We start from the raw sequence: 123,296 nt of genomic DNA on the forward strand, positions 1-123,296 counted from the left end.
TCCTTGCACCTCAGTATATCTTCTTATTTAATCCCTTCACTTACACTTGTTTTCACATCCTGTTAAGTATTCCATAAACCTAAGAGACCTGTGCAACCACTAAATACAATCAAGATACCAATGTGTCAACTGTGATGGACGCTTTCTTCAAGAAAGATGGTTTCAATTAAACAGCATTAGGGGCTAGCTTGCATTTTAAGAAGCACGACTCAGAGAGTTGATATTAATCCAAGGCTTGTGGGAAGAGGAAAGGAGAGAATATTTAGGATCGAGAAACCAGGCTGAACTGGGTAGTGGTGGCACATGCCTTTAATCCCAGCACTCAGGAGGCAGAGGCAGGCGGATCTCTGTGAGCTCAAGGCCAGCCTGGTCTACAAGAGCTAGTTCCAGGACAGGTTCCATATAGAGAAACCCTGTCTTGACTCCCCCCGATAATAATCAAATAAATAAAAAGAAGAAGAAGAAAAGAAACCAGGCTGGAAAGCTAGTGGGAGACAACTTACAAAAACACGGCTTCCCTGAGCTATTCTTTAATGAGTAAAACTTGTCAGGGTGCTAGTGTGTTGGGAGGAGGCACCTATTTCCAATAACTTCATCTGAGAAGTTATGGATCCACTGTGGGGCCACCACCAAGACAGGCTGTGGCTGGTACAAGCCAAGGGACACAACTAGGGTATGGTTGCAGAAATGAACGCATCTTCAACACCAGGGAAGGTGATTCTCAGCAGCGGGTTGATTCACAACAGCCTATCTTAGGTTCAGTTTCGCCTACGTGCTTGCACTTTGATAAAAAGGTAATTGAGGTGTGTGACTCGGGAGAGACTAGCAGAGCGAGAAGGTCGCGAGCCCGGAGCGGGGCGGGGCACTCGCGGTGCGCACGCGCAGACGCTTCAGAACCGGAAGCAGCATTGGGCTGGGCATGGCGGCGGCTGCGGAGGGCGTCCCTGCTACGCGACGCGAGGAGCCGGCTAGAGGTACTACACGGCGTGGCTGGAGTTGATGCGGCTTTTGGGAGGCTGGGTCCGGGTGCAGGAGCGGGTGCATCTGTCTGCCGCGCCAGGGCGCTGAGATGGTCTGGCCCCTGAGCAAGGGAATGGAGTTGGCGTTTCAGGCGGGCGAGTGCGAAGTGGGGAGCTTGAGATCGTGGCAGGTGGAGAACGAAGGCGCCTTGACTGCACGAGCACAGGTCGGGAGGGACGTAGGAAGAGGTCGCTTTGCCTAGGTTAGGTCTGGGTGTGGATCATTTACTCCTACACACTCCCACCCCACCCCCTGGGCCAGATGATGCTGCGGTGGAGACAGCTGAGGAAGCCAAGGAGCCGGCCGAAGCTGACATCAATGAGCTCTGTCGAGACATGTTCTCCAAAATGGCCACATACTTGACTGGGGAACTGACAGGTGAGACGCCGCCCTGGCTGATCCCGATTGTGCTGTGGCGTTTGGCTCCGCAGAAACCTGAGAGGTGTTTTAGGAGCCTCAGTCAGTGGTTGAAAGGAAGGAAAAGAGCCCCGCCCCCGCCCCGCCCCCACCCCACCCCCTTTTTCCTAGGGAAGCTCAGGACCCACTTTAGAAACATAAACCACAGGCCTCTTCTAATGTAGTAACAACAGCTAACAACGAAAGTTCCCCGCTATTAGTCAAGAAGTGCCTCCCTAGGGGAGGTGTATTTTAAGCATGAGTGTGAAGGAAATGGAAAAGGGGGAAATGCTACAATTAGTAAAAGAGCTGGAATCAGCAAGCAATTTGATTAGACCAGACGGTTAGTCTGAAGATTTGGTGATCCATCTTTCGGATATAGTTAGACGTAGTTCGGTGTGCCTGCACCGTGTGTCTGCGTGTGAGGTAGAGTCAGAAAGTGGAGTCTGCACTGTCATAAGAACTTACATTGTTTCACTTCTCTAGAATTTTTATTTTAAATTACACATACTTTGTGTTTGTGCATATATACATACTCAAAGGTCATGGGATAGCTTTTGAGGGTTGATTCTCTTCTACCATAGGTCGGAGTACCACACAGGTCTGCAGGCTTGTAGCAAGTGCCTTGCCAGCTGAGCCATCTCACAGGCCCCACCCCCAGACATTGTCTGGGATCTCAATTTGTGAATCTATGAAAAAAGGCTTAATAGAGAAGTTGAGGGGCGGGGGGTTGTAGGCCACCAATATGTCAACCTGATTATTCATTTATTTTTGAACAAGAGAAACCGTAACAAAATTCAGATTTGTGTGGTCTTTCTGGAAGTTCTGAAGATGTGGCAATAGTAACTTACCTTTCTTTTTCTTTGTCTTTTCTTTTTCTTTTTTTAAACCCTGTATGATTTGGTTTGTTCTCTCTACTCACCGATTCCTCTCCTTCAGTAGGACTGAGTGTCCTTTGCTGTTTAGCTCTGTTCTCTTACTGTTGTTGGTTTTCATTTGTTGCAGTTTAGACATGTTTTCTGGGCTGAGAGGAAGCATACTCGTCTGTGGACATGAATGACTTCCTTGTGTTTATTAGATGAACTTTTGCATTCCTTACATTCTTTTGCTGGCTTCCAAGTGTGTGGCCCTTGTTTTAGGGAGATTATTATTTGATAGCAGTGGGAGCCAATGTGGAGGAGAACAGGAACAGGGGAGCAGTTGCTTGGAAGGGGGTGGAAGTCTGAGGCGAAGTGAAGAGGAGTGAAAGGGAGAGTAAGGGTGTGACGCCCCCGGATTTGTCGAGGTGGGTGTCGTGAGGACTGTCAACCAAAGTAGGAAGCTGAAAGGAGAACAGTGTGTATGTGGGAAACGGTTTCAGTTTTGGCTGCCTGTTTGTAGCTGTTTCTGAGCCTCTCGGGTGGGGTTTCAGAAGACACTCAGGTGCCTCGTGCATCTGAGTCCAGAGCTCCGAGACTGATCTTTGCAGGGGAGGCACTGTGTGTGGAGGTGGAGGCTGTGCAGAACCTACAAGTGACCTCTTTAGGGCCTAGACTGACATCTCAGGAGATGGAGCAGTTCATTGTGAATTGCTAGGGATTGAACCCAGGCCTTTGCATATACAAAGCCTTGTGTTGTCCAGTGAACTACATTTGCAACCCCAAATAATTTTGTAGATAATCACTTTGAAGTTTCCAAGTGATTATAAAACTAAGTCAAGCCAGCGTTATTTCTCCACTATTGTCATTCTGACTTGTACAAATGCTTTTTGAAAAAAAAAATTTAATTTATTAATTTATGTGTGTGTGTGTGTGTGTGTGCGTGTGTGCATCCACACATGCACAGGTGCACACATATGTTTGTGTATGTAACCATGTTCCATGGTTCATGTGTGGAGGTTAGAGGACAGCTTTCGGGAGTCAGTCGTCTCCTTTCACCATTTCGGTTCCAGGGTTGATTGTTTCGCAAGCACGAGGACCTGAAGTCTGGGGAGGTAGAAGTAGGAGGGTTCCTAAAACTCACTGGCCAGTCTAGCTAAATTTGGTAAGCTACAGTTTCAGTGAGAAATCTTGTATGGAAGAAATAAGGTGGATAGCAATTGAGAAAGACTCATTGACTGCTAGCCTGCACATACCTATGTATACACACACACTAGTTGATACCATGTATATATGTATATATATATATATATATGCACATAGAAAGTTTATATTTCTAGTTCATCTGTATATACTATGTCAAAATCCTCTAGATTATTTATACGTATAATATATATATATTTTCGAGATAGTGTTTCCCTTAATAGAACTGTCCTAGAACTCACTCAGAGATCCGTCTGCCTCTGCATCCCAAGTGCTGGGATTAGAGGTATGCACCACTACCATCTGACTTATATTTTTTATGTTATATAAGTACCAAGACTATTTCACTTCTTTTTGCTTTGACACGAGTTTACCATTTCTTTTCTAACTGTGACACAAACTCTTCTAGACCTTGCTTAGTTTCGTTTGTTGGTTGGTGCCTCAGTTTCTACTTAGACATACAGGGTTTAAGCTAAGTATAAATGTCACAGATTGAAAGTGACCTGGGGTGGGTGGGGCTGGAGAGATGGCTCAGCAGTTAAGAGCATTGGCTGCTCTTCTAGAGGACCCAAGTTCCGTTGCCAGCACCCGCATGGCAGCTCACAACTGTCTGAACTCAATTGCAGGAGATCTGACTCTCACAAAAACTTGCAGGTCAAACACCGGTGTACATAAAAGTTAAAAAAAAAAATTAAAAAAGGAAAATATGTTAAAAATAAAAAAAGTAACCTGGGGTCTTTCCTTGGACTTCCGTGTTCCCTCCCTGAACTGTTTTGACCTAAAATTCTGTATTCCAGTAACTTGAGACAAATCCTAAAGGCATTCCATTCTCTGTGCATTTTAAAGCCACCAGCGAAGACTATAAACTCCTGGAAAATATGAATAAGCTCACAAGCTTAAAGTACCTTGAAATGAAAGATATTGCTATAAACATCAGCAGGAACCTCAAGGACTTAAACCAGAAATGTGAGTACCGCTCTCCATCCCTCAAGTAAGTGCTGCTTGTACTCAGTGCTCGGGAACAGGGTATCCTTGCTTCCTGGGAGCTCATGTTTCTGAATATACTACTGACCAAGGGGTCTTCTTCCATTCTGAAGATGAGTGTGCTTCGGTGGGATGCCTATTTCTGTCTCTAAGCCTTGCTTTTAGTCAGTATATTCTAGAGAAGGAGAGTAGACAGAGGAGAGTCTAGTGAATTGATTTAACAATGAAATCCCCAAAGAACTACTTTATAAGCAGAAACTCTGTGAATTGAAAATGTTCATTTAGCATGGTCTGACTTATTTTTCCACTGAAAAATGCCCATTGTCACTAGGGCATCCTTAATATGGGCATGGCCAAGACGCTAACTCATCCACAGAAACGTTTCCAGGGAAGGGAAATCTGAAAAGGAGAATGACTTACTTACTTTGGCTGGGTCAACGATGTACCCAGGAAGCCAGCTATGTCTTCACAGAGCATCTGCTCTGCCAGTGACACTCATGACAGCCACCCGGATCCTTATTGGGCACAGCAGGAGAAACTCTAGCTGTCTTACCCTCTACTCTTTCTCTGCTTGCTGACGCTATGCGGACATTCTGTTTATTTTTCAAGATGCTGGACTCCAGCCGTATCTGGAGCAGATCAATGTGATTGAGGAACAGGTGGCGGCTCTTGAGCAGGCAGCCTATAAGTTGGACGCTTATTCAAAGAAACTGGGTAACTATTTTTACTTCTGTTTTGATCATTTAAGGTTTGTAAGTGCTTGGCCTGAGCACCATGTGCATGAGGTAACTGTGGAGGTCAGAAGAGGGCATCTGGTCCCCTGGAGTTGGAGTTACTAAGCTGCCTTGTCGAGGCTCAGAACTGAACCTGTGACCTCAGCAAGAACATAAAGAATACTTAACTAGGCATGGTGATGCACATCTGTAGCCAGTACTCAGGAAACTGAGGCAGATTGTAAATTCATATTCAGGTCAGGTTATACAGTAAGAATGACTCAGACAAACAACCAAGGGCTGGAGAGGTGGCCTCAGGGGTTAAGAGCATTGGCTGCTCTTTCAGAAGTCCTGAGTTCAATTCCCAGCAACCACATGGTGGCTCACAGCCATCCATACATAATAGGATCTTTTTTTTTTTTTTTTTTTAGTTTTTTTCAAGACAGGGTTTCTCTGTAGCTTTGGAGCCTATCCTGGCACTAGCTCTTGTAGACCAGGCTGGCCTCGAACTCACAGAGATCCGCCTGCCTCTGCCTCCCGAGTGCTGGGATTAAAGGCGTGCACCACCATCGCCCGGCCACATAATAGGATCTTATGCCCTCTTCTGTTATGTAGGCATGCATGTAGAGCACTCATGCATAAACTATAATAAATAAAATTAAAAACAAACAAACTTGAGGAATTAATTATTTACTAAATAGCATTTTTGTAGTTACTGATTTATCAAGCACTGTTCTGAATGATTCACATATTTTATATTCTTCATTCTCCCAAAATCTGTGATTTTTGTTTTTTGAGGCAGTCTCCTTATGTAGCCCTGGCTGTACTGGCACTAACTGTGCAGACCAGGCTGGCCTCGAACTCACAGAGACCCACCTGCCTCTGCCTCGTGAGCACTGGGCTTAAAGGCATTCATCACGAGGCCCACAATTTTTTAAATTTTTTAAAAATATTCCCATGCAGCCGGGCGATGGTGGCGCACGCCTTTAATCCCAGCACTCGGGAGGCAGAGGCAGGCGGATCTCTGTGAGTTCGAGACCAGCCTGGTCTACAGAGCTAGTTCCAGGACAGGCTCCAAAGCCACAGAGAAACCCTGTCTCGAAAAAAAAACCAAAAAAAAAAAATATTCCCATGCTCTAGGGAAGGTAAATGTGGTTAAGAGGCAAAGCAACTCACGTAGGGATGCAGAGAAGGTAAAGCACATGAAGGAGCCATGAATAGGGGTCTGATTACGGTGCCACACTCTTAACTGTGGTTCAACATGCTGAATATCCTTAGTAATGTAGACACATAGGTATTTTAAAAATTGAATCATTGCTTATGTATTTTCCTGAAGGACTGCTTTTTCTCCAAGGAGAAGGTTAGTGCTTTTAGTGTTGCTTGCTGCCTCTGGCTGTTATTTACTTGGTAAAAAGTAGTGAACATGTTTTTATCCTGGCTAGCTTTTATAGGTTCTTTTCTTTCTGTTATTGCTACTTGCTGGCTGATTCAGGAGAGAGGTTTGTCAGTGGCTATTTAACAGGAGTAGTGATCGACAGTCATTTTCACTACTTACAGTTCCATTTAGTGTTTGCTCTGAACCTCCCCATGTAAAGGCGCCATGCCAAGTCTGTTGAGATTTTAAAAGCCTTGAGCTGGATGTAGTGACATATGCCTGCAACCCCGTGGGAGGTGAAGGCAGGAAGATCAGGAATTCAAGATGAACCACCTTAGGCTGCCTAAAAATTTATTTAAAACAAAATCACAATAAGAGGCTTATTTGATGACATTTTAAATCTCTGTATCTTTAGGCTCTTGTGTTTTTCCAAATTGCTTTCCTAAAGTGACATGTAAGAAGAACATAGGAGGGCTGAGGACTGGGATGCAGCTCAGTTGGTACAGTGCTTGCTTGCTGGGTATGAAGTCCTGGGTTTAAGAGCACCACATCCTAACTACTAGACCACTGGGTTCTATACCCAGCACTGGACAAACAGGGCACATGGTGTGTGCCTGTAACCCCAGCACTCAGAATGGGGAGGCGGGAAAATCTCAAGTCTAAGGTCAGCCTTGGCTGCCTAGTGAGGCTGAGGCCAGCTTGAGATTTGTTCTTCTCCTTTTTGTTTGTTTGTTTGTTTTTAGCCTTTTGAGACAGGGTTTCTCTGTGTATCCCTGGCTGTCCTCCAGGACTCACTCTGTAGACCAGGCTGTCCTCAAACCTGGAGATCCGCCTGCCTCTGCCTCCCAAGTGCTGGGATTAAAAGCATGCACCACCACCTCCCAGCTCAGTTTGAGATTTGTTAGACTTGTCTAGGCTAGGTAGATGTGGGGTTGAGGGGTAGGGAGAAGAGTGGAGAAATGGAAAAAAATAAAGATGTATATTTATATTTCCTGAGTGTTCAAGTCTGGTTCTAGAGGGTACCTGGGATTATGCCTGGGAGGGCAGTTTCCAAAGTTTAGTAAGGCTTCCAATAGGGCAGGTGCCAATAGATCTTGCTTCATCCTGTCTGAGCTATCCAAACATGTCTGTTGACAGAGTTAGGACCTAGTGACTGTGGTTTGGGCTCTCAGTCTGGGTGTATACATTTGATTATTCCAAGTTATGCAGGCCCATGATCTCTGTATTCGAGCAGATGATGAGATTGAAGATGCCACCTCCTTAAGAGTAGATCTGAACTTGCTTGAAAATCTAACTAATAAGTGTCTTTGTGAGAGCTAGTGTTGAAAGATATAACTCCTCTTCTTCCCCAAATAGAAGCCAAGTACAAGAAGTTGGAGAAGCGATGAGAAGTGTGCTCTTGTGAACCAGGTGGTTATTTTTTTAATATGGAAGAATGTTTTATGACCACTAAATCCTGAGGCTGGCGAATCATCACAGTTCCTCGGGAGAAATCTGCGCTGGTTAATCCCAAAGCCTTGTGATGCTGGATGAACTGGAGGGCTGTGGCTGCTCCGAGTCTCTGCCGAGGCGGCACCTCACACACCCAGCCTGGGAACTGCTCCTCACTTTATACTTGAATGCTTCATCATCCCTACTCTAGAGTCCAGGTGTACCCGGGCTTGCTGGCAGTCAAGTGAGAGTACTTGCCTGGTAGTGGTCAGCACATGATTTTCTACATGGCTGGGGTTTTGTTTTGTTTTCTATTGATGATGCTAATGTATTATTAACAAGATTCTACATTAAAAAGGAAAACAAAACAAATGTGTGTTTTGCAATTTATTACACTTTGTGTGTCAGTAATTTGTTTTTTCCATAATACTGCCAATAACAGAAACTCCTAAACTAATTCCAAGGCCATCTTAAGGACCGAGCAGAAGGAGTGAGGAGTGTTTTCACAACTTAGTGTAGGAGAGCTTTCCTTAGCCCACTCCCACCCCCATTAGGGATCAAAGCTAGACCTTGAATATGCCCACTCAAGTGCTCAACCAGGAGCTATTTCCCCAGCCCTTTTACTTTTTATTTTAAGGCTGGGTCTCTTCTAAGGCAGTGGGTCTCAACTTGTGGGTCACTGGCCCCCTCTGGGGTCACATATCAGATATTCTGCATATCAAATATTTACATTACAATTCATAATAGTAGCAAAATTACAGTTATGAAGTAGCAATGAAATAATTGTGTGGTTGGGGTCACCACACATGAGGAATCGTAATAAAGTGTCACAGCATTAGGAAGGCTAAGAACCCCTGCTTTGAGGTATCCAATAGGTTTTAAATTTTTGACTCTCCTGATTCAGTCTCCCCAGAAGCTGAGCTCATTGTTCTGTACCACAAGGCTCAGTTTTTATTTGATTCAGATGTGTGGGTAAGATGACACTCTTGACATCTGTTCCATCTTGGAAAATGTGATAGACACGATGTGTATGTGTTCCTGTGGTGGTTTGAATAGGAACGGCCCCCATAGACTCATGTGTTTGAATGCTTGGCCCATAAGGAGTAGCACTATTATTAGGAGGTATGGCCTTGGAGGAAGTATGTCTTTATAGGAATATATCACTATTAATAAAAACCCAGAGACAGATATTGGGGTTCAACTTGAAGGTCAGAAAAGCAAAGCAGCCCAGCTACTGGCTCTTACCTCTACCTCAGTCTGAAATGGCCATCCTGCCTCCAGGTATCTTCAAAATGAGACCGTGTCTGAGAGCTGTCTCCCCCCATCTTATATTCCTCTCTAGGGCTGGGATTAAAGGAGTGCATGCACCACTACCACAGTTTCTATAGCAAACTAGTGTGGCTACTGGGACAAAAGGTGTTTGTCACCACTGCCTGGTCTGTAAGGTTGTTTTACTCTCTGATATTTAGGCAAACTTTACTTTTAATTAAAATACAAATGAAATATCACTACAGTAGGGGTGGGCTTTGAGGTCTTATATTCTCAAGTTATGCTCAGTATGGGCCACAGTCTCCATCTGCTGCCTGTGTATCCAGATGTAGAGCTCTCAGCTCCTCCAGCTCCGTGTCTGGAGAAGCACCATGTGTGCCACCATGTTTCCTGCCATGACATTAATGAACTCAACCTCTGAAACTGTAAACCAGCCCCAGGTAATTGTTTTCCTTTGTAAGAGTTGCTGTGGTCATGTGTGTCTTCACAGCAATAGGAACCCTAACTAAGACAGTGTCTATGTGTTATATGGGGAGGGTAGGGAGTAACATTCATATAGTAAAGTGTTTTGTGACATATTTCCTACTTGTGCCTGTTGTGGGAGGGAAATTTGGGGGGACTCAATTGCCTAAAGATATCAGATGATAGTGGTTAATAAAGAAACAGTTCGATAGAGAAGAAATGTAAACTTATCTATAGTAGCATGCTATTAGCTAGCAAGGTTCCTGATGTTCTCAGTGTCATTCCCAAGTGTGGTAGTTTGAATAAGAATGGCCCCCAAAGGCTCATATATTTGAATGTTTAGTTATTAGGGAGTGGTCTGTTTGAAAGGATTAGAAGGGCTATGGGGTATGGCCTTGGAGGAAGTGTGTCACTAGAGGTAGGCTTGAGGTTTCAAAATCCCAGGGCAAGCCCAGTGTCTTTCTCTGCCTGCGGATCAATATCTAGTTCTCAACTACTTCTTCAGCACATGTCTGCCACGCCTGCTGCCATGCTTCCCGCCATGATGATAACGGACTAAACCTCTAAAACCGTAAGCCAACCCCAACTAAATGCTTTCTTTTATAGTTGTCCTTGCCATGGTGTCTCTTCACAGCAGCAACAGAACAGTGACTAAGACCCTAAGAGAGATTATTTCTCTTTACACCTCTCCTGACTGCTCTAGACCATCATCATTTATCCTTACTTCTTTTTAAAAATTGTTTTTATTAAGCTATGTATTTTTCTCCGCTCCCCTCCCATTTTCTCCCCTCCCCTTCTACTATCTCTCATGGTCCCCATGCTCCCAATTTACTCAGGAGATCTTGTCTTTTTCTACTTCCCATGTAGATTAGATCCATGTCTGTCTCTAGTAGGGTCCTCATTGTTGTCTAGGTTCTCTGGGATTATGAATTGTAGGCTGGTTTACCTTTGCTTTATGTCTAAAAGCCACTTATGAGTACATATGATAAACTATGCCTTTTTTTTCTGAGACACGGTTTCTCTGTATAACAGTCTTAGCTGTCCCGGAGCTAGCTCTTGCAGACCAGGTTGGCCTCAAACTCACAGAGATCTCCCTGCCTCTGCCTCCCGAATTCTGGGATTAAAAGTGTGCATCACTGCTGTCCTATCCTTCCTTCTCTGATCTATAATGGGCCCTTTTATTTAAGAAAAGATGGATGTGGATGTATGTTTTGTCTGCATGTATGTATGTGCATCACATGTATGTCTGGTGCCTTTGGAGATTAGAGGAGCGTGCTGAATCCCCTGGAAGTGGAGTTATCAATGGCAATGAACCAACATGTGAGTGCTGGGAATGGAACCCAGATCCTCTGCAAAAGCAAAAGTGCTCTTAACCATGGAGCCATCTCTCCAGCCCCCAAAACTAAAAAACTAAAATTTTTCTTTTCTTTTCTTTCTTTCTTTCTTTCTTTCTTTTTTTTCGGAGACAGGGTTTCTCTGTGTAACATTCTTAGCTGTCCTGGAACTTGGAAGTAGCAGTTGTAGACCAGGCTGGCCTCGAATTCACAGAGATCTGTCTGCCTCTGCTTCTCAAGTGCTGGATTAATGGTGTGCACCACCACCATCCACTAGAATTTTTATATATAAAAAGGCCCTGCTTCAAAAACAAATCTGTTTGTTATTCCTACCTACACTGAGAATCTGTTAATCTGTCTTCGGCTACCTTTCATTCCTATGGATAATTTTCACTTTCAGAATAGATTTGAACCTACAGGAACAGCAATTGCAACAATAATACATAGTTTCATAGGTAAGTTTTTATACTTTACTACGTGCTGTGGGAACTCCTTTAGCCTCTTACCTCCCCCCACCCATGCACCAAAAGCATTGCAGGTATTGTGAGAAAAGCAGAGATTTGATATTCTTTCTTAATCTATTTAATTTCTAGTTACTTGGGTGTCTCTCACTTGTCAGGACGGTTGCTTCCATACCCTTATTACCCTGTTGCTACTTGTGGGGGCCAGCCATGATAATCTAAGTCTGGGCAGGTCACCCAACCATTATCACCTGAGACTCAACCATTGATAAATTTAAACAAGAGTCCTGAGTCTCAGTAGTTTACCCTGAAGCAATACCTGGTAGCAGGAAAACACCACAAACTGAGGTTACCCAACACCGGGACACCTGTAGACAAATGTCAGCCAATCAGGGGTCCTGAACCTCAGAGACCCCTCACACCCACCTTTACTACTGTGTAAACCCAGTTCTAATTGAGCTCGGGGCTCTCTGGTTATTCCAATACATTGGATTTGTAGAGAGACCGAGTTTGCAAACTTGATTATAATAAAGGCTCTTTGCTTTTACATATGGAACTCGGTCTCCTTTGTTGGCTTTTGTGGGGACCCCACGGATTTGGGCATAACACTAATTGGTCTGGATCTTCAGAAAAATCAATGTACTGAAAAAAGAAAGCAAATAGGATCAAATGAAAATGTTAAGGAATTGCTTAATTCCCAAATGAAAATAGACCCCCATCTATGAAAGTAATTGTGGAGAACCCCTAAATATCCATGTTTGCTAGGTCTTGTTGCTGAATTAACTTTCATCTTCATTAGTGTGCTAATATTAAGGTCACTTAAGGGAGGATATTTTATTTCTGAGGTGCACACTCAGGTCTGCACTTCACTTTTTAAAAACTCAGTGACAGTGAAACTGCATGGTTACATGGAGAGAAGTGAGTAAGACAGCAACTTTGGCAAAGCTGACACATTGAATTGAGGTGATGATTGTTATTCTATTGTGTTAAAAAAGGGGGCTTCGGCGACGTCTAGGTCACCTTTATCACAGTAAACATACCGACTAGAATTTGGATCCCTAGTGCCCATGTAAGTTTGGGCAAGCTCGAGGGCCCATGGTTCAGAAAACAGAGTTAGGGATCCTTTGGGCAAAATAAGAGGTGGGAGGAAAGGAGGAAGACTCTTGACTTGGCCTCTGGCCTCCACAGGCACCTGTATGCACACAAACGTGTGCCCACCTATGCAAACAAACACACACACACACACACACACACACACACACTAAAATAATAACGACAAAACAAAACAAATCTACTTAGGGTTGGAGAAATGTCTCTGCTGTTAAGAGTGCTTGCTCTTTCATGAGATCTAGTGTTTAGATCCCAGAACCAGAGAGAGAGAGAGAGAGAGAGAGAGAGAGAGAGAGAGAGACTACTAGTTCACTAATTTCCAAATGTTTCTAAAACAAACAAACAAAACAATTTGTTTTTCGTTTGTCCAACCCTTTCACTGTCTCTATAGTTTTCCTTTTAAAGCAAAAACCGCGTAGAGATTTGTCCCTCTGCCCTCACTGTAGATTGGTGGTTTCTCATTGGCTGATCTGCGTGACGCCATATTTCCGCGCTCTTGCGTTCTAACCTTGAGCGCGTGTTTGTGTTTCCAGCTTTGGGTGGCTGTCTCAGTACAGGCTGTAATCACCGATGGCTCAGCAGCCCCTGCGTCTGTGAGTTACCTTGCATCGGAAGACTCAGGAACCTAGCGGGGAAAGGAAAAGGCGAGAGAGGCGGTCGTAGAAGGGGGGGGGGGGGGGTTCCTTCCCTACACTGGGAAGGGAAGACGGAGGGGAGGTCGCTTGGCTGCTGGGAGCCGGAGTGGAGGCTTCCTGCTCTCCTTCTGTCGTTTTTCCACCCTAGTGTCTTCTGAGTCTCTCCGGGAGAGATAAAAACTTGCGGAGCCAGACTTCCTGTCTTTAGGCCTACCCTGCCTGCCACGAATCATCTCCCTTCCATTTCTCCCCTCGTGCCATTTATTGATTAGCCAAATAAATACTTGGAGACATCGGGTGCACTGATGGGTATTGACAGACAGGATAGTCGTTGCCCCTGTCCCGGCGTACTGTTGTGGCGTGGTCGGTTAGCGAAGACAAGACTTTATTCAGAAAGATGACTGAGTAGCGGTAGTGTGTCATGCATGGTGCCAAGCGTTGCACGAATGAGTTTCTGCCTTGATAGCTGAACAGGTGTCAACAAATGCGGAAAATGTAGGAAAAAGTTGACGGTTCTGGAGGATATATGATGATACTTGACATAATGGAGGGAATTAAGGCTTTCCTGAGAACGTGAAGATTTAACTCTGGTAAATATTGTCGTTATCCCAGAGAAGTCACCGAAATGTTTAAAAGCTCCTTAGCGTGATCCAATTTTCGTTGTGGAAAGTGATTCTGCTTGAAAGGTGGGAAACCAATCAGAGCCAAAGTAGAGGAAGCTAGGATTAGTTAGAATGATGGCAGAGGGAAAGTTTAGGAATTGATGGTTTATTGTACAGGTGCAGTCAGTAGGGCTTGGTGGTGTTTTGGTTGTGTGGAACTCTCACTGTAAGATCGCAGATTTCCATCTTAAATCATTGGGATCAGAAAACACTGTAAAAGGACTCACACCAGATAATGAATATTGAATGTGCCTCTCAGGAATTGTTAGTCAGTGGGGCTTGAAAAGATTTCTAGAGGTGCTTAGAGAATAAATCAGATTGCTTAATCATTATGGCAGAGTTTGTTCTGAAATGGCACATTTTGAGATTTTGAGAAAGAGTGCCCATGTCAGCTCACCAGGAAAGCTCCAGAGATTTACTCGGCCTTGGTGAATGGGAAAGGCTTTGAGGATGAGTGCAGAGGGGCTGTTAGGACAGAGAACTTTCTTAGAGAATAGCAGAGAAGAGAGTGATCTGTTGGCAGTTTGGAGAGAGTTCAGTTGGGAAAACTAAAAGAAAGCATTGGAAAGACAGGCTAGGACCTGAGGAAAACTTGCTACAAGAAATGGGTACCTTATAAGATATGAGGAAGGAGCATTAAACCAATGGCTGTATGTGGCATGAGAAAATGAATGGGTACCTTGTAAGACCTGAGGAAGGAGTGTTAAGCCAATGGCGGTATGTAGAATGAGCGAAGGTACTGGAGGGTCTGTAGCATCTGCCTTGGATCCCGAACCAGTTAACCAGGCTATTGGATTCTGCTTCTGCCACATCAAAACTCGGTTGCTTAGCCTTGTTTCCTTCCGTTCCTACTTCCCCTTCGTTTTCCTTCCTACTTCTTTCCTTAGTTTGTGTTCAGACTCTTAAGTTTCTCATCTGATTTTCCCTTCCTGTGTTCATCAGCCATTTTTCTTGTCTACACTTGGGTTGTAGCTAACTGTTCCTCTAGACCATCATTCACTGTTGTTAAAAGTATTGATGAAGCATGTACAATCATATCACTAAGTTGCTTGAAAGTGTTCATTGGTAGGAACAATAAACACCAGGGAGATATACTGAAAAACAATAGAAACTGTAGTATTTTGAATCAAAAGACATTAAGAAAATAAGGGCTGGTAAGATGGCTCAGTGGGTAGAGCACTTCCTGCCAAGCCCGATGCCCGGAGTGCATTCCCTGATGACACACATGGTGGGAGGAGAGAACTAACTCTCTGGTTCTCCTCTGACTTTCACATGAGTGCTGTGGCACACGTATGCCTTTCCCAATATAATACCTCTCCCAACATAAAAACAAACAACAAACAAAAACTATGTAAGTCAGAACTCAGGACAAGTCACTTGACAGCTTGGGGTAGTCCACCTCATCCTCCTCCGCTCTTGTCCTTTCCTCTTCCAGCTCCCTAGCACTAGGCTACCTCCTGTCATTGCTTCTTTCATACACAATTATGATGGGAGCTTCCTTATCTAAACTCTCTTAGACTACAGGAGCCTTCCTCCTGCTGTAATTCTAGTGTGTCATTGAACTTTGCATAGTGTAGTTGTTCAGTTTGTGTTCCCTGAACGATGAGCAGAGCTGTGTAGTGGGCACAGTGGTGGAAGTAAGAATAGAATGCTTAGGAAAAGTGTTTGGAGAAAAGACTTGCTTGGATTCAGATTAAATAAGGGACTTGTTGGTGATAAACCTACCCACAGGTCTTGGGAATGAGAAGGAGCTGGCTCAGTCTTGAAGAAGGAAGAGGTAAATTTTAGCTATGGTGAGTTGAGGTGTTGGTGAGATCTCCAGGAAGACCCACCTGGTGGCTAGTAAGAGCTGCAATGCGCCAACAGTAGAAGACACCTGCCGAGACTGTGCCACGTCTCTGTTCCAGAAGACAAGTACATGTGTGCCAAGCCTAGCAGGTCCTTGTGGTTCCTGAATTGCTATAATGTTTATCTCTCGTTTGCAGTTTGGCTTGTGGAGATGTTGAAGGAAAGTTTGATGTTTTATTCAATAGAGTTCGAACAATTCAGAAGAAAAGTGGGAATTTTGACGTAAGTTGACCATTCTTACTGGTACTTTACTACTCTAGTCAGACATCAAGGTGGGGGATCCTTTGTTAATTTCATTGTTGACTCTCCCTTTTGTTGTTAGGTTGAATTTATTTATTTATTTATAATATGAACTTAGTAACCGTGGACTAACGGACTGATGGGAAAAGAAGAACTATTTATTGTCCACTTTTTTACACTGATTGAATTTCAGTCTTGTTACTATCTTACTGTACCAAAAGCCAAACCAAAACAAGCAAACAAATTGAACAGAACCAGGCGGTTCTGACACATGGGTTTGGTAAGCACAGATCTACTTCATGAGTGTGTGCTATGGATTAAATCAGGTAACAGATGTGCAAATGCTTCACAAGAGAAAGAACTGGGAATGAATGTTGTGTATGGTTGCCAAGTAGATTTTGAGTCCTTAGACTACAGAAGAGTATTGTGGGCGTGGGGAGAATTTGTTCATTACGTTAAAGGTTAGTAAAAACAGTGGGAGGCAAATGTGGTGTTCTTAAGCTCCTCGTTTCTGAAGTCTAATATTTAAGTTTCATATTTCACAGAGGGATTCTTTAAATGTCTGTTTCAGTACCACTGTGTGTTCCAGGGAAGGAGGATAGAGAGGCGCTGGGAATCTTTGGAAAGCACTTTAGTTCTGCCTTCTCAAAGTTCATATTCCCCACTCTCTCCCCCAGCCCCCAACTTAGATTTGATTGTCAGTGCATCATAGTTTGATAATTCATAGGTTTATCAGTTAACTGTTCTTAAAGATGTTTTCAAATTCTACAAATCGAAGAATAAATACTTGGTTTGAGACTACTAAGTAGAGTAGTTAACTGATTATCACAGTGAATAATGTGCTGTTTAATTTATTGTTTTAATCTCATATATCTTTAAAAAACTCATTTTAGCTGCTGTTGTGTGTAGGAAATTTCTTTGGCTCTACCCAAGATGCTGAGTGGGAGGATTATAAGACTGGCAACAAGAAAGGTACAGAAATTATTTTTCTTTAATGTGTGATTTCTAACCAAATGTCAGGGGCTGTAGTTGTTGGGTTGCTTTTCACATATTAGTTGCTGAAGATTTCTCTCACGCATTGCCGAGCATAGCTGCTTTCAGATAGTTTCTCTCTTGCCCCTGGTGGCGCATGCTCATGGTGCTAACACTTGAAAGGCTAAGGTAGAAGTATCATAAATCCGGGACAGACCAGTTTGGCCTGCATGTCTAGACTGTTTAAACAAAGCAAAAATAACGAAGAGTAGTATGTCTTTCTTGAACTCTGCATTGAGCAGAAGAGGATGCATATGTGTAATCCATTTTCCCCCCACAATTTGAATTTTGTTCAGGTTCATTCTATCAAAAGAATACTCACTTAGATCGTCAAGAATTGAAAAGTGGAACTGGCATGCCCTTTCATTGTTTTCGAGCTTTTTCATGAAGTGCTTTTTAAAAAAAATATTTTTTCTTTATATCCAGAGAGCCAATTTCTTAGCTCACTTAAAAAAAAAAGATTTATTTATTTTTATGTACATTGATGTTTTGTCTGCATGTATATCTGTGGGAGGGTGCCAAATCGTCTGGAACCAGAGTTATAGACAGTTGTAAGCTACCATATCGGTGCTGGGAATTGAACCCGTGTCCTTTGTAAGAGCAAATAGTATTCTTAACTGTTGAACCATCTCTCCAGCCCTGTCAAGTGCTTTTATTAAAATATTATTAAATTTTATAAAATTATAAAATTTTATTAAAAGTACATTGACTGTGTACTTAAAGATGGTAATTCATCAGCCTAGTGATATAATTTAGTAAGTAGTCAAGCCACCAGGGTTAGATTAGGAATCCTCAGTGGTGAGCATGTGGATGGCTGTGGAAGGAACTCTTTACTCTCGTTGTGACTGTTTTACTAATGAGGAAACATTTCTGGAACGTCAGAGCAGATCCAGTAACCATATGGTGCCATGTCTGTTTCCCTCTTAGCTCCTATTCAGACATATGTGCTTGGTGCCAACAACCAGGAGACAGTACAGTATTTCCAGGATGCTGATGGGTGTGAATTAGCTGAAAATATCACTTACCTGGGTGAGTTAATATTTGTTGTTGGTAATGAATTTAGTAAAATATTTCCAGGGATTAGTCTCTCAGGAGAAGTTTTGACTGGATCCTTCTGCCATTACTGCTTGACAAAGTTAGGCGTTGGTTTTGTTTTTCCCTCTGGGGAAGGTTTTCCCTCTAAGTCTGCATCTGTATCCCTTTGGACAGTGATATTTCTTCCTCCTCAGTTTGCTATTCCCCTAATCTTGTGTTCTTGTAGCACTGTGCACGCTTCCTCCACCAACTGAGTGGTCAGTGCCTTGCTCACTGTGTGGAGAACTTGGGGCACACATCCCGTCTTTCCTTCAGGACTTGCTGCTGCACATATACCTTGCTTGCTGATTTAGCAAACTAGCTTTACTCTAGACTTTAGTCTAAGGCTTTGGCTACTTAAATTTTTAGTGATCCTCCTTGGGCTTTTTCATTCCTTTTGTCTCTTTTCCTAGTTCAGGGCCTCTCTAATTCTAAGTTAAAGCTGTTCATAGCCCCCTGCATTTCTTCAGTGTCAGGATAAAAGCAACTGTCAAGTTTTGCTATTGTTCTCTCTCCACCTTCTGCTGTTAGTTTACTGTGTCCTAGATCATTCATGTTACTGCTTTCTAAGCGCATCCTTCACATTTCTTTTGGTCTTGTATCTCTAGCTCCTGTATTTCCTTTGCTAGACGTGCCCCGCTTCAGCCTGCCATAGTTTGTCATCGCCTTCAGGCCTGCATCAAGTGTGGCCCTCACGGGAGCAATTTCAGCTTTCTCCAGTCACATGAAATCCTTTAGTCAGATTGTTGAGGGAAACTTTTTTCTTATATGGTTTAAAGTTTATTATATTATTTTTTTGCATTACTGGAGATTAAACCCAGGTCTCATACATTTGCTAAGTGTGTGCTCTGCCTCTGAATTGTTGCTATAGTCCCCATGCTTATTGATTTTAAATTTTTCATCATTATTAGTTATGTGTGTGTACATACATTTGCCTAATGCAAGTGTAATCAGAGGACACCTTTGGAGTTGCTTCTCTTCTCTCACCTTTATGTGCCTTCTAAAGATTGGACTCACGCTTTTAGACTTGCAGAACATCTTTCCTTGAGCCACCTCAAAAAAATAAGAATTAATTATTATTTTCTGTGTATGGGTGTATTGCCTATATAATATATGTGTATGTGTGTACTGTGTGTGTGCCTGGTGCTCTTGGAGATCTGGAACTAGAATTAGAGACTCTTGTACTATCATGTGGGTGTTAGGAACCACACCCACATGCTCTGAAAGAGCAGCAAGTACTCTTCGTGGCCGAGCCCTCTCCAGTCCTCTGCATAGTGGTTTTTAGCTGCTGTGAAGCAGACATTGTGAAACCTATTTGTTAGCGATATGGATGCAGGGCTGACTGGTACCATCAGTGTGTTTTTCTGGTTTGTATAAAGAACACTGTTGTATTTGCCAACCATTTTATTAGGCGAATTCCACTGAGCCACGTCTTTCAACAGTGATCTTGTTGGTGGGCCTGTGATAGCCCGAAACACTGCAGCTGTGTATAATTTGATAGTTCTTTCTCTCCAACATCCATTGGTATCAAATTTGGGGAGTTGGTACTATAAAGATAAAAAATAAAGCTGCCTACAGGGTCACGCTGTTGAGGAAATAGAGAGAGGGGAAGCAAGGAGATCATAGTAGCCCAGTTAAGAGGCTGTCATGGGGGGCAGGGGCAGGTAGGTGCTGGAGGACAGGTCAGTGTGCAGACACTGGCAGTTTCAGTCAGTGACCAGAAGCCACCACTTAAGAGCTGCTCAAACTTAATGGAATAGGAATATTGTCAGAACCACACAGTCTGGGCCCCTTGGAGCCAGGTGGGGCTGTAGGAGTCACACTCCTTCAGGTGTGTAGAGGGAGGAGAGCCGGGAGATGGAAGCATGGGGAGAGAGAGTAAGTGGCACATTTCCTTCACAGTTTTGACTAAAACTCATTCATTTTCCTTTGGACCCAGGTCGAAAAGGTGTCTTCACTGGAAGCTCGGGACTGCAGATTGCCTATCTCAGTGGGACAGAGTCCTTAGATGAGCCAGTCCCAAGTTACAGTTTTAGTCCCACGGATGTGTCTTCTTTGAGAACAATGCTGTGTTCGGCATCCCAGTTTAAGGGTGTTGATATCTTGCTCACGTCCCCGTGGCCCAAGTATGTGGGGAGCTTTGGGAATTCTTCTGTGAGTAGTGCTTGTTCAGTTGAAAATTTTAAAGCAAATTACACTGGTTTAAGTTGGACCTTTAAAGTTTTTCTCTTTATTTTGAATATTTTAACTCATAGTACTTTTTCCTAGAAGTGTTTTGTGAACACTTTCAAGATTCTAAAAGCTACATCTACTGACAAAAACAGAAGTTGATCCCATAAAAATATAATTTACAGATGAGATTTCTGAATCATAATTACAAGTGAATGGTTTTTGAAATTGTGTTTTCTGAAAGTAGCCTCCTTTTACCTTTTTCTTTATGCATTTTGCAAGTTTATTAATTCCCAGTGGGAAGATTTATAGCTACTGGCACCTCTCCAGTTGCATTTACTTACCCCTTTCCATTCCAAAATATTGGTTTTTGGCTATCAAAATATATTGTAAAATTGGGTCATTGTAACTCTCTGTCAGCAATGTAAATATCTACAGATGGGAAGAGCAAGGTGCTAAATATGAAATCTCTGGTAGCAATACTAGCATGGGATGCCCTGGAACCTACCTAAGTATTTACAGTCTTGAAAATGGGCTGCTACCAGTAAGCTATGATAGATAGACGTGGTCTAAGAGAGGCCCTGGAAAGGGTGTGTAAGGTCAGAAGCTCAGCTGAGCCTCAGTGGAGGGAAAGGCAAGACTGAATTTGAGAATAAGCTCTCCCAGTAGATTCGTCACTGAGTGATGTTCCAGGGTGGCCTTGTGTGCCAGTCCTTGCTGACTTAGCACTAAGTGTCCATGACCATAAAAGTCAGCCAGGAGGATGGTGAAAGGAAGAGAACCTAACATCTCCTTCTGCTGACCCGTGGTTACTCTGCTTCTATAAAGGAAGCCCCTTTTTTGGGGGAGAGCTAAAATCAGCAGGGGGGGAACTTTGGTCAAAGTTTATAAATAACCATATTAATTTTTTTGTTGTTTTTGTTTTGTTTGTTTTTTTGAGACAGAGTTTCTCTGTATAACAGCTCTTGCTGTCCTAGAACTCACTGTGTAAGCCAGGCTGGCCTCAAACTCACAGAGATCCACCTGCCTCTGCCTTTCAAGTGCTGGGATTAAAGGTGTCACCATGTCTGGCCCATATAAGATTTTATGGGAAAGAAAACGATGTAGTTAGCTAATCATTGTGATGCTACCGCTAAGTTCAAGGTCAGTCACCCACCTTTTAGCAAAAACTTGCAGAAGGAAAGCATTAGACAAAAGCTAGGAATGTTCTAGGAGCAAGTCCACGATAGCAAAATGTCTTTATTTGCAAGCTTCTGTTTGTTCTATTTTGTTTTATCTGAGACAGTCTCTGTGTATCCCAGGCTGTCCTGGAACCTGCTATGTAGACCAGCCTGGCCTTGGACTCACGGAGATCTGCCTGCCTTTCTCAGATACATAGGTACTCTTAAAAGCATATTTATGGAGACATAATTTATAGGCTGTAGGGAGAGACCTGTCTTCAGAAAGAGCTCTTAGTGAGTGTTTTAGAGGTCATCATGGAGGATTGCCTTGCCATGTGTCCACTGATTTCCAACAATTGTGCTCCTTCTGTAATTGTAATAGTCCAATACTTTTATGTGTTTGATTGCCCTTAGCTATGCAGTTCACTGCAAATCCTGCAGTCTACATTTGTGTCTGTGTATGGATTAGAAAGATATTTCAAAACGCTTTTTTGTTTCTTTGTATTTGTTCATAATTCCTGAGTCTGTGTTGATAATCAGGTTCCTATTTACTAGGGAGGAGTAGATACCAAAAAGTGTGGCTCAGCTTGGGTCTCCAGACTTGCCGCAAGCTTGAAACCAAGGTATCATTTTGCTGCTTTGGAAAAGTCATATTATGAGAGACTTCCATACCGGTGAGTAACATCTCAGGGGTCTTTTCTACAAACGAACTATCATCTTGTTCACTTTTAGCCATATATCTTGGTTCCTTCTAGTACTAAGGCACCAGAGCAAGTGATTGACTATTAGCTTCATTTTTGTTGTTGTGGTAAAATCTCATGGCCAAAAGCAACTTTAGTAAGAAAGGGTTTATTTCAGCTTATAGTTCCAGGGGAATACACCAGGCAGCAGGAGCAGGGAGCTGGCTGATCACATTTAATCTACACATAGGAAGCAGAGAAGGACAGACCAGGAAGTGGGCCAAGGCTCTAAACCTTCAAAGCTCGGGACATACTTCCTCCAACAAGGCTCCTCCACCCAAGGTTCCCCAAATAGCTCCACTAAGTGTTCAAAAACACATGAGTGTCTGGAGGACATTTCCCATGAGACACCACCCTCATAAGTCATTAATTTTCTCTCTGTTTCCTAATGAAATAAAAGAGGTTAGACTATGACCTTAGAAGTTTGGGGTCTACCATTACAGTGCTGGGTAATCACTGTCAATCCGTAGGTCCTGTTCTTGTTGTTGGTTTTGGTGGTTTGTTTTCTTCTTTTTCTTTGTTCATTAGTTTTTGTTTTGTATTATTTTTGAGACAGGGTCTCTCTATGTAGCCCTGGCTGTCCTAAAACTTAATATGTAGATCAGGCTGTCCTTGAACTCACAGAGATCCATGTGTCCCTGCTTCCTGAGTCCTGGATTAAAGGTGTGTGCCACCACCATCCAACTCATACTTTTAAACATAAGTTTTAGAGAAAATGTATAGTATTTATTTTTCTGAGTAGTTTCTCTTAACATATGATTTCTAGTTCAGTCCATTTCCTTGCAAATGTCATGCTTTCGTCTTTAGTTATGGCTGGAAATCCCGTTGTGTATGTGCACTGTTTTTAAAATCCACTCTTCTGTTGCACAGTCAGGTAGTTCTGCTGTCCCAAGTGAAGCGTGTAGCAGGAACTGCGGATGTGGGTGTGTGAATGGAAGCCGAGTGGCACTTCAGGGTCATTGGGTGGCTCTGCCTGGCCTGTGAGAGGCCTCCTCATGCTGCACCACTCACCTTCCCACCGGCAGCAGTCAAGGGCTCCCTTTGTCTGTCCCTCATTACTATCTGTAGTCTTGCTTAGGATGACATGAAAGAAGGAGGGGCTACTTGAGGGAAGGAAGAAAACCAGGGAAGGTGGTAAGGGGAAGGTCATGAATTAAAGCAAAGTATAAAGATTCATGTATGAAAATGCGATAATGAAACCTAATGCTTTGTAAAATAGAATAGAGTGACTGAGATCTGTTATCTTTCATATACATTTTAGAAACCATGTTGTTCTACAAGAAAGTGCACAGCATGCCACCCGCTTCATAGCACTGGCAAATGTTGGGAATCTGGAAAAGAAAAAGGTAAAGATTTGGGTGTTTGTTGGTTATGGTTCATCATCTGCTTGGGAAATGTTTTTCCTCTAGTTTGGCTTTCAGATCTTCTGGGCGTTCCCAGCAGCTTCAGCAACTCCTTTGTAAAGGCAGGTTTTCTTGAGTGCTTTGTAGGAGGTCTGGGAGAAGGGCCTGGCGCCCTGGGATATGGCAGATTAAGAGACTGTTGCTTTCCATCCACATCCATGTGGTTGCCTCTGTTGCTTTGTGCGTTTGCTCTTAGATGAAATGCTTGCTTGTTTCTAGCAGCTTCATTGAGCTGAAATAATAAAATCTCAGGAATATTCTTAAAGTTTGGTACAGTGGTGTACACCTTTAATTCCAGCACTTGGGAGGCAGTGACGGACAGATCACTGTGAGTGTGGGGCCAGCTTGGTCTACATAGTGAGTTCCAGGCCAGCCGAGGTTATAAAGTAAGACCCTGTCTCAAAACAACAGCATCAGCAAACAAAATGAAACGTGTGTGTGTGTGTGTGTGTGTGTGTATTAAGCCTTCCTTGGTTTTTGAATTATTAGTTATACCTGGAATCTAGAAAATAGTGCAGATGGGAAAAAAATAAATCAGTAAAGTAGGTGGTATGCTTCGCTTTTCTGGGAATGTTTTGCTAATGCTAAAAATTAGACTGCTGAGTGAGACAGCTAAAATCAAAAGCAGTCCAATGAGAAAATAGGCAGAATAACCTTCCTCTCTAGCCTTCATAGCATGTTATAACAGTGTTTAAAAGGTAAGTAGCCTCGTGTTCACTCTTCCTGTTTTAAGCTTTGCAGCCGTTCCTGGCAGGTGTAGACTAGTGTTATAAGCTGACCTTTCAGGCTGAGCAGTGCTCTGTGAGTCAGGCTCTCTCAGTCTCAGAGATGCCCAGAGATGCACAGTGCAGTGCATGTCTTAAGAGTCAAAAGTGCACAGTTTTAACTTGACAAGCGCTATTGGTCTCAAAATTTTGTTCCAGTCTATATCCTTACCAGCTGTGCATGTTTTCCTTTTCCCCTTTTCTATACTCCGAATAATACCGGGTTTTCCCCAATACAGTTAAATGGAAGGTAGGGTATCCTTATGGTGTTGTTTTATTTCCCATATTGTGTTGAGGCAAAGCATATATTCATGCCTAAAGTTTTCTATCTTATGCCATTAGCCCAAGATTTATAAAGTATATATGACTTATTCTCTTGTTTGCTGCTAGTCCCCAAGGAAATGTATCTGCATGTGTGTGAATTGTGTAGTGTCAGAGACGGAAGGTTTACCTTCTCCAGTTGGGTTGCTCATGAAGAACATGGAAAGGGAGTGTCATGATTCTGTTGTCCACATAAACAAAAGATGCAGTGACAGGAACAGAGTTTGTCTTCAAGGCTTACAAAACAAGTCCCCCTGAGCCTTGTAGTGAGGTTGTCATTGTTCCCCTTAGTGAAGGACCTAGTCTCTTTAAGGCTGGAGCTTTGATTTGTTGCTCATTACTGCGTGAGCCCTCATTAGTCATGGCAGAGGCCACCGGGATGGCATTTGCTACAGTTCTGTGTATTCTCAGAGCCACAAACAGGATTATGATTTTATTCATGTCGGAGGTGTTCTGTGAAATTGTCGTCATAAGCTGGGTTGATTATAGTGAGACAAACAGTATTTTCCCTAACTTTATGTTCTTTTTCTTCCCTGGAGTATCTTTATGCATTCAGTATTGTTCCGATGAAGCTAATGGCTGTAACAGAACTGGTGAAGCAGCCTCCAGACGTCACAGAGAATCCTTACCGAGAGTCTGGAAAGGAAGCAGCTGGAGGAAAGCAAATTCCTGCCCCTCAGGTGAATTCTTTTTGTGGGCTGGGATTCGGGGCCAGATTGTCCTCAAGTGTGCCTTTCCTGACCACAGTTTCATGTACCAAACAAGTTCAGTCTTAGACTTACAATGATTTTCCTCTTGGCAAATCATGATAATATTTAGAAAATCCTAATAGATTGTAATTAAGCTCAATTTTTAAATTGTATTTTGAGGTTAGCAGTTCAGTGTTGAGCCTTTGCCTAAGTTGATTCATATTGTTTTTCCTTGTCTTTAGTTGATTATTCTCAGTTTTCCAGGCAAAGGTCCATTGGTAGCAGAGATTATGATTTCTATAATGATTTTCTAGTAGAGAACTTTAAAGAACTTTCTCAGTAGCAGAACTTTAGAAATTAGCTTTTCCCCCACTAAAGCAAGGACAATCAGGTTTTCATGTTAGGATGCACAGTCTGCTTTCTTGGACTTCTCTGTCCACTCAAAACCACTTTCTGCCTCCTAATGGGGTCTTTGACCTTCTCGTCTCTTTCATTGAAGTTGGATCGGACTTGTTTCATGTCTGAAATTTTAGAACTCCGTGTCATTATTGGGAGAGAGGGGAAAATGCAATGGGTTCATACTGCTCTGATTTGGGGAAGAATTGCTCTATGCCTTGCATTGCAGAGGACGTAAATGTGCTGGTGGTTGGGTAAGGATGCTGGGATACAGGACTGGGAGTCGAGGCATCAGAATTGGAAAGATACTTCTCTTCCCCAGAGTAGGCAGGGCAGGGCTGAGAGGAAACGTGTGAGTGGAAGAAAAATTCCTTATTGTTTGGTGGTCTGTTACTGTGTAAAGGCCAGCTGAATAGCATGCTTTTCCCCATTGGCTTTTCCAGGAAGAATCTGCCTGTCAATTCTTCTTCGATTTGAATGAAAAGCAGGGAAGGAAACGGTCATCCACAGGCAAAGATAACAAGCCTCCTCAGGCCAAGCAGCCACGCAGGCCTCGTAAGTACTTTGGACTCCTTTGGGAGCAGTAACTTTTTTGGAGGGTGGAGGGTTGTTTGGAAAGTGGCATTGCTAAGAGCATCTTCTAGCAAAAAAAATTTTACGGAGCTATTAGGAGCAAAGTAAAAACAGAATACTATAAACAACCTGACTTTGAGGCTGTTTGAGACTCTTCCTATAAAAATACAGAGAAAGCTCCTTTTGTGTCTGTCAAACATGGTGATGCATGAGACTGACGTGAGTCATAAAATAATAGAATAATCAAACTGAGAGGAAGGACGGTCAGGCTAGCTTTCGTTGAGGTCCCCTCCCTCCCTCCCTCCCTCCCTCCCTCCCTCCCTTTCTTTCTTTTTAAAGATTTATTTATTTATTTATAATATATACAACATTCCTTCCATGTCTGCCTGCCTGCCAGAAGAGGGCACCAGATCTCATTACAGATGGCTGTGAGCCACCATGTGGTTGCTGGGAATTGAACTCAGGACCTCTGGAAGAGCAGTCAGTGCTCTTAACCTCTGAGCCATCTCTCCAGCCCCTGAGGTCCTCTTTCTTCCCTCTTACTTTAAAGAGTTGAATCTGAACTTAGGAAGGTAAACCTATGCTTATGTAGCTGGCTGATGTCATAGCTGGGACTAGAATTGGGGTGCTTGACAACCCCCACCGGGTCAGTGTTCTCTCATTGTAGCCTATTGCCCGTTGCATGCTGCTTTAGTCAGTATGTAATGTGTATGTATGTGTATGTATGTATGTGGATCATGTACCCGCAGATTATCAGTTCAGAAAGCTTCAAATAGTGGTTTAGTTTCATAGAAAATGGTGCCAGGCATTGGGTATTCAGTGCTTTGCAATCTTTGCAGTATGTATAGATCAGACAATGACGAACAACAGGGAATTCTCTATTTAAAATTTTTATTATTGTTGTTGTTGGAATGTGTGAGTGTGCATGCATGCCTGCTGTGGTATGTATGTGGAAGTGAGAAAACTCTCCTTCCACTATGGGTTTGGGTGTGGAACTCAAGTTGTCAGGTTTGTGTGGCAGGCACTGTTACCTATCAGGCCATCTTGCCAGCTACAAGGGTAAACTCTATAGGGTGAGGATTATGTCTGTTGTGATTGGGTCATAACAACAGTTGGCTTTCTTTCCTATGAAGCTCAGCCTCCAGGACCTTGTTGGTTTTGCCTTGCCAGCCCTGAAGTGGAAAAGCATTTGGTGGTCAACATTGGCACACATGTGAGTTACTTCCATAGATTGGTAGCAGAGAAGAAATGTCTATTACTTGTTTTTTTTACTAACTTCACATGGTGTATAATTTACTTATCAAATTTATTCTTTTCTTTTCCCTTCCTCCCTTCCTGTCTCCCTCTCTCTCTCTCTCTCTTTCTCTCTTTCCTTTCTTTTCCCCTTTCCCTCCCCTCCTCTCCCCTCTCCTCTTTAGGGTCTCTCTACATAGCACTGACTGTCCTGGAACTCACTGTGTAGATTAGGCTGGCCTCAAACTCACAGAGATCCTCCTGCCTCTTCCTCCAGGTGCTGGGATTAAAGGTGTGAGCCATCACACCCAGTAAATTTATTCATTTTAAGTGTATAATTCATTGATATTTTAGTAAACTTTTTAAATTATGTAACCATCACATAGTATAGGTTTAGATGCCAGGTGTGATGTACACACCTTTGTAGTAGGAGGCTACTTGTTTGTTTCCCTGCTCCCCAGATTCCCAGAATAATCACACAGAAACTATATTATTTAAATCACTGCTTGACCCTTTAGCTTTAGATTCTTATTGGCTAACTCTTACATCTTAATTTAACCCATTTTTATTAATCTGTGTATAGCCACGTGGCTGCGGCTTACCGGCTAAAGTTCCAGTGCATCTGTTCCCAGCTGACTCTGCCCTTCTCTCTTCCAGCATTCAGTTTAGTTTTCCTTGCCTACCTCTGTTCTGCCCTGCACAGGCCCAAGACAGTTTCTTTATTAATCAATGGTAATCACAGCATACTGAGAGGAATCCCACATCACCTTCCCATTTCTGTTTAAATAAAAAGGAGGGTTTTAACTTTAACGTATTAAAATTACATATAACAAAACAGGTGTCAAGCAAGAATTAGTTACAATATTTATATCTACTTTATCTTTTGTCATAACTAAGAAAAACTATAACTATATATTCTTCAACTCCATTAAAGACTCCAAAAGGATATAATATTACCTAAGTAAACAGGAAGTGTATTGTAAGTAACTTCCAAAACTCTAGAATTGGCAGAGACATCTCACTGCCTGAACAGTCACCCAGAGTTCTTCTGTAACATTGGGGCATCCATCTTCAGCCTACAGGCCCATATGGCAGACTTTTCCATGAAGCAGGAAATTTCAAAGACAGTTCTGCCTATATTGGCAGTTTGTCAGTCACTTTCTTCTGTGTCCTGCAGAATGTCTTGCAGTTCCAGCACTCTGGAGGCAGAGATAGGTAGATCTCTTGCGTTTAAGGCCAGTCTGCTCTATTTCATAGCAAGTTCCAGGACAGTCAGGCCACACAGACCCTTGTCTCAAAGAAAGAAAATATAAGACCAAATAGAGGTTTAGAACATTTCCATCAGTTCAGTAAAATTTTTTAGACCTTTATAGTAATCTCAGTTTCCATCTTCAGCCTTGGCCACTTCTTGTGTCTTTTTAGGGTTGTGGGGTTTAGACATTTCTTTGAACTGAAATCATATAATAATGCTTTTTGTGTCTGACTTCTTTGACTAGCATAAAAGAATCTTAAGTTTCATTCATATTGTATTTCATGTATAAATGTCTCATTCCTTTTTATTGCCAGTTAGTGTCGTATATAGATGTATTGTTTTTGTCTATTTACTTATCACTTGATAGACATTTAGTTTGTTAGCATTTTATAGCTCTCAGGAACAATGTAATATTTGCATGTGTTTATACATGGAAAACATAAAACCATATGTTATTATTTTGGCAAATTTGTGTTTAAATTTAAAAGTTTTTTTTTTTTGTTTTCAAGACAGGGTTTCTCTGTTTAGTTCTAGCTCTCCTGGAACTCACTGTATAGACCAGGCTGGCCTCTAACTCACAGAGATCTGCCTGCCTCTGCCTCCTGAGTGCTGGGATTAAAGTGCCACTACCACTCAGCTGATATTTTGTTCTTAATCATGTGTATGTGTGTGTTTGTTGGTATATGTACATCTAAGTGTACGTGCCTGAGGATTCAGGCCTTGAATCCCCTGCAGCTGGAACTATAGGAAGTTGTGAGCCCCTATCATGGATGCTGGGAACTGAACTTTGGTCCTCTGCAAGAGCAGTATGTGCTCTTAACTGCTGAGCTTTCTCTCCAGGTCTGTTTTAACTTTTTAAGAAATTGTCAAGCTGATTTTCAAAATGACATTATTTTATGCTCCCACCAGCAACATTATGAGAGTTTTGGCTTTTCCATATTCTCATTAATATTGTTCAAAGTCTTTCCCCTTCTTTCTTGATAGTGTTGGAGACTGAACCCAGGGTCTTGTGCATGTTCGGCAAGAACTCTGCTATTGAGATACATCTTTAACACATTTTCTGCCTTTTTGATTATAGATGGTATAGTTTTATGGAAGCAGTTTCACAAGATTCATACGAGATGAGTTTTCTGTGTATTTCTTAGATTCATCTATGTTTCTTGGAGTATTGAGTTGATTTTCTTAATTTCTGACTGTTTTAAATATTTTTATTTTATTTTATTTTATTTTTTTTAAAAAAGAAAACAAACTAACATTTTTCATTATACATAACAATCCAAGTTCCCCCTCCTTCCCTTTCTCCCATCCCCTCCACTTACCCCCCCCCCCGCCCTGTTGTTTTAAATACTTCTCACTGTTTTCCCTACTTTAAATATTGAGTAGAGAAGGGAATCATGTGTTGCTTATATATATTTAATAGATTTAAAATGTTGATATTGTTAACCCAATGTTGTGGCTCATGCCTGTAATACTAGCACTCAGGAGACTGAGGCAGGAGGATTGTTACAAATTCAAGTCACCTGGACTACATAATGAGCTCTAGGTTAGACTGGATTTCAGAGTGAGGCTTTATCTAAAAAATACAACAAAACTACTAGGAAATGAAGTTCATTAAGCATAAGAAAGACTAAAGTGATAAATTCAATTTAGTAGTCAAGGATTTTATTACTCAGGGTTCTCTAGAGTAAGAACTTATAGGATGAATCTCTCTGTCTCTGTATGTGTGCATATATATAAATATATGAGTATATTATACACACAAACATGGTATTTATTAGAATGACTTTCAGGCTGTGGTCCAGCTAATCCAACAATGGCTGACTATGAATGGAATGTCCAGGAATCCACTAGTTGTTCAGTACGTGAGGCAGGATGTCTCAGCTGATCCTCAGTGTATGCTGGAGTACTGAAGAAGTAGGCTCTAATGCCAGTGGAGGAAGGAATGGACTTGCTAGCAAGGGGAGAGCAAGCAGGCAAAGAGTAAAAGCTGCCTTCTTCCATGTCCTTTAGGCTTCCCGCAGACGGTATGGACCAGATTAGAGGTGGGTTTTTCCAGCTCCAAATATCTAGATTAAAGATCTAGATTAAAGGTGTGTCTTCCTAGCTCAAATCCGGATTAGAAGTAGATCTTCTCACTTCAAATTAAGCATAAATCTGCACTGGTATGACCCTCATTTTTGGGTTTTAGTTAATTCCAGATGTAGTAAAGTTGACAATCAAGCCATCACAAGTGTGTAGCTTTGTAGCTGTATACCATGCCTGATGTATCTAGGATAATGATTTTAGTCACATGATTGGAGCACCTTGGATCAGTCTGTAGAGCTGATAATCCTGAGTATGGTGACTAGGCTAGACAAATCCCCGTTGAACATCACAGGTCTCAGGGAAGTCATTCAGTTTCACATTTCTCAGATCCTCTTCCTCAGGGGCCTTACTAGAGATTAAATATTCAGGCTCTGTAAAGATAATTGCCTTTTCCTTTTACTTACAGTGAAGCCCGTTTAATCACCAGAGTTTTAATTGCACTCCAGGCCCCACGACTAGAACTGGATGTTCCCTAAGGCTTGCTTAATGTGTAATGCTTCTGCAGACAGGTGGTGTTCATCTGTTTTTCACTGGTTTCTTCCTGTTTTGGTTTCTAACGGTGACAATCTGAAAGCTTCTTTCTTTGTGGCCTCCTGTAGAACAGCTGGAGCCTCACTTTGAGTTTTCAGTTCTCAGACTGAGGCGGCACTTTTCTTATTTATGTTTTGCATCTTAATGGTTGGCACTGCCTAGGGAGGTGTCTGGAGTCAAGGTCTGTGACACGCACAGCACAGTTGGCCCTGGAGCCTGTGGATGAAGGCTGCGAACAAGCTTGAAGAGCTTCTAGGTGTGCCCTTTAGATCAGCTTTGGGCTTCCCCGCCTCATGGCATTACTTTATGCCGTTCTCTCTCTCACACGGCATGTAGTGAGGCAGCCTTCAAACTGCCTATGTGATTCTTCTGTAGTGCTACCTCGCCCTGGCTAAAGGAGGGTTATGTGATGACCACGTCCTCATCCTGCCTATTGGGCACTACCAGTCAGTTGTCGAGCTTTCGGCAGAGGTGGTGGAAGAAGTGGAGAAGTATAAGGCTACTCTGAAACGCTTCTTTAAGAGTCGGGGGAAGCGCTGTGTTCTTTTTGAAAGAAATTATAGGAGCCATCACCTCCAGCTTCAGGTAGGTGTTTTCTGCCCAGGAACTTGGATATCACTTTGGGGACCTTGAGACTGATAAATATCAAAATAGTTCTGACCTCAGTGTTGAATTTTAATGTAATACTTAGAGCATTTAATCTTACTTTCATGATAATACTCAAATAGCGTTAGAGGGCTAGGAGTATCTGCTGATAATCCCAGAGATTTCATGGGGAAGGTCATGCTGGGGTCAGTGACTAGCAGCATGTGTCTGTTTAGAAAGAGTGGGTAGTTAAAACAGGTTCCATGGCAGATAGAGAAATGGGTCGTGATGTTAAGACATGGATATTTTGTGTGGAAGTCCAGCATGCATGAAGGCTTAGAGGTAGGAAAATAGTTTCCAGCTAGCATGGGTGTAGTCTGCTAGAAGTTGAGTGATTTGTGTCTTTGGTGGTAGCGTCTTCCTGGCACATCTGCTAAGTATTCAGATGGGCCTGACTCTGCCACGTACATTATGCAGGAGCCGGCAGAGTCTTAGGGACAAAGAGTCTCTCTTGAGAGTTTTCTGTTGACAGATTGGCTCCCATAAGTGACTGGCTCTCATAAGTTTAAGTCCTACAGCCAGGCCGATGGAGGCTGTTTGGCCTGAGGAGAATCTCTACTGAGGGGTGGCTCTCCACCCCAGTGATGGATTTGCTCCTCCTCTAAGACTTTAAAGACATCTTCTTTGGAATCAGTTCATAGAGTTTCTTCTTTTTCTCCCACACCAACCCAGGTCATTCCTGTGCCCCTCAGCTGCTGTGTTACAGATGACATTAAAGATGCCTTTATTACCCAGGCACAGGAGCAACAGATAGAGCTGTTGGAAATTCCAGAGCACTCAGACATCAAGCAGGTGAAGCAGGAAGGGTTGGTGATGTTCAGGGAGGAGTTAAGATCTGGGTTTTGACAAGGTGAATCAGAGGTACTGTCAAGCTATTCCAAAAATACTAAATAATAGGGTCATTTGGTACTAGAATGCAGGATGTTGACAAGTCTAGAGGTGAAGACATCACTATAACAAAGTCTTAGTGCTTTCCTGGGAAGAATAAGAAGTTAGACATTTCATGGGGTTGGGAAGATGGCTCGGTGCGGACTTAAGTTTGATCTCCAGCAGCCTTGTTAAGGTCAAGTGCTGGGACAGGTGCCTGTGATCCAAGCTCCGAGGAGGTAGAGACAAACTGAAAGGGTCCAGGGTCAAAAAACATAAGGTGGAGAGCACTGAAAAAGTCACCCAGTGTCATTTGGCCTCCACAGGCAGTGGATACACCTACATGTGTAATCACAGACATGAGAATAGGCACACATTTATAAATACACATGAATTAAATAAGCAAAGAAATTAGACACCTGCTAAAATGGGAATTTTGAAGGATGGGTCCCACTGGGAATATATTGGCTTTTTAAACTCTAGCTCCTATACTGTCCCACTTTTTTTTTTAATTTCTAGATTAAATTCTTTGCTAAATCAAAGTTTGCAGAAGAGGGAGCTTTTTAAATTTGATCTTCTTTGTCTTTATACAACTCTTTTTACTTCAGATTGCACAGCCAGGAGCCGCATACTTTTATGTTGAACTTGACACCGGAGAAAAGCTTTTCCACAGAATTAAAAAGAATTTTCCTTTGCAGTTTGGAAGGTTTGTATGTTTTTACTCTATTTGGTATATTTCATTAGAGCTATAATAAACACGGTGATGGACTGCATGGGTAATCAATGAAAAGTCAACTAGGGAATGGTCCCCAAGAAGCTTATGGTTTTAGAGCAGATCAGTAATACAGTCCTGTGATGGAGAATTTGAACAGTACCATGATTAAATTTTGAGGAACATTGTACTTTAGAAACTCAGAGAAGGATGGACCATGAAAGGCCTGTAAGTGATGGTTTAAGAGATGGACCATAGAGGGAAAAGACGGGATGAGAGCACCTTGTCAGAATAAAGTGCTACTATTGAGCATTCGCTGGGTCAGACACTGTGGGAACTTCACGTGCATTATCTCATCTAACCTAGTTCTGCTGGTTATATACCGTCAGCCCAGTTGCTCGCCTGAGTGATGGTCTGGAGCAGCGCTCAGCAGAACTTCATACAGATATGGACATGCTCTATAAAGTTGCACTAGCACCATAATCACAAGTTACATGTTGCTCTTGGATACTTGAAAATGGGACTGAGGACCCAGTGAGATGCTAAGCCACATGACTTAGTTTGATCTTTGGAACCTAATGTAGGAGATAACTGACTTCTACCCATGTGTTCTCTGACCACACAGGTGCCATGGCACGCATGAATCCACACAAATAAATATACATAGTAAAAAAATTGAAAATGGAACTGAAGAACTGAATTCTTAATTTTATTTAATTAAATAGAGCTTAAATTTAAATGGCCACATCTGGCTAGTGGTTACTCTATTGGGTGTAGTATGCCCGTGGTCACACAGTTGAAGGTTCAAACCTCATTCTGGTGAAGGTTTGGTGAAAGACCAAGATGAGAGAGGTCTTTAACCTTGCTGTTCTGCATTGTTCTAAAAGCCTGTGTAGAGGGAAGTAGAAAATGCACACAGTGGTGATCTCCAGCCATTCCCAATGGTTTCAGCTGGGCTTCCAATAAGCGTTCAGCCATTCTTAGACTAGTTTGGAAAGCCTCCAAGAGATTGCCCCATTGGATAAGTCTAGAAAATAGAGGGTTTTTTTTTCAAACAGATAATTGATAAATGAGAATATGTTAAATGCTCTAAATATGTGGTTTAATCTTCTTGTTGCCTTTGCAACAGATGTAGGTAGGCACAGTGGGGACGTACATAAAGCATATGCGAGTACACGCAACCGTGTACAGTTGGCACAGTGGTTTGTGATCATGGGAGTTGTTTATGTTTTCAACCCTGAAAGTTTTTTATAATACTAATATAATTGATACGTTTTATACTTAATAGGGAAAGTGATTCTATCTTCATTTCACACTATGAAGAAACATGCTCAAGGTTTGAGCTTAGAACCTTTGTCTTTCAGAGGACCGCTGTGATTCATTTTCACCTCTTTATTGTATCTTCAAAGTTGAAATGAGCCAAATAGATTTTTCTACTATAGTAAAATAAGTTAAAAGTAAAAATATAAACCGTTAGAAATTAGAAGCTGTGTGTATATGTATCTGTGTAAATGGTTTTCTTCACATCGAACTTCTCTTGGTGTACTCATACAATGTGAGTCACCTAGAAGTATAGGCAGAGGGATTTTAAGTCAGAATGGGCATGACGTGACTCTGAACCATGCCCTCAGCAAACTGTCTCGTCAGACTGCCAGAACTATAGTAAGATGAGACAGAACAGCTGCTGGGAACATGCTTTGGTGTGTGGCTTCTGTCCTGTAGCAAGTCCTATTTGGAGCCCTCCTGTAGTGAGCCTTAGATCAAGGGTTAACCAAGTAGCAGAGCTTGGAATGAAATTCGGTCTGATTTTTCTGATGCCTTTTGTCTACTTTGTATGTGGTGTTCCTACCCTGAGTACTAAAACTGTAGTTTTGAGTTGTTCCAGGGAAGGAGAAATAAATGGGGTAGGAGAGGTCACTTAATATGGCAGTGATTTTAATAGAGAAGAAGGCAGAAATGTCAGTCAGGTCCGGAGAGCAGTGTAAGGAGTAAGAAGTCTACGTACTCCTTAGAGGCTACCGAGGAGAGCCGGCTGGAGAGGAACAAGGGACTGGGTGGGTTTCAGTTGCTATTCACATTTTCCTTCGTGTTCTCTTTGCAGGGAGGTACTGGCCAGTGAAGCCATTCTCAATGTTCCTGACAAGGCTGACTGGAGGCAGTGTCAGATCAGTAAGGAAGAGGAGGAGACCCTGGCTCGCCGCTTCCGGAAAGACTTTGAACCTTTTGACTTCACTCTGGATGACTAGGCAAAGAGAAGGACACTTTATGAACTTCACAGGAAATTCTTACATCCTCTTTTTAGAATGAAGCTACAGAGTCTCCCATGGGGACTGCCTCCCTGCCTCTTCCATATTTGCCCATGGAACCTGCCTGCAGCAAGAGGCTTAGGGTGGACTTTTTTCTTTTCTTTTTCTTTTTTAAAGAAGTCATTCTGAGATGCAATTGTATGTGAAAAGAATGTCTGCTCCATATTTCTCAGAACAGCTGTGTTTGTCCACATCTTCACAGACTTTTAACCTTTTGAGGTTGGGTGTGGTTGCTCATGTCTGTAATCTCAGAAAGTAAGTTGTGGCAGAAGAATTGATGTGAACTACGGCTAGTTTGGCCTACATAGTTCCAAGCCAGTCTGGGCTATGGTGTGAGACACATCTTTGTCCCCGCCCCCTCCCAAAAAAGCAAAAATAACCTTCCCTAAATCTTGTAAGTGATAAAAAGGGAATGCTTTTTTAACAAATGTCTTATGTTGCTTATCACCCTGAAGTGAAATTCTGTGTGTGTGTAATGGAGACCAGAGCTTTATGCCTAGCAGTTATCCCGGAGTAGCACAGGCAGCTCAGTCTGTGTGGGGCCGAGAAAACTGTGGCCTTCCTTTGCTGTTGCTTTTTCACGGTGTCGCCTTTACATAAGAGAATCCATCTCTCAGATATTTAACTCGGATATGCTGGGAATTTTTCTAAGTTCCAAGAGTCAGTGAATGCCCCAGCATGGTACTGATTTGTTTATGGTCTAATTGGGAAAGGAAGTGGCAGATTTAAGAAAATGAGTTTTTCTTTGAATGTGTTTTGGGTGTTTAACATACCTGAGTTACCCAATAGATGTGCCCAGATTGCCATTAGGTACTTCTAAAACTCAAGCAGATCGGGATTGGTGACAGGACTTAAAATGCATCTTAGATGGTTAAGATAGCTGAGTTATCTAACAGATGTGTCCAGAGTGCTGTTAGATACATCTCAGACTCATTGGTGATAGGGCTTTAGGGATCATCAGGGCATAGACCATGATGAAATTACAAATAAAATAGGGCCGGTACAGTCCCATTCTACAGATGTTTAAGGACCAGTGGTGCTGTGAAGAGTAGGTCCGTGGAGCAGGAGCAGTGTGGCCATGGGAGAATGCTGCAGATCTGAAGCCAGAAGAAAATAATTGTTCTTCTTTAGTGGCCACTTAAGGCCCAGATACACTTTCACTGAGTTCTCACAAAAATTTCTTGACCTCCATTTCGCATATTAAAAAACAAAACAACATTGAAAAACAAACCAGTCTTGGAAACCTGAAGATTGTGAAGCCTGAGATAAACCATTCTACAAATACAAATAATAAAAGGCCTGGTCTTTACTCTTAGCACTCAGCAGGCAGATCTCTGTGAGTTTGAGGTCTGAGCTACATAGTGAGTTCCAGGTCAGACATGGCTATATAGACCCTGTCTCAAAAAAGAAAAAAAAAAAAGAATTCAATAAATTTTGAGTTGTGTTTTAAGAATAGAATATTTAAAAAGTGAAGTAACTGTAGAAACCAACTTGGGTCGCCTGCTTAACACTATCCTGGCTGTAGTTTTTAGTATGTCATAATAAAATTAGGTCCCTCCTGTGGAGACTGGACACACTCCTAGCGGTCATACACAGCACAGCAAACGAGGGTTCACGCTGATACGTGACAGTCTGCTCTAAGGGAGGCTTTCTTGGAGGCTCATTGCTATCGCCTTTAAGCCTGATACTCCAATTCCATGGGTTCCATGAAAATAATAGAACCACCTAACGGGGGGAACACCACTCACCACCAGTGTCCACAACACTGACTTGTATACAGACACTGGGAATTTGATTCTGTGCTGAGTTATTAGCATTCCAGCCTGGAGGAGTGCCACAAGCCTGAATTAGGTGGAGTTCTAGACCAGCCTGGACTATATGAGACCTATCTCAAAACAAACCTCGGTTCCAAGAGGCAGATAACCCACTCAAATGGAAAGACGGGGAACTTCTTCCTGTGCAATCCACCACTCAGAAGTATGCCTTATTGGAACAAGGGCTCCCCCAAACTTGTCTTTGCAACCCTGTAGGGCACCTCAGAAACAATTCCAAACTAGAACCATTGCGTTGGCAAGTCTGAAACAAAAGTTGAGAAGTAGCAAGATTCGCCAGGTCCGAAGGGAAACTCACAAGCCTGGGAAAAAAAGAGCCTTAACTGGAATAACATCATATCCTTGGGTGCTTTGGGATTATAGGAGAGATTCTGAGCGGACGTGCAGGAGACCACAGTGCATTTGAAGACTAATGAATCAATGGGCTGAAAGAAAATGTTTTCTTTCAGGCTTATGGTGGCCGTTATGGTGGTAGGGTTCCAGGGGCAGAGGGCAGGGCTCTGCAAAAGACGAAATGTTGATGGGGTGAGGACAAACACAAAGTTTGGGGTGAGAAACCTTCAAAGAACTCATTTAATTACAAACACACACAGTCACACAAAACAAAAATCCCACAAACGAAGGCTCTCTCAGTCTGGAAGACGCCCAGGGTACTTAAAAGAGCACAGTGCAACCCGCCCGTGCCCGGCCCATTTGCCAGCACCAATCCCAGGAGAGGGGAAGTGTTCTCCGAGGCTCTTTTGCTGTATTACCTTCAATTCTGATATTCTAATTCCATGGGATACATGAAAATAATAGAACCAACTAACGGAATACCACTCCTTATCAGTGATCCGCAACATCGACTTGCGTACAGACATTGAAAATTTGACTCTAGGCTGAGTCTTACACTTTTGAGTTACTAGCTTCCCTGTCTTCTGGAGTGCTGCAAGCCTTAATTAGATGGAAAAGGCCGGGGCGGGACTTTTCCTGCGGAAATATGGGAAGTGACGCGTAGATCTCGCGAGAAACCGGACGCGCGAGCCTCGGCAGCCCGGAACCGGCCTTGGACCGGCGGCGAAGCCTGAGGTGGCTGGCGCTCCCGCCCCATGGAGCGGCCCCCGGGGCTGCGGCCGGGCGCGGGCGGCCCCTGGGAGATGCGGGAGCGGCTTGGCACCGGCGGCTTCGGGAACGTCTGTCTGTACCAGCACCGGGTGAGGCGGGGGCGGGAGCAGTGGCGCTGGGTCTGGTTGGGCGTCCCTGGGACACCAGCTGTCAGTCAGGGTGGCAGAGGTGTGGTTGTGCTGGGCAGTGCCGAGGGCCGGTGAACGAGTGCGGGTGAGACCGCTTGTGAGCCTGTGCCAGGCGAGTCTCAGGTCCCCGGACAGTGAGTCAAATGAAGCTGTTGCAACTGTCGAGTGTGTGTGTGTGTGTGTGTGTGTGTGTGTCTGTCTGTCTGTCTGTCTGTCTGTCTGTGATGACGAGGGGTATGTATGAACGTCCAGTGTGTGTGTGTGTCCTTAGTGACGAGGGGTATGTATGAATGTCGAGTGTGTGTGTGTGTGTGTCTGTGATGACGAGGGGTATGTATGAACGTCCAGTGTGTGTGTGTGTCCTTGGTGACGAGGGGCATGTATGAACGTCGAGTGTGTGTGTGTGTGTAGTGACGAGGAGTATGTATGAACGTTGAGTGAGTGTGTTGATGAGGGGTATGTATGAATGTCGAGTGTCAGTGTGTGTGTAAACAAGGAAGGTCCTTCCTGGTGTCCGGAGTTGAACCTTTGGAAACATTGGAGAGTTCCAGGCAAGGAACAGTGTGAGGGGAAGGTGGTGAAAATGACCTTTGCTTCAAAGGGAAAGAAGTAGACTGAGGGGTTTGTTCTGGGGAAGACAGTTAAGATCGGGCCCGGGAAAATGTTTAACTGTTGCAACAGCAGTTACTCACACTCTTTAAAGATTTGTGAACTAACGGTCGCCTTGCTTATTTTAATGTTGGTGGGAGGAGTAGAACACAGGGCCTTGCACATGCTAGGCAAATGTTCTGCCACTGGGTTACACCCCCAGCCCCAAGTAATCATGTTTGAGTCGTGGGTCTTTTGATAATTCAGTAAAAACTGTGGATCTTATCTCCAGAAAATTAATACCCAAACCAGTGCATTACCCTTGAGGGTTTGGCTTTCCTGAAGAATGTGGTGAGGTGTAGATTTTGAGCAAATTATCATTGGTCTGGAAACTCTGCGGAAGGCTGTATCTCCAACCTAGTCCTGTGTGAGAGTTAACACACACTATCACTAGTGAATTTGAGGCCAGCCTGAGTGGGCTTAATATTGTGGTCAAGGGCAGCCTGAGTTATGTAGGCAGAGACTGTCTCGGAAGTAAACATAAGCTCAGTGTAATACCCTGCACACTGAAAGTCCTAGCGGTGTGAGCAACCAGAGAACTTTCCCTAGTGGATAGGGTAGAACTTCTCAAAGGATGTTTGAAAAACCTAGTTCCACGGAATACTTTAGAGAAAGAATGTAGAAGCCAGGCATGATGGGAACACTTGGGAAACTGAGTTAGGAGGATTGCCTTCAGTTTAAAGCCACCATGGGCCACAGAGAGACATTTTGTTTAATGTGTATATGGGATGGTGATGTAACTCAATGGCAAAGTACATGCCCAAGGTCCTGGGTTCTGTCCTCAGCACTATGGGTTCAGCCTGCCACACACTGAGCAGGGAATAATAGGGTCGAGTAAGACTTAGGACTGCAGGGATTGCATCTACTAAACATATCCAGAGAGGGTACATGTAGGTTATGGGCAGATACTGTGTGATTTGATGTCATGGACTTGAGCATCTACAGATTTCAGCATCCTCTCGAGGTCCTAGAAGCCATCATCTGCATTCTGAGGGGCAACTTCAGTACGCTCAAATACATTGGGTAAATGCTTGAGAATTGTAATTCAAATTAGGAATCCAATTTAAAAGCTCTAAAAAGTAAAGAAATTATCTTAGTGTTTTCAGACTTTCTTCCTGCCTCTGTCTTCCAAATAACAGAAACTATAGGCTCATATTACCACACACAATTTAGTCTCATTTTTTTAAAAACAGGCCTTTTTGTTGTTATGCAACTGTCAACTTCCCAGAGAATATTTTCTATGAGAAGATTGACTTTCACAGAGTAGGTAAAATATAAACCAAGGTGTTGAAGGATCTCTTGTGGTTGGGACCTATTTAAAGTAGATAACTTCCTGTCTCAGAATTTAGGGCTTATTATCTTAGCTGTGCTAGAGTCTCCATGGTGGTAGTAGAATCTTATATAGGATATGAATACTATCAGATACCTATTTGCTTATAATGAGAGCTGAAAGGAGTGCGCACTGTGGCAAAGCCAGCTCTTAGTCTCTCTTAGTCCCCAACCCCTGCGCTAGGGACTGTCTGGCCTTTAGCCTTCTTCCTCCTCCTGGTTCCTAATTCAGACTATCTTATCTAATCTGTCTTGCTCCCCGCTTCCCCTTTCAGCCCCGGGGTCCTGTTCTCACCACTCATACAGTTTTTACCACACCTTTGGCTTGTAGCAGAAATGTCACATGTGTTACGCTCTTTTGAACTCTTTTTGTTTTCTTCAAGATTTATTTATTTATTTATTATGTATACAATGTTCTGCCTATGTGTCTGACCGCAGGCCAGAAGAGGGCATCAGATCTCAATATGGATGGCTGTGAGCTACCATGTAATCATGTAACTGGGAAATGAACTCAGGACCTCTGGAAGAGCAGCCAGTGCTCTTAACCACTGAGCCATCGTTCCAGCCCCTCTTTTGTGCTCTTAATGCATTATAGCCTGTTTGGTTCTGACTGTGTTATTAGTGTCAGAATATCATGACTATTTCCTGAAATGTGCATAGGATAGTTTTATTTTCAGCCAGAATTGGTGAAATTACTAATCACAGGCAAGAGGTCTTAGTTTGTATTAGGTACTTAAACCGCAGCACACTTGTTTGGATGCTTTTCCAGGTCATTTGAAATGCAAAGATTAGGGTCTAGTTTTGGAGAGTTTTGTTTATTTTGTTTTGCATTAGGCTTGGTCATATGAAAACTATTTCTTGATGTTTTGAGGTTAGGGAGCCCTGGATTATTTTCTTCTTTCTGGATATACTAGAATTTGGGGCCCTTATTTCTTGTCTTGATTAAGCATGGAGAAGAAACTTGTTGGAGAAATGGGATCTTTTTCTAGTAGTATATAGTTCTAAATCATTAACATACGTAATCTTCTGAAGAGACCTGTTGTAGCGTCCTTCTCAGTTTTTCTTATATACCATGGTGTATTTGACAGCTTCAAATCATTGGTTTAATAGTATTATGGTTCATGTAACTAATGTTGACTAAAGTGGGCTGCGGATAATATGTGTAATTAGTAAGGCTAAATAGAGTGTTTATTTTCCTGTGTTGACATTTCTTTGATTGTAAGTAAATCTGTATAGGAACATAATTTATTCATATTTTCTATTAATTTTTTATTTTGACAGGAACTTGATATCAAAATAGCAATTAAGTCTTGTCGCCTGGAGTTAAGTACCAAAAACAGAGAACGATGGTGCCATGAAATCCAGATGATGAAAAAGTAAGTGTGTGCTGTGACTTCGAATGCTTTGGGTCTATAGCCCAGCCAATTTCAATAGTAGGGAAGGAGACCAGGGTCCACTTTTCTCAAGCTCTTTTTGGTAATGTCATTTTGTCTTGAATATATGTGTTCTACTTTAGATAGTTTTATCACATTATGGCTAAAAGAGTTACAGTTTAAATCAGCTAGACAACATTCTCAACCTGGCTCTTTAAGTCTTCTGAATATTGAGCAACTTTATGACTAGTATATAAATCTTCATTTCTTTTTGTACTTAACTTTTATTAAATGATGAGTCTATTGTTTTTTAGACAATTATTCCAAAATTTCATAGCTCAAGCTGAATATTTATTATCTGTAGTATGGCTGAGTTAACTGTGCTTCTAGTTCAAGGCCTCTCCTGAGACATCTCAAAATGTTGACTTTAGAGCTGCCATTATCTGAAGGGTTGGCCAAGGCATGAGTATTAACTTCCAGGCTCACTCACACAACTATAGACCAGAGGCAATAGTTCTTTAGTAAGGGAGCCTCTCCACCAGGAATTGTACATGCTCTAATGGCATGGCAATGGGCTTCCCCCGAACAATTATCTGAATGGGGGAGTATAAGAAAAAAGTTGATATATCTGTTCTGAAGATTTAAGGCAATTTTAAATAAAATATGAAGTCATATTTATTTTTTTTCCCACTGCATTTTGTTAGAAATGGGTCACTAAGAATAGTGTATATGCTTAAGGAGAAGAGACTTGAACTTTTGAGGGGACCGTGATATATTTAGTGTGCTTACGTGAGTAGTGTAGTTTACATTACAAGTCTTTCCTGGAGTTGTCATCACAACTCTGTACCTGTGCAGTGCCCTGTTCTGTAGATGAGAAATGAAACAGTCATACAGCTGGTACTGGAATTGAAACGAGCATTTTTTGAGTTTAGTTTGTGCTCAACTCATTCTATTTTGGCTTTCAAACTTGGCTACATGGCAGAATTAACAGGAAGATTTAATAATATAAATTCTTAGACCCTCATGCACTTGTCTCTTTAGTTCCTGGGATATGAGATTCTATAATTTCGGGCTCTGTTACACTGTGAGGATGATCAAAGAGATGATAATAGATTGTTATGTTAAAAAAAAAAAAGAACTATGGGGCTGGAGAGAGGGATAAACTGTTAAGTGTACTTACTGCTCTTTTGGAAGATCCAAGCTCAGTTTTCAGCCCCCACGCAGTGGCTCATAACTGTCTTTGACTCACTTTCCAGGGCATTCAATGCCCTCTTCTGACCTTCAAAAAAAAAAAATAATAAGAGCAGTTGAAGTCAGTAAATAATTTGAGTCATACTTATTGAAAAAAACCTATATTTGTATATATTTGTATTTATATTTAAAACTGGAAGGAAATGCCCAGAGTTTTAGGGTGATGATTGTGATTGTGGAAGAGGCAGTGTGATGTAGGCTTTGGTACCAGATTGTCCGGTTTACATCATTATTGACAGCCTGCTTGCCATGTGGTGTTATGTTACCTCTGTGTGCTTCATTTTTCTCATAGATGATACTCTTAACAGATACACTTGTGTTAAGATTATTGTGACAAGTCAGTTGACACGTGTAAAGAGCATACTGCTTGGCACACAGAACTATAGTAGCAGTGATGGTATTTTTAGGTATATTTTCCTTGTAAAACTTGTTTATTTTAATTAGAAAATTCAGAGATTAATAGTTTATTAGTCTGTTAGCTAAGATTAAATGCAGTACAATCAGAATTAGAATTTTGTAAAGAAAATCAGTCTTATCTCACTAGTTAATCCCCAATTATCATTTCAAATTCAGTCCTTCTTCATTGGAAAACTTTTTTTATTGTAATTTTTTTCCTTGTTAGGTTGGACCATGCAAATATCGTAAAGGCCTGTGATGTTCCTGAGGAACTGAATTTTTTAATTAATGATGTGCCTCTTCTAGCAATGGAGTACTGTTCTGGAGGAGATCTCCGGAAGGTAGTATGGATGTTTCGAGATACTGAGATAGTAAATCACAAGCTTCAACACGAGCATGTGACACGATCATCGAGAACAAGGACAGACAACTATAATCCTGCCGCCTGTTCTGTAAACACACTTTTATTGGGGCAGGCGCTGTGCATGTTTATGCTGCTTTCGCACAGCTCTAGAACTGAGTAGTATAACAGAGATTATATGGCTTCCATAGCTTGAAGTACTTAATGTTTGCTCTTGACAGGAAATATTTGCTAGCCCTGTCTTAGTGCTTTCTATTGTTGTGATTAAGACCACAACCAAAAACAACCTGGGAAAATAAGAGCTTATATGTATCCTAATCACAATCAATGATTGAGGGAAACCAAGGCTGGGATAAAGTGAAACCCAGAAGGAACACTGCTATTGGCTTACTCTTCATGACTTGCTCAGTCTGCTTTCTTATACAACCCCGTGATCTGAGCCCTGCCACATCAGTTGTTAATCAAAAAAATGTCCCTTAGACATGCCTACCGACCAGTCTGATAGAGGCATTGTCTCATTTGAGGTTTCCTTTTTCCAAATGACTCTAGCTTCTATCAAGTTTGAAAAAAAAAAAAACAAAAAAACAAACAAACAAAAAAACCCACAAAAACTATAGTCATTCCAAACACCCTAGGTTTATTGTTGTTTGTTTTCAAGACAGGGTCTCACTGTGTACCCCTGACTGGCCTTAAACTTGCTTTGTAGACTAAGCTAGTCTTGAGAGCTGCCTGCTTCTGCCTGTAAGTGCTGAGATTAAAAGCTTGTGCCACCATGCCTAGCTTAGAACATGCTTTTTTGTTGTTGTTTCCAAGGTGGGACTTTGTTGGCCATTTTAAATAAAAATGCATTTGTGAGACCTATTAAAAAGTTGTCTTTTACCAGGTACTGTTGGCGTATGCCTTTAATCCTAGCACTTGGAAGGCAGAGTCAAGCTGATCTCTGTGAGTTTGAGACCAGCCTGATCTCTAGAGCTAGTTCCAGGACAGTCAAGGCTACACAAAAAGAAAGCAATAACGAAAGGGTTGTTTTTTATATTATTATTTCTATTTAATTTTAGATGTATCTGTCTTTGCCAGCATTTTTTAATTTTAAGTGCAATTGCCCTTCTCTTTACTTTTTATGAGCCTTCTCATGAAATTTACTCAACCTCAGTATGGATTTGGTGACTATTTTTTCCCTATATCTCATGTCATTGTTACTAATTTTGAAACAGACTCTTTCAGTGTAGCGCATGTTGGCCTTGAACTCATGGTGCTCCTGCCTCATCTCCCCAAATGCTGGCCTTAGAGACATGTACCACTGTGCCCCAATCCTTTTATTTTATTTTACTTTATTTAAAACAGGGTTTCTTTGTAGCTTTGGAGCCTATCCTGGAACTTTCTCTGTAGACCAGGCTGGCCTCGAACTCACAGAGATCTACCAGAGTTCTGGGATTAAAGGCGTGTGCCACCACCACCCTCCTTCTTATAATCTCTTTATTGTGACTTTTTTTTTATTTGAATATTCTTTGACAGTATAGCAATTAATGTGTGTTGCCATTGTTACCAGGCAATAGTATAAAATTATGACTTATTTATTTGCTTGTTTTTGTTTTTCCTTAGCTACTCAACAAACCAGAAAATTGTTGTGGACTTAAAGAAAGCCAGATACTTTCTTTACTGAGTGACATAGGTATGTAATTAATATTAAAATATCATTGTGATTTAATTGATGTGTACTGCTTAGAAGTTAAGGAGAATTGTCTGTATTTTCTACGAAGCATGCACGTTTTTAACTTTTATAAAAAATTAGAGAAAAAAAAGCTGGGTGGTGGTAGTGCATGCCTTTACTCACTAACTCTGGAGGCAGAGGCAGGCGGATCTCTGAGTTTAAGGCCAGCATGGTCTACAGATTGAGTTCTAAGCCAGCCAGAACTACACAGGGAGACCCTATCTCTAAAGACCAAAAGAGAAATAAAAAAAAAAGAAGAAGAAGAAAAAGAAAGATCCATTTCCAATGATGTTAATTAAAACTAATACATTTTTGGCATTTGTTTCTATTTGGATTTTTTGGTTTTTTTTTTGACTATGTAACCTTGTCTAGTAGATGTTTGAATGATAACCAAAAAATATGGTATGAACTAGCAATTAATGCTCTTATAGTAATTTTGTTTATAGTGGAATTAATCTTTTGGGGAAAGGTCCTCAAGTTATCTTGGAATGAAATTCTCTTTTTAATCAGAATTACTACTGATAATCCCTAACATAATTATGATTTAGACCTTTGGGAAACCTTGGAAGCCAGACAGGAGTTTCCATGTGTGCCTGCTGTTGATGCTTGTCAGACACGTGTGAGTTTCCGTGTGTGGTATTGATGGTCTTCAGAGGTAATAGGCAGCAGAGTCTAAGAATGTGATTTAGGTTGGAGGACAAGCTTACAGGTGGTTTCTCGAAAATTAATTGTTTCATTTGCATTTAATATTGATTTCAATAAATTAAATGAGTTTATATTAAAATTTTCAGTGTTTATTTGATGTTACTGAACATTTGGTGAAGAAAATCTGAACTAGGGCTGGAGAGATGGCTCAGAGGTTAAGAGCATTGTCTGCTCTTCCAAAGTACCTGAGTTCAATTCCCAGCAACCACATGGTGGCTCACAACCATCTGTAATAGGGTCTGGTGCCCTCTTCTGGCCTGCAGGCATACACACAGAACATTGTATACATAATAAATAAATATTTAAAAAAAAAAAGAAAATCTGAACTATTCTAATGTTGGTGATGCCTCATATTAATGTGTGTGGGAGTGTGTGTTGTTGTATGTAGTACATGGATGTGATTGTTGGTATACACTCACCGGAGCATGCATATGGAAGCTGGAACAGCATGTCAGGTGTTCTGTTTTTCTCCATTTGATTATTTTGAGACAGGATCTCTGACTGAACTGGAAGCTCAACATTTCGACTAGGCTGGCTGCTTAGCCAGCTGCTGAGATATCCCTCCCCCACCTCTCAGTGGCTCCCTTTTACCCACTGAGCCATCTTCAATCCTCTGGACATATAAATTTGTGTATCAGTGTAGATCTATGCAAACTGTAAGGTAAAAATTGAATGTGGCTGGTCATGGTGACACCCACCTTTAATTCTGACACTAGGGAGGAGAGGCAGATGGATCTCTGTGAGTTCAAGACCAGAAGACCAACCAGGGCTACATAGTGAGACCCTGTCTAGAAAATGCTGAATGTGCTGGTGCATACTTGCAATCCCAGCACTGGGAAGGTAGGACAAGAGGATTAGGAGTTGGAGGTCATCCTCAGCTACATAGGGTATTCTGTGCCAGACAAGGCTACATGAGACTCTGTCTCAAAAACACTAACAGTAAAAACAAACAAAAAATGTGAGGTGATTATCTAAATAGTATTTTCTGTTACTTAATAATACACTTGAAATTTTATTTAGGATCTGGGATTCGATATTTGCATGAAAACAAAATTATACACCGAGATCTAAAACCTGAAAATATAGTTCTTCAAGATGTTGATGGGAAGGTAGGTGAAACCTTAAGACTGCTTCATGTCTGTTGTTATACTCTTCCTGATAATTCTTTAGAGATTTTAGTTTCCTTATTCATTCTGTATACATAGTATTTTATAAAGTTTCTATTGCAGTCCTCACTGTATTGGATTATAGGGGCCTTTTAATTTTAAACTTCTATTATGTTTTATGTGTTTCTGTACCACATGTGGTGCTTGTGGAGGACACAAGAAGAGGGCATCAGATTCCCTGGGACTAGAATTGCACACTATTGTGAGCCACTGTGTGGGTGCTTGGAATTGAACTTAGGTTCTCCACAAGAACAGCAGGTACTCTTAACTGCTTAACCAACTCTCCAGCCCTTGAACTGTAATTTTGTGGTTAGATTTTTGTCATCTCTATGGAACAGTGGTTCCTTAGAGAAGCATCTGTCTTGCTCATCTAAGGACTAGGATGTTGATCTAATTGTGTAGGAAACTGCCAGAGACTAGTTAGCTTGATCAAGATTATATGGTTAGCCAGGCATATTACCTGACATCTATAATCCCAGCTTTGGAAAGTTGTGGCAGGAAGTTGCTGTAAATTTGACCCTGTCTCAAAAATTAATAATAATAACAACAACAACAAAAAGGTTGACAAACAAAATTAATGCAAGTTAAATAGTGATTAGGCTATCAGACTTCACTCTTTTGTGTTGTTCCATAGCCCAGGTTTTTTACTATCTCCTCCCCAGTTTTATAAAAACATTATTGCCTTTCTTTTTTGAATTACATCTATTTTATTTATTTGTTTTGTGTGCATGAATGCATGCCTATGGTGTGACCCGTGTGCAGATCATGAGACAATCAATGTAGCAGGATTTGTTCTCCCATGTGAAATTCAGGTCATCAGGCTTTCTGACAGGTGCTTTTATCAGCTGAGCCATTTCAATGGCCCATATCTTCATTTTTTCCTGTGCTTAGGATTGAGCCCGTACCTACTTGGGAGCAATCTGTCACTAAGCTACATTCCCAGCCTACCTTTCTTTTGCAAATATTTCAATAATTTAATAAATATTATGTCTTAACATTCACAGATATTACATAAAATAATTGATTTGGGTTATGCCAAAGATGTTGATCAAGGAAGTCTCTGTACATCTTTTGTGGGAACATTACAGTATTTGGTGAGACAATATTTCTTTTATTTGATTACTTAAAATTTTCATTGTTATTTCTTAAGGCAATGAATTTAATAGTTCAAAACTATAGTAGCTCTTTTCTTACAGTGTTGGCACTTAACGTTCCTTTCTATTTTAAGGCTCCAGAGCTCTTTGAAAATAAGCCATACACAGCCACTGTGGATTATTGGAGCTTTGGGACCATGGTATTTGAATGTATTGCTGGATATAGGCCTTTTTTGCATCATCTGCAGCCATTTACCTGGTAAGAAATGATGAGAACTTTGGCATAATTAGTGGTAATAGGAAAATTTCTATTGTTTCTATTGTTCTGTTGTTTCCTTTTCTTTTTCTATAGTGGTGAAATTTAACAGAATTGATTGAAGTTAAATGGTAAGAAACCAGAGAGTATTTGTGAGAATCAGGTTGTCAACTAAGCTGCTTTGTTTTTATAGGCATGAAAAAATTAAGAAGAAAGATCCAAAGTGTATATTTGCTTGTGAAGAGATGACCGGAGACGTTCAGTTTAGTAGCCATTTACCTCAGCCAAACAACCTTTGTAGGTGAGTGTGGACAGTTAGGCAGTTTTGAGAATAGTTATCTGTTTCAGGTAGCATTATCCAATAGACCTTTGCATCAGGATGAAAGCATTGTCTGTCTGTCACTTGAGGCTTATTGAACTAGCTATGTGAAAGGTAGTTAGGGGTGGAGATGTGGCTCAGTAGTACAGTGCTTGCTTAGCATGCTTGCTGGCTTGCTTCCCAGTGCTGCTTGGGTTAGAAGAGCAGAGTGGTTAGTGTGACTGAGGAACTGAATTTTGAATGAGTAGTAAATTTAAATAACACTGTGATTAGTGATTATCATATTGGATAACAGACGATGTGGAACTGAAAACTATTGCCAATCAATGAATTGCTTTAGATGCTAAGAAAACCCAAAGAATAAAGAAGTAAATGGCTTTCCTGGAGATTGGAGTTGGACTCATCTTTTGGATTTGCCAGTCACAAAGTGATATGGGGATTTGGGACTGTTTTTTTATGGAAGAAATTTGTTCCTTGTCATTACATGAATTATTTGAAAGTAAGATATAAATGGTACTGATAAGTCATAGGCAAGGAAGTGGACAACCTGTGAAGTTGCCTGTTTAATTGGAACATAATGATATTCATACAGTTTTTGTTCATTTTTCAGTTTAATAGTAGAGCCCATGGAAAGCTGGCTACAGTTGATGCTGAATTGGGACCCACAGCAGAGAGGGGGACCTATTGAAACTACTTCGAAGCAGCCAAAATGTTTTGTATTAATGGATCACATTCTCAACTTAAAGGTCAGTTTTAATGGGGTGCATTTTAGAATACCTGCACTGACTTTAGCAAGCTGAAAATGAGCATAAGTTTATTGTAGGAATCTTTTCCTGGTGTCTATTTTAAAATGAACATTATATCCTTAGAATGGATGCTGTATTTCTTTAGCCAAGTTTTTCAGGTGTCATCAGATGGTCCAAGTAGCCTTTTAAAGTATCTTTGGGATTTCCCTTTACTATATTGATTGGTGCTATTACCACTTCCCTCATTTAGATTTAATTGTACTGGGTTTGACTTGGTGAGGAAGGCTCCCACTTGGCTCACGTCTGTTTACTTTGCTGCTGGAAGGCCAGCTTTCAGCAGGTCAGAGAACTGGGGAGGATGTGTGGTGTCAGCAGAACTGCATCCACACAAAGGCGACCTTTTGCTGAAGGCCAAAGCTTAATTCTTCATTTTTCTCTCTGCTGTTGTTCCTACTCTGTTCCTTTTCTGTTCTGTTCTTTTACCATACTGTTTTCCTTCTACTATTCTTATTTTTATTTTACCCCTTTTATACCTCCTAAGACAAAAGTTTCTATGCAAGAAAAGATTACCTCACAACCACAAGTTACATATTTTCCAAAAACAAATTAAAATCTTTACACAGGAAGAAATCACATTATGATCAAAAGTTGCATGTTTTTCTTAGAATCCCACAAATAGTTTAACATTTTTATTTGTATTAATTTTTTCATAATAACATCTTCACTCCAAAGCAATGATTCATTTGTAATTGATTAACAACTTTCAAGCAAGCCAAGCATATCTCAGCCAGTTCCTTTTGTATCGGCAGGCAGCTCTTTGCGGTTTCGGTGTAGTAGATTCCTATCCTATTTCTACTCTACAAAGCTTTAAACAAGTGATCTAGGTAACCATTTATCTTTCTTTACACACTATATGGTCGTTTAATTTCGTTTTACAACTTTGCTTTTTCAAGATGTATACTGGGGCCTGTGATTAACTCTGTAAACTACATGACCAAGGAACTTAGACTTAACATTGGGTGTGGGGATGTAATTTTTTTCTTTACTCATCAGCTTGTTTTTCCACAGGCAGAATTCATGGGTCTATCATGCACGAAACTTCTTTGTTCTTATTTTCCATTTTCTGCAAATCTCACATCTAACAAAGGGAAGATGACTTTTAGCCTATTTTTGTCTGTTTTGTATTATTATTGGAGCAATTGACAGAATAACCTAAACCATTTCCCCAATCATCTTTATTAACTGTCTTAACCACCTGTATGGTCCAAGCCCTTTGTCTACATTTGTGCTTTAACACCTGCTATCCTTATACCCAGTCTAATGTCTGCTTTGCCAGTTTCCTCTCATATGTTGATTAGTGTATCTTCAATTTTTCCTTAGGTAGTTTCTGGCATACATTTAATCACTTAATATTCCCTATGTTCTCTAAATATTTCTTACTTTTTATTTTCAACTCTCTATTTAGATTGTCTTTCTCAATGCGCTGTTCGTTTTATTAATAGTTATATGCTGGCATTCAGTACTGAGAGGGCATGTATCAGTTCTCAGGACATATTTATTGATGTGAATGGGAGGTATAGTTAATTCTGTTACTGCCATATGCCTAGAAACGATTCCATCTGCCATTCTTTCCTACCGATGGCACAGCAGAGCTTCTTAAACCTTTAACACTTTTTATCTGAGAAATTTTTTTTCTGGCTAGAGAATAGAGGTTTACAGAATACATATGAACTCAGACATTTACTCATAAAGAATTTTAAAACAATTCTTTGATATGTTTTTATCATTTATTAAAGACTAAAGAAAATTAGCATATTCACGAGATTGATGTGCTTATTTCTTTTTACATAAGAACTCAAGTCTTGACTGAATATTTGATGCGCTAGGAGAGCATCATCAACAATTTCAAAGTTGACTCATACTTTGGTTTTGTTACAGTCGTTATGGGTCTTCACAGAAATACTCAGTACAAAGTGACAAAAGTATATTAATGATTATTGCAGACACTGAAAATTCTGTTCTAATCCCAAACCAAAATTCATTTAATAATTTTTCAAACGAAATTGAAACAAGTTAAAAAAAATCAAAACAGTCTGTAGTAAATACAATCTAAAGATACACTAATTTGATATTTACTTGCTGAGGGATAATGGTAGGAAATATTAAAAACTGTTTTCTGTAATTAAACCATTATGTTTTTATAAGAGCAGAAGATTTTATGTACAGTAAAAGACGCTGCGGTCCATTGCATGCAGCCATCTGAGATCTCAGCTGAAATATTTCAGGAAGCATTCATTGCCTTCATGTTCGGGGAGGGCAGGCGCAATGCAAATTGTGCATGTTATTATGTTCAGAAGCAAGGCTACAGTGAAGTCACCTACTGCTGGAGACTGCCAAGAATGCCTTGGAATGATTGATACATTAGATTTTGAATTAACAGTTATGCATTCAGAAACCTTTTATGGTACCAAACTTTTCATGACCTGGACATTCAAATATGTACTCCTATATGGGGCATAAGGAACTGATTGAGAACTCATAAATGTGTAGAGACTAATCTTGACATGCCTTATTCAGTAGGATTTTGAGAGCATATTGATATGATTCTTAACTGACAGTGAAAACATCTGGCTCTTTTTTTTTTTTTTATTCAAATCATTTCTCTGTGTAGCTCTGGCTGTCCTGGAACTAAATGTAGACCAGGCTAACCTGAACTCAGACATTTGTCTGCTTTGCCTCCCAAGTGCTAGGATTACAGGCCTGTATCATCAATCCTGGCCTGATATTGGCTTCTTGATTTGGTTTTCTTACATTGTGTCAAAGAAAAATCATTTCTTGGTGTGTATGCAATGCAGGGCTTGGTAAGCCTCTTATTTCTGTGTTGTCTCTAAAAATATTTGGTTGAATACAACCTATATACTCAACTTACAGTAGTCGTAGCATTACCCCTGCTTGTTAAAATAATTATTCACCTTATGTATTTTATTTTATGTGTATGAGCATTTTGCTCAGATGTTTGTGCAGCATCTGCATGGTCACTTGTGCTCATCGCCTCCCTGCTCTGAAGGATTCTGAGTCTGTCTCATCTTATTTGTGACTCATAAACTTGCCGTTTGCGGCACCATTGTCAGTGAATCTGAGCAGATATTTACCTTCTCTTTATTTTTGAGCAAATTGATATTTCTCAAAGCATCAATCCTGGGAGATTGTACAGAATAAGGAAACTAGAGTATTGTTGATAGAATTTGGGAGGCTTTAAGCGTAATTTCCTAGGCTGGAACTAGGACTGATTTTTGTAGCATTAGAGTTACTAGCAGAAAGAGAATAGTAGGAGAGATTCATAGGTAGAGAATAGTAGGAGAGATTTATAGGTAGCGAATAGTAGGAGTGATTCATAGGTAGAGAATAGTAGGAGAGATTCATAGGTAGAGAATAGTAGGAGAGATTCATAGGTAGAGAATAGTAGGAGAGATTCATAGGTAGAGAATAGTAGGAGCGATTCATAGGTAGAGAATAGCAGGAGAGATTCATAGGTAGAGAATAGTAGGAGAGATTCATAGGTAGAGAATAGTAGGAGAGATTCATAGGTAGAGAATAGTAGGAGAGATTCATAGGTAGAGAATAGTAGGAGAGATTTATAGGTAGGGCATACAATGAACAAAACACAGAGGCATGAACTATAAAAACACTTTGTTGTTATTGGACATTTTTCTAATGTATCTTTAAATATAATGTACCAGGAAGGCATGTTGTCCTATTTCATAGCAACAAAATAGTTGTTGAAATACTTTTCTTTAAGAAAACACTTTAGAGACTCTAATTAGGTAATTATTTTCCCAACTATTATGAAAAAGCTTAAACATAAAAAATAATGACAAAATAGAAGTATTTCGTTATTCTTCAGTGCTGGAGAGATAGCTAGCTCAGCTGTTGAGAGTGTGTGCTGCTCTTAGAGAAGACCTAAGTTCAGTTCCCAGCATACACATTGGACAGTGCACAAACCACCTGGAATTCCAGGTGTATGGGATTTGATGCCCTCTTCTGGCATCTGAGTGCACCTACACATGCTTACATTCTTAGGTAGTCTCTTCAACTGTACACACACATACACACACACACACACACACACACACACACACAGCTTTTTTTTTTCCAGTTGCCATTAATTATGCCAAAATTTCTCATCCATTCTTCTCACTGAAACTATAAGTGAGCATGAGACTGCTTTTGTCTTTGGGCCCAGGCAGACTACAACTTTAGGGTTTGGTTGCTTTAGGAGAATAATAATGCTTTTGCCTCTTGAATGAGAAGCCCATTGTTTCTATCTGATGATTGTTTTTTGAGGCAACAAAAAAACAAGGTAGTTAAGAGTTGAGATCCACACTCTACCATTATCAGCTGTACTTCTCAGAAGCCTGATTTCTCCTATTAAAAGGGAAATTGGAAAGTCTAAATATTGGGGTGCTGTGTGAAAGCTCTTTGCTCTGTCAGTGGCATTTATGAGGAACTTCATGAATGGGAGTGTTTCCTTCTAGGTCTGTAATCATGTTTCTTGAAATAAATTTTTTAAACTAAAATTTCTGTTTCTTGATTTTGTGCATCCTTAGAACTTTGAAATTTTATTTGATAAATATCTAGTATCTGTCTGGGCATGGTGGCACACACCTTTTAATCCCAACAGTGGGAGGCAGAGTCAGGTGGATGGTCTACATAGTGAGTTTCAGGGCAGCCTGGGCTATGTAGAGAGACCCTTTCTTTTAAAAACCAAACCTTATATATTTAGAAAAATTCAAGTCTTGTAAAATGTCATTTTGTACTTCTAGACGGTTTTATGAGTTTGGAAGAGTGAGCTTTACTTAGTACAGAAATAATGTCTGTTGCTTAGATTCCCCCTTAAGTATCTTTCACAGAATTTTTTATGTAATAAATAGTCAATAAACATATTTTTTCTTATTTATACAGATAGTGCACATCCTAAATATGACTTCTGCGAAAATCGTTTCTTTTCTGTTGCCATGTGATGAAAGTTTTCATTCACTGCAGTCTCGTATTGAGCGTGAAACGGGAATCAATACCGCTTCCCAAGAGCTCCTGTCTGAGACAGGGATTTCTCTGGATCCTCGGAAACCAGCCTCTCAATGTGTTCTCGATGGAGTTGTAAGAGAGTTTGTGTATGGGGGGAGGGCTGTGGATCAGGGTCTTGCTATATAGCCCGTAATGGCCTCTAACTCACAGTCTTCCTGCCTAAGGGAACTGGAATCACAGGCCTGAACTACCTGCACTGGTTTTTGTTTTGTTTTCAGTTGACTAATATTTGTACTTCTTTATGGAGTGCTGTCTAGTGATTCAATACATGTGTACCCTGTGTAATGATTAAACTAAAATAAGCACTTTCATCCCCCAACTGTTACCATGTCTGTGTGTTGAAACCTGCAAACTCTTTTCCTTTACTTATGTTAAAATATATAGCTATTTTATATAGACTGTAGTTTCCCTGTTGAGCTGTAGAAACTGTGGCTAAAAGCTAGGTGCATACACACACAGCTGGATGTAGTGGTGCATACCTTTAATTCCCTGCATTTATGAACTTAAGGCCAGCCTGGTCTACATAGTAGATTCGAGGCCAGCCAGAGCTATGTAGAGAGCCTGTCTCAAAAAAAGTTTCTTATTATAACTTTTGGTTTCTTTCTTATTATAGATGCATATATTGCATGCCATATAATCTTAATCAGTATAAAATATTTCTGTTCCTCATGTCTCTGTTAGCTTTTATATTTCCATTCTACTCATCGTGTCTCTGTCAATTTGCATGCATATATGTGTATGGCTATGTGTTTGTGTGGGTGCATATGTTTATAAGGGTGTACGTGTACATAATGTGCATACGTGCCTATGGAGGTCAAAGTGACCTCAGTCACTATTCCTCAATATCAATCATCTTTTTTGTTTGAGAAAGGCTATCTCATGGGCCAGGAACTTATTGATTAGGCTAAGGGTAGAGTCATGAGAAATGTTTTTTTAAAATGTGGATTCTGGAGATTGTACTTGAGTCTCCTTGCTTGTATAACAAATGTTTTACGATGAACTGTTTCCCTGATTCTAGCACTATATTTGGGTGTTGCCAGTGTACGAGGGTGTATAAGCACTTTGTTTCATTTCTGTTGGGCCTGTTGAGAAGCCCAGACTGGCCCCTCACCTGTTGTAGTAGGCTGCTAGTTCATTTCCTGACTGCCCAGCAACTCAGATCCGAAATAATCACACAGAAACTATATTATTTACAATACTGTTTAGCCAATAGCTTAAGTGTGTTTCTGGCTAACTCTTACAACTTAAATTAGTCCTTCTCCATTAATCTGTGTATCGCCACATGCCTGTGGCTTACTGGGTAAAGTTCCATCCCCAGTGTCTGTCTCTGGTGTTTTTTCACTTGACTCTGCCTTCTTTCTCCCAGCATTCAGTTTAGTTTCCCCCGCCTAGCTCTACTCTACCTATCACAGGCCAAGGCAGATTTCTTTATTAACCAAAGATCTTCACAGCATTCAGAGGGGAATCCCACATCACTCACCCTACCCTATACTCTGGTACCTCGTCTTTTCCTTTTTATTACTACAGAGTAATTTACTAATACGACCTTTTGTATTTGTTCTTTTGGCTTTTAATTGCTAACACTAGAAAAACTTTATTATTTTCTTCTTTTACTAACTTTTTAAGTTAGCAGACAAAATAATGGGTTTTGTTATGGCATTTTTATGCATGTATATTCACCATAGTTTCCCTTATTCCTCCCTCATTCATCTTGCCCTTCTTTTGCTGGTCTTCCTCTCCCCAAACAGTTCTCTCTCCTGCTTCCTGTCACATGAACCCCATTACCCCCCTTTGCACACCTGCTGTGGCCCCACATCTGTAAGTTATATGTGAATGCACATTGACGTTGTTCATTGCATTTCAAAGAAGGAAGTCTGGCACTCAAGTATTTCTAAAATCTCGTGTTTTCAAGAATCATTGAAGTTTAATTGTTTCTTTTTTCAGAGAGGCTGTGATAGCTACATGGTTTATTTGTTTGATAAAAGTAAGACTGTATATGAAGGACCATTTGCATCCAGAAGTTTATCTGATTGTGTAAATTATATTGGTAAGTAGACTTCAATTAGCAGCCAAACTTTAATATTGAAATTATATGATTAGTAAATATGATCTTTTAGTGGTTTCTGTATGTGGTGAAAATGAATTTAATGAAGTCTGGAAGATGTAAAGCTAGATTTTAAATTACCATTAGATCCTTCACTTGGGAGAGTCCTTCCTGAGGGTAGGACTCTACAGATAGGCGAATGAAAGCCCACTTATAAATTAAACCCACTTATTAATTGTTCCTTTATTATATGTGTTCAGATATTTACACACAGCTTATCCTGTAAATTTCATGAAGCTGAGCATAGATACTTTTCAGAAACAGAAAAGACTGGTGAACTATAGAGGAGACAGAACTTGATCCAAAGCTTGAAAGAAGAATTTGGGGATTAGTAGAGAGAAAGGAGTATTCTTGACTAGAAAGAAGCAAGTTTAAAAGCTCTTTAAGAGAAGTGGTTATATCATTCATATATAAAACCCTTATAGCTAGAGCCAGGCAATAGGTTCTTTTTAACATCTATGGGAACAGTATTTGGGAAATGGGAGGCTGGGAGGAGGTGGAAACTTGTTTTGTTTTTTTTTTTTCTCCTTTTCTCAATAAAAAAATGGAAAAAAAAAGGGAACAGTATTTGGAAAGGAAGATAAGTATCTTTGAAAGTAGCTTATCTCCCTTATTACCATTTTGCTTATAGTTCAAGACAGCAAGATACAGCTTCCAATTATACAGCTGCGTAAAGTATGGGCTGAAGCAGTGCACTATGTATCTGGGCTAAAAGAAGACTACAGCAGGCTTTTTCAGGGACAAAGAGCAGCAATGTAAGTGGGTTCTGGTTTTGTTTTGGTTTTGTTTTTTTAAATAATGCCATGTGTATTGTGTACAGGCTAAACATTGAACATTTTTTGAAATGTAGTACTTTTAATAATGTGTTTATGTGCATGTGAATGGATGCACAGGTGGAAGCTAGGGGTTGATGTTGGCTATCTTTCCCTTATTGTTTTCCCACCTAATTTTTGAGGTATGATCTCTTACTAAACCTGGAGCTCACTATTTCAGCTAGACCTAATGGCCCATGAGCTCCTAGGATCTGCCTGTTTCCCCATGCCTCCGAGCACTGTGTGACGAGCATACACTGCCATGTACCATACTGAGGTCCTTGTGCATGCAAGGCAAGCATTTGGTCTACTTGGCCATCACCCTAACAATGAAATGCAGTGTTTTGACCAGACTTACAGATTTCTTATTAATAGTCTAAAATTATTTCAGCCATCATGTAGAAGATTATTTACACAGACAGGAAATAGGTCAACTGTTTCTCATGATTTTATAGTAAAAACTTAGGATTTGGAGTTTGGATACTGTATGTTTGCAAATTGTCATTCAATGTTTCTGAATGTTGATAATTTTGTTTTGTTTTGCTATGGCTTAGGTTAAGTCTTCTTAGATATAATGCTAACTTGACAAAAATGAAGAATACTTTGATCTCAGCATCACAACAACTCAAAGCTAAATTGGAGTTTTTTCACAAAAGCATTCAGCTTGACTTGGAGAGATATAGTGAGCAGATGACTTATGGGATATGTAAGTGTCTGGCTATAATGTATTTGTAAGGAATGTCTAGTTTATCTTGTTGAACCATAGCCAGTAATTTAAATTCACACCAGAATAATACACAGGATAACTTAAATTGTCAAACTGTTTTTGTTTTGAGGATTAGCTCTTTTAATCCCTTAGTTGATCAACTATTTCATAATTATAATAAAATTACTTAACTCTAGAAAAACTAAATAATAGACGTGACTTAAAGACTGTGAATTTCAAGTCTTATTTTAAAAATGCATACAGAGTCTATACTGATGATTTCTTAGCCAGTACCTACTGAAATGTGTGCTTCCTCCCAGTTTGTATGTTGAAATTCTGATCCTTAAGATAATGGTAAGACCCTTGGGAAATGATTAAGTCATGATGAACCTAACTAGAGGCCTGGGTGAGAGTCCCTCACCCTTTCTGCCATACAGGGACAAATATGGCAGCCATCTATGAACCAGAACTTGATTTTGGATTTCTCAGACTTCATAACTATGAGAAATGAATTTCCATTGTTTATTTACCACCTTGCATATATTTGTTTTTGTTTTTTTATTTTGTTCTCGCATTGTAGCAACTCAAATGGAATAACACAGCCAGAGGGGTCTTAAATTATTTGTCTTTTTGTAAAAAAACATAGACAATTCCAGGATTATGTTTTTTTTTCCTAATCCATCTGCTGTGGAGTTATAGCTACTTTTTTTTTTAAATTGTACATAGTCTCCTGACTCCAGACTTATCTCCCTTCAGATGTGTTAAGGATTTGTGAAGAGTTAAAATTCAAATAAACTGAATTATGTGCTGCTTGAAACATCTTTTTAAAGAAGTAGATACTGTTTATATATGTACTTGAAAAAGATGTGGATACCTCAGAATAAGTGATCAGAGTGTCCCGTTAATGAATGTTTACTCTCTAGTGCTATTTCTATATTTGCATATTATAGGCATTCTGGCCAATGACAATTATTTCAATAAAGTATCTTTGACTAGTCAGAGGCATACTGTGCAGTTGTCAACACAGTGAAATAGATCTATGTGTGCTAATATTAAAATATCAGTGTAATATTTGGCAGTGACTGTCTTAGTTACTTTTCTATTGCTGTAGAGAGACACCTTGAACAAGGCAAGTTATAAAAAAACCATTTAATTTGGTGCTTGTTTACAGTTTCAAAGGGTGAATCCATGACCATCGTAGTGGGAAGCATGGTGACTGGCAGGCAGGCAGGCATGACTCCAGAGCAGTAGCTGAGTGCTTACATTTGATCCATAGGCAGGAGGTAGAGAGAGAGCAAGTCTCGACCTCGCATGGACAGTTGAAACATCTAAGTCCACTCCCACTGACAAGTCTTCCCAAAAGGCCACACCTACTAATCCTTCCTAAACAGTTCCTACTGGAAACCAAGTATTCAACTAGGAAAAGCATGTATATATAGACTGTCTTACGTAAGTGAGAGTAGAGAATATGTCTTCTAACAATTGAATTAGTGAGAACACTTGGAGTAGAGGGGAGAATCTTTTCTTTTAGTTTTTTTTTTTTTTTTTTTCTTTTTTCGAGACAGAGTTTCTTCTGTAGCTTTGGTGCCTGTCCTGGAACTAGCTCTTGTAGACCAGGCTGGTCTCGAACTCACAGAGATTCACCCATCTCTGCCTCCCCAGTGCTGGGATTAAAGGCATGCACCACCCCAGGTATTTTTATAGTTTTTGTTTATTTTTACACTATTGGGGATGAACCCTGACCCTTGTGTTGTTGGTTTGTTTTTTGTTTTTGATACAAAGTCTCATTATGTAGCTCTGACTGGTCTTGAATATGATCACTATGTGGACCAGGCTGGCCTCGAACTTCCAGAGATTTGTCTGCTTATTCATCTCAAGTACTAGAAGTAAATGTGTGCACAATCACATGCAGCCAAACTCAGAACCTTGTGTGTGCTAAGCAAGTCTACCACTGATCTGTGTCTCGTGTTGAACTACTCTCCTAGAACTTCCACAGCAACTCTGTGCTTCAAATAGCATAGATGTGAAGAATTTTTTTAACCTCTGAGCCATCTCTCCAGCCCTAAAGATTTGTTTATTATATATACAGTGTTCTGTCTATATGTATGTCTACAGGCCAGAAGAGGGCATCAGATCTCATTACAGATGGTTGCGAGCCACCAGGTGGTTGCTGGGAATTAAACTCAGGATCTCTGGGAGAGCAGCCAGTGCTCTTAACCTCTGAGCCATCTTTCCAGCCCAGATGTGAAGAATTTTTAAGCCTAACATCTAAAATCAAGGTGCTGGCAAAGCCATGATTCCCTTGAAACCTGAACGATTCCTTCCTAACTTTTAGGATTACCAGCCATGCTTGGTGTTCTTTTGCTTGTTATCACATGGCGTTCTCCGTTTGTGTCTGTGTGCACCTTTTCCCCGTGTCTGTTCTAAGGACACCAGAGAAGAGTCACACTGTGGTAAGGGCCTAGCTTAGTTCAGTATGAGCACATACATAGGTGATTAACTATAAATTGCCGTATTTCCAGCAAGGTCACCTTCTAAGGCATTAGGGCTTAGAAGTATAGCACATCCATTTGAGAGACACACTTCTACCCATTTTGATCTTTGATGTTGATACAGCAAGGAAGTAACCAGGCTAATGTTTATAAGACATGATTATTTCAGAGGAAACCAATTTAGACTTGATTTTTTTTTCTTTCTTTTTTTAGCTTCAGAAAAAATGCTGAAAGCATGGAAAGAAATGGAAGAAAAGGCCATTCACTATGCTGAGGTAAGATCATTAAACTCATCTGTATATTTAATGTCTCCATTAGAAATTATCTTTGGTTTTTGCATATAAAGAATATTTATCATGCCAGGTGGTGGTGGCACACATCTTAATCCCAGCACTTGGGAGGCAGAGGGAGGCAGATCTCTTTGAGTTTGAGGCCAGCCTAGTCTACAGAATGAATTCTAGGACAAGCTCCAAAGCTACACAGAGAAACCCTGTCTTGAAAAACAAAACAAGAAAAGAATATTTATTCTATCACTCCTGAAATTTAAACAAATGTGTGTGTGTGTGTGTGTGTGTGTGTGTGTGTGTATATATATATATATATATATATATATATATATATATAGAGAGAGAGAGAGAGAGAGAGAGAGAGAAGAATGTATAGGCTATAAAACCAAAGGCTTTGGGCAGACTTTAGCTTCACCAAACTCCAGTTTCCATAATATATATAATATATATGGTATATAATATACATATTATATATATTAGGGGCAGCAGTCTTTTCTAATAGGCTTATGAACATTAAATGGAAATCAATAATAAATGTAATGTATTACTATTATTTTTATGAATAGTTTAGATAAGATGGCTTCACATCTATTTTAAATGGGACAGTTCTATTTATACCTGGTGTTGTTCCATAATTATGGACTCCTGAGGGAGGTACAGATTGTTCCCTAGGTGGCAAATTTGTTCCTTATACTGTATATGTCCATGGTTCTGGACTGTTACTTTCCTTGGTGCCAATTCATACTACACTGAGTATGTGGATAGGGCAGTTGTTATTGTGGGGTTGATATGTAAGAAATGGCTGTGGACATTTGTCTTGTGAATGGCACTTACACTATTTTTGCTTTTCCAGATGCCAAAGCAAATGCTAGTACTAGTTGATTATAGTCAGAAAGGAAACACGGGAATAAGTATGTTTTTATTTATTATTTTTATTTGAGACAGGCTCTCACTATGTAGCCCCAGCTGGTCTGAAATTCACTATGTAAACCAAGATAGCTTGACTAATGGAGATGCTCTTGTCTTTGCCTCCTAAGTGCTGGGATTAAAGGTATACACCATTGTACCTGAAAGATTGTCAGAAGCATAAAAAAGCCCCTACCATAGCTGAGGAACTATTAACAGTTACGGTTACTGGGGGAGGGAGAGTCAGTTTTCTTTAAAGAGGTGGCCCTTAGTAGTTTGACCATACCCTGTTGTACGGCCTCACATTCATTAGTATATGAGCAGTCCAGATTGGACCCTGTGGGTTATTGAAAAACCAAAAAAATAAAAAAGCCAAAAAAGTGGAATTAAGTAATGGGAGTAAATATGATCAAAATATATTGCATGCACCTATATAATTCTCAAAGAATTACTAAATATTATCTTTTTTTTTTTAAAAAGAGTCTTAGCAAGCCTAGTGTGGTACTTTACCCTGTAATTCCAGCACTCAGGAAATCAAGACGAGAATTACAGGTTCAAGAATAGCCTAAGCTACATAATACTGCTATCTCATTAAATAAACAAACGTTTAGCTTTAACAAAATTACTTTGTAGTGAAATATTCAGTTCTACTAGCATGACAGATCATTCTCTACCTTTCTAAGCATTTTTTTTAAACAAAACATAATTCTTTATTGATTCTTTGGAAATTTCACGTCATGCACCCCAATCTCGCTCACCTCTCAGTCCGTCCATATCTGCCACTCACCCCTGCAGTAGCCCCACCCCCAAATTAAACAAACAAAACCCCACCTTGTTCCTCCATCTTTCCAACACTTCTTAGTGGCTTCCAGAGTTGCAGTATGTCATGTAGTATACTCCCTTTGTCCACACAGACTCACCAGCAAAATGTTCATTGCAATGAATCATTGGTCTGGTTCAAGGCCTCTGGCACACCATCATCACTGAAAGTCCTCTCTGATGTCCTGCTGTTGCCCTGAGTCATGGTGCGCAGAATCAGTCCCTTTGCGCACTCCAGCAGGTCATAAATGGGGCAGCTCTTAAAGTGGGCCAACCAAAGGCCCAGGATGTGGGTCTGGGTGGTAGCTAAGCTGGTTGGTCCTGGCTGTTGGGTGTGGGACACAGCCAGCTTTTCTAGGCCCATGCCATTGGGGCCAGCTTTTCCATGTCTTTGGTGACCATTGAGCCTTGTTTTATATGGCAGTCATTTTCTTTGTATCATATTTTAGGTTGGTGTCATTGGATACCTTGAGGATCAGATTATGTCTTTGCATACTGAAATCATGGAGCTTCAGAAGAGCCCCTATGGAAGACGCCAGGGAGACTTAATGGAATCTCTGTAAGAATGTATCTGTGCTATTGGTCTTGATTCTGTAATTATCTGTGTTGTTCTTCTGCTTATATCTGGCAGGATTAAGCCTCTAGATGGTGTAACTCAGTTTTTCTTACCCCTAATATGTTTCTATGATATGATTTTTTTAACATTTTTTTCGGGGGTGTGTGTGCACACATCACAATGTGTACATGTAGAGATCAAAGGACAAAATTATGAGATGGTTCTCCCCTTCCACCACGGTGGGCCCAGGAATTGAATTCAGGATGTTAGGCTTGGTAACAAGTGCCTTTGCCCACTGAACCATCTCTCCAGCCCTTAAGATAAAAGGGAGCTATTTCTTGGTAATAGTAAGTTTTGGAAAATAATTCTCTGGATTGTTCTTTACTATTTTAAAAAAGTCTTTTTCATGTATTTTTTAAAGTATATTTAAATTACAAATGATTTCCCATTTACTACTCTTTTGGTTAAAAGTATAATGTCTTAACTCCTCTATTGAGGTTAATTTCCTAAGTGTCTAGATTAGAAACTTCAGATTTTTTTTTCTCTAATAAGAAGCCATATTTTTTTTTTCCCATTTAAATGTTTGTGGTACATGGGTGTTACATTTGTGGTGGGAGACAAGAGCAGATATACAGTATATAAAAACTTTATGTTCTGGAGACCAAGGAGAGGGCAGGCACTTGCTGCTCAGGCTTGAGGACCTGAGTTTTGACTCTCCAGGACCCACTTATAAGGCTAGGTGTGATAGCATGTCTGTAATCTCAGTGCTTCCACAGCAAGAGGGAGACAGAGGCAGAAGCTTGCAGGCCAGTTGGCTTAGCACAGGCAGTAGCACACAACAGGTAGACCTGTCTCAGGTAGACAGCAAGGACAGACACCCAGTTTTATCTTCTGAGCACTTCACATGGAATACGCACACAAAAAGATAGAACACACAAGCTGTTTTTTTTTGTTTTTGTTTTGTTTTGCTTTGCTTTGTTTTAGCTCTATGTTTTGAGGACTTGTAGTCTTTGTTTTTTAAGGCAGGGTTTCTTTGTGTAGCCTTGGCTGTCCTGGAACTTGCTCAGTAGACCAGGCTGGTCTTGAACTCACAGAGATCTGTCTGCCTCTGCCTCTCAACTGCTGGGATTAAAGGTGTGCATCACGACCATCTGGCATAAGGACTTGTATTCTTATTATTCAGTGAAATATTCTGCAAAATATTCATTGATGATCTGTACTTGCTTAAAAACTGAATCTTGTCCCAATATTATTCAAGTTATGTATTATTAGTCATTAAGTTACTTCCACATACAGAGACATTTTTGTTCTCTTTTATTATAGGGAACAGCGTGCCATTGATCTCTATAAGCAGTTAAAGCACAGACCTACAGGTAAGACACTTCGATCACGATATTTAAAGGCATTTTAGAATGCTCCCTAACTTACAAAGTAAGTGAATTTTAATTTTTTTTTAAACTTCAGAGTAAGATCAGCTATTGGTATTGTTATTGCAACATTTGTGCTGTAATAATTTTAAATTTAGAAGAATTTAAGAGACTAGAAAGAGAATGTAATAAGGATATTAAAGTAGAAAAGTTTTTAAAGTGAAGTGAAAATAGAGAAAAAAAAAACTCAAAAAAGAAAAAGAAACAAGGAAGAACACGAGAAGCTGAATTTAGACTCCCAGCATTCACATAAAAGCCACACATAGCAGCACCCTCTGTGATCCCAGCAGTTCTAGGAATGTGGGGACAGATGGATTCCTGTGACTCAGCAGCCAGTCTAGCTGAATCAGCAAGCTTCAGGTTCAGTGAGGTACCCTAGCTCAACAAGTAAGGTGTGGAGAGCTGTCAAGGAAGATACCTGAAGGTAACCTCCGGCCTCCATACATACATAGCCTCCCCTAACCAAAAGGAAGAAACAGCCAAAAACTGTATAAAAGGGCTAGGGGAAAATACTGCTTAAGTTAGAGAGGTTGGAAAGAATTCAACACAGTAGATTCTGGGTGAAATAAGAGAAGAAACTCATAGTCTATTCAGAAGCAATTTGTCTTGAAAAACCGTGCCTCCACCATTACAGGTCATTGCTCATAGGCCCTTGAGCAAAAATTCATATGAACATCTGCCAAATACAGAACATTGTCTGCTGGAAGGGATGTTGGTTGGAAACCAGAAGCTTTGAATTCTAAATTGGGCTTTTTACTGACCAAATAATCTTCAACACTTCTCCCTGTTTCTCTTTCCCTTTTGTGCAAAACAAGTCGAAACCTAGCCTTCTAACTCAGTAAGCTTTGGCAGTATATTTGACAGAGTGCTTATGAAATGCTTTGAAAACAATAAAGTTGTGTGTGTGTATTGCAAAACACTTTTGTTTTAGTTAAAATATATTTATTTTGAATGATTACATAAGTAATAAAAGAGATATCTCTGCTCCTGAATATATATTGTTTTAATGTTTTATATAACTTATATGAAGTTTCCAAGTTTTATACCTGAAAATTTATAAACATATAGCTACATATACAACTTTATACATTATTGACACTCTTTAAAAAAAACAGCATGCTCTCAAGCACTGTTTAAAAAAATTTTTTTGAGATTTTATTTTTAATTTATGTGTGTGGGTGATTTCCTGTATGTCAGTACACTCATACAGAGGCCAGAAGAGGGCATTGGATAGGACCTGGGGTTCCAGGTGACCATGTGGGTGTTCTGAACCTCTGGAAGAACAGTCAGTTCTCTTAACTGCTGAGCCATCTCTCCAGCCCCGTATGCTGGTTTTTGTTGTAGTAGAATTTGTTCAGTTTATTGCCATAAATACTTGTGAAATACATGTCAGACAGGCACTTAACTTTATTGGTGGTCAGGTTGTTTAGATGTGGTTTCCTGCAGAAAGTAAAATCTGAAAACAGTGGAAACTAATTTTCTTTGGCCTTCTCTGGCAAAAGCTGAAGTTCTGATGTCTTTACCATTAAAAGAGCTAGTTTTATGGGAAACCTCTTGGGTTTGGTTTGTGGAATTTATGAAGGACTACTGTTTGAAGAAAAGTGTCTTTGGAGCCTTGTATCTGCTTGGGTTAAGGTATGGGGGAGGCAGAGAAAGAGGCAGATTCTGGGAATGAAGCTGGGCTTTGAAGAGGTTTCTGGAGTGATTTTTATTATTTAAAATTTTTTTTTAATATTTAACTTTATTTTATGTGCATGTGGTATGAAGGTGCCAGATTCACTGGAACTGGAATCAGACAGTTGTAAGCTGCCTTGTGGGTGCTGGGAATTGAACCTGGGTTCTCTGGAAGAGCGGCTAGTGTGCTTAACTAGTGAGCCATTCTACTGAGCCATTCCTCTAGCCCTGGAATGCTTTTTAAAAAGGAGAGTTTTTTTTTTCCTTCTCTTGCAGTACTGGGGATCCAATATATATACCTTGTATATGCTTGGCAGACACTAGTTCTACCTCTGTGCTCCAATCCCACAGCCTTTCAAACCTCTTTTGAAATTCTTTCCATAGTTTTCGGGAGTAATACAGAAAAACATTAAATGAGGAAAGTTGGTGCAATTATTTGCAAGTATTAGCAGTTTTTGCTTTCAAGGTTCTTTCCCAGGAAAATACTAGGGTGAAACATCAGCACTTTTTTTCTCATTTAAACTTAAATTGTCATAATCTGAAATATAATAACTAATGCTAGTAGTTTTAAAAACTGAGATACACTTATAAAGTATAGAACTCAGTGTAACCAACAACCATCCCATTTGAGGACATCTGCCAGATACCAGTTGGCTTTATGGTGAATTTCTGGGTGTCTGTCCACTGATCGCTTTTCAGTTTGGTTTAAGTCAGCTTTTTTCAGATGAAGTTTTTGTGAGCTGTAAACAGATGGATTAGCATGAAATTCCAAGCAACCTGGTTGAGGCAGTGAAAGCCTGACTGCCCCACTGTTCTAAGTAAGCAGTGTTAGTCATGTAAGAAAGCTAGTCGTTTGACCAAAGGTTGCATCTGTATCTGAATTTGGGTTAGTACAGATTAAAGATCAACCAGGCTATTCATCTCAAACACAGGCAACTTAAGTCTCTAAAGATTAAACAGATACAACCATGCATAAATTTACTTTTTAGAAAATATTTATGTCTGTGGTTATGGGTATATATGCTACATGTGTAGGGGTACCCACAGAGGACAGAAGAAGGCATCAGATTCTCCTGGAAATGGAGTTATAGACATTTGTGAGCCAGCATCTAACATGGGTGCAAATCTGGTCTTCTAGAAGAGCAACAAGGGTTCTTGGTAACTATACCCAATTTTTGTGTAGTTATCATTGAACTATAGAGACAGAGAAAAGGGAGAGAGGTTTTCTTCAGAAGTATAGTCACTGAAGCGTGTCCAAGTAGTCCTAATGAAACTCAGATTCACCAAACAAGGCTCGGGTCACATCATTAGTCTGCCTGTCACTGCTGTCCTATCTAGTTTGAGTAGACTGTTCATATCTCCCATCAAAAGTTTATAAATTAAACTTTAATTTAAATTAAATCTTAAATTTAAAAAAATTAAATTATCACTGGGTTTTGGTGGCACACGCCTTTAATCCCAGAACTCGGGAGGCAGAGGCAGGCGGATCTCTGTAAATTCGAGGCCAGCCTGGTCTACAAGAGCTAGTTCCAGGACTGGCTCCAAAGCAACAGTGAGAAACCCTGTTTCGAAAAACAAACAAACAAATAAACAAACAATATATATATATAATATATATTATAAATATACCTCCAATTCTTAGACTTTATATATATATGTATATTTATAAATATACCTCCAGTTCCTTAGACTTTATATATAAATCATTGGATTGAAGAAAAGGTCTCAGGAGCCCCTTTCCACACCATGACAGACCATTAGTCTTCTGTAGGTGATCACAACTTCTGAGATCTTCTCAAGGGCAGCATTCCAATAACAAATGGAGATGTTTTTTAGACTACTTGCAGCTTTTAAGCGTTTTTAAGGAATTTTTTGTTATGAAGTCGCTGTGTTCTGCAAAAGGAAGTTATGAAGGTGCTAACTGAAGTCTTTCCCAGATCACTCCTACAGTGACAGCACTGAGATGGTGAAGATCATTGTGCACACTGTGCAGAGTCAAGACCGTGTTCTCAAGGAGCTGTTTGGTCACCTCAGGTAGAAAATTGCTTTACTTCGTCCTAAATGCCTATGTATTTGTGTTCTTTTAAAGTATAATATTCTTCTCTGGTAAATAATAGTTGGGTCAATGTCTTCAAAAACATAGCCATTTATAGGTCCTGAGTATATGTGTGTTACTTTTTACCTTATTTATGTGCATGGGTGTTTTGCTTACATATTTGTTCCACGTGTGTGAGGTTAGAAGAGGGCTTCTGATCTGGAACTGGAGCTACAGATTGTTCAAATTGCCATTCGAATGCTGGGAATTGAACCCAGGCCCTCTGGTAGAGCAGCTAGTGCCCTTAACTGCTGAGCTATCTCTCGAGCCCTATATTCATTGTTTTTGAGATCAGTCATGAGTATGATGCTGGTTGTGGTCCTTTTCCTCTGGCTTGGGAGTATGTTGCACAGTCTTGAAGGATGTGACAAGTATCTGACACTGACTTCCTCTCTCCAGCAAGTTGTTGGGCTGTAAGCAGAAGATTATTGATCTACTCCCCAAGGTGGAAATTGCCCTCAGTAACATCAAAGAAGCTGACAATACTGTCATGTTTATGCAGGGAAAGAGGCAGAAAGAAATATGGCACCTTCTTAAAATTGCCTGTGTAAGTAATTATTAGTGAATGTAATACTGAATTGCTGTTACTTTATGCCAAAGGAGTTTCTGTTGCTTTGAGCTATGTCCTTTGAGTGTTTATCCTTTATATTGGGTACACATGTTCCTTGTTTGGTGTCTGAGAGATTATATAGTTAGGACTTGTAGGTGAACTTTTCTATCCCACTAGCTAGTTCCCAAATAACTATACAGAAACTTACTATTAATTATAAATGCTTGGCCAATAGCTCAGGCTTGTTACTAACTAGTTCTTATATTTTAAACTAACCCATATTTCTTTTCTACACTTTGCCACATGGTGGTACCTTTTTTAACATGTCAAGTTTATTTTCTCTCTGCATCTCCTCTCAACTCCTGAGATGACTCCTCCTCTCTTCTTCGTCACGCTATTTTTTTGTCTGCAAGTCCTGCCTATTATCTGTCTGTCCAGCTATTGGCCAGTCAGCTTTTTATTAACCAATGAGAGTAATACATATTTACAGTATACAAAGATTTTTCCACAGTAAGGACTTGTGTATTCTCATTCTCCTTTCCAGTCCTGGTAGTGCTGGTGGTTTGTTTCATTAGAGACAAGAGCTCACTCTAGTATAGGCTGGGAGCTCGACTGTACCTTACTGCAATTTTCCTGCCTCCTAAGTGCTGGGATTATAAGTGTGAACCACCATATCTAGTTAAATCCCTCTTTTTTATAGTTCTTCCTGTCCTGGATTGCTATGGTTGCTTGCCCAACTCTTCTTGGAGTAAGTGCATCTGACTTGTTTATAAGTCAACCCTTGTTCAGCTGTTCCCTTCCTCCAAACCAAAACTGGATTAGAGAAATTAGATTCATTAACTTTTAGTCAAGTGTTTTAGTCAGTGAAGAAAAGGGCCAGTGATGGTACAGTTAGTAGTGATGAGAATAGTTTTGTTTACAAATAGTCAGTTGTGCATATAATGATTGAATTATAAGTCTTAAGAGTATGTTTTTTTTTAATGGTATGAATCAAGAGATGCTTGCCTGCAATTTATTATGTGTGTGTTGTTCTTTTTTTTCCTTCAGACACAGAGTTCTGCCCGCTCTCTTGTAGGATCCAGTCTAGAAGGCACAGTAACCCCTCCAGCATCAGCATGGCTTCCCCATATGTTACCAGAACGCGACCGTCCTCTGACATGTGTGGTAACTCCTCGCGATGGGTGGGTTCACTTTGTAACAACAGATAGTTGTACTTCAGAGTAGGGTAGGAGCAAGACAGTAGAGCATGGTGGTTAGTAATGCCTTCTGACCAGGGGTCAGTTTTGACCAACTCAGCACTTAACAGTGCTAAATAATTTATTTATTTTTTTAATGTTCATATATTTTCACTTTAAAATGAGGCTGTCTTATAGGATTGATATGAAAATTCATTTGGACAATGTATGTAAAATGCTTGGGAAATAAATTTCAGTGTTACTAATAACTATTAGCTCAGTTAAAGTTCGAAGCCATTTCTGTTATTGGTGTATCATTTTCCTTTATCCAAACCATATGCCTTTCTTAACCATTTATCTCTATGAGAAATTATGCATTTTTTGCAATTTTCATTTTTTTTTGGTACTTGAGTTCTTTTAATAAAGTAGTAATACCTACTTTATTTTATAACTTAGTATTTCTTTAATCTTATATTTTCAATGCTTTAAATCATTTTGCAAATAAGAACTCAGATTTGCAGCCCTGCGTTGTCTTTAGTTCCTACTCTTCTGCTAAAGCTGAATGACTGTCCATCTCTGTTATTTTCTCAGCGTAAGGTGTGCCGTGTGCAAGTGGCTCTTTGCTAGCTTGTGTATTGTCGCTTTTCTCACAACTAATGGAGACCTCCGCAGCACCAAGCATTTCCCGGAAGTCTGCCCATAATTAGTTTTGCAGAAGTGCACCCATGTTACATCTCTGCTCAGGAGGTCATGCAGTTGCATATTCTGTACTCTGCTTTTATGAAAGAAAAAGCACATGACAGGAAGGCAAGCTGATATCAGGTATTTTATTGTTTAAAGAAAGCAAGTTCCAGTGTATATCGTGGGGGTCACCATATATGTGGCCCACTATGAATGCATATACAAGTATAGCAGAGGTTGTGACTTGTAGACTTCAGGAAATACTCTATTAGAACTGAAGGAAGTAAAATTTAGCACATCCTAACCCTTCATTTTCATTAAAGGCATTTAGGCTTGGTAGGGATGCTAATTCCAAATATCGGCTCTTGTAAGTAGCTTCCAATTGAGCGTGTAGTTGTTTGCAACGTACATTTTTCTGATAAAAGAAAGCTGATCTTAATTACCAAGATTAGGAAATTGTTGCCATGAAATTTCCTCTCTGTTGGATAATAGCTGAATCAGTGTTTAGTTCTAAGCTGACAGTGTAGAGAAGAGGAACTGCACATTGGCAAAGGATCATGACAGGACATGTGGGAGAAACCGGAATCAGGGCCTCCTGATTTCTTCTGCTGTTCTTAGTGGTTGGCTTGCTTTTTTCCATAGCTACTATCTGTGATTTCCAATCGGTTTTTCTCTTTCCTGGATTTCTGGAGACCATAAATCCTCCCCCCCCCCCCCACACACTTTGTTTGTGAAGTGAGCATGCTGGTGTTTTACTGATTGTAAAAGGAAAAAGAAATCATCCAGAAACAAAACAAAACAAGTGCTATTTCATTTGTCTGTACCAAGGGGCTCTTTCCCCCTCCCCTGTTATTTCTTCAGGGAATGGTGAGGAGTTACCAGTGCCATCTGTCTCAAAAGGAAACCTGATTAGAGTTACAGTGGCCTTACTAGGGAAGGCAGAAGTGGTGGCTTAGATGAAGTGGGATGTTGTGTCTGAGTGGGAGGGATGAAGAAACTGAAGATGGCAGCAGTCAGCTTTGCTGGGGTGTTGGGTTGCAGAAAGTGGTCATCTTGACCTAGAAGACCAGAACATAGGCAACACTCAGGTGCTTTTTTTGCTGAACTTGAAATAGTTTGCTCTTTCATCCATCAGAGGGACGTTAACACAAATGATAGAAGAAAATCTGAACTGTCTTGGCCATTTAAGTACTATTATTCGTGAAACAAATGAGGAACAGAGCAGTAGCATGTCGGTAAGTTTTGCATGATTATGGGTGTGTAACATATTAGATATGTTGGATACAAAAGGTTTAATTTTCCATGTTGGCCATGTCTGGCATTTGGGATATATGTAGGGTATAGAACTCAGAGGAAAAAACATTTGAGAAATATTTTGAACCTTTTGTTATGCAGGGACATTTATCCTGGTTTCATCGCTGTTGCTGTGATAAATTAGCCTTAAAAAAGCCACTTTAGAAAGGGTTTATTCACCTTAAAATTACAGGCTACACACCACCCCATAGAGAAGTCAAAACAGGAACTCGAAATAGCTAGACATAATGTCTACAGTCAAGAGCAAAGAGAAACAAACTTGTACATTCCTGAGAGTACTCAGCTCACTTTTATATATATATATATTTATACAGTACAGGGTGCTGCCTACTTTTAGACACATCTTTTAACGGAATCAAGACAGTCCCCAATATATATGCACATGCCAGCCTGGTCTTAACTGTCTTTGGGAGTATCTTCCCAGGTGATTCTAGGTTGTGCGAAATCCACAGAACTAACCATCTGATGGGTAGCATTGTATTATCAGTGAACATCAACAGTAGCAGTTTTGGTCAGATTTTCTTTGCAATGTGACTACTGAGTGGAATGGATGCACCTTTTTACTCTATAATTTTTGTATTTGATGCATATAAGATCAGTTATGCTGATACTTAATAAAAATGGTTGTATCAAGATGAAATTGCTGTGAACTATTTTTGCTAATACCAGGAAAAGCTTCTCTAAAATTTTAGCAAATTCACCACTGCATTGAGTCTTGATGCCAACCCTTTCCACTTATGAATAAATACTTTACTCAAATTTTTGAGAACTTTGAAATATTTTTGAGATTACTGTAGCTTTTATAATTCTTAACTTTTCAAATTTTGATTCTAAAATGTCATAATATTAAAACTTTAAAAAGTGAACTTTGCATCCAGATAGCTTCTAATTGTCATTTTCATGCCTGTTTATAGAGTCTTGATTGGAGTTGGTTAACAGAATGACTTGCCATTTGTTCACTGTCCTCAAGCCTATGACAGTTGTTTCTGCGCATGTTCGACATTCACCTTTGCCCACTGAAGCCGTTCTTCACACACCAGTCAGCAGAGGAAACTATGAATGACTTTACAAGCACAGTATCTTGATTCTTTTATAATGATTGTGACCTCTGAACAGACAGAATTTTATTACAGACTAATGAAGTTATTTTTAACACTGCTGTTATCTAGAGAGATCATTAGTAACCTGCTTATCTTTAAAATTGACAAAATACTACTTGTTTAACTGATTAAATATATACATATTTTAAAGACAGGGTTTCTCTGTGTAACAGCTCTGACTGTCCTGGATCTTGCTTTGTAGACCAGGCTGGCTTCGAACTCACAGAGATCCACCTGCTTCTCTCTCTTGAGTACTGAGATTAAAGGCCTGCACCACGACTGCCAAGTCCAGTGTTCATTTTAAGTAAAAGTTGCCTTCCCATGTTTCTGTGGAAGAGACTGCCCACAAGTAAAATTGTTTCCTGAAGACTAGCCTGTCTCCTTGTGTTGTTCTTAGGAAGTGCTCTACCTGGCTTCATAAGAGAGTTAGATGAATTCCATCTCTAACCACACATGTAATAGTGTCCTCTTCTTAATAAGGGATTGCACATGTATGCCTTTGATATCGACTGACCGTAATGAATTGTATTGTATTCTGTATGTATATGTATTTAAGGTGTACATTTAATAATATGAAAGAGGAGATGCCTGTTAATTTATAATGTATTTGAAGGTTGTATGTTTTTGCATTTGTAAAAATGGGTCACTTGTTTAAACAATCTTTTGTGTTTTGTCATACAAGTTTTAAAAGTTTGCATTCCTTTATTTGTAATTATACTCTCAAAATCCAAGAAGTTCTGAAAACAAGGTTTTCCTAAGCTTGGTAACAAAATTCATTTGCTTCTGGATCTATTCTGACTTGACACTGAATCTGTTTATCCCATTTTGTGTGAATGTTCATTTATTTTACTACATAAATATTAATGTGTTTGATTACTGGGGGTGCTGCCACAAACTCTTTTGAGGGTTAATGTAGTATGGTATATGCACTGAATTACCTTTCTAAAATCTGAAAATTTCATAATTCTGAAATATCTAGACTTAGGGGTTACAGATAAAAGATTGTGGATTTCTGCCTTCTGTTAAATAATTTAGAAGGTGTTACTTTGTTTAAAAATGTGAAATGCTTTTATAACCTAGTTTTTCACTTTGCATATTAAATGATTTTAAAATTGTTTTGAATCTCATTTCTAAAAGCAGACTATAGTACCACAGGCTAATACAGACTGAGAAACTGGAAAAGGGTATGTGATAGGGTAAGAGCACAAATGAGTACTTGGTGTGTGTGCACATGCATATGTGTGTGGAAGCCAGAGTTGTGATCTTCAGGAAAACTGCCCCAGTTGTAGAGAGAGTCTGTTATTGGCCTGGAGATTATCAATTAAACCAGGTAGAGTGGGCCGTGAGCCACAGGGATCTTGTCATTGCCTGCCCACTGCTGCAATTACAGGTGCCTATCACCATATTGCAGAATATTTGTTTACACTGTGAAGATGTCTTTGCCAAGGCGCCTTCTAATTGGTTTAATAAAGAGCTGAATGGCCAATAGCTACACAGGAAAAGTTTAGGCAGGACTTCTGAAGATAGAACTCCAGGAAGAAGAAAGGCAGTAGCCAGCATGGAGAGAAAACAGTAGGTAGATGGAAGAGAGGTAATGCCACATGGCAAAGCATAGATTAAAAGTTGGGTTAAGCCGGGCGATGGTGGCGCACGCCTTTAATCCCAGCACTCGGTAGGCAGAGGCAGGCGGATCTCTGTGAGTTCGAGACCAGCCTGGTCTACAGAGCTAGTTCCAGGACAGGCTCCAAAGCCACAGAGAAACCCTGTCTCGAAAAACCAAAAAAAAAAAAAAAAATTGGGTTAATTTAAATGATAAGAGCTAGATGAGACAAGCCTAAGCTAAAGGCCAAGCTTTTATAATAAATAATAAGTCTCGTGTCATTATTTGGGAACTGGCTCGCAGGGCAGAGAAAGACTCATACATATGGTGTCCAACCTCCAGGCACATATTTCCACATAGGGCCTGAAAATCTGAGGAAAAAAAAGGAGGAGGAAGAAGAAGGAAAAGGAAGGAAGAAGGAGAAGAAAGAAGAAGGAAAAAAATGGACACGACTGAGAAGGAGAAGAAAGAGGAAAGGAGAAGGAAAAAAAAAAACAGACATGACTCCTTAGTGTCCCAGTGCTTGTGGCTTACATAGGCTAAGTAGAAACAGTATGGGTTCAGCAAATTCTTCAAGCTTGGGCAGGTAAATGCTGCTCCTAGCTTGTAACATGGGCATAAGGCTCTCATAGACCTAAGTGAGACTGAGCTAGCCATCAGCACAGAGCTCCACGGTGGGTTTTAGGCTTGGCTTACCTGGTCAGAGAAGGCTACAGGTATGCAATTAAGAGGTCCAGGCTGGAAAAACCTCTAAATAGGTAACAGTAAAAAACTGGGTATGGACAGTAATAGAAAAAAATAGTTTATAAAAATAATAAAGTAAAATTTTAAAGAAAGTAAAGTAATATAAAAACATCACATAAGGATGGAAAATGTAGATTAATCAAAAGATGTTAATCTACATGGAAGGATCAGAAAGTATTTTGCTTTTATTTCTGTTGTCTTAAAACAGCAATAACTGTCTCACTGCATAGACCTGGCTGGCCTGAAATTTGCAATGCAGATCAGGCTAGCTTCAAACTTTAGTAATATCCTTTCTCTGTCTCCCAAGAGCTTGGATTACTGGAGTGTGCCACCTCACCTGGCTGACTTGAAAGTTAATACAGGCAATTCAGTAAAGGCATTTACCTAGGAGTCTGAATATGTAATTATTGTTCATTTTTTTCTCAGAAATCATGTATTTTTTAAGTATAAAAAATTATCGGTTGACTGGGCAATGGTGGCACATGCCTTTAAACCTAGTACTGAGTGTAAACAGAAGTTTCTGTCCTTCCTGGTCTCACAGCCATTTCAGTCCCAAAGAAACACACAGAGGCTTGTATTATAAATGGTTTGGCCTATTGCTCAGGCTTATTCCTAACTAGCTCTTACAACTTAAATTAACCTATAGTTCTTATTTATGTTTAGCCACATGGCTTGGTATCTTTTCTCAGTGCAGAATTCTCATCTTGCTTCCTCTGCATCTGGCTGGTGACTGACTCTGCCTTTCCTCTTCCAAGAATTCTCTTGATCTGGTCATCCTGCCTATAATTCCTGCATGGTTACTGGCCAATCAGCATTTTATTAAATGACAAATGTTTACTGTGTACAAGAGCATTATCCCACAGCAAATAGGGAAGCTGAGGTAGGCGGATCTTTGTGAGTTTGAGGTCAGCCTGGTATACAGAGGAAGTTCCAGTGAGTTCCAGGACAGGCTCCAAAGTTACACAGAGAAACACTATCTCCAAAAACCAAAATAAATAAATTTAATTAATTAATAGAAATTGTTAGTTCGTTAGTACAAGTATTTGCATAGGTCCATTTTGATGGGGCATGAATGGAGTGATGATAGTACCATAACATTTGGCAGCTGTTCTTCACCCATTTGTTTCCCAGCTTCCTGTCTTCACTCTCAGCCAAACTGCTTTCTGGTATTTTCCTGCACCAGAGTTTAGAAATCCTTCCAACCTTCTCAAACTTGTCCAGTTGTCTCATTTCTGCTTTTAGTAAAATGGGATGTCTGTATTTCCCACGTGTTCTTATATCTCTGAACTCTACCCTTTTCCTCTTTGTTTTGTAATGCACGCACATTGTGGGTTTTCCCCCTACACTTTATATGATGATTATTATTATTGTGTCTGTTGGTGTGTGATGTGGAGCAAGGACTTTATGTGTGGGGATCAGAGAACAACTTCTTGGGGTCAGTTCTCCATTTTTCACTTCTATGTAGGCTCAAGGGATGAAATGAAGTCATCAAGCATGTCCACAAACTCCCTTATCCACTGAGCCATCTCACCAGATCCAAGTGGTGTGGAATTTTAAAACCTGAAATGAGAAAAAATGTCTCAGGGAACTGAGATGGCTCAGGTTAAGAGTTGTGGTGGCGCACGCCTTTAAACCCAGCACTCGGGATGCAGAGGCAGGTGGATCTCTGTGAGTTCGAGGCCAACCTGGTCTACAGAGCAAGTTCCATCCAGTACAGGCTCCAAAGCTACATAGAGAAACCCTACCTCGACAAAAATAAAAATAAATAAAAAACAAGCACGCGTTGATCTTCCAGAGGACCCTGGTTCAATTCCCAGCACCCATGTGGCAGGTCACAGCAGTCTGTAACTGCAGTTCCCGGGGATCCTGCCCTCTTTTGACTGCTGAGAGCACTAGGCACACATGTGGAGACATGAGTGCGGGCTAAACACCCATACATATAAAAATAGTCTCCTTGCCATCCAGTTCTTCTATCAGCCGAAAAACGCGTCCCCGACTTCCTAATTCTGGTTCTAGCCTAGCCTACCATACAACTCCTCTCCACCTCGCCGGCGCTCACTGTTCATTTTGGCCTCCTGACAAGACAATCCCGACCCCCACATTCAGCATAGATCATTCTGTTCCTGTTTCTGGGTGGCTTCAGAAAGCACTGCTACATTTTGTAGCGTTCTAGCACAAAATAGTCAGCCCAAGCTTGAATGATTAACACAGACGGAATAGCTTCTCCACTGAACTCAAACCCCTCGTTCCTGGTAGTTTCTAAGGATGTGTACCTGAAGGACGTGGGTACCTTGCCAGTTAGACTAGGTACAGATCACAAAAGGATGAAAGAATAGCCTTCACACTGAGGGACTGAGCCTTCCGCATTGGAGCGCCCGGACAAGCCCCTGGCCCAGGGGTCGACCCCCATGCAATAAAGGGCTAGGAAGAGCCGCGCTATGTGCGCCTAGGCCAATTTTGTCCCGCCCGCTCTCCGTCTCCCGAGTAGCGGGCGGGGGTTGCGTCGCGTGCGTCCCCGCGCAGCCGCAGTGCCGGGAAGGTGGGCGGGGCCGGCTGTTGGCAGCAGTTGGCGGGGCCGGGAGGCGGCTGCACGTGCGGGCGGGGGCGATGCATCACTGACCGGTGAGGCGCGGCTGAGGGGTCGCGGTTCTGGTGCCCGGGGCCACGGCGGTCCCCAGTCGGAGCCTTCTGCTAGGGGAGCCGGGGAAAGGGTGTCACGACTTGCACCGAGCCGGGGCCGCGGGCGCGGGGGTTGGCAAGGGGAGCTTGGGGCCGGAGCGCGGGGCTTCCCGCCTCCGCCCGCGACCGTCCGCGGGCTCTTCCCAGGGTGGGCACTGAGGGTCCTGTCCTTGCCCTGCCCAGGAGGAACGAGGATGAATATGACTCAAGCCCGGGTGCTGGTGGCCGCGGCGGTGGGGCTGGTGGTGGTCCTCCTCTACGCCTCCATCCACAAGATCGACGAGGGGCACCTGGCCGTGTACTACAGGTGAGCGCCCCGTGCGGGCAGCGCAGCTTCCCGAGCAGAGATCGGGTCCGAGGGGCACCGTGAGGTCTGGCAAGTTGTTCCCTCCGCGGCGGCAGGCGAGCGCTTCCACCCCTAGGAAGCGCTTTCCTCCCAGCTGTTGGGAGTAACCTTTGGCCGGGCACCTTTCAGGAGGCGGCCAGGTTAGTACCAAGTTCGTTTTGGGCAGAGGTGGGGACTCCTGAGGAGGGAAGGGAGTAGTCCCTGCCACCAAGATGACTAATTCCAACTCGTAATAGTACGAATAGGTGTTTCGTCTGCTGTCGATGCTTTTTGGGATCTCGCTAAGTTTTTGTCCCCCCTTCTTCATTAAAAACCTCCCAGATCTGGTTGTGGCTCCCAAAGTCTTAATGACCATAACAGTGTCCCTAAAGAGACAAATATCTCCTTTCTCACTTTTTCCATGTCAAGGTGAGGAAGAGTGTGGGCCATATTGCCGTCTAGTTGATTTGGCATGGCTTTTCTTCGGTATAAATTACCACCAGCTTCTTTTGGTATAAACTGATAAGAGAAGCCAGTTTGTGGAGAAGTCGTGATAGTGGTTTAATCAGAAAAAAACAGATTTTTGGTTATTTCCATCATGCCCCCCCCCAAAAAAAAACCCTGGGATTTCTACTCTTGGTTCCATTCCGAATCCTAGAAGGAGTACAATTTTAGTGGTATGTCTTAACAGATGGAATTCTAGCATAAGAAATGCTAGCTTGGACCCCATTTCCGTACAGTTTGTCATTGTCCTTCCGACAGGAAACCCACGAAGAGAATATATTGAGATACCACTCCTCCAAAATAAGTGAGGAACCTGAAACAGTCCATCTTCTTAACTGTGACTTTCAAACCTGTTGGTATAGTCATTAATGTGTGCATTTACTCTTCATTGTGTAAAATAGGATTTTTTGATATATTTGTGCCTAAACCCCTACCCTTCATAATTTCCAAGGGGGGGGGGTTTCACAGTTCACATATTCCAGAATGAGATGAACTGAGTCTTCCTCACCTATGCTCTCAACCCTCTTGCCATCCATCTTTTCATTGCTATTTTTTGTTGCCTTTATACAGAAACTCTGTTCCCAGGGTTTTAATGATGTATTAAAAAAAAAACAAAACATTAACCGTAGAAATTTTCTTCTTCCTTGAAAGCTTATGTTTTCCTCTTTTTTTAAAAACTCGGTGATTAAATGTATTGTTTTGACTTGGCCTCCTGTTATGTGCAATTAAGGTGCCTTAATTGAGAGTCATTAGAATTTTTCCATAAGTATTTGTCAGAAGCTAAAGACCGGAGAGGATTTTTGCGCCCAAGAGCAGTGCTAGAGACTCAGAGGTGGTTGGTGGAGCTTACGAAACAAGGTGCAACATTGGCAGTTGACGTTGATGCATTTTCACCTTTCTAAGGGGGGGGGGGAATATTTTAAGGAGCGTTGTTCATGTTGAGTAACTCTTGGGACTAGTAGATTAGTAACGAGTAATAATACATGTTTATTATAGCATTTTGGAATTGGAAAGAGAATTTCTCTTATTTACAGTTTTGTCAACTGAACTATCTTTTTGCAGGGGAGGAGCTTTACTGACTAGTCCCAGTGGACCAGGCTATCATATCATGCTGCCTTTCATTACTACGTTCAGATCTGTGCAGGTGAGTGATTCCTAGGGCTTCCAGATAGACAGGTGTGACAGGAGTTGCCACATTGTGGGTGGAGATGGGTTTCCTTATTGCTTAAGCAAATGTTGGTATTTACTTAAATATGGAATGAAAGTTCAGAGTACAACTGTCATAGCACAAGGAATGATTTCGAACCACTTACCTTGAAATAAAAGTGTGGACTAGGCAGCTTGTCAAGACTGACTTCTGCCGTCTGTATAATTGTATTAGCAGATTTTCTGTTACTTCAGTCAAGATAAAAGTAAGAATTCAAAAAATAACTAGAAATACAAATCAGTGATTACTTGGTTTAAGACTGTTTGGTTTCCAGAGAGGCAGGCTCCTAGGCTACTGTTAACATGGAGGAATGAATTTTTATACACATCTTTTGTATATAAAAACTCACAGTTTTGCCTGGTGCATTAAACACACAGCATTTCAGACTATTTGAAATAAGCATCTGGTTCTTGCATAAAGTATCTTGGCTATAGGACATCCTTAATAAATGTAGTTTGATCTAACAAGATGGCAAAATAGAATTGGGCTCTAGCTAATTTTGCAAACTCAATGATCATAAATCTTTGTCAATTTTATCTACCATCTACTGTAGATCTTTCAGGAAACAGGGAAAGTCGATGTTATTAACATTACCACTTAAATTTTCAGCTTTCTGCTAAGTGAGAGTGATTGTGAACCTCAAACTTTCCTGTGCCTCTCTGGGTTAGGGAAGAGCTCTGCTATTAAAGAGAAACCAGAAGGACATGGTGCTCTCTCCCTAGTCACAATGGTTTCCAGATTGGCTTCTCATATTTTAGTCAGACTTTTAAGGTTTTTTTTTTAATTTAAAACCATATTTTATGTGTAGCAATACAGTTTACATACTAAACAGCACTGTGATAGAATGAATTGATATAGTTTTAAAAAAAGAAAAAATGGGAAATGTTTTAGGTTATGAGACCCCTCCCCTAGAAGAGAGTGTTTATATTGCTTTGTGTCCGCTTGGTGGATGTATCAGCAACTAGCATTGTCTAATTCCTGCTGTACCTTTTACTCTTTAATGCATTGGCTGATGTTGTCATTCTTTATTCACCATCTCTTCCTCTTTTCTGGCCTGCCCTAATCTTGCAGCCTTTTTTAGACTCCTCCCAGTTCCTTTCCTCTCCTGATGTTAGCTCACTAGCAGCTTTTAACAGTCTTTTTTAAAATTATTTTTTATTTTTTATTATTTCTATTATTTTATTACTTTAAAAAATACCAATCCAAATTCCCACTCCCTCCCCTCCTCCCACTCCCCTCTCCTCCTCCCACTCCCCTCTCCTCCTCCCACTCCCTCTACACACCCTCCCATTCCACCCCTTCCATCCTAAGAGAGGGTAATGCACCCCGCCCTGTGGAAAGTTCAAGGCCTCCCTGCTACACCTAGGTTGAGCAAGGTTTACAGCCAAAGAGAATAGGATCCCATGAAGCTGGTATATGCAGTAGAGACAAATCCCAGTGTCACTATCAGTGGCCCCTCAGTCTGCCCCAACTGTCAACCACATTCAGAGGGGATTGGTTGTTCCATGCTCGTTCACTCCCAGTCCAGTTGGAGTTCGTGAGCTACCATTAGCTCAGGCAAACTGTCTCAGTGGATGAACCCCTCCTGGTCTTGACTTCCTTGCTCATACTCTTACTTCTACTCTTCAACTGGACCTTGGGAGTTCAGTCCAGTGCTTCAATGTGGGTCTCTGCCTCCGTTTCCATCTGTTGCTGGATGAAGGTTCTATGGTGATATTTAAGATAATCATCAGTCTGACTACAGGGCAAGGCCAGTTCAGGCATCCTTTCCTCTATTGCTTAGGGTCTTAGCTGGGGTCATCCCTGTGAATTCCTGGGAATTTTTCTAGAGCCAGGTTTCTTCCTAACCCCGTAATGGCTCCCTCAATCAAGATATCTCTTTGCTTGCTCTCATATCTGTCCTTCCTCCATCTCGACTATCCCATTCCCTCAAGTTCTCCTCAATCCTCCCCTTCTCCCCTTCCTTCTACCTCCTGTCCCCATGCTCCCAAATTTTGTCTGACGATCTTGTCTGTTTCCAATTTCCAGGTGGGTTCATATGTGTTTTTCTTTGGGTTCACCTTATTACTTAGCTTCTCTAGGATCATGAACTATAGACTCCATGTCCTTTGTTTATGGCTAGTATCCACTTATGAGTACATACCATATTCGTTCACCATATGAGTAATAATAAATAGTATATAGTAAATAGATTTTTAAATTTTCTTGCCTCCCAGAAAGCTGAAAAAGAACTGTATAACATAATCAAAGGAATTAAGGAAAACACCTTTTCCCCTCCAGTGCTAAGAGGTCAACCCTAGGGCTTAAACTCAGACCCTTGAGCATTCTAGGCAAGTGTCCACCACTGAGCCTGTATCTTTTGTGTTTTCTTTTCCCAGATTAGGCCTTGCTAGTTTCCAAGGTAGTATGAAACTATTAGGTAACAGGGGCCATATTCCATAAAATAGCCCATTTTGTGTGCTTAATAAGGTGTACTGTGTCCAGAATATACGGCTGACCTATTCGAAACTTTAGCATACACAATAAGAGGTCAATTCTGATACAAAGGTTGGTGTGATGTGGCAGAGGAATTAAGAACCAGATTATTGGTTCACTAAGGAGGAAGCAATATTGGTGTTGGCACTTACATTAAAAGGCCAGCTGAACAGAACGTGTGAGAAAACAGTAGGTCCTGAATGAAAGCACCAACTCTAGCTTTGCTGTTGAGTTCAAGAGCAGCTTTGGTTCGTCAATTTCTTTTGTGTGAAAATAGTTACTCATCATCAGTGTAAAGAGTAATAGTGAGGAATCCAAGTTCAGAACACAGACCTTAGTCAGAGTGTCACTTGTGAGTGAGCTGTGCAGTTTGCCATCTCAAGCCAGGTCTAGGCACTAAAACACTTAAGGAAAAATTTTCTGCCTACTAGTCGATAAGACATTGAATATTTCTTAGTGCATTTTGAGTCCAACCTTCCTCATAAAACATGTAGTACTGAGGTCTTTGTAGGTATAGAAAGAAATAGCTAACTTGATAGCTGATCTCAGGGGCTGAATTCATGGCAGGACTCTCTTGTACTTACTAGCAGCAGTCTCCAGAGATTCCTCTCTGGGATTAGCAGGGTTTGTTGTTTGTTTGTTTTGGTTTTTCAGACAGGGTCTCTCCTGGAGCTTACTGCATATACTAAGCTGGCCTCAAATTCACAGAGATCCAGCTGCCTCTTTCTCCAGAGTCCTGGGATTAAAGGTGTGCAGCACTATGCCTGGCCAGATGAGTATTTTGTTGTTACTGTTGTTGATGATGATGATGTCTTTTTTGTTGTTGTTATTTTTCTCTGTAACAGCCCTGACTGTCCTGGAACTTGCTCTGTAGACCAGGCTGGCCTCAAACTCACAGATATTCCTACCTCTGTCTCCCAAGTGCTGGGATTAAAGGCGTGGAAGTTTTAATGAGCTATTTTTTTCCTTCCCAGACGACACTACAAACAGATGAAGTTAAAAATGTGCCTTGTGGAACAAGGTAAGTTTCCTCCTTTGTGACTGACCGCCCTTTATTTACTTTCTTCATAGTTATTTATTTATTTTGGTTTTTTGAGACAGGGTTTTTCTGTGTAACAGCCCTAGCTGTCCTTTCACTAGCTCTTGTAGACAAGATTGGCTTTGAACTCAGGGAAATCCACCTGCTTCTGCCTCCCGAGGGCTGGGATTAAAGGCGTGCACCACAACTGCCTGGCTTACTTTCTTTAATTCTACTGAAGTTCTTAGAGCAGTAGTCACTTGAGAAATGTTTGTTTGTTGTGTTTTTGAGTCAGACATACTCTGGCTTTGTGTCCCTGGTTGGCCTGGGACTTAGTATGTAGAGTAGGCTGGCATCAAACTTGAAGCAGTCCTGCTGCCTCTGTTTCCCAAACCCTGAGATTCTAGGTCTATGTCGACATGCCTGCTAAGACACTTCCATGTAGTCATGACAGCCACAGAGATTTCTGTGCTGTGAGTTACTTGAATGAAGCTGCAAATGGGAGCATTCCATCTTAGGGTGTTAATGAAAAGATTGGAGTTTTAGACAGGCAGACAACTGTATATTAGCTTTACCATACCTGTGTTACTATTTTAATTGGCAGGAAAATGAAGCAGAAAGTATAGAGTTCACATAGTCCTTGCCCTCTGCTGACACCTTGATTAGCTTCTCTAAGCTTAGTTCGCTAAAGTCAGGGAGTAAGATCTATGTTACAGTTATTGTTAGAATTTAAAATTGTGTGTGTGGCCCAGAACTTGTCCCTAAATTGATGCTTAATAAAAGATTACTTAAAATCATTCCACTTGTTTTTATAATGTTAAATGTCCTCTAAATGAGAGTTTCTGAGTCAGTAGGTCTTTAATAGAATTTATGTTTTGAGTGAAGACCCTTTTGCTCTAAAGGCCTCTAAAAATTGTTGTTCTAAAAAGGTTGAGGGCAAGAAAGGAAATGAGGCTTGGGGTATCACTAAAATATACTTCCTCCGTTAAATTGTAGTGAGGAATGTGAAGTACAAGGCCTTTTTTTAAATGCATAGTTTAAATGACTTACAAACTTAAAAGGATAACTTTGACATCTGTAGAGGAACAGATACATTTTAAAAGGGACCAAGCTCCCTTATATTTCAAGTACTATACCAAATTCTCCATAGGTTTTAAATTAGGTTATCAAGTTCTCCCTAGGTCTGTCTATAACTTATTTGTATTTTGTTGCTTTTATTGTGGCTCTGGCTCACACTTTGTCTGTTTTTGTTTGTTCATTTGTTTTTAGTGGTGGGGTCATGATCTATATTGACCGAATAGAAGTGGTTAATATGTTGGCTCCTTATGCAGGTATGTTACCTATCTTCTGTGTTTGTGAAATTATAAACAGTGTTTATAACTGAGGAAGGAAAGTACTTTTTAAAGTTTTACCACTTCAGTGAATACTGATAAGTATGAAAGAATAATGATGAAAATATTTCCAGGAAATAGATGTAAAAACACGTCACAAGTTATGGACAGAATTAGTTTTCAGTAATCTTTTTTTAAGTGTATATGAGTGCTCTGTTTGCATTTATGCCTGCATATCGGAAGAGGGCATTAAGTCTAACCATTGATGGCTGTGAGCCACCATGTGGTTGATAGGAATTAAACTCAGGACCTCTGGAAGAATAGCCGATGCTTTTAACGCTGAGTTGTCTCTCCAGCCCTAGTTTTCAATAATCTTAGGAGCTACTCCTCTCTGAATTTACTGTTTTTAAAAGCAAGTGTTTTTAGAAAAAGAAAGTGGCATTGCGTCCAGTTATGGTGAGGAAGAATTTCCTTGAATCCTAAAGATCTATAACTGATCAATTGCCTTGGGTCACACTCATTTGTCTGTATAGAAAAATCTTTTCTAGTTGAGATTTGCCATAACTTGCAAAGCAATCTGAAAGTCTGAAATTATACTTGAAAGTTATAAATGAAAGCATTTTCTTGATAAAAAATGAACACTCACAGAGATAAAGAGGATACATATTCTTTAAAGAACAGGGCTGTGAAGGAAGATGGCTCAGTTGGTGTGCAAGCATGAGGACCTGAATTCAATCCTCAGCACCTAAGAGTAGTGTACATGTTTAAGTTCAGTGCTGCGGCAGAAGCAGGAAGATCCCTGAGGTCCAGTGGCTAGCCAGTCTAGCCTAATGATTGGGAGACCCAAGAATGACACCTGAGATTGGTTTGTGGGTGTGTGAATATGTGTGTACACACACTCAAGTGCATTGCATTCACGTAAGGAATTTAATTGCAAGTTTTGAGTGTCTGGTCTTCATCCTTGTTAATGAGTTGGCAAGAGTTTTAAAAAAGTGAAGATGGCAGCCTCTGCCCTAAGGGTATTTTCATTGTACTTGAGAAGACATGATTGAAGTATAGGATCATGTTAAGTTTCACATTACTTGTATAGACACAGATAGTGGAAAGATTTCAGAGTAAAAAGTTGCAAGTATATTATTGTCAAGTAGTTTTGAATGACATTTTTCAGAGGTTATTTTTCTCATGGTTTTTCATCTTTAGTCAGCCTTCCATTTCTGTGGCTTTAGTGTTCACAGGTTTAACCAAGCACATATCAAATATACTCAGGGGAAAAGCTGAATCTATACTAAAGTCATTTCCCCAAACTATACAGAGTAGTAACTATTTATATGGTAAATTATATTGCATTAGATATTATGTAATCACCTAGACACGATGAAGTGTACAGGAGAATATGCAGTCTGTATGCAGATACTGCTCAGTTTAATATAAGAGACTTACACACTGTAGATTTAGTATCTCTGTAGGGTCTTGAAACCATTACCCCCACAGTTACCAACAGATGACTGTGTTCCCTGATCACAAATTACTGGAATGGATTATGATTCAGAAATGAAAAAGAGGAAAGCTGATGGCTCTCTTCCTACAGACAGACATACTTTTAGATCACTGTTTCATTTGGAAGATGATGAAGCCATGTCTTTAGGAGTTATTTATCAACAACTGTTCCATTAACCATGACTTAGAATCCAATTCTATCTAATACCTAAGTAGGAAGACCAGTGGAGCAAATGTTTGAGTGTGAAAATATTTGCAGAAGGCAGCGTGCTTTATAGGTAGAACAGAGGTTCTGACACGGTCTGGTATGTACCTTTGGGGATATTTCTGGAAGTTCCTGGTTCTTAGTTTCTTGTGGTGGAAAGTGGAGGGCAGGGGACAATTAAGCACCAATGTATGTAAGTTGCCTAACGTAAAGCCTAGTAAACGATAGTTCCTTCCCTGGTATCCAGAGTCTTTAAGCCTTTAAATCTATGCTTGAGAGTTTTTAAGTTAACCTATAAAGTAGTGCATTTCATTCCAACGTTTCCATGCATGTCATATTTTATTCTCATTTGCTCCCTTCCTCCATGGCTCTTTTCCCCTGTCCCCTGTCTCTTCAGCTGGTTCCCTTCTTCCAGATAATCCTTCCTTCTTTATGTCATGTGTATTTTCATTGCTCTTTCTCCCCTTCCTTAGATCTCGCCCTCACCCCTCATGATCATCTTTCTAGTTGTATTAACACACACACCCACACACATACACACACACGTACAATATTAATCTAGGTTCTAAGTATGAGAGAAAATTTGCAGTGTTTTTCTTTCTGAGTCTGGCTTATTTCACTTAACATAGTAGTTTCCAATTCCATCTATCATGAAAATGTCATAATTTCATTTTAATTTACACCTATATAAAATTTTATTGTGTATATACACTTCACTTTAAAAAATCCATTTGTCTGTTGATGAACACCTAGTCTAGATCCATCTTCTGACTGCTGTGAATAGCACAGCAATATGCATGGAAGCTGAAGTAGATCCTTCAGGAATACCCAGGGAGTGACACAGCTGAGTTCTGTGGTAGTTAAAATGCTGATCTCCATAAAGTCTGCTCAGTAAAAATCACCTTTTAAAAAATTGTACACATTTTTATATATTTTAAGTTGCATATGTTTATATTTGCAGCAGCTTCCTTTTACTCTTGCTGTTCTTCAGTTCGCTCTCTCTCTTTTCTTCCTTTTTGGCTTTTTGAGACAGATGTTTTTCTGTGCAGCTTTGGAGCCTGTCCTGGAACTTGCTTTGTAGACCAGATTGACCTCGAACTCACATAGCCGGCCTCTGCCTCCCAAGTGCTGGGATTAAAGGCGTGCGCCACCACCCCCTGGTCAGTCTTTTCTCTTAACTACAGTTTTGCTCTACAGTAATTGCTTGTACTTTCCCACTTCTCAGTTCCTCTTCACTCTGCTGCACCAGTACACATCTGACTGTCATTCCTTCCTTAGTATCGACAGTCTGTCCCTTCCTAGTATGGAATTTGAGGTCTTCTGTTAATGTTGTAAATGTAAGAAAATGTGTTAAATTGAGCCCAGGAAGTGTAAGGTTTGTGAGTTGTGCTTTATGTTTTTACTATTTTGTTGATAGTTTTCCTCATGGATAATATATCACTTTATTATTGCTGAGTTTCAAGATACTTGGGTCATTGTTGAGCGAAACAAACATGGGTTATATTCTCCTTCAGTGTTTGACATTGTGAGGAACTACACTGCAGATTATGACAAGACTTTAATCTTCAATAAAATCCACCATGAGCTGAACCAGTTTTGCAGTGCCCACACACTTCAAGAAGTTTACATAGAATTATTTGGTAAGTGTTAATTTGTTTTAAATATATAAGTAGACAATGATTAGGAATATTTTTAACTTAAATATTAATGCTGTAATGTTAGTAAACCTTGGGCCATTTGACACTTTCTCTGAATTTTTAATAGAGCAAGCATCTCTAAATTACTTTGTTTTTAGTTAGTAACAATTTCTTTGTTTCTTTTTTTCTTCTCTCTCTCTCTGTCTCTGTCTCTCTGTCTCTTTCTCTCTCTGAGATACTATACTGTCTTACTATATAGCCCAGACTGACCTCAGACTTACAGGGATTAGCCTGCTTCTACCTTCCAAGTGCTGGGATTAAAGGCTTGAACCACCACACCACATAAATGATAATTTCTTATATAACTTGGTAGGAATTAGAAAATCTTCACACGCTATATTCTGTTTTCACTATACTTTATTAAAGCTTAGAAGTATATGTTTGGGAGTGAGCTGGCTAGTTGTATATCAGCTTAACACAAACTAGAGTTATTTGGGAAAGGGAACCTCCGTTGAGAAAATGTCCCCACCAGATTGGCCTGTGGGTGAGCCTATGGAGTATTTTCTTGATTGATGATTGATGTGGGAGTAAACAGCTCATTATGGGTGCTGCCACTCCCGGGCTCACAGTCCTGGGTGCTTTATAAAAGCAGACTGAGCCAACCACTAAACAGTGTTCTTCTGGAGCTTCAGCTTCTGTTACTGCCTCCAGGTTCTTGCCCTGCCTTGACTTCCTTAGCAATGGGCTGTAAGTGAGGTGAAATAACCCTTTCCTTCTCAAGTTGCTTTGGGTCATGGTGTTTTATTACAGCAATAGACACTAAGACAAGGGTGTTTCTTAAGATCCACTTCCATGCATTTGGAATTCAGGATTTGTTAGGAGGACAGGCAGGACCTGGCATGTAGTTGTATTTACAACTATGATTATTTCATATAAAGGATACAGATAAAAACTAGCAAAAGTAAAAGTTGTAATGATGAAGTCAAAAGAAAACCACATGTAAAATCCTCTGGTAGTGGAGTCACCCAGGGTGTGCTTATCTTCCTTAGTAACAAGGTACAAACACATGTGAAATATTGACAGCTGGGCAAGCTCATTAGCCACTCAGCACCTAGCAAATTTCACTGGGGTTGATCATATAGACACCCTCTGCCAACTACTTAACAAATGTCTAGGCTCCCTCAGGAAAACTAGTGTTGAGCACAAACCACACTGTATAAACAGGCAGTATGGCACCTTTTACTAGTTCTGGCATGGTGTTGGGAGTCCTGTCCAGATCCAGACTCCAAAGGGCTACAGTCCCAGGCCTGTAAAAGTTTCACTTGAGATAATGAAATTATCTCTGACCAGGAAATTGGGTTTGTCACCTTTAGTGTTCACCTCTCCTTCCTGGAAGTCTTAGTTTATTTCTCAGAGTGAGGTATGGGAATAGTTAATCAATTTAAAGTTTACCAGCTAGGGGCTGACAAGATGGCTTAGTGAGTAAAGGGGCTTGCAATGAAACCTGATGACCTCAGTTCAATCTCCAGGCTCTACACAAAATAAATAAAATATAATTAAACCAATTGTTTGCTTTTGATGATTGACAGCTGCTGCATGCTTGATTTGTCGCATCACTGGTTGCTTTAATAATGGTGAAACTACCCTTGAGGTGATAAAAGTTCATTCGTTGTAAGATCAATAAAGTTAAGGCTCTTTCTTTATGGTGTAACTTACCTTTATTTAATCCAAAGTGATAGCAAGGTGGTAATCAACAGGAAAGACATATAGTTATTTGGATAAAGATTTACTTAAAAAATTATATTATGAGAATCAAGATACATAGCACAGATATGTAATATCTATAATCCCAGCACCTAGGAAGCAAAGGGGATTGTAAATTTAGACCAATCTGAGCTATCAAAGGAATAAGGCATGCATTAAGAAACTAAATTTATTTATTCAAAAACTGCTTTTGGCCAATAATTATTCAGTAAAAATGTAAGTTATCCAATAAATACATTGATCCAAAGTTAAATTGAACTTACTGAATAAACATCTTGGGGGTAAACTTAGAATGGCTGTTTATCATTATTTTTTCTTAATAGGTAATTTCTTAAGAAGAAAAATGCTTTGTATTCATCTCATTTAGACTTAGTATATATTTTATTTGTCAGTTGTTTAAGCTCCGTTCAAGAATAAGACTGGAGGCCGGGCAATGGTGGCACACGCCTTTAATCCTAGCACTCGGGAGGCAGAGGCAGGCGGATCTCTGTGAGTTCGAGACCAGCCTGGTCTACAGAGCTAGTTCCAGGACAGGCTCCAAAGCCACAGAGAAACCCTGTCTCGAAAAAAAAAAAAAGAAAAAGAAAAAGAAAAAAAAAGAATTAGACTGGAATCTGTTCTGGTGTTGATTAAAAATAACCGAATATCATGAGATTTGTTGTTCTTGACTTGAAAAACAGATCAAATAGATGAGAACCTGAAACAGGCACTGCAGAAGGACTTAAATGTCATGGCCCCAGGTCTCACGATCCAGGTAAGCTCCAGAATTTCTAGGGACATTCTGGGGAAGTTTTTAGAGCTTCCAATTGAATACTTCCATGTGGTTGGTTATGCAGTTACTTAATCAAATCACTGTGGTAATTTGACTTGCGTCCCTGTGGAAATGAGAAGTGTGCTGAGTGGTGTTTTCTGGTGAATTTTAGGAGGATAATTCAAAGCTCTTATGAAGAACTAAACTCATATTTCTACTAAATATGAGTTCTTTTTAAACACAGTAATGGTTATTAACCAGTATTAAAGTATACCTTGCCTTCAATAAATCATGAAAAAGGAGCTCAAATATAAGAATTAAACAACAGTTCTTGACAAAATAAATGTGACAGAGTATGAATTGTCCATTGGACAGTGATTGCTTTGAGAGTGTCTACAGAATGAGTCCCAGGACAGCCAGGGCTGCTACATAGAGAAACCCTGTCTCTAAACAAAACAAAAATTGGCACATTAATAAAGAATTAATTAAGAAATTAATTTTAAAAAGGTATGACTTGGAGCACTATATTAAGTAAAGGTATAAGAGAGTGGGTACCCTTGTCAAAGTGTATTTTCTGTGTTTGTTGGATGGATATCTTATGAGAACTCTATTCAGTTTATCACCCCAGTTATTGATTAGGTATTTGCTGTGCTTTGGTTTTTTGTTTTAATGTATATATATGGGTGTTTTTTTCTGCATGTATGTCTGTACACCATGTATGCGCCTGGTGTCCTCAGAGACTGGAGGAGGGCGTCAGATCCTTTGGAACTGGAGTTACAGTGACTTCTTGTATTCCTGTTTATATTCCTTTTATTTCCTTCTCTTACTGAGAGTGAAGACACTGGATACCCTGGACTATTCTTGATCTCACAGCAGATTTCCTGGCCCTCTGGTTCTTACAGTCTTTCTGCCCCTTTTCTGCAATGCTCTGTGAGCCTTAGATGTAGGAATTATGTTGTGAATATTGAGACCAGGCTCAACCAGGTTTGCCATGGGTTTAGGTGACCTATGGGTACCTAAAAAGGACTTAGTTCATTGTCTGCCTCTGCAGTTACCCCCTTTAGACCAGCAGAGCCAGGTAAACCCAGGCAGTCTAAAGAGAGGCCTAGCATGCATTTTCCTCCCCTATGCCCCCAAGCAGCCATTCCAGAGTAACAAGATCACAGTGGGTAATATGCGTGTAGGCCTTGGATGAGAGGTAGACTTATCTCACTGGAAAGTTTGAGAAACTGTATTTGCTCATAGAATTTATTGTAAAAGAAAGAAACTGTCACACTGTTTTAGCCATCTCCGTACCAGATCTTTTCATGGTCCTAAATCATGATAGGAACAATGTTAAGGTGGTTGTCATTCTGGTCAAGATCCCTATCATGGACTTATGAGCTCTGCTTTAGCACCCAAAGACTAGCTACCTACATTTGCCCAGTCTGGAAAACATTTTTCTGTTTGCATACATTAAAGGGTTTTGTTGATCCTGGCCATGGAGATTTGTCTAGGAGCCAGACAAGATATTCTTTTCACCTGTTCCTACTGTTCAGGCCCATCAAGCCAATTCCAGTAAGGAGAAGGATTGGGATTGGGTCACGTGCAGTTTTCCTGGCTGAATCAGAGCCATAATACATAATAGCCTTGTCTGAAGCGCTTGTTCCCAGAAGGTATATGGCATCCAAGTAGCAATAGCTCCCCTTTCCCTATTATTGGTATATTGGGGGTTCTTTGAAGACATTTTTCTGAAGCCAGTGAGCTGAAGTCAGGCAAAAAGCCCATTCACTGGGAGCTGTGACTTCTGCTCTGAGGGACATGGATCTCCAAGGTCATTTTTGAGGAGCTGTTGCTAAAGTGTTTGACAATCATGAAGTCACTGAAAAATTTCCCTGTTTTGTTGCTACTTCATAACTGTAATTTTGCTGTTATGAATAGTAGTAATGCAGATTTTTGATATGCAGCCCCAAAAGGGTCTCAACCCAGAGGTTGAGGACCACTGCCTTAGATCATCTCTCTGAGCCCTCTAAGCAAGAATAAAATGAGGATTCCACCAAGGCAGATTTGACTTAACCCAAAATACCTGTACTTCTCCAAAGACAGGAGCAGTCAAATACTTGATTTTTCTCCACTTCTGCCTTAGGTTAGAGAGGATACATCCAACAACCTCAGCCAATAGTTTGGGAGTTTATCACTCATTTTACATAATGAATTATACTTACAGGTTACAAAGTATTCCGTGCTTGTTCTTTGAAAGCCGCTGCCAACTTTCATGAGGTTCTTGGGCCCCTCCCTGGAGAAAACAATTGGTGATCTCTATGTCCCGATTATAGTAGTAGGGAACTTGGAAGAGATTTCACAGACAGAATGAAGAAGTTGCTTACCTCCATCCTGTTCTTTTTGAGGTGTTTTTTACCAGTAAATGGTGACAGTTGAGCAAAGAAGAGAGGTGTGTTGTTTGTTTGATATTTTAGGGTTTGTTTGTTTGTTTCTTAAATATAATTTTTATGTGCATTGATGTGAGGACATCAGATTCCCTGGAACTGGAGTTATATACAGACAGTTGTGAGCTGCAGTGTGGGTGCTGGAAACTGAACCTTGGTCCTCTGAGCCATCTCTCCAGCCCCTTTAGTTTTGTTTTTAAATGAGGAAATAAAGTGGTTTTCTTCTAGAGCTGTGTAAAGGTTGGTTATTTGTTTTTATAATTAAGAAATTACTTATGTATTCGGATGTTTTGCCAGCATGTATGCCTCTGCACCACAAGGAAGACTTCTGGATGCCCTGGGACCAAAGTTCCTAGCCAGTTTTGAGTCTCCATGTGAATCAAACCTGGGTCCTCTAGCTCTCCTAACTGTTGAACGCCTCTCCAGCCCTCACAGGTGGAGGTTTTTTAGGTCATCAAAAGTGTGACTAATGCTGTTTCTGTTTTTATTGGGGATCCCACCCAGGATGCTATTTCTTAGGGACAGAAATCCCCTTATGATTTTTTTCTACAACAGTGGAGAATTCCTCCATTTTATAAAATACTTAAGCAAATGCTTATGAATTTTTTGTAGTCTTTTAAAATAGTCTTTACTTGATCTGTACCACCAGTTTAGAGACTGATAGAGTTTTGTTGTTGTTTTTGTTGTTTTACTGTAGATAGGGTTAAGAAATTAACCCTGAGTGAATTGGGAAAGAAAGAGTTGTTGAAAGATATGGACTGGTGAAATGACTCAGCGATAAATGTAAAAACTTTTTTTAAAAAATTGAAAGTTTTGAAATTAAAAAAAAAATAAGTTTCATGTGCTTAAATGCTTTGTTACTTGAACATTTAGCCAGTTGACTTATGTGCGTGCATTATCTATCAGTGGCAGGTGCAGGATGTTTAGTTAGTAAATGCAAAAGCTTCCAGAGATAAGTTCTTAGTGTAGGGAAGTCAGCCTTCTAAAGGACCACATTCCAAGTAGATACTTGAATTATGCCAAAGTTCACTTTGATTAGAACAACAATAAAGAATGTCTACAAATACAGGGAAACTTTGTTCTAAGTGAGACTCTAGAAAGAAAGAGTGCCAGCTCTCGGTTGCCATTTATTAACTACAGCCGTGTTCTCAACTGCTGCAACCTTTAGTGCAGTTCTTCATGCTGTGGTGACCCCAACCATAATATTAGTTCATTGCTACTTCATAATGTTGCTACTGTTATGAGTCACAGTATCTCATATGCAGGATATCTGACAAGTAACCCTTAAAGACATCACAGCCAGGTTGAGAGCTGCTGTCCTACAGCTTTGGGCTGCATTTACACTCAGTACAACACATTCCAACTTTCGGCAGTGATCTTTTTCTTGCCGGACATGGTATTTAGTTGTACATGCTGACTGGAATTTTCACATGCTCTTAACGTAATTTACCCCTCAGCCTTGTTCCTTTGACTGACTTCTCTTCTTTGGTTTGCAAGTTTGAAATGGAAAGCAAAATTATCCAACTACAGAGCCTTGTAAACTGTCTTCTAAGGAAAACTTAACTGGTTTATTTCCTCCATGAGTAAGGTGGTTAGACCCCATTTAAGTAAACTGGTGTGACAGCATACAAAGTAGATTTGCTAGTGGGATCCCTGTGCAGACTAGTGGGGAGCTGTGCTACAGTTGTCGTTTACTCTAGGCTCATCTGAGGAGCTCATTTTAGGAGGCATGGTTAAACACTTTTGTTGCTGCCTCTGTTGGGAGTTGCTGTTTTTTGGTAGGTCTGCCTGTGTAGCCCAATATGAGCTTGAACACCCTCTTGATCCTCTTGTTTTCATCCTGGATGATGTGTGTGTTCTACCATGCCTGGTTTAAAGACTATTTTTCATATATATTTGACTTTCCTTTTTTTTTTTCTTTTTTTAGGCTGTGCGTGTTACAAAACCCAAAATCCCAGAAGCCATAAGAAGAAATTTTGAATTAATGTGAGTAACACTCATGGACTCCTATTATTTCTCTTTAGAGCTATTTTCATATTAATATAGCAGTCTAGGGAAAATGTGGAAGGAAAATGCTCGGTCTGAGATTGGATAAATAGCTGTCTTCTGTATGTTAGTCATGTTACCTTTTGTATCTTAATGCCCAGCAAATACTTACTAGGTTTCTCTTTATAGACATTTCCAGAACAGCCCTCAGAGATGCAGTTTGCTGTGAAATGATTAATTATAGTTTTATCAGAGTTGCACAATAGCCCAGAATGGAGTATAACAAAGGTTTATTTATTTGGGGATAAACTCACAGTAAGGGAAGCAATCCGTGGTCCTCTGTGTGTGCTGGGAACTGGAGCCAAATCCAGCAGAAAAAAAGGGCCATGCTTTTCATCTGCACTTATAGTACAGGAGACCACGCCCAAAGTGGGCCAGTATCTTAAAGACTATTGGTTGGAGGAGTTCCTTCCTACAACACTTCCCCCTTTTGTCTAAATAAGAGAGTTCTAAGCCTAATACAAAACTATATACAATAAGAACAAATACCAAATAAAAAGTTTTTTGCAGCCCGATAAACCTCTCTGCCAACACAATAATCCGAATCAGACTAAATCAAACTGAATTAGAAAAAGCCCAGGTTTAATGCATACCAGCTTTCCTGGGTGGCATTTCAGCCCCCGGAGAGGAAACAGGGAAGAAAGACCAGAAAACCATGTGTTTATTCTCTGGGTTGCTGTTTAAATACCCTGTGGGTGTGGTCTTGAGCATCTCTGAAGAGGGGTCATCGTTTGGCTGGTTTTCTTGGGGGTAGAGTCTGGACTGAGCCAACTCCCAAAGGAGGGGGCTTGGGATGGAATTTTCCACCCAAATATTCCAGACTCTTTGGGTATATGGAGGCTAGGGGCTGGGGTGATGCTTCCAGCTAAACATCCCAGACTCTTTGGATATATGGATGCCAGGGGCTGGGGTGAAGCCTTAACCCAAACACTAAGTATTGTCCAGGGAAAAGAAGAGGCAAAAACATACATAAAAATTAATTACAACCAGCATGAACAACATCAAAGAAGAAACATATGCTAAATGTTTCAATAGTTATTCTATCCTAAGGAGTCTAACTAAGTCTTATATTAAAAATGAGAGGAAAGTAACTATGACTATCTAGTCTTCAATCTCATCAAAGACCTGAGAAGGGAAACAATATTACCCCAGTAAATAGGAAGTACAATCAAGCAACTTCCAAAAGTTGCAAGAAATGATAGCGATAACCGGCTACCTGGGCAGTCACCCAAAGTCTCATTTGCAACGATGGGGCAACAAACTTTGGCCTAAAGTATCTGACAGACCATTATGAATGGAGCCTTGAATGAAATATTAATTAAACAGTGTTGAAAAGAATGCCCCTTTTGTTACCTTATTATAATGGTAAGAAGAGATAACCTTGGGGCTGGATAGATGACTCGGCAGTTAAGAGCACTGACTGCCCCTCTAGAGGCCCCAGGTTCAATTCCCAGCACTCACACGGTGGTTCATCACTGTCTTTGACTCCAATCCTAGGGGATCTAGTGCCCTCTTCAGGCCTCTATGGGCACTGCAAACACTTGGTACAGACAAGAAGGCAAACAAAACACCCATACATATTTTTTAAAGGTATTTTTTTAAAAAAACGAGTATATACCTATTTGGTATAAAACTTAGGGGTTTTTTTTTTTGTTTTGTTTTTGTGATAATCAAATCTAGGTCTTTACACATTGCCTGTAGGGAGGTCTTGCCTGAATCTGAGTTGACATCTAGGTATTTTCCCTATTTTTTTTCTTTTTCTTTTCTTATTTTTTGGTTTCTTGAGGCAGGGGTTCTCTGTGTAGTTTAGGAGCCTGTCCTCAAACTCACTCTGAAGACCAGGCTGGTCTCGAACTCACAGAGATCGACCTGCCTCTCAAGTGCTGGGATTAAAGGTATGTATCTCCACCACCTGGCTGGTATCTTTCTTTTTTATGTCTCTAGATTTGATTAGAAAGAAGTTACTTACCTGACACAAGATTAGTTTATAAGTGTTTTAGAGGATCTCTTTATGATGATACTTACAATCTTTGAAGTTGCAATATTCTCAGAGTATATATGAAAATAAGAAACAAACAACTTTAGAAATTTTAGCTGTTGGGAAGAAATAAGAGATGATGCTAAATTAAAATAATTACAAAAACCAGGAATACAATAGATGAGGGTCAGGGATGTGACTTGTGGCAGAGTGGCAGAGTGCTTATTTGCCTGACATAAACAAGGCTGAATTCAGTCCTCAGGGCACACACATGCACGTGAGTGCATATATACACTCAAACACACACAACCAGAGAATATAGCAAGTATCCAAGGGAATAGTAGTACTTGTTTGTAGTGTATCCTGAATCCTTTGTGTTCCTAGTCTCTCTTTGGTTGTGCAGAGTTTTATTTCTCCTCTTTCATTTAGAGCTGTACTTTAAGAGTATAATGCATAAAGTATCAAGCTGGGAGGTCGGTTATGAATCTGAGCTGCTAATAGAAGTGCTGTTTATTCAAGGATCAGGGTATCTTAAACTTTAGATATGAACGTTTCTATAAATGAGTTATATGGGTTCTCTCCTTCCCTCCTTCCATCTCTCACGCCCCTCCTGTTTTTTCCTTTTTCCTCCTTCTCCCCCCTCTCTGTCCCTGTTCAGAAGGGTCACATGCGAGAAGTTTGAACCACACTTTCAAACCTGCATGTTACTGTGCTTTATCCCCAGAACCAGAAAGAGGGAAGAAGGAGGAAGGGAAAGGCAGAACCTTTTCTGATTTGTATGTTTTACTTTGCAGGGAAGCAGAGAAGACAAAACTTCTTATAGCTGCACAGAAACAGAAGGTTGTGGAGAAAGAAGCTGAAACAGAGAGGAAAAGGGCAGTTATAGGTACTTGGATTTATTTGTGATGAATGTCTCTGACTATAGGTACTGTGACTTTGTCCTGTTTCTTTGTTTTTTGTTTGTTTGTTTTTTTTATCAATTTCTTGTTTGATGAGGGGATTCAAGACAGCATTATGTGAAGTGGAGAATTCCAGAAACTTCTTTGTATATCAAGATGTCTTTAAATTTAAAAGTAAGCAAAGCCAGTAGGTAATAAAGTGTAGCCCACTTAATTTTCAGTTTGTAACATAATTCATTCTGGTGAACTGCTGAAGAGTTACTTTCTAGTTTGTATTACTATAGCATGCTGTGTGGCTGTCCTTTTCAGTGTCTCTGCACACATGCAGGAGTTTTCCTAGAGTAGCGTGGTTCAGCATGGGGGCATAGGACAGTTCCTGTCTCCAGCTTATTTTCCTGAACCACATGAAACAGGCCAACTACTGAGAGAATTTAAGATCTTAAAGCATCTTCACACACTTAATTTTTTAAATGTCAAATCTAATAATTTTAGAGCTTATAATTTTATGTTGTTTTAAATTTTACTTTTCTAGTAATTCATTTTTGTTGTAATTTGTAATCTATTGGTTCCTACTAGATTGGAAGTCAAGAGAAAAAGGTATTTTGGGGTAGGTTGTTGTAGAGAACATTCCTCAGAGCAGAATTGTTGAGTCACAGTTTGTGCATATGTTCAGGTTGCTCTTGCTGCCAAACTATACTCTCCCTGGTTCCTCCATCTTGTCTGTCTTCAGCATTGTATTCTGGTTTCTGTACTGCTGTATTGAATTCTCCTTTCTCTATGTCCTCATCACCTTTTGGAGTTACCATACTTCAAACATTTGTTTTGTCAGTTCAGTGATGGACAGTATAACACATATTTTCAATTTTAATATCTCTGATTATTGGTAAAATTGCTTATTGGGTTTCTTTTCCCTCTAAGGTGTATTAACCTTTTAGTATCTTAAGCCAGTTATTTGATGGCTTTTTTTAAGCTGGTTTATGGTGTTCTTTTTATGTTTGAGTCATGATCCTTCCCTGTATTTATGCACTGCAAATTATCTTTTCTTTGAGTTATATAAATTTGATTTTCACATAGTCTAGTTCATCAAAAATTCAGTGGTTTCTGCCTTATCTTGTTTACAAGTTCTTTTGCCTCCACAGGTACCAATTTTATTCAAAGTATTTAAATTTCTGTTTTTGTGTGACAGAGATTCGGCTTTACTTTTTCCAAATGGCAATCAAGTTATCTCAGATTATTAATTCATTATTTCCTCTTTTTGAATGCCATTTATTTTATACAGTAAGATATTACATGTAATTTGTTTTTATCCTAAGATCTCTGTTTTAACTCCTCATTCTGAAGTGTCCCTGTTACTTTTTTCCTTAGCTGTTCCTGTTGGTTGTAATTGTTGACTATTCTTAACTATTCCTGAAGTTAGCCTGGACTAACTAGCCCCTGTGTATTCAGTTATGAAACTGTAAGGACCAACTCAATTCCGTAAAATAATCTGTTGGGATTTTTGTTGGAATTGCATTGAATATACACTGATTTGGAGAGAATGGAAATATTTGATACTGAGTCTTACAAATCCCATATTTCTATTTATGAGAAATGTCTTTTTAAAAGTATAATTTAGGATTAGGGAAATGACTCGGTGTAAAATGTGAGCTTGAAGACTACAATTTTGAATACCAGAAACACATGAAAATCTAGAGTGGGCTCCGTGGATCACTTTTAATCCCAGTCTCATAAAGTAGGGGAATCTCAGAGCAGGCTGGCTAGCAAGACTAGCTTTATAGACAAGCTCTAGGTTCATTTAGAGACCCAACCTTAACAAATGGAAGAGTCACCAAAGATGGCCTCCACGTGCCTATGCACCCACATTTACGTGTTCACACACATGCCCACATACGTATGAAAGCAGCAAAGGCAGGAGGGGATAACATCCTTAAAGTCCCTGAAATTTATTAGAGATTTGTTTCCTTGGTGCTGGGTGTGGGGGCATGCTCCTGTAGTCCCAGCACTCAGGAGGCAGAGGCAGGCAGATGCTCTGAGTTTGTGGCCAGCCTGGTCTACAAAACGACTTTCAGGACAGAAAGGGCTACACAGAGAAACCCTAACTCAAAGGGGGAGGGGGGAAGCAATTCATTCCTGTGTAGCTTTTTTAAAGTTTTTTGTTTCTGTAATAAGTAGACTCTTTTACAAAGGCACTTTTTCTAGCTTGTCACTTTTTTTTTGGTAGATATGCTGTTGGTTTTTAGTTAGCAGCCTTGTTGAAAAAGCTAGTATTCTTAACAGCATCTTTGGTTTCCCTGTGATTAATCATGTTGTCGTTAGATAGCAGTAATTCTGTTTTCTTCTGTATATAAACATCACACCCTTCATTTCTTCTTGTCTCACTGCTCTAAGCTATGCCCTTTTATACAGCATACACAGGAGCAGGACTTTTGTTTTATCTCTAAATAGTTCCAGCAACATTTGCTGTCTTAACATTGACTGTTCAATGGCATTTCCTTCTGTTTGCTCTTTGCTTGCCAAAAGCCCTTATTAAGAATTATTGTTAAAGCCAGATGGTGGTGGTGGCACACGCATTTAATCCCAGCCCTCGGGAGGCAGAGGCAGATGGATCTATGTGAGTTTAAGGCCAACCTGGTCTACAAAATGAGTTCCAGAATAGGCTCCAAAACTACAGGGAGAGAAACCCTCTGCAAACCAAAAAAAAAAAAAAAGAGATTACTCTTAAAACTAAGTTATTTGTGTGTGTGTGTGTGTGTGTGTGTATTGAATTGAACATATGATTTTCAAGTTACTAATATGGTGGATTCTATTGTTAGATCTTATATTACTGGATTTTCTTATTGCTCTGTTAAGGAACCCACCCAGTCATGATATGGAAGGTTCACCATAATCTCTTGTAAGGTTTGCTGATAATTTTTTACGAATTTTTACAAGTGAGATCTACTTACAGTTTTCTTTTCTTATAAACTATTGCGTTTGCTTATTTGTATTTTGTTTGAGGTTAGGAGTTTGTGTTTTGTTGTGTGCTCTGTTTCTTCCAACTTCAGGATGACCTGAAGAGCGCTTATTTTTGGAACATTTTGTATATGATATGTATTGTTTCTTTTCATGGGTTTCATGGAACCCATAAAGCATTTTGCTTTAATATGGTTTGTGCTACTTGTTTGTACTTGTGGTAACATCCAACCTAATTTCATTTCTCTATTACATATATTTATTCCATTATTCATTTCTTTTTAAGGCTTAGAAATGTTATTTTTGTTGAAAATTGTCTTATTCATATAATACTTCAAATGGGGAAATGGATTTACAGAATTCACTGTAGCTTTGAACACATCCGCTGTAGTCTACCTTCCTGTTTTTTGGTTATACATTCTTTTTTGTTGGATTAGTTTTGATCTTATTTTTCATAGAACTGCTTTTTAGTTTTGACTTGATTTATGCTCTCTTTCTAGTTATCTCTGTGAATTTTTGTTAGTTCCTTTTTCTGCATACTTTGAATTTACTCATTGGTTCTTTTTTTAAAAAAAATCTAACATTAGATGCTTAATTCATTGACTTTCAGTTTTTTCTTTTTTCTTTTTTTGTTTTTTTGTTTGTTTTTAGTGGAAGCATGTAGGAGAATAAATTTCCTTTCGCGTACTGCTTTGGTCTTGGGGGATTTGGTGGTGGTTCTTTTGCTTATATGTATTCAATTTTCTTTAAGATATTTCCTTTATAATTTCATTATTAATCCATGAGTTATATGTATTACTTCTTTAGTTTTTGGTTCAGTGAGTTTTGAGAGACTTTCAGTGTCCCAAAGGATAACGTCTGTTGTATGGATGATTGAGTTGTGTTGACATTTTCTCTGCAGCCTTTTTCTGTAAATGCCCTAGTTGTCTTAGAAAGGACTGACTATATAGTCCCCATTTGTTGGATGCAGGTTTCTATGGCGATCAATTGCATCTTCTATGTCCTTCTCATTTTTGTCTTTTGGTACTATCAGTTTACTGAGAACATTGTGTTAAAATTTCTTAAAAATGACTTACAATTTTTTCTTTATTTTGAGTCTCTAATGAAGGGTATTTAAATTCAGGATCGTTAATTTCTCTGGAGATTTCCTACTGGTTTATAATAGCATTCTTTATCCCTAAACATATTGTGTGGCATAAGATTTACGCTGTCTGATGATAACATAGCTGTGTTGGATTTCTCTTGGCTATTTCTTGGTGTATCTTCCCGTTCTTTTACTTTCAACTCTTCTATGTCATTATGTTTTAGGTGTGTCTCTTATAAACAGCATATAGCTGGATTTTGTTATCTTATCCAATGTGAGAATCTGTCTTTTAACTGGTGAGTTTTAGTCCTTTTATATTTACTGTAGTTGCTACTGTATTTAGATTTGTATGTTATCCCTCAATTATATGCAATTTACCACACATTTTTTTCCTCTAACTTCTTTTTCCATTGTGAGTTGTCTTTATTCGTTTTTTTTCTTTTACTTGACTGGAAGGTTTACATTCTGTTTCTGGAATGTACAACTAGTCATCACTTGTGAAATGTTAAGTTTATATGAATCAGTAAAATCTAAAGTAAGTAATATTCTCCATCCTCTTCTGGAAAAATACTTGGAGATGCTTTAATTCTCATCCCTGTTCTCCAGTCTCACCTGTTGTTGCTCTGTCGTCTGTTTTCATGTTGTTTTTATCTTGTTGTTGCTTACTCTCCTCAGTACTAACGACTTTTAATAGTCAATATTTCATTCAGTTTGAAAGTGTGACCTCTCCCTTTGCTTCAGATGGTTCACTTTTCCCTGCTAGTTGATTGTTTTCTTGTTTTGTTTTTCTGGTGAAGGCTAAGCTTGTTTAGTCTTCCTTAATCAAAAGTGCTCTCCTTTCATCCTCGATGTACTTGAGCCTACAGTTCTGTAACAAACTAAATTTAGTTTTTCTTATCATATTGGCAATAGTGATACATTTTTGTTTGGCCTCTTGAATGTGATTACAAACTTGCCACCAAACCAGTGATTCTTTTGGGGTAGTTATTCTGCTTTTAAAATCCTCCTACTTTTAAAGTAGCTCTGTTCAGTTCTCCAGCTCTCGTGAGGCTAGCAGGTAGAGTGCTCGTTTCTCTCGAGTTGAAGCCTCTAGAGGTCTTGGCTTTATTTGAGTGAGTTGGGATGTGCAAGGCCTTGTCTAGTCCTGTGTGGAGCATTGCCCAAGTGCTTCTCTCTGTGGTGAATAAGCACTCCAGAACTGCTGCCGTGCACACCTCAGCTCTTCTTTAGCTGTGCCACTTGAAGACTTTCATTCCGTCTTATAAACTTGCTGTGCATTTAAAGACAAATTTGTTATGTTTTGTGTAACAGTTTAAAGTGTTACTTAAAAGAATTTTTTTCATTTGTCTACTCCTACTTTTCTGGAGCTCCAAGTCTGGTCACGCTTTTCCTTGGTTTCTTCCCATGTAATGGAGAGTAGTGTATCTTGAGCTTGTGCTTATCGTTAAATGTCCAGCCCGTAGGGTGTTTTTTTAAGTTAGTGTAATACAGATTGATTCTCTCTCTGCTGGGTTCTGGGATAATTTTAAAGGATACTGCCTCCTGAAAAAAAAAATGAAACTATTTGGAATTTTTCTCTCTGTTACATGATCTTCGCCAGAAGTTAGAGATGAAGTATGTTAAAGTATTTCTTGGAACCTTTGGGGTTCCACACCATGGTTTACAGGTATTTAAGAAAATGAAATGTGTTTCATCTAATTTAGGTACATTCTGTCATATTCTTTACATCATATATAGGTTACTTATACCTGTTAAAATTAAAGTACTATGTGAATAGTTGCCATCATTCAGGGAATGGTGACAAGAAAAAAAATGTTCATGTTCAGTACACACATTTTTTAAAATTTCTGAGTATATTCAATCTGTGTTTGGTTGGATCTTCAGATGAGAAACCTGTGACCATAGAGAATCACATGTCCTCATCATCTTTGGCTGAAAGGAAAATTGAGAGTGTTTTTAAAGAATTACAGTGATAGAATTTCAAGTGTAATTAGTCTTTCTTGTTTGGTCCTGGGGGCTTTGGTTTGGACAAAGGTTTAACTAGAAGTATTTAGTTTTCCTGTGTGTACTTGGATGTGGCAGCTGCTGTGCTCACTGTGAACACTTGTTTCCTTAAGTGACTAATTTCCTCTTTATCTTTACATCAGTAAGACTATTCATTTGATAATCTTTTCCTTATGTCATATTCTTGATGGCAGCTTACTAGTAGATCCTAGAATATATTAAAACTTGACTGTTTAGCTTACAACACAGGCTTTATTGTTTTCTCTTGTCTGGCTCTGTATTCTCTCTGTAGTTTTTTCATTTATATTTATGTATCTTTTGTTATGTTTTCTGGCTTATCCCTACCAGCTCATGTCCATTATTTCCTACAGAATATCTTCTTGGTTTAATTTCCATTATCCTGTTTTCTCATGCCACTTTATATGGTTGTCTTGTGTTGCCATGGGTTTGTATTGCTCCATTTTTGTGCCATTAGTTTGTGAACCATTGCTTTATAGTCTCATAGAAGACTGAAACTGTTAACCTTTTGTAACCTTCCCACAAAGCTTGAACTGCCAACATAGGACATTAGAGAAAGAAAGGAATTCCTCCTCTCTTAAGTTATTTCTAGAACAGATAAAACCTTGGAAACTGTTAGCCATAAAGCCACATGTAATTAATGTTAGACCATGTACTGCTGATTCTGAGTATGTTTCTTTGTTATGTTATAGAGGCAGAGAAGATTGCACAAGTGGCAAAAATTCGGTTTCAACAGAAGGTGATGGAGAAAGAAACTGAAAAGCGCATTTCTGAGATTGAAGGTAAGACTGAAGTTCTGAGTGTCCTGGACTGCCTCTCTGCCTCAGGACCAGTTCTTTATTGTCTTGTGGGGGAAAGCTGTAGGGTATTCTGGTCTGCAAGAAGTAGCTAGCCTGATACTCTAGACAACAAACAAACAGACAAAACACTTTATAATCTAGCTCTTTCTTTAAGCTGTGACTCTAGTAGCTCAACCTTTCATTTCCTTTCTTACAATGGAGACTAAAACTCTCACTTTAGTCTCTGATGAAGTATAAGAATTCCTCAAAATTTTTTGAGAAATCAAACAAGGATCTGGAGAGATGGCTCAGTGATTAAGAGCACTGACTGTTCTTCTAGAGGATCAGGTTCAATCCCCAGACCTACGTGGTAGCTCACAACTGTTTAAAATTTCAGTCCCAGGGCGATCCAACACCTTCTTACCTTCTTTTATACACAGAGATCCATGCAGGTAAAATACCATATACATAAAATAAAATGAAGAAAAAAATAAAATGTGCAAGGCAAGGGCAGGGGAGATAGCTCATTGGTTAAAGACACATACTAATTTTACAGATGCACACATGTCAGGTAGTCCTCAGTTGTCTGTAACTGCAGCTCCAGGAGATCACATGCCTTCTTCTGGCCTCTAGAGGCACTGTTCTCATGGGCACAAACACACACACACATATACACAATGTAAAATAATTTTTTAATGTTCAAAATAATAAACTTAACCACCACCAGTTTGTCACATGTCAGCAGTAATAACAACAAGTTAGCTGGGGAAAAGATATGGTCCTGTTGTAAATGAAAATCTGAAACTGTGTAATCACATAGTGATGTGTTTGCTATTGAACTCAGAGCCTTGCATATGCTAATGTTGATGCTCTTTGATAGATTACAGTCTTGAGGATACTTATATACAACTGTTTATCTCTCTGTACTAACTGATTTCAGATTAAATTTGGTGAGGATGCAAATAATGCAATAAATAGAGTGGAGATTTTATGTTTAGATGTGGTTATTTTGTCTGAACCCTGCCTGGATGGAGGCTAAGGCTTTGGGTGATGGGAAGTTGGAGGGAGATAGAAGCAAAAGCAACCACTTAGAGCAGAAATGAATGAACTGAAAAAGTTGTTGTTTAACAATGATGAACATATTCTCCTTGAAAAGGAGCTGTCCTGAGGATTGAGATTTTGAAAATTGTTAGTATTATAACTTAAAGTAAGACCAACAATTGAAATATTAAGCAGTATAAAAGGTACTCTTACCCAGATAAGGAAGTAGAGTGACAGTTCGCTTTGTCTCAAGCTTGTCATGACTCTTATTTGCTAGATGCTGCATTCCTGGCCCGAGAGAAGGCGAAAGCAGATGCCGAGTATTATGCTGCGCACAAATACGCCACCTCAAACAAGGTGACTGCTTCGCGTGCCACTTCCCCAGCGACTGGTTTGCATTCGCTTTTCATGGGCTCTACTACAGTAGAAGTGATTGTAGTCAGTGTCAGAAAAAGGTAGTGGCCAACCCATCATCAACCAATTATTTAGCAAGACACATGTACCCATTGGTTGGGGATGGGGAATTTATAAAAGCAATGAGCTGGAATAAAGATAAGCAGATGCATAAGCACAGGTCATATGTCACAAAACTGTTCATTTGTCCTGGAAGTAGGGGCTCTGAAAAGTTGAAGATCTTTTGAGAGAATGACAGGGAAAGAGGGAAACTCATTTAAACTAGCTTTCCTGATAGGTAGCTTTTTAGGATAGAAACTGAACTTAGAAGAGGATTTCCCATCAGAGACATACTTGCAGTTTGGGGGTGAGATACTTTTTCTTTTTTTTCCTAGTCAGTGTCATGTATTGTATATGTTGAACATTGAGAACCAGGGTCTTCCAGAGTGAAGTTAGTTTGGTTGGTTTTAGGGTTGTTTTGTTGTTTTCATTCTTTTTTTGCATCAAACAAGAACAACCTATTTCCAAGGAAGACAAAAACAGAAATTTTCAGTGAAGTAAAATAGAAGAAACAAGGTTTAAAATTAACAGATGCAAGCCACACCAAACACTCATCCCATTTAATTTCCTGGTACATGCACTGAGAACCCAAGATCATTAGACCCCAAGACAACAATGCTTTGAGATTCTATCTCAGGTCTCCTCTTTGTGACAAATCATGCACACATACCCACACACACATTGACCCAGGCAGAAGTCACATGATGCACAGGTGGCTGGAGAACTGCTGGGCAGGACGGGAGGAAGAGCTGGGCAAGCATACGCCAGCACTTGTGTACTATGGACCCAGATAACCCTTCTGTTGCAAGCTGAACAAGAGTAAAGATTAAAACGAAAGCAACACAGGAAAAAGGAGAATGTTCAGACAGGCTGGATAGATGAAGAGGGAAAGATGCGGGGGAATTTGGGGAAAGCAGCCTCAAAGGGGGGAGGTCTTTGGAACACAGATGGGCAGAGATTCTGTGACTCCAGTAACATACTGAGGCTGACAAAATATACCACAGCATTTTCGACATCCTGTGCCCTCTCCCAACAGAGGGAGAAAACAAACACCCACCCTCTAGCCCTGCCTATTAACACTCTTAAGGACTTTCTCAAGTACCTAAAAAAGAAGTGACACCCGCCCCCCACCTCAGCACATACTCGGTTAGGTCCAGTATAGGCCAAAGAGAACGTCTCAGTAACTCCTTTGGTGGAACCAAAGCCAGAGAAGCTCATCACAGCTGCCATCTCATCCTCCTCCTCAAATGTCAAGTCCTCTTTGGCCCTCCTTTTCTCCTTTTGTTGTTCTTTCTTGTGTGCTTTGGACTTTTCCTCCTTTTCTCTAAGTTCCTCCAACCTTTCCTCAAAATCATAGTCTTTCTGCTTCTCTTCTATCTTGTTGACCAGAGAGAATGTTCTTCACTGATCCACACACACAGTCATACCCAGGCTTTGTTGATGTCTCTTTCCATTAATGTGATCCCGGAAATTGATGGAGTTCTTTACCACACAGCCGTAGGCATTGCAGTTAGTAGCCTCCCATTTCAGAATGTGGGGTCGTCTTGGTAATAACAGTTGCCTTCCCAAGCTCGGACTTCTAGTTCACCTTGTAGTCCCTGTGCCGCAGAAGCTTCCATTTGAGTGGCAGCACCGGGCTTCCATTCTTTTTTCTCTCTCCTGTCAGTCTCTTCTCCGAGAGCTTCTTATATTCATCTTTGCTCACTTTTCTGTACTGCCTAGCACCATCTTCCCAGCAAAGTACAAGATACTTTTCATGTTAAAGATGGTCTGATGTATTATGGTACATTTGAATCCCTGGCCCTTCCTGTGTCACACCTATAGCACTTGCTGTTTTAATGCCTTCTCCTCATGTGATATTGAAATTGCTAAATAGATCCTGTAATTTGAAGGATAAAAATCAATTTAGAAAGGAAAGACATAAATTAGAGGAAATAATAGGTTGGTAGAATGTAAATTGTCAGAACTTTGGAAACCAGTATAAATTTAGAAACAGATATCAGAAGAAACAGAATGGAATTTTGTCAAGATAAAAGCAAGATGAGAAATTCATACCTCTAAGAGTTCAAATTGACAGTAGAAGAATTTGGCCAGAGAGAAGCATCAGGATCTTCTTACTGGGTTTGAAGAGATGGTTCAGTGTCCAAGAGTGCTTGCTGTTCTTCCAAGGGGCCCAGAGTTCAGTTTCCAGCACCCACATTGGGTGACTCACAATTTCAGCTCTGGAAAGTCAGACTCTCTTATCTTCTGTCCTTACAGCTATCTACACATGTGCACACACAAACATACATATAAACAAAAATAAAGTGCCTTTTTTTAAAATAAAAGGCTTTACTATTAAGATCAAACTTATCCTGAAAAGAGTCATCATTTTATGCCATTTTGAGAAATGCCACTCAGATCACTTGTAAAGGGCTTTAAGAAGTAATGTAGTTGTACAGTATGACTAGATTTACATGCAGTGTTTTGGCAGAAGATGTGAATCAGCTGGAAGGTGGAGATGCAGGGACTGAAAGATGTTAAAGTTCAGAGTAAGTATTCTGTCACTACAGAAGACAAGAAAGATTCAAGACAAAGAGGGGGTTACTAGGATGGTCCTGGGGACATAGCATATATTCTGGGAACAACGAGTTGTAATGTAACTCAGTTGGCAGAGTGCTTGGCTATTGTGCTGGGTTCTAGATTTGGTCACCCTTAAACCTGGGTGTGGTGACAGACGTCTGGACTCCCAGTAATCTGGTGGTAAAATCAGGAATACTGAAAGTTCAAGGTCATCCTTAGCTACAAGCAAGTTTGAGGTCAACCTAAGATATGTTTCAAAAATTAAATGTTGGTAGAAGCAGTTCTGGTGGTTGACAAACAGCCATCTTAGCACAGATGATTAAACAGTCAACTTCTGGATAAAGGCAAGATGCTAGATTAGGTGATTGCTTAACATATTCCAATTCTCAAATTTGGTCAAAAAAATTGAGTCACTAAAACATCTAGCTATACAATTGTGAACCTAGGCTTTTACTTGGAAGCCCTAATACTGACTTGGTGACTTGTGTACCTCTCTCAAAAGAATCAGTAGAAGTACTGTGTCAGTTCTGATAGAGGAAAGCTATATGAAATAGAAAATGCATGTAAAGTATTTAATAAACCACAAAAGAAATATGTATTATTTAATCCCCAACTATTTTTTAAAACATACAGCTTAACCTGCCTTAAGATGGGAGCTTGTTAAAGGAATTTTAGTTAAGGACTTAGCTGTTAGGAGGATAGCACACTCCACAGTGAAATAGGATCACTGGCAAACATTCCAAGTTGGATCATGTTCCTCAGCAGAGCAGCTGGAGAAATGGTGTTAGAGAAAAGAGATGGCTATCGCACCAGACTTTTCTAACTCCTTTGATCTTGTTTGCCCCACACAGCACAAACTGACCCCGGAGTATCTGGAACTCAAGAAGTATCAGGCCATTGCTTCTAACAGTAAGATCTACTTTGGCAGCAACATCCCTAACATGTTCGTGGACTCCTCTTGTGCTTTGAAATATTCTGATGTTAGGACTGGAAGAGAAGGCTCCCTTCCCCCTGAGGAAACTCTTGAACCCTCTGGAGAGAGCCCCGTCCAAAACAAGGAGAACACAGGTTGATGCAAGAGGTAGAAATGCTCTCCCATATCAAAGTGTGACCCAAGGGGCTACGTGGGAGCAGTGGTTTATGTGGACTCTCCAGACTCACAGAGAATTTGTGCTCTGTTGTGGCTCTCCTTGTCATAGTCCTGGTTTGCCAGCTGCAGGAGAGGACCAGCTGACTGGCACTCAAATGGTCTTTTCAGCCACACTTTTATCAAGTATCCTGTATGTGTTCCTTTGTAAACCGGTACTCAGGAGCGAGGGAAAGTGACGTTTAGACACTGCCTGCACTGGAATGTCAAACACTATATAACAAGCTGTGTTTCTTTTAAAAGCTGAGGTCTATTGAATAATGTTTACATTGGTCCCTGGGGACGTGTGCTTAGACATTCAAGAGCTAGGAGGCCAGAGAAAAGACCACCAGAAAATGGTAAGTTAAAGAAGACTGATGACATTTGGGGCCCAGGCTCTCTTTAAAGTCCAGTCCCAGCATTCCTCCATGTGATTAACAGCCGGGCCTCTGGATTCCTAGGAAATGATCTTCCAGTTGAGCAACCATTTACTTGATACAAAGTGTACCATTCTGTTTTCCTACAGTCAGGTTGGTGGCCTGCAGGGACATGCACTTTGCCACCCAACCAGAGGATTTTCACAGAGATTCCTGATCACTAGTTTATTTTATTAGTAAACTCAGAAATAGGGAAAGCAGCTGAAATTTAAGGGAGACAAAACCTGCACTGCACCAAAGCTGTGGGGCCCTGTGTTTCCTCCATTTGGTGATGATGTCCACATCACTGCTCTGGCCCAAGTGCGATGAAAGTGCCTGGTTTTAGCCACAGACAACTGCTTAGAGGTCACCCCGTGACTCTACTAAGCTGAGACAAGGCTTTAACCAGACATAGGAGCAGTGTGCAATTCCTAATTTGCTGCACAGTATTATGTCATAATTGCAGGAAGTCTGTATTTTAAAACTGGATTTGGGGCACATTCATTTGCCCCAGCACTCCTTTCTAAAGGCCAAGGTTTATGGATGCCGTGGTTGCTAACACACCGATTCTCCTTAAAGTAGTTCACAAAGTGTGAAACCAAAAGTAACCTAGAAAGCATCCCTGGTCATCTTTGTCTCCTTCCCCTTTGACCTGTGATGTTGATATCAAAGTATCCAACTTTCACTCTAGAGATCAGAATTCCATTGACTTCTTGGCAACCATTGAATTTATTTTCCATGAGAAAATGACAAAGTTAAGCTGTGGCTATAGGAGATCTGCTTCATCCAGACCTCTTTTCCCCATCACATTAACTCTCCTGGAACTTTATGCTGCACAGGTAGACCTGAGTCTGCCAAGCTTGTTGACAGCTCTTGTGTGTACTGTGTTGAAGCCAGGCAGAAGTGTAATGGGCCCACTTCCTGAAACCTCTCAGCTGTTTATCTCACAACAGCTGAAAGGTTGTGCCAAGAATTTTATTGGAAAAGGAAAGCCCAGGTTTGAATGGGTCTTTCCCCTAGGCCTTTTAGTATAGAGGCATTTGTAATATGGAAAAAATAATCTTTCTCATTTAATTATATTAATTACCCTTAAATGAATTTTGTGTTCTTGAACCCTCATTACAAAAATATTTGAACTATATAAATACACCTGTCATATTGTTGCTGCAGATAAATAATGATTGTTGTGGGATATCTGGATCATTGAGCTTTGTGCTTTCATTTCTAGAGATGTTTTCTGTTCCCATTAGTGAAATGCTGTTGCCCCAAAGTGATGGCTGTAGGTGTCTTAGTGGCCACGGGTCATGTTGGCCGGGTTGAGGAACAGGGAGGTGCCATTGTGAAAGATTAAAGAAAGCACTTCCACTTGAGCTCCCTATGGAGTGAGCTTCCCTGTGCCCACTCAGTGAACTAAGTCTGGCCATCCTTCAGGGATGTTCCTTTTGGTAACTATACACTGTAATCTTTAAGTATAAATTTATATGTGAAAGCTACGTTTTTAAAAACAAGAATCTAAATAAAATTATTTTCCTATCAGTGACTGTGTGTGTGTATTGTGTTTTCCCCATATGACTTCATGCTTTTCTGTTTTTTTTTTTTAAAACATGTTTCTAAGACTGTCTTGCCCATTTCAACTATAGAGCAAGTTTGCTGATTTAGCTTAACTGTAGAGGTTTATACTTTTTCCAAAATAATGCCTACCAAGTAAAATTTTTTAATGACATTTTCACTTTTTCTTGGCTCCTAGAATTTGATAAATGTTGCTATTGTTTGTGGGCTAAGTCAGGAGCAGGGCATTGAAGAAGAAACACAGTCATTGTGCCCCTTAGAGCCTGTACTAGAAGGAAGAGTTTTACATTAAAGGGAGGGGCCCCTGTGTACGCTCTAAGTGGTAGTGCTGTGGCACAGCTGACTCCGTTAGTTGAGAGGTCTGGTGCAGACAGTTGGAACAGTGCTTTTGGACTAGCAGAGAAGAGGTGGGAGATCCCGGGAGGGAGTCTCTTTCCTCTGCTTCTGGAATTCACCCCATAGTCTCCCACATTAGCTGCCACAGACCAAGAAGCTGCAGCTACCAATTTGAACTTGTTATCCTATAAGCTTTGGCATTAAGATGAATTCTTCCCACTCCAGTAAGAAAGTGTGAATTAACAGTTCGTAGTTCTACTTGCTTTTAAATGATTAAAACCAGTGCCAGTGTATGCAGGTGAGCAGCTTTATAATCTGGCCCTGCTGGCCTTTCTGGAAATGCCACTCACCTCTTTGTTCTGTCCTGGTTTTCTTTTCCTCTCTGGTGGTACCAGCTCTCCTTTGCTCACTCCTAAAGATTCTTCATCGTTTCAGAGAGTTCACCCTGAACTGTGTGCTCAGAGTTAGCATTTCTCATTTAACCTGCATAAGCATGCATCCTGCCTCATGACCTGCTTAGAGTCTATTATGACACAAGAGCCCAGGCTCTCTGAGGGCAGTGACTACGACCCTGTGGTTGCCTGGGGGTTGTATCTATTGCTAACCCCTGAGATGGTGCTTGATCCTCGAGACTTGATCAGTTTGGTTGAATGTGAAGTGCAGCAAAATACGGTCAAATAAGTCGTCGTGACGAAAGGACAGAAGCTGGGCCAGCTCGTGTGAATGGAGACTTGTGAAATAATCATGGAAAATTGCCAGCTATTTCTAAACTATTTACACATCTTCGCAGGGCAGCTCTTTAGTGAGGTAAGTTGCTGTACCTCGTATAGTAGTTTCCCTATGGCAACTGCTAGGGTATGTTAGCTTATCTAATCTATAGAAAGCAGTATGTCTCTGAGTAGAGCAGAAATGCCCACAGTAGAGAAGAGCACAGTACCTAGTAAGTGTGAGTGTGAAATGAACCACATTGATACTTATCTTCAGGAGCTGTGGTGTAAGATAACTAGTTTTAAATATCAGCCAGCCTGGAAAGAAGCTCAGCCGTTAAAGGCTAGGCTCACAACCAAAAATATAAGTATCAGCCACAACCTTCAGGAACATTCCAATAACTCAGAGCAGTATCTTAGTTTTCTCTTGATCTTTTTGTGTAAGCATTTGTAGTGGCATTTTATTTGTATTTTAATAATGAAACTTGCCTGAAGATCAGAGAGTAAAACAACCCCATGTTGGGTGCCATTTTGTAAACAGAGACTGTGCTTTAGTTTCCCAGGTGCCCAGACCTGAACTATATTAATTAAAACAAGTGTATTCCTAACTAGCTCTTGTATCTTAAGTTAGCCCATTTCTATTATTTTATATTTTACCATGAGGCTTGTGGTTTGTTATTTCTTGCTTCTTGGGTGGCTACATGGCATCTTCCTGACTCCGCCTTCTTTTCTATCTTTGCTTAGATTTCCTGCCTTGCTCTATTCTGCCCTGCCATAGGCCAAAACAGCTTCTTTATTAACCAGTGGTAATAAAACATATTCATAGCATACAGAGGAGAATCCCACACCAAGCATTGACAACAAACTTTATCAATTTCTCATTCCTAGTGTCCTTTATTACATGGACCATAACTCATAATGACACTTGTTTTTTTTCTTGCTGTATACTATGGTTTGAATATGTTCTTCAAAAAGTTTGTGTTAAGAACATCCTCCAATCTTTCCAGGAGATCTTGTCTGTTTCCTCTTCCCAGAGGGATCTATGTATGTCTCTCTTAGGGTTCTCTTTGTTACCTAGCTTCTCTGGGATCGTGGACTACAGGCTGGTTATCCTTTAATTTACATCTAATATCCACTTATGAGTGAGTATATATCATGTTTGTCTATCTGGGTCTGGGTTACGTCACTCGTTTTTTTTTTCTAGTTCAATCCATCTGCATGCAAATTTCAAGCTGTCATAGTTTTTACCGATGAGTAGTACTCCATTGTGTAAATGTAACACATTTTCTTTATCCATTCTTTAGTTGAGGGGCACCTAGGTTGTTTCCATGTTCTGGCTATTACGAATAATGCTGCTGTGAACATAGTTGAGCAAATATCCTTGTGGTATGAGTGTGCATTCTTTGGGTACATGCCAGGGAGTATGTTGCAGGGAAGGAAGGGAGGGTGGAAGGGGAGGGGAGAAGGGGGAGGAGGAGGAGAACATAAGGGATGGGATGCTCAAGAAGTGGAAGGACAGTGAGGGAAAGCAAGGAAAGAGATATCTTGATTGAGGGAGTCATCAGAGGACTAACGAGAAACATGGCACTAGGGAAATTCCAAGGAATCCACAAAGATGACCCCAGCTAAGACCCTAAGCAACAGTGGAGTAGATGCCTAAACTGGCCTTCCCCTGTAATCAGATTGATGACTGCCTTAACTGTCATCATAGAACCTCCATCCAGCAACTGATGGAAGCAGATGCAGAGATTCACAGTGAAACATTTGGGCCAATCTTCTGGAGACCAGCCCAAGAGAGGGAGGAGCGATAATAGGAGCAAGACCATGATGGTGATACCCACAGAAACAGCTGACCTGAGCTCGTGAGAGTTCACTGGCTCTGGACTGATAGCAGGGGAGCCTGCATGGGACCTAACTAGGCCCATTGGATGTAGGGGACAGTTGTGAGGCTTGGGCAGTCTGTGGGGCCACTGGTAGTGGAACCAGGATTTATCTCTAGTGCTTGAACTGGTGTCTTGGAGCTTTCTCTTTGGAGGGATTCTTTGCTCAACCTAGATATGGGGGGAGGGCCTTGGTCTTACCTCAAAGTGAAGTGTCAGACTTTGTTGACTCCCCGTGGGAAGCCTCACTTACCCTTTCTGAGGAGTGGATGGTGGACAAGGCGGGGGTGGGGGGGCTGGAGAAGGGGAAGGACTAGGAATGGGGATAGCTATGTAAAATGAGAAAAAAAATGTACTAAAAAAAAAATCTTAGAACAGCCTCCAGTGTCACCAGTGTTGAGAGAGAGAGACCCCAGAGAGGAGATGTAATGGGTATAATGAATTCAGACCTTTATGGCAAGAAAGAGTTCATTTTTTTGTCCCCATGTGTATGCTGCCTCCTTCCCTCCTTCCCTTTTCCCTTCTCACCCTCGTTTCTTACATTCTACTTTTTGCTATGAGATGACAGATATAGTGAGAAGGTTTTCACCAGGCATTGTCCTCACTTTTAGATTTCCATCCTCCAGAATAGTCAAAGATTTCTACCTGTCAGAAATTACAGTCTACAACATTCCTTTAGAGCAGTGCAAGATGAACAACGAGAAGTTGGTTCCAGAGGAGTGGGGCGTTCCTGTAATGAGCATCTGAAAATGTGGACATAGTTTTGGAATTGAGTAATTAGTAGAAGCATTTGGAGAAGCAGGCTAGAAACAGCCTGGGTTGCTGTAAGCAGAGTCAGAGGAAGTTGTCATGAGGGCTTAGCAAGGAGAGCTGTAGGGAAAGTGAGTTTTAAGATACCACAAATGGGATGCCCAAGACTGTTCTGAGGAAGCAGAAATAGGAACTAAGTGTTGGGAACTGGAGTAAAGGTTATCATTGTTCCAAGCTGAAAAGAAGGTCATTGTGTCTGTGACAAGGCGTTCTACAGGATGAATCTTAAGATTGTTCTCAAGATACCTAGTGGAAGAAATCTCCTTTCTTTGTTATACAGGGGACTGAACCCAGATCCCAGTGCATGTGAGTACGTACTCTAGCAGTAACTACTCCCCACCCTATTGAGGACATTTCGGTCTATAATCTTGAAGCAGCTGCATGACTTCTTTTAGCTGTAGATGGCAAAACACAAGGGGAAAAATGATATAGAAATGGGATGTTAAAAGGAAGCAGAACTTAGGGATTTGAAGACTCCTTAGCCTAGCACCTATAAAGAATGACAACAGAAAAACCAGTGTTTGCTGAAGCACTGGCAGAAGTTCAGCTAACTTCTTAGTCTCTTACCAAGAGCCAAATAATTTATATTGGTTATAAATTACCCAGTTTCAGATACTGTTACAGCACAAAAGGGAATATGATAACCATATATTATCTCTTTGCCGTTGTTTTTTAATTATTTCTGTTTTTTAATGTAGAAAAATGCATTCTCACATAAGTATTAGGTACCTACTGTGCTGCTAAAGCAACAAAAAAAGGCATGTAATTTTGGAGGTGGGGCCGTGTGTCAAGTAAAGAGGATGAGTAGCATGGCAAGATCAGTGAAGATCAATAGAATCTGGTGGTTTCTAGGAAACAGTGTGTGATTTGAGCCGTTTCAAAGGATGGATGGAAGGCAGCCAGCTGGAAATGGTGATTATGCAATGTGCTTGAAGCAGTGGGAAAGTAATGTGTTACATTTTAAAACGCAGTTTCCTAGACTCTTGCCTCATTAGTACCAGGAAGCATGAGGTCCGCTCTCTGCAAGTCCCTGTCAATAAGTTTCTGTTTACTGGCACAGGTCCCCATCTGCAGGTGTTCTCTTTGAATCCTCACAACCATGAGAGGTTCTGCTATCATCCTACAGCTGGGAGTCAGAAGGGTCACTTGACCCAAAAAACACATGAATAACAAGTAGCCAAGTGAGCTCAGTGGTGGCGTACACCTTTAATCCCAGCACTCAGGAAGCAGAGAGCAGAGGCAGGCAGATCTCTATGTGTCTGAGGCCAGCCTGGTGTACAGAATGAGTTCCAGGACAGCCAGGGCTACACAGAGAAACCCTGTTTCAAAAAATAAAACCAAGTAGCGAAGTAAAGCTTTGAGCTATACCACAGATCCAGGTCTTCACCACTCTCCTTAACCTTGTTCATTGGAGCAGTTAGGACAGTGGACGCTCAGAGTTTAGGGGCGATTTCAGAGGGTGCATAGTCTAAAAAAGGCCAGGAAAATGGGTGAGCAGTGTTTAACTTGTTAAGTTGTGGCCTATGGGTTGGCTTTCTCTGCCCTCCATAGGACCAGAAAGAAGTGCTCTCTCCAGAGGAGCTGGTCAAAATAACAGCTGATTGCAGAAACTTGAGCCTTTTGGAGCCTAGACAAGCAGCATTCTTCCATTATATGGACCAAATGGACCTGAATAGCATAAAAACAGGCCCGGGATACTGTGGCATACCTAATCTGTATTTAGGTAGGTAGCCCTCCTGCTCCCAGTATCATAATGTTACCTTGACTGAGAAACTCCCCTGCCAGATCATACCCCTCACTGAAAACAGCCTACATAAAGTGTTTGCTGCGTGAATAGAGAGACTGAAAGAACCAGTTTGCCCTCCAGATTTCTCCATTTGCTCCTCAGCCAGGATTTGCATCTTATTAGCTATATTAAGCTGAATTGGAGTTCAGGCAAACAAGGAAAATTCAGACAAACTGCATATTGATTACCCCTTATAGTGGTATATTATTTGTATTTTAATAAATAAATCTTGCCCAAAACCAGAGAGAGACAAAGCTAAAGCCACTAGAGGTCAGGTAATGCTGAATCATCTTATTGGCCCAACTTTACTTTTAGAGACAGGGAGTTTTAAAGTGTAATTGAGCTCCAGATACATCACCTGTTTATATCCCACACCAAGAGGAATCTTTTTTTATAACTGAGGTACTGCATCGATTCATCATTATCATCCAGAGTCCCAAGTTTATGCTTGAGTTCTCCCTGGGTACATTCTCTGGGCAGGTGTGCAATGGTGTGTATCTGCCCTTAACATGTCAGAACAGTTTCACTGTCCTAGAAATCCCTGTGCTGCCTTGACAACCACAGCTCGTCTGCTGTCTCCATAGTTCTGCATTCTCTAAAATGTCATATAGATGAGTCCTATACCGTGTAACCTTTCCCAGTTGGTTTCTTCTGCTTAATAATAAGCACCCAAGAATTCCGCCTTGTCTCTTCATGGCTTAACAAATCATTTCTGTCTGAATTAACACAGCTTAGGTATTTATTCTCCTTTGGCAGCTACAGATAAATGGCTGTAAACATCCACGTGTAGGTTTTTGTGTAGTCCGCAGTCAGCAGTTTCTTTGCGATACCAAGAGGCATAAGGTTGCTGGGTCATATGCTTAGATTTGTGAGAAACTGCCAAATAAGATGCCCGATAAAGTCATAAAATTAACCCAAGAAAAGTACAGTCTATGCCAAAGGAACAAGATCTAGTACTTGGAAGCAAAAGGTGCAGAGTAGAGTGAAGGAGCATCAAGGAGGTGAGTGGGGTAAAATAAGAGAAGAAAGTGGGCAGAAGTGCTAAAGAAATCCAGAAGAGTGATCTTAAGATACTTTCAGGGCTGCTATAAGAGCTTTACTTCTATTCCAAGAGACAGGACACCTAAGGTTTTAGATGAAGTGACAAAATGCGTTTATGTTTTAACCACATGGCTCTGCGAACTTGGGTAGTTTTGGTAGATTGTAAAGATGCTAAGAAAGAGGAGGGTACCTGTGCAACAATAGTCCAGGGGGAGATGATGGTGGCCTAGACTAGTGTTAAGAACAGAGGAGGTAAGAAAAGGTGGCTAAATTCTAATGTACCTGGAAGACTAAGTCAACAGGATCTGTTGGCAAGTTTGATAAAAGGGCTGTGGGAACTCCTTCAGCCAATAGCCATTAAGATAGTGGCCCACTTTGGGTGTGGCCTCATGTACTATAAATGCAGATGAAAAGCATGCACGGGCCTCTTGGCTGCTGGATTCGGTTCCAATTCCCAGCACATGGAGAGGACTGCAGATCGCACTTTCTGTGAGTTTATCCCCAGATAAATAAACCTCTGTTATACTCCATTCTGGGCTGTTGTGGAACTCTTTTTTTTTGTATGCCAACAAAGAGGTACAAGATAAAGCATTAAGTTTTCTGCAATTTTGGTCTTACTGATCAATTTTATTATTGGGTCCTTCAATAGAACAGAAGTTTTTAAGTGTATGAACTCACAGTTATTAAGGATTTCCTGTACTTGCTCTTGCTTTCTACATCTTAAAAATCTTTTGCCTTCTTTGAGGTCATGCCAATACCTTCTCATATTTGACAGCTTTCCAGTGTTGAATTTTACATTGAGGTATACTTCCTATCACATTGTCAATGCTGTGGATGATGGGCTCCGTCATAAAGAGAGTTTAGGATATAAGCTGTTGTTTCTTTGTATAAGTTTAATGAAGCTTCTTATTTTTAAATGCAGGTAAATTTACATGATTTGGAAACTGTAGTAATAAGGGCGGCGGGGCTGCGTCCCCAGCACCCCGGCCACCTGCTAGCTTATGCCTGAAATAACAACACAAAACTGTATTCATTTAATCACTGCTTGGCCCATTTCTATCTAGCCTCTTCTAGGCTAATTCTCACATATTAATTTAGCCCATTTCTAATCATCTGTGTAGCGCCCCTAGGTGCGCTTACCAGGAAGATTCTAGCCTATGTCCATCCTGGGTCAGAACTTCATCGCATGCGTCTGCCTGGGAGCTGGGAGCATGGCGTCTCTCTGAGGCGTCTGCTCCTGAGAGGAGAGCTGTGGAGTCTGAGCTCACTTCCTCTTCCTCCCAGCGTTCTGTTCTGTTTACTCCTCCCACCTATCTTCTAACCAATGAGGGCCAAGCAGTTTCTTTTTATTTAACCAATGACCTTCCTCCATCAGGAAACCCCTCTAATTTGGTATATTGTGTATTTGAGGAAGATACAGAGTCATCCACTCAGAGGGGCTGAGAGAAGAAAGGCTGGCAGACTGTATCCCAAAGCGCAGCAGTCCTCTCTCTCTGTGCACACTTCTCCGGGGAGAGCAAAGGGTGGCAGAGAATGACAGGATTTCCACTGTCTGGGTGGAGCTAGGAGGTGAGTGGAGGAATAGAGGAGAAAGGAAAGAGAAAGAACAAAGGAGAAAACCTGGGGAGCCAGAAGGGAACAATGAACACATGGCGATCCTTTGAGCCTTTTAGAAATGAGAGTCACAAACAAACAAAAACAAAACAGGAAAACTGGGAATCCTTGTATACACATGGATTTGAGGGGAATCAAACCTACAACCCCGAGCTATATCTCCATCCTTAGAATTGGTTTTAAATGTCATTTTATTTCTCACCAATTTGTTCGGCACTTCATGTAATTTCAAGTGGCTGCTTTGGATTCTAGTGTAGGGTCATAAAGTGGGTTTGAGGATCATCCTAACTGGCAGGCGATCTCAGTGCTCCATTCTCTCTTTGGAACATTGCTACCATCGACATCTGTACATACTCCTTTGTTTGTACCTGACAGCTTCCCCTAAGCCCCTCCCCTGGCTGTTTCCTCTGCCTCTTTAGACTTTGGGAAGTAATTTGGTGTTATTCGTTTTTTGGCGGCAACAGGGTCTTGTCCACTTTGGTTGACCTCAAACTCACTACATAGCCAAGGATGACCATGAACTCCAATCTTCCTGCTTCCACTCAGCAAGTGCTACATTACAGGTAGGCACATGCCAGTGCCCTGGCTTCATCTTTAGTGTTCATTTTATTTTTAACACTGGGCTATATAAGGCCATTTTTATACAGGTATATGTTATACTTCGACCATCCCCACACGTACCTCGCTATCCTCCCCTTTCTTTCCCCTCCCTACTCCCATTAATCCTCCCTTATCCCCCAGACAGTTTACTTCTGCTTTAATACAATCTGAACACATATGCTTTTTATATGTCTGTGTTAAATATAGAACCCCCCAGTGAGAGAAAACACGCTCAGGTTTTAAACAAATTATCAAAACACAACTTTGCATGTATCTGTTTGTTGGGGGCTGAGGGGATGCCTAGTGAAGCTCTTGCCAAGCAAACGTGAGGACCAGAGTTCGTATCCTCAGAGCCCACTTAAGGCTGAGCACAGTGTGTGCCTCACTGTGTGTGTGTGTGTGTAACCCCAGTGTTCCTACAGTGAGATGGGAGTGGAGATAGGAGACTCCCCAGAAGCTTGACCTAGCTGGTCTGCAAGATACAGAACAGAGGCAAGCAACAAGAATAGTTGGTTTCAAGCAAGATATCAGGCAAAAGACTGACTCCCAAGATTGCCCTCTGACCTCCACACGTATGCCGTGGAATGTTCAGTCCCCCCACATATATGCACATTTATTTGGGGAATAGGAGCGTAGCTCGGGGTTCCAGATGTGATTCTCAGCATCCCCTGAGACTAGCTTGATATGCACTAGCATATATGCACATTTATTTGGGGAATAGGAGCATAGCTCGGGGCCCCAGATGTGATTCTCAGCATCCCCTGAGACTAGCTTGATATGATTATCTCCGGCCGCATTGATTTTCCTGCAGGGATAGAGCTCCATTCTCCTTTATGACTAAAAAAAATTCTATTGAGTGCATATCTGCATCTTTAGTTTAATATAAATGGGACCCCTTTCTAGATGTTTCCCTACATTTTTTATTAAGTTCTTCTTTGGCATCCAATGACTACACTCCTTATCACCGTCCTTGGCTTTACAATGTCATTTATTTGGTTATTTCTTTTTTAAACTCCACTATGTATATTCATTGTACACGAGACTGTGTAACATAAGGACATTTTCGTGCATGGATAGAATGTATGCTCCTCCCCTGGCTGTTCCTCTGCCTCTTTAGACTTTGGAAGTAATTTGGTGTTATTCATTTTTTGGCGGTAACAGGGTCTTGTCTACTTTGGTTGACCTCGAACTCACTACATAGCCAAGGATGACTTAAGGTAGGGTATATCCTACCCTAAATATGAATGTTTCTTCCCTCTTACTTCCATTGGATTTTAA

The 123,296-nt window shown here is 40.4% G+C and overlaps 4 protein-coding genes, 1 non-coding gene and 1 pseudogene across 10 annotated transcripts; 5 read left to right on the forward strand and 1 right to left on the reverse strand.

The window, feature by feature from the left end:
* The first annotated feature begins 884 nt into the window (after positions 1-884).
* Positions 885-8,347, forward strand: Bloc1s2 (biogenesis of lysosomal organelles complex 1 subunit 2). Of its 2 annotated transcripts, XM_041661763.1 has the most exons (5): positions 885-974; positions 1,282-1,398; positions 4,323-4,442; positions 5,070-5,174; positions 7,905-8,347. In XM_041661763.1, exons 1-5 carry the CDS (start codon positions 920-922, stop codon positions 7,934-7,936), a joined length of 429 nt encoding a protein of 142 aa, XP_041517697.1. In that variant the 5' UTR covers positions 885-919; the 3' UTR covers positions 7,937-8,347. The 2 variants fall into 2 exon arrangements, with proteins under 2 accessions (XP_041517697.1, XP_041517698.1); XM_041661764.1 differs by lacking the exon at positions 1,282-1,398 and having other exon boundaries at positions 903-974.
* Positions 8,348-13,110: 4,763 nt separating this feature from the next.
* Positions 13,111-37,472, forward strand: Cwf19l1 (CWF19 like cell cycle control factor 1). 3 transcript variants are annotated; one of them, XM_041661742.1, is made up of 14 exons: positions 13,111-13,208; positions 15,898-15,982; positions 16,894-16,972; positions 17,960-18,061; positions 20,046-20,260; positions 21,991-22,109; positions 23,437-23,521; positions 25,203-25,343; positions 26,192-26,303; positions 27,455-27,534; positions 31,798-32,007; positions 32,740-32,859; positions 33,543-33,640; positions 35,748-37,472. In XM_041661742.1, exons 1-14 carry the CDS (start codon positions 13,186-13,188, stop codon positions 35,890-35,892), a joined length of 1,614 nt encoding a protein of 537 aa, XP_041517676.1. In that variant the 5' UTR covers positions 13,111-13,185; the 3' UTR covers positions 35,893-37,472. The 3 variants fall into 3 exon arrangements, with proteins under 3 accessions (XP_041517676.1, XP_041517677.1, XP_041517678.1); XM_041661743.1 differs by lacking the exon at positions 13,111-13,208 and having other exon boundaries at positions 16,910-16,972; positions 35,748-37,470; XM_041661744.1 differs by lacking the exons at positions 13,111-13,208; positions 15,898-15,982; positions 16,894-16,972; ... (1 more) ...; positions 20,046-20,260; positions 21,991-22,109 and adding an exon at positions 23,291-23,309 and having other exon boundaries at positions 35,748-37,469.
* On the forward strand, positions 32,411-32,555 carry LOC121454847. The gene has a single exon (XR_005975361.1). It is a non-coding gene; the product is annotated as a small nucleolar RNA SNORA12 (small nucleolar RNA).
* A 1,314-nt stretch (positions 37,473-38,786) lies between the features above and the next one.
* Positions 38,787-75,269, forward strand: Chuk (component of inhibitor of nuclear factor kappa B kinase complex). 2 transcript variants are annotated; one of them, XM_041662128.1, is made up of 21 exons: positions 38,787-38,977; positions 42,275-42,369; positions 44,240-44,354; positions 45,977-46,046; positions 47,811-47,899; positions 48,961-49,050; positions 49,185-49,309; positions 49,500-49,607; positions 50,236-50,371; positions 55,334-55,528; positions 57,401-57,503; positions 58,192-58,315; positions 58,927-59,078; positions 61,784-61,845; positions 64,032-64,141; positions 65,462-65,511; positions 69,177-69,273; positions 69,734-69,881; positions 70,932-71,048; positions 72,876-72,975; positions 73,969-75,269. In XM_041662128.1, the coding sequence occupies exons 1-20, from the start codon at positions 38,873-38,875 to the stop codon at positions 72,942-72,944; spliced, it is 2,160 nt and encodes a 719-aa protein (XP_041518062.1). In that variant the 5' UTR covers positions 38,787-38,872; the 3' UTR covers positions 72,945-72,975; positions 73,969-75,269. The 2 variants fall into 2 exon arrangements, with proteins under 2 accessions (XP_041518062.1, XP_041518061.1); XM_041662127.1 differs by having other exon boundaries at positions 38,788-38,977; positions 70,932-71,065.
* Positions 75,270-79,047: 3,778 nt separating this feature from the next.
* Positions 79,048-113,211, forward strand: Erlin1 (ER lipid raft associated 1). Of its 2 annotated transcripts, XM_041662130.1 has the most exons (12): positions 79,048-79,120; positions 79,361-79,484; positions 81,069-81,150; positions 84,663-84,709; positions 85,976-86,037; positions 89,254-89,379; positions 91,821-91,894; positions 96,245-96,303; positions 99,136-99,227; positions 105,991-106,080; positions 107,396-107,475; positions 110,985-113,211. In XM_041662130.1, exons 2-12 carry the CDS (start codon positions 79,372-79,374, stop codon positions 111,204-111,206), a joined length of 1,047 nt encoding a protein of 348 aa, XP_041518064.1. In that variant the 5' UTR covers positions 79,048-79,120; positions 79,361-79,371; the 3' UTR covers positions 111,207-113,211. The 2 variants fall into 2 exon arrangements, with proteins under 2 accessions (XP_041518064.1, XP_041518063.1); XM_041662129.1 differs by lacking the exon at positions 79,048-79,120 and having other exon boundaries at positions 79,131-79,484.
* LOC121454045 lies at positions 108,015-110,886 on the reverse strand (annotated as a pseudogene).
* Positions 113,212-123,296: the final 10,085 nt, after the last annotated feature.

Source organism: Microtus oregoni, unplaced genomic scaffold (assembly GCF_018167655.1).
Source record: "Microtus oregoni isolate MIOR12 unplaced genomic scaffold, Mior012 000012F_ref0000307, whole genome shotgun sequence".
Classification (NCBI taxonomy): Eukaryota; Metazoa; Chordata; class Mammalia; order Rodentia; family Cricetidae; genus Microtus; species Microtus oregoni.

Bases quoted from the DNA above. Each gene is read 5' to 3' on its own strand.
- Bloc1s2 (XM_041661763.1), top strand. From the start codon at position 920: ATGGCGGCGGCTGCGGAGGGCGTCCCTGCTACGCGACGCGAGGAGCCG. The intron at 1,399-4,322 runs GTGAGACGCCGC...TGCATTTTAAAG, and splicing joins CTTGACTGGGGAACTGACAG to CCACCAGCGAAGACTATAAA. The intron at 5,175-7,904 runs GTAACTATTTTT...TTCCCCAAATAG, and splicing joins CGCTTATTCAAAGAAACTGG to AAGCCAAGTACAAGAAGTTG.
- Cwf19l1 (XM_041661742.1), top strand. From the start codon at position 13,186: ATGGCTCAGCAGCCCCTGCGTCT. The intron at 13,209-15,897 runs GTGAGTTACCTT...TCTCGTTTGCAG, and splicing joins GCTCAGCAGCCCCTGCGTCT to TTTGGCTTGTGGAGATGTTG. The intron at 18,062-20,045 runs GTGAGTTAATAT...CTTTGGACCCAG, and splicing joins TGAAAATATCACTTACCTGG to GTCGAAAAGGTGTCTTCACT.
- Chuk (XM_041662127.1), top strand. From the start codon at position 38,873: ATGGAGCGGCCCCCGGGGCTGCGGCCGGGCGCGGGCGGCCCCTGGGAG. The intron at 49,608-50,235 runs GTGAGTGTGGAC...TTCATTTTTCAG, and splicing joins CAGCCAAACAACCTTTGTAG to TTTAATAGTAGAGCCCATGG. The intron at 61,846-64,031 runs GTAAGATCATTA...ATCATATTTTAG, and splicing joins AGGCCATTCACTATGCTGAG to GTTGGTGTCATTGGATACCT.
- Erlin1 (XM_041662130.1), top strand. From the start codon at position 79,372: ATGAATATGACTCAAGCCCGGGTGCTGGTGGCCGCGGCGGTGGGGCTG. The intron at 91,895-96,244 runs GTAAGCTCCAGA...TTCTTTTTTTAG, and splicing joins CCCCAGGTCTCACGATCCAG to GCTGTGCGTGTTACAAAACC. The intron at 99,228-105,990 runs GTACTTGGATTT...GTTATGTTATAG, and splicing joins GAGGAAAAGGGCAGTTATAG to AGGCAGAGAAGATTGCACAA.